Genomic DNA, 144,179 nt, shown 5'->3' with positions numbered 1-144,179 from the left:
CTCTTTCTTAACAACATACTATAAATGTTCCTTTTTGATCAATTAAAGTACAAGTAAAAAGTGTTGCTTTTGTAAATTAAACAAGCAACATTTGTGATATTTATATATTACACTTTATAAGTATTGTTCTTACAATTTTTAATAAGCTTCTCATTATAAATGTTGCCAAAACTCAACTAAAATTTTTTCTCTAAAATTTTGACATTCTCTCCAATATTTTAACAAAAATATATTTTTTCCTTCTTTTAACTTAGCACAAAATACATATTTATAATTTATATATTATTTACTGATTTTTTTTTTGGCCAAGGACCTGGACCAATAAGAGCCCAAGTCCAAATCAGAACCCGAAACCCACCCACGTCTCTTCTCATTGTGCGAGAGGTGCTGCACTTGTTAGCCATAGCAGCAGCTACAATTCCTCAGCGTGGTGGCGCAGCCATGACGACATCAATAAACCACCGACGACTATCCTCTGCACTGATTCAAATCCTACTGAGTTCAAAATAAAATTCCAAGCCTTATTTTCAATTAGAAACCCTAACCCCAACCATTTCAAACCCTTCTGCGCGATTTACCCTTGTTTGTTCGATTTCCTCTCTGCTCGCATCGCCGTCGTGCTTGTCGCTGCTCGCGCGCTGTCGTGCTCATCGCTGCTCGCATCGCCGTTGTGCTTGTCGCTGCTCGCATCACCGTTGTGCTTGACGCTGCTCGCATCGCCGTCGTGTTTGTCGCTGACTTGCATTTCCTCATCGTTACTTCTGAAGTTGTGTTCCTCTCTACTCGCGTCGCCATCGTTTAACCTTCGATTGTCTTCGCTAGCAGTTCGAGCTTCCATCATTTCTGCTCGCTTGTTCATCACCGGGTACCTATGATTCTGCCTATTCCTTTTTCTTTTTCATTTTGAATCCTAATTTTAATAACGTTGACGTTGTTATTATAGGGTTTTTGGTAATAATGTTGCTGTTTCGAGCTTGCCGTTCATATTTGTGTATATTTGTGTATTTTGTAACCAGATCTATAAAGTCTTTAGGTTTTGCTTGCCGTTCATCTATGATCTCTTCTAATTTGCCAGCATTCTTCTGCTAGGGTTCATCACCGCTGATCATTGTTCTGCAGGTACTCATGATTTTACCTCTGTTTTTATTTTTTATTTTTGTGTTTTGAATTCTAATTTTTGGTTATATGAAACTTGTTGCTGTGTGTATTAGTGTTGAGGTAACTCTACTGTCACTGTGTGGGTTTAATGGAACTGCATGTGTATTTTAAATCTTCTAATTAAACTTAAACTTATTTTTACATACATAGCTTTGTGCAGTACCATTCTATTTTGGTTCTTTTATTATGATTTTGAATTTTAGCTTATTTTCATTCTATGTACTCTGTAGAAATTGGGAAACAGGGTAAGTAGTGCTGATATTTTGAGATTAGCAATTGGGAAACAGGGAAAGTATTATATGCGAAACTAATTATTGTTTTTGGGTCAAGTGTGTGCATGTGGGTGTGGAGTTTGAGCATAGTTTTGTTTGAATATTTGGAGCTTCGAGTGAAGAGCAGAGAGCTACCAGCTTGCTTCTTCTCATACTGCTCCATAGATCAAATGGCCTCTTTTTATACAACGGAATGGAATCACTTCCATCTTTTATGTAACTTTTGTATCTGGCTTAAATTCATGCAACATTGCAACATGAACCTGATTTGCCATTTGCTTTTAGGATTCAACTTTTTTTTTCTTACCATGCCCTCTGTAATTTTAGATGCAGCTGTGCTTTACCCTGCTCTCTGGGAATAATTTGAATTTTTCTTTTGCATGTTGACTGTGCTTGCTACCAAGTTGTAATTTGATGCCATAAATATGGACAAATCATTATGCTTATGTCATATGCGGTGTCTTGTTATATTTTTTTTTATAGTGAAATTATCAAAGGATCCTAGAAACGACAGTCCTAGTTTTTATATATGTAATACAAGTTTCAAGCAAGATAGATACATTGAGACAGTATCTTTAAAGAAAGCAAGTTCTTTATTTGTTGTAACTCCTAACCCAAAGGACTTGGCATGATATTTAGAAATGAGATTTCTAGTAATATTAATTTACTGATATTTTATATAGGGTCTGGCAAAATAGATGTGTTGTTGTGCATCAGTTATTGAACTTTTTTAAATATTCTTGACTAAGCACTGTTGGGGTCATATTTGGTATAGCGTTATCACCACTGCTACTTTAATTTTTGGCATTTGTGTTTTAAGGTTGGTGATCCTGCACAGCTTCCAGCAGCTGTAATTTCAGATGTTGCTAAGAATCATGGGTAAACAATTCTTTTGATGATAAGCATATCTTCTAACTAAATAAAACTATTCTTCTGCTTAATACCCTACTTTTGTGCTATTTTCTGTTTCATTAAGATATGGCACAAGCTTATTTGAAAGATTGATGCAAGCTGGCTATCCAGTTAAAATGTTGAAGACCCAATACCGAATGCATCCTGAGGTTGGTTCATATTTTACTGGGAAAGTTAGTTTGTTATTTATTTTTGTTCATACTATGGTCATGCTTCAGATTTGGGATTCCTTTATTCCCTAGGCAGCCTCAGATTGAATTGCATAACACAACCAATAATAGTAACTTATCTTAATTAGTATCTTAATTATTCATTCTCTGGTTTTGTATCTTAATTCCTTTCCGGTGACCATGATTTTGTTGAGTCAAAATCAGGCCGGATGGTTAGTTGTATCCATTCTTGGAACTGCTAAGACCAATACTTGCATCATCACATGCTTTGTTTCCTTTTAATAGTAATTTAATTAGAAATTTAATTTATTACTTTCCTGGAAACTGCTAATCTGCCTCCTCATCATCACTTTCATCACCCATCACCATCATCATCGCATGAGACCCCCATCTAATTGAACTCCAACTCCATTCATATCATTTTTATATATTTCTAGAATACAATACCCCAACACTAGTGTGAATGCTATAAGCTCTTACTTTTCTTTTCTTTTCATTTTGACTAAATTAAACTAAATAGAAATCTCTAGTCTACTAATTTTGGTCCTTTAATTTACCATGAAATTTATTTGCTACTTTCTTTTTAAGTTCCTTGGACATATTCAACCCCCACTAGTATACGTATACCCCCTCTCTTTTAATTAGAAATTTAATTTATTACAAAATCTAAAACTACTACATAATATATTTACAAAATCTAAAAATAACCCCTGTTAAAAGCAAGAATGGAACTTAAATTTAGGATGTGTCTAAAGTATGAAAACTGATTGTTTAGATTGCTAAAATTTGGCATAATATATATATTAGCTGGAAATTAAAAGATGCATGGTTATGTCATATATAAACGCAGTATCCTGTTCTTTTTCTTTATGATTAACTGCTAATATTAATAGTGCTTTTGTTTATATAAAACCTGCACTCTCTTGTGTATATAAAAGATGCACTAAGTGCAGAATCAGATTGATTCTATGCAAGTCACAATTCATTTTTACTCATACTCTTTCTCATCTCCTCTGGTCTCTCTTTCTTAATCAGATTGATTCCTTCACTCATACTTGAGTATACGCAGCTGAACACTAAATGCAAATTATTGCGGCATGACCTCGTAAGTCTATCTTATACTTATTTGCTTTTATATGTTTATGTTATTCTTTTGCACTTTTTTATGTAATAAAATACTGATTGTTTAATTAAAAAATTAAAATATAAAAGCATTTTTATTTTAAAATATATCTTTTCAAAAGTAATTATTAATATTTCTTTTAGAATAATAAAAGAATTATGATTAGTTTGTATATGGTTAACTTTTTAGAATAATAAAAGAATTATTAATATTTCTTTTAAAATATAAAAGCATTTTTTTAATATTTCTTTTTATATATTTTATATTGAGCAACCGTGTATATATAGCAAGTTTCAGATTCCATTTTGATAAAATAAAATTGTTTTTAGCTGGTGTTTAAGACCATAATCATTTTTAGTTTAATAGTAATATCACTATGAACAATTAGGTTTTCCCAGGACTCATCCAAGAACTGGATGAGTTTACCAAGACATAGCCAAGAGTTTAGAGATGGCGTCAATAGATTCTTGGACTATGCTTACTCCGTTGGAAATCCTCAAGGAGAGGAAATTCTATGTCCTTGTGCAAAATATTGCAACTTCCTTTGGGGTCAAAGAGAGTCTATTTATAGCCATTTAATATGCTTTGGATTTGTCAAGGGCTATACACGATGGGTTAATCATGGGGAAAGTGTAATTGGTATGGATGTCCATAATTAAAATATACATGTGAATTTCTTGTAGCGTAATTGGTATGGATGTCCATTTATATAATTATTTTTTTGGGTATAGGCTCTATCTCGTTTAAATTCTGAAAATCGTAAAAAGCAACAACATCAACATCGAATGGGACCTATAAGTTTTGCAAGAGTGCGTAATGAAATGGTAATAATTTTGATTTTTTATAAGTTTTTTCTTGTTGTATAATGACCATCTTAAAACTAGATAAATATTATTTTTGGCCATTTTTAATACTCTTTTCCCTTACTTGTAGCGTGAAATGAATGAGAACAAAGAAGACCCATCACAGGTTGATGTGTTTGTTGCAACTCGAACTGGACGAAAAGAAAAAGAGCTTGATTCAGGAACACAAGCTGTTATTGTAAGTCATAATAAGTTGAAGTAGAACTGCCTTAATTTACAAATTGATCTAAAATAAAATTGCCTTAATTTACAGTATTATTTTAAGTCAGATTGTCCTGTATAAAACTTAAAAAGTATTGTTATAGTATGTAATATGTATATATCTTGATTTTAGAGCCTTCAAAGTCAATTTCCCCTGGAGGAGGATTCTTCTTGAAAGCTAATATAATTTATAAATAACTAATTAAGTAGATTTAAAACATACATGATCATGTTTTGTGGGGTCCATAATTAAAATATACATGTGAATTGCTTATGCTTTAATTTATTTAGATATAGCAGGCGAGAAGTCAAAGATACAAATGTTAAATGATATATTATCTCTTAATTCTAATTAAAATAACAGTGACTTGTCACAAACTCACAATAGTGTCCCGTGTCCTTTTAGAGTTTGGGATTTGGTAGGCATTAATTTAAGACAGCTTGCTTTTTTAGGTTTGAAATTAATCAAATCATCCTTTAATTTCTGTCATCTATTTATATTTAATGGGTAGCTGATATGGACATGACTGGTAAACAGAGCTCTCAGCCATCAACTTGAATAAAATGTGTGTTTCTAAAATACATATTATTAAGTGAATACAATTTTTGTGAAAAGGACATAAAATCTAAGTTTTAACTTTTAATATGTTCATTATATCATTATTAAAAGTATTAAAAGTTCTCCAATGAAGTTCTCATCTCAGAAACATTCTTGCTATGCTTCTTCTTGAACCGAGGAAATAGCCATGACATAACACCTTTACTTTTAGGCTGTTTTGGAAAGAAGCATGAGAATCAGTGAGTGGAACAAGCTAAAATTGTTATGTTTTTTTTTTAATAGGATAAACTTAAGAGCCACCAAGAAGCTGGAGACACTTCCGAGAAAGCATTTACTGCAGTATTTGGCAAAGAACAACCAGGAAGAGTTCGATGTTATGGGAGGACAATCACAAAAATATCTCTGCAGAAAGAACGGGAGATTGTTAAAATTAAGCAACAACATGCAGAGACTATAAGTTCAATGAAAACTGAACTTCATGAGACAAAAGATAGAGTCCAAAGTTTGGAGGATCTTGTGAAGCTTCTCTTGCAACAGAGTTCTCTTGGCACAAATATTGATGAAGCACTATCTTTATTACGAGCCAAGGAATCAACACATGATATAAATAGTAAGCAATGTTCGAATGGCAACGATCGTCCTTCCTCATCAACTCATGATCCAAAGTGATGACCAGGTATAACAAAAAAATTTGCAGTAATTTTTGTGATTTATCATTTATTGGGAATGGACTATCAACATTTTTGGCCTTTGCTTTCTCTGTCTTCTGCCATCTTACTTCATGGTGGCTTCTGCAATACACTCTTGCTATTTTTAATCAATCATCTTTTTTTCTTTTTCCTTTTTAATTACTTATTTTTGTAGCGTTGTGCTATTGTGAGGAAGAAAATTTTTTCCTCATTGCTGAAATAATGTGGCTATGTTGGAGAGTGATGCATGTTGTCACTGCAACAGACTCTAGTAACTGCTGTTTCATTCGCAGGAATGACAGAAATTGTCAAGGGAGTTGTTTCATTTCTTTATCTTTTCATTTTTTCCCCTTTAAATTTATGTTTCAGTCATTTTTATCTTTTCATTGCATTTCTCTTTCTCAGTTTACTCAGGTACTTCATCAAACACATACCATGCATCATTTTCCGTTATTGCACCTTTTATGTTTCAATTTTTTTTTAAATGCAACTTTAACTAAACCCCAATTCATTTAAATGCAGCAGTTATTGGACTCAGTGGAGGCAAGAGGATTTTGAGTTCATCATACCACACACTATCATATTGTTCCAACAAAGTCAAGCATAGATATAAAATATGCAAATAGATTGACATTATTTTGATAAATATTAATTACTATTTTGTTATGACAATTATTGTTAGATAAAAATTTTATTATTTTGTTGAGAATTATTGATGAACATGTATTAGAAATACTAATTGAACTTTTTAATATCTATTTTAATTAGAATTTTATTTTTAGTTATTTTGTCTCTTTTATAATTATTTTTTATTGTGTACAAATTTATTTATTAATTAAAATAATTACACATGTATGAACAAAAAATTTTATTGTAAATTTTATTTTTTATATTTTTATTACAAAAATAATTTTTATTTTTATCAAAAAGGCAACCCTTTTATTAGTTGCATATTTTGAATATTAGACAACACTTGTATAGGTTGCATATCCAAAAGAAAAGGCAATATTTTAAAGGGTTGCATATTCAAAACTAATAGGCAACACTTCAAAGGATTGCAAATTCTAACTTATAAGCAACACATAAAAGAGTTGCATTTTATTGCAAATAGACAACACTTCAAAGGATTGCAAATTCCAACTTATAAGCAACACATAAAAGAGTTGCATTTTATTGCAAATAGGCAACACTTTTTAGTAGTGACCAAAATATGAGAGAAGAGACAACACTGCAAAAGTGTTGTCTCAAACACACCTTTGAAGTGTTGTTGTTTTTCAACCAAAGGCAACACTTACCAAGTGTTGCTCTCAAAAGCGTTGCTTTTGAAACAAAAAAGTGTTGCCTTGATCTAAGGCAACGGCTGCATATGCAACGCCGACAAAAAACGTTGCCTTAGGTCCAAAAGTGTTGCCATTGATCAAAAGCAACTTTTTGTCAGCCTTTAGGCAACACTTTTTAAATGTTACCTCAATCTGAAAATGTTGTAGTGCCTTTTCTAATAACTTAAAAAAATGTAATCAATTTTTTTAATTAATTATTAATTATGATTTACTAACAATTTTTTAATATTTATTATCAATTTTTTAATATTTATTATATACTATCATTAATTCTAGTTCTATTATCAATTTTTTAATTAATTTCACTAATATTTTTGAGTTACAATAGACTATTTTTTAATATTTAATTTTTTCATGTTATTCATCTACGCCACCGTCCTCCTCGGCGCTAACGTGTCATCCCCAGCGCCGTTTTTCTGCAACGCCGTCGTCCGCCTCGCTCATCCTTGGCATCGCCTTCCTCCTCGCCACTCAGTTTGCAAACCTCGCTTCGTCCTACTCTTCGTCGTGTTAGTCCTCATCAGCATCGCTAATCCTTCTGCATCGGAAGTGGATCTCAGATATTGTAGATGTGTTTAAGAGAAAGCGATTCATAGTTGACCATATGTATCTGTTTAGTTATTCAATCATATTGATTGTGCATACCATGTAATAACATTCTAATTTGCATTGGAAAATGATTTAGATAGAAAAACAACTTAAAAATCACAATCTTTAAGTTGTCAATACTATTGTATATGCAATTATGACCACTGCAAATATTTAAATTTTTTGTTTATAATTTTAAATGTGTTTTAAAAATATTTTGTGTATTACTTCACAGAATTTAATTCAATTCTATATTATTAAAAGTTTTTAAACAGGTTAATAATATTTCAATAACTTTTTTTTCCTATGTTTCAATAACATATATATAGTAAACGCTAACATTATTTGGAAATTATTAATTAAAAGTATTTGGATAATATAAAGTCTTTTTAGTAAACTTAATCTTACACCTTACTAAGGTGGAACTGTGGAAGTAGGCTCGATTACTCGATAGAGCTTGTGGCTCAACTTGTTTTAGGATTAATTAGACTCAGCTAATTTTATTAAATAGATTAGATTTGGTTATTTTGTAAAGCTTATTAGTTAAAAGATTAGACCATAAACTTTAAAAAAAAACTATAAAATTCATTGGTTGGCTCGTCAAAATTATTTTTATAAAAATAAATTATTTTTAATTTAGATTTTTAACCATTCACTTATATTAAATAAAAAAAATCTAACCAACAGGCAAGATGGTTAAAATTATAGTTTTTTTAAAAAATTTTTTATAAATTCTAAATATAGTTATGAAATATGACTAAAAATTGATAGATAAATAAATTATTCTTTATAAATTATAAATTATAAAACTTAGAATAAATTTAATGTCATTTAAATTTTTTAAGTTTATTATTTTAGTTTTTAATTCACAAAATAAATTTTTTAAATAAGTTTGTGGATTTGTCACTGTCAGCTTTAAACAGAACAACTTCGAACTTAAAAAAAATTCTATAAGATATAATAGACGTAGGCATGGGCCATCTATTACAACATGAATCAGGTTTGTATTCTGCCTATTTCCACCTGCATGTGCATAGACCTTAAAAATTAAAATCAAACTTGCCAATTAATGCAATAATGTTCAGAGAAAATAAAAAGTCATATAAAATATTTGGAAAATAACTCTCAATATCAGAGTGGCGCAGCGGAAGCGTGGTGGGCCCATAACCCACAGGTCCCTGGATCGAAACCAGGCTCTGATAAACAAAGAACTTTCTTTTTTCCCATTGTTGGCAACTGGCAGCTATATCAACCATCTAATGGCTAGTCCTAGTAACAATGGACATTAAAAACATGGTTATATGTGCCAAACAAGACCACAAATCCGGCAAGCAACAATGGAAGTGTTATTTTCGGATTTGCACTAGACATTGATTTACTATTTAGCATGCCATTGATCATAACTTCTTCGGATTTGGTCGCAGTGCAGTTGCATTAACATCATCTGTGACGGAGAAAAGAAATGTTGAGTTGTTGACAATTATACAACCACTATTGAGAACAGAGACCAGCCAAAAACATAAAGCATACGAAATAACTAATCATGTGTGGTTAATACTTAATACAACATGCTCAGAGTTTGAAATTAAAGGACGTCCAAAAAAATAATAAAATGTAAAACGCTTAAACTCAATGCTTTGGATAAATTATTTTTAAATTTTATAGTCCCCAAATTTATATTTGTTATAAATTTATTGTTTTTTCACTTGATTTTACACGTTAAATAACAAAATTTCTATATATACACTAAAAATAAATCACCAAATTCATTTTAAATATATTTTATATTTTTATGATTAATTCAGTCATTGATTTTTTGTATGCACGTATTCTAGTCGATTAAATAATAGTGACATCTCATAATACGTTTGGGATAACGTTGACACAAACACACAACATCAATTAATAAAATGGAAAATTAAAAATAAATTATCCTGGAAACGGAAATTTTGGTTTAGATTGCTAACTGAATATATTGGCGTAAATGAATAGATTCTAATATGGTTATAGATTTGGATGGGGGCGGAGATTAAGAGAAGAGTGGGATAGCGGTAGTGACAATTGACATGCTGACTGTAAAGGAGGAGTTATATATATATATTACAGGTATATTAGTATTTCATAAACTAATATTTTGACTTCTAAGGAGGAGTTATATATATATTACAGGTAAATTAGTATTTCATAAACTAATATTTTGACTTCTCATAACTTTATTTTCACACTACATTTTATTGAAATTTCATTCATTACATAATTACAAATCCTATTTCATCCACAACAACTATCATAGTATCATGCCCACTCAAAGTTCATTTCTTTTGGAAGAACCAAAGCGATGAGGCAATCAGATGGATGTGGTGCAATAGAAAGCAAAGTGCATGTTTCAGGCGAGTATGGGAGTATGAAGAGCAGCCTTGCCCACATGGATTTTGCGGCTGGGATTTTAATGACTCCGGCACAATCCCTCTGCTTTAAGTATGTTATGAAATCCTGAAACTGGTGAACACATATAGGAGGATCAATGACATGAATGGGGCTCGGTTAACCACAAAATACATTTCCCAATTCACTGTTAAATGGTTAATAGCATATAGACTAAGATTTTTTTTTTTCTTTTTGGGTGCACATATTTAGAGTAAGATTTAAAAAACAACAGAGCACCGCAAAAGGGGATGGATCTCATGTTACAAATAAGTATATTAATTAATTTTTCTTTAAAGAAAGAAGTATATTTCATACATACCCGTTTGTGTTCACTTGGGGAAGATGGGATTAAACGGCACACTTCCCTCTGCATAGAAGCCAATGCCATGAAAGCATAGTTAGTTTCAAAAAATGGATGGCAAATGCAGACGCAACTCCTAACATTTCATGGCTGCCGAGAAGAAAAAGACTACCAAAGTAATTCTAGCAAATAAAACACAAACTTCACAAAGGATTTTTTGTTGTTGTTATTTCAGAAATTTTAGATATATTAGCTATTGAGGATTTTAATAAGTGAACGACTAATCTAACCAAAGAGATACAAAGAAACATTAAATGGAAGATCAAAAGTTCAAAACACGATGTTGAAATGCAAGGAGAGTAGGCTAAATGAATGCTGTTCATACTTAATTTTGGATATAATTCACATGCATACATTGGCTTAAGCACTCTCAAAGATAGATATTCAATTCCTAATGTTCGATAATCAAACAATAGCAAAAATCCTCAAATAATTCTACTACTAAGGCAAGCAAACCAGATCTAAGAATTAAAAATAAACTAGGATAGCTATTCCAAGTAGGGCTAGGTGTAGGAGTCTAAACAATTGAAATAGAAAATTTCAAAATACTGATAATAATAATAATAACTAGACTGATAATAATAGCTAGATCCTAACTCCCCATGAAACAGTGAGCATGAGATGGTTGGGAAGGGAAGATCAGCCAAGGGATATTTGAAAACTTACCCTGTTAGGTGGTGTAGCTGCAAATGTTGATTTCACATGTCGAATATCAGTGCGTTTAGTCATGTCTAGTTTTGTGGGCCACCTGCAACAGAGGAACATCTATTTAAACTGGCCTAAATTAAAGAAAACGAGATTTTGAACGTTGAGGAAACAAAGATGATTCATACTCAGAAGGTTCAGGTGTGGCATTTGTGTATTTGCAAAGATTTGAATCTGCTCGGCATGCATAAATTGTGCAGTAGTTAACCCCGCTTTTACAAAGAGCCCCCTGCCACTGATACTGCAGAGACTGCCCTGAACATTCCATACTAACTGCTTCCTGAGCAGGCAATGGTGGAGGAGGAGGTGGAGGAGGAGGTGGAGGAGAACCAGGTGGTGGAGGAACCATGGGTGGCTGAGTTTGGGGCAAGGGTGGTGGAGAAGGCAGACGTGCAGGTGGAGGTGGAGGTGGAGGTGGAGGTGGAGGTGGAATTTCAAGCTGAGGATGTGGTAAGGAAGCCAAAGGTGGTGCCATTACTGGTGGGGGCATCAGCTGGCCATAAGGATGCATTGGGGTTCCCTGGATGTGAGCAAGTGGAGTTACTGAAGCAGGTATAAATGGTAAATGATTATTAGGCATCACTCCAGGCGTGAAGTGATTGGCAGGTAAAGGATTATTTATTCCACGTGGATCCCACGGACCATTTGGAGGGGCATAAACAGGGCGAATGAAGGGAGCTGACTGAATTTGTTGTGGTGGCGGAATGGAAGGTCCTTGAGTTCCAGAGTACATATGTTGAATGTTAGCTGGTATAGAAATAACCCAATTTTAAAAAAATGAACACAATTCAGAATACAGTATTTGCACTTGTATGTGTAAAATATCTCCAGAAAAAGCAAAACCAGAACGATTTAGTCAGCATAAAAATATTACCTCCTTGATGAGTGTCTAGTGATACATTATCATAACCATCAGTTTTCCTTGCTCCAACTTCTGGCATGTTACTGGAACCAGGAAAATGCCAGTTCGACTGGGGTGGAGGTGCACGGTGTATTCCACTACTGTGATTCTGGGAATTTGTTCTGGGGGATACAAGTTCCATGGAGTTGCCCTCTGGTTTGGCTGAAGAAGGTCCAGCAGTCTGATTTCCAGATTTACTTCATAAAAACGAGAGAACAATAACCACATAAGTTAGTAAGTACATAACCATCCCGAGGGCTTATTTTAAACAAACCCTTGGTCACTAATGGAAACAGAGTTCATGATCAAGCAACTTCTGTAAAACAATTATTTCACATCACCGAATAACACTTTTTTGGGAATGCATATAATACAAGAATTAATGTTGGAATGTATATTCTATTTTATTTATATGTCAAGGTTCTTTGAAGAGCAAAAACTGTTATGCGAAGCCTCATTATGGGTTTCACCATCTCCTAACAGACCATCTAAGCATGAGTCATGGAGCCATACTCTGGTGAAATTCAATATTTAACTTAGATGTAGAAGAATCAAAGGTGGCATGGATTACACTCCTACATCCTATCTAACTAATGGTAATGAAGGTTTGAGCGTGGTTTTTATTATTGAATCAAACCTCCTGCAAACTTAAACCACATGAATGGTTTCATATCTTAAAACACCCTTCTCTGTACTTGTAGACTATTAACAAATCAACTTTCTCATTCACGAATTTGTTGTTTTGTGTTTGGAGGGAAAAGGAGGGGGGAGGGGAATGAAAAACATGAACTAACCACGTAAATCATTAAATATACTTGTGTTTGAGTGTGGACTAAAATTAAAGAAATCTTGTCTCACCTGAATTCTACTTGGAAGAACAACCCTGGACAACTACGAAGATTCTTTAGAACAGAAACTGCACCATCAGTATTACTGCATTCAACAAACCAACCACACGGCATCTGCATGTTTGCCTGTGTCAAGCGCAAAATGGAGCCAGAGCCTCCAATAGCAAGATTGCAGATAGTCATTAGTTCATCATCTGTGAGGAATTGAGAGCTACTCCATGGAATAGTTATCCACAAAGTACTCGATGGTGCTGTATCTTCATCACGCATCGAAGGAGCATAACTGTTACCAGTTCCAGTCATATAGTGATCATGGAGACCTATGTTTTGATTAATATTGTATTTTGTACACAATGAAGCTAGCAACGAAGACAAGTGAGACATCCTTGTGCGAGAACTGTCAGCAGGGCTCACGGGTAAGGTTCGAGCATGAGGTGATCCAGCTGATAACGTTCGAGCATGAGGTGATCCAGAAATACCATGTGACATGTTTGTTGGGATGCTAACTTTAAGGTCAGGATGGGAAGGGGCAGATGCAGACCTTGAACCGTCCATATACGGGTGCCCAATTCCAGCATTAACTGTTCCTGGGCCAAAATGTAAGTTATAGTTGCTTCTTTCTCTTCGAAACTGTCTCAGATGCAACATGACAGAGGTAGCTTCTTCAGGAGTTTCAAATTCCATAAGTAATGCACACTCACAGCTGAGATCAATAAGTGCAGGAGGACCTTTATGGATTACTTTTCTTGATTCATGTAGGATCTCATCCTTGGCCCATTGAGAAGAAATATTTCCAACATAGATATGAGAACTAGAGCCAATTGCAACACCATTCATTGCACCCCTAGTTCCAAATCCTGTATCGATGAATCTTACACGACACGGGAAGTTTCCCGGTAGATAGTGTCTAGCTTTGATTGCATCAATGATTCTTCTGTACTCAACAAAGGCAAAACCTTTCATGGGGAAGAAAACAAACCGTTCAATTTGACCATATCTTTCTGATTGAAACCTAATATGGCTTTCAGGCACGTCAGGTGGTATAAAACCAACCCAGAGCCTTGTTGAAGCAGAGACAATATCCATGGCAGCAGGATCCCCATCAAGGCACCAGACAGTTTGACTTTTTGTTGAAGCAGCTGATGACATAAAATGGTGATTAGGAGGTATCATAATGCTTCTAACACTCCACTAGAACATCTCAATGGAGGTGAATTGAACTAAAATTTAGAAACATGGTTTTTCTCAACATTTGGTAAATCATTTATACCTTCAAATGAATTACTCCTAGAGCCAAATGGTGTCTTCATTGAAGATGAGGTTATTTGATGGGTTGCTGAATCCCTAGGTGTGGAACATCTAGCATGGGACATACTCCCTCCCTCCCCCATCTCAATGCCCATGGGCCTTGAAGCTCCATTGTCGAAATGCGAACCTACTTTTGATACAGGGTTGGTGCCAAGAGAAACTGCAAAGCAATTAGCTATCAAATACTAACTCTGGTCTCAAATAAGTGTCCATTTTAATTACAAGCATGGATTACGGAAAAATTGAGAACTTGTTGATTTTAGATGATATTAAATTGATTGTACTAAACCACCCTTATAAACTACTCTTGTCTTATACTTACTATCTCTTCCCGCTTATTCTCTCTCCTTCATTTTAATAGGGTTATTACAGGAAAAATTAATTGATATTGTCTAACTTCTCTAATTGACACTTATTTGAGACCAAATAAAATTTTAATAATAAGCATTTAAGCATTTAGGTGGGAAAGATATAGTATTTAAAAACAATCATTAGAAGACCCAAACATTAACTCTTAATTTGCTACCTCTTCCAGATGTTTCACCAATACTGTCACGTTCCTCTGAAATCCTAGGTACCGCATAGTTCCTATTTGTGTAAATCGAAGAATCAGATCTATCTTCATCACTATCTGGTTGGTAGTCTTCCAAATCAGTTTGTGGAACAAACTTTCCAAGAATTCCTAGAAGTACTGCTGTAATTTCCATTGAAGCAGTAGTAGGCAAGTCCAATAACTTCTTAGATTTGCGTGACATCCATTTCTGTAGTGAGGGATCTTTGTCGAGGACCTGTATGGAGAAAGGCAATGAGAAGGCATCACAAGTAACAAGCAATCAGAACTAGAAACTTACAGTTAAATGGATTCAAGCAAAAGTTCTTAAACAGACATCCTTCAATATCACCAGCAATGACGATGCTAGTAAGTTCTAAAAAATAGAAAAAAACAGTGCAAGCAAAAAGATCAATAACAACTCATACAAAGTACAGATCAATTAATTGTTTTCCTTGAAGAAAACAAGGAACTAAGGAGAATCATTTTTTATGCTGCTTAAATATAATCACTTTAATCACATCTACAACAGAGGGGGAGAAATCATCACTCGCTAAATTATTATAACACGCATGACATATTAGGGGGCTTGCATTTTAATATGAAATATTACCAGTGTGAGCAAGCAACTCTTTGGAATAGACGAATCAACATCGGCAACTCGGATGACATCTGTCATTATTTCCTCATCAACCTCGTTTTCGCGGATAGCTGAATCTGTTGAACCTGTAACTGGCTTAGATCCGCCATTAACATTATCCTGAAGGCAAACTGCTTCATCAACCAAAACATTTCTAGTCACCAGGCTCAGAAAACATTGTCCTTGTTCAGAGGCACCCTCCTTTGTGGCAGAGCCTAAGAGCTCCAAACAAGCTGCAAGCATGTCTTTTGGGCAAGAGAAGAATATCCAAAATAAACATACTGCATGGAGTTTTGACAATTTAGTCAATGAGGACTCATCTTCATCTAAAACTTTTTGCTTCAACTTAGAAAATTCATCAGGGGAATCTTGCATTTTCAGGAAACTCTTATCAAACACCTGTAAGGCGTCCTTTCCCTCAAGTAAAGATATGAAAAAGGATAGCACATTCTGAAAAACTGCAGAGCAAATTCCTCTGATTACAGCAGATTTTGGTGCCACTGAAGAAGCAGCACAGCAAATATCAGCTAAGCCAAAAATACAAGCTCTAGCATTTTCAAATGCAACACCATCAGCATCTTCTCCTCTACTGATTAGTGTGGAACTCCAGTTATACATATTGATAACCACTTTAGCTGCAGCTTCTAAAGCTGTTGGACAGTGGAATGCATATCGAGGAATAACATCAGCCGCGATTCTTTGTGCACTCAAACAACCTGTCACAATGTAAAAGTTTCATTATTGGCTAGAGAATTTCAACCAGGAAAATTTCTATCCTTTACTCAATTGTTGGAAATAGAGCATTGATTACTTGCAGTTTACATACTCAATCAGGAGCAAATCAGAAAACAGCAAATAGTTGTTTTCTCTATTTCCAATGGGCCAAAGTAGAAAACACAACAGCAACTATGTAAATGTAATATTGTAATTATTGCAAAAACTGTATCAACCAAAATCATTGTCTAAGATTTGAAAAGACTTAATAATTTTCTATAAATGGAAATGGAAAAATAAAAATAGAGATATGTTTCCCAATGAATAGTACAAATAAATAGATCTCATGTGTGTGCCACATGTCCAATATCAGCACTTGCTTGTTTACACATGGGTATTTACCCAATACTTAATTTTAAAACCTTGCTATTCAATAACCCTGGTACATGTTAATCATTATAAAAAGCACATATTTACAGCTAAATCGATTTATAAAGGTGCATTCTTGAAAATATTGAAATAACAAATTAAGGAAATTCTATTTGTCTTATGATTAATATTGCTATACTCCTCCCCTACCCATACTCTAGTTTTTAGAAATTTTTCCAAATTATCCAATACCTATATCTGTGCCAGTATCAGCAGGAATACTAATACCTGTATACATACAACAATCCCAAACCAAAAGAATTGCAGCTCTCAAACAAGTATTAATACTTAAACTAATGTATGAGAAAACATTAACATGTGATTTATAGCACATAACTACATCTCAGTAAAGATGACATTTAAGCATTTCCATTCAACAAAACATTCATTTAAGCATTTAAGAATATCCTACAACTGTATATTTGACACTGTTCTTTGTAAAATACATCATAGAGACTTGGCAAAATTTAACATAATTGAAATAATTAAAACTTAACGGCTCAACAGAGCATCCGAAATGAAATGATCTACAAATCCCACCAAAAACAGCAAGGATAAGATTTCTTAATGCAAAATTCATTCTTAATAATATATCTTTCTAAACAAGAAAGAAAAGAACTTTTTTCAAATAAATATGTTAAACACGAAGTTAAATCTCGCACAGCAGAAGACAGTCACAAAATAACATTTTTTTTTTGGGCTAGACCAGTGAATTCAAGTCAAAATCTTCTCAAACAAAGGTTCCCTAATGAATTTGTGGCAACGTTCCCCTTCCCTAAAATTAATGACAATTCCATAATTTCATCACAATCAAATCCAACACAAGATCGAAATCAACATAGTAAATCAAATTCGACGAAAATCATTCATGTTGAACAAATTCATAAGCCATAACCGCAATAGTTACCTTTGGCAGCAGATATCAGAGCAAGATAGCTCTGTTCAAGGTCAGCCATGAATGAACCCTCTTTATTCAACAAGCATAATTTCATTTGCTTATAGCATTCAAACATGTCTCTAATCTCACCCTGGTTCCGGCACTTCGCAAGATTCTCCTCTGAAGGAAATAGTGGGATCACCGACGGAGGTAGGGTTAGTGAAGAGTGTTGTGATAGGGTTGCTTCAGGCGTTACTGACAAAGGCGGGGGCGATTCTAGATGAATCACATAGGGCCTTCGCTTCTTTGGAGGTTTTGGAATTGGATCCATGATTAGAACTAATTAGCAACTCAGACACAGTGAGTACTCGGTGTTTTTGTTTCATACTCTATTGAGTACAAGGAAGAGTGTATGGCGGTTACTAGCCTGCGAACCTGTTTGCTCTATTGAATACTTGGAAAGAGGTTTTTATACAGCAATGCAAAAACATTACTGTTGTAATTTTTACAAAACCAGATGAAACTTTAGGACAAAGAAACCAATAGTTTTATTCACCTTAATGCACATCGGCATTAAATATAAACACAAAGTTCGCTTGACCAGAGGAGCTCATTTCATTGGAAGTACCTTGAAATGAACTTTCACATTTGCAACAGGAATCAAACAAGCGTTTAGTATTGGTCAAAGATACCCTCTTCCCTTATCTCCGGAAAATCCTCAAGAAGCGATTTCTTTTTCTTTTTCCATTTCCGGTAGGAATTCAAATAGAGGTTTTGAAATTAAGTTTTATCAGCCAATTGGATCATTCCCCCAATTTTTTAATATAAAACGGATAAATCCTTTCAAGCTTCACTTGTATTATACAGGTCAAACGTTAAAAGGTAAGTCTAATAAATGATCTAGGAGGCACTGCCTACCCAGACATTTCTCCTTGTTTTATAAATTCCGAATATGAATATAGAATTCCAACTATTGGTATTAAAGCAAATATATCCTGATTGTGATTCTATAAAATTGGATATTGTTTGAGACTGAGTTTTCATTGTTGTGGTCTCATCATCTTACATCATCTGGAAGGGGAACAAAAGGATTTTCCAAGGATTCTAATCAAGAACAGATCCAATACTTTTTATCTCTAAAAAGAATAAACCCAACAGTATTGAACATTAACCAAAAACCATATACAGAGTCATAACACATATTGCCTAACAATTTTGAATTATTCATGTAATTTATCTATTGCTTTTCTAGAAATCATTCCTATGAATCTATAGACATGTGAATCCCACAAACCATTCTAAGTAGAAGGAGAAATTTCCGAAAGAATATCTCATAGATAACGTTAACAAAACGTCAACATTATGTCACCAATAGCACATATCTATCCTTATTTTCATTCATCAAAACGCCGTCAACGGGGAACATAAATGTTACCTCAAACAAACCAACAAAAAAAATTAAAAACAAAATGGCCTATAATTGCAAAGTCCTACTTGATACTTTTGTATGCCATATACATGAAAGGTTTGTCAAAACTGAACAGATCTTCGAAATACATATATCTCTACAATCCAAAAGAGCATTTGGAATGAAATGATTCACGAATCCCGCCAAAAGCAGCAACAACAAGATTTCTAAAACACAGGAGATATGACACAACAAAAATGGAATCGAACCGAATCCAATTCTTAATTAATTACCATTCCAAGCATGAAAAATAAACAAAATCACCACTCTTAAAACAACACTCTCTCCAAAGATAGAGTTTTAAGTTAGCACAATATAGGCAGTTACAGAGACTGAGACAACATCTTAGGGCAAATGCAAACAACAACAAAGCAGACAAATTCTATCCACAAGCCAGAATTGCGTCACAATCAATCACATTACAACATCGCATTCAACAAACTCAAATTCATTAACCTTGATTTCAAATTTATACACTCCAAAAAGATAGAGAATGAACTATGAAGTGTCGTTTAGTAGTGTTTACCTCTGGAAGCATTGATGAGAGCGAAGAAGCTCTGTTCAATGTCATGGATGAAAGCACTCTCCTTCTTTGACAAGAAGAGCTTGATGCGACGGTAGCACTCAAACACGGTTCGAACCTCATCTTTGTTCCTCCGCTTGGTGACGACCTCATCCTGTGACAGAGGCGGAGGAGGAGGAGTAGGCGGACGAGGTAGGGTTTGAGGAGATTGTGGCGGCGAAGGCGGTGGTGGAACTTCTTCGGATGGTGGTGGCGGCGGTGGGGATTCCGGGAGAGTATCGTAATGCTTTCGCTTCTTCAGTGGCTGCTCGGCGGACGCCATTGGTGAGTGGTTAGTGCCGCTGAATGAGCGATCGGTGCTGTCGTTTTATAAAATAGTAAATACACTCAACACTTGAGACTTGACATTTGAGAAATGAGACAAGGGTTACTCAGCACTTCCTCTTTCTTTCTCTCTCTTATTTCTTTTTTTTTTCTTTTTACAATAATTACTTTTTTTTTCATGTTTATTTTTGTAAAAAAAAAAAAACCTCCAAAATTTCGTTTTTTTTTTTAACACGAGATTAAAAGAAGGAAAAAAAATACCAGGAATTAAAAAAAATAACTTTCAAGAGCTAAAGATATAGTCCCATTGTAATTATAGGGGCAAACTTTTTCAAGATTTTTTTCACTCCAACTGATAAATATTATTAAATGGTACAAATTTTGTTAAAGTATAAGCAACATGATTGGCATTTCTTTGAATAAAATTGATTTTAACCTTCTAATTTCAACTAAAAATTTCAATGACTTTAGACACCAAATTATAATTGGGACTTTGAATTCGATTATTTTTTTTATTGATAAGAATAAAAGTTTTCAAACAATCTATCTTACAAATAACATCTCTAAAATTATTTTTTCACGTAAAAAGTAAATTTCTTCATATTACAAACAATTTGTTTCTAATAATAGATACAAGAGATAGAGAGCCAACACAATCATGCAGACAAGAGCTCATAAAATTACGTAAAACATACCCAAAATCAGTAGCTTCACCAAATACACTAGTATCACAATTCATTTTAATCGAAAAAAAAAAGGAGAAAATCAAGAAAGTAACATAAAAGAAGAAGTAAAAACATGTTACAAGAAAAAAATCTTGTAAAAATTAGATTGCGAAGCCTAAATAAAAATTATAACCTTCTCAATATTCCACAAGTCAATCGAGTTAAAAACATCATTATTACAATCTCTCCAAATCCATTAAATAGCGGCGAAAAAGAGAAAATTATTAGAATTTATACCCTTTCTAACCATGTCTCAAAATTCTGTCCATTTATCTCCAAATTCAGCTTTCGCCAGATAACATCTAGGACACTCATGCAGAGAATGAAAAACAAATTCATATTCAATGCGACATCAAGGACAGAAACCAGAATCTCTCATGCCTTTATGATAAAGAAATTAAATACAACAGTGGGGATAGCATCATGCATACATAGCCAAAAAAAAAAGTTCATTCTTTTCTGGGACTTGAGCTTTCCATAACCAAAGCCAACTACCATACTCCTCTCAACTAAATTTATGCTTATAGAATTATAAATAACCGTTTTTTAAGGAATAAATATTGGAAGAAGCTGACATTTACCTCCAACCAACCCACTTTCCTGCTTGAACATTGGGATTATAGGACATAATTTTTTGCTTAACCGAATTAGTTATGGGGTGCAACATCACTATAACCTCCACTGTCCATCTACCCATAAATAATCATTAATATTGATATCACAATCTTTGCTCGCGAGGCATTTCATAGGAGAATCTGGCCAGATCATTCCGATAGAACGATGAGTGACTTATTCTTCCTTCCTTATAGGCTTATGGAACTGATATATTATATGGAGATATATTCTTATTCTTATTATTTTTAGCTTATAATGAAGGCTCTACATTCAAGCTTAGTACTAAGTTGACTTTCATCTTTTCTAATAAAACATGGTTAGAGTAATAGAATTTCATAGAAATCATTAGAATAATATCGTTGGATTTTCGGGACCCCTTTTTATGTGAAAAAAAAAAGTTAAAGTTGGTATATATCTAAGTTTATGGTTTTTCTTTGCTGAGAGTGAAATGGTTAAAATAGGGTTAGGATTATAAAAGAGAGATCTTATTTGACACGAAACAGCAAATATGAACCAAAAAAGAAAGAAAAAATTATTTTTGCACGTAGTACACACAATAATTTCTGTAAATTAGTCGCTGCATATTCATTTAATCATTGGATTTAAGTTTATACACCTGTTTTCGTAAATTACACCTGGTTTTTTTTTAGTATAAGGCTGACAATGTTAGAGATTTGGTGTTTTTTTTTTTGTGTAGGAGAGAAAACTTCTCTTTTTTTAATTAAATAATATTTTTGGAAATAATAAAAAAAAATTAGAATAATGTTACAATAAACATTTGTTATGCATTTAAAGAAGAACATTATGCCAATTACCAATTTAACATCTTCTTGCACCTAATATTAAAGGGAATGGGTGATGAGGATGTAAGCATTAACAAGTTTTTGGATGAAACTATGTTATTATGAGGGTAAAAGACATAATTAAACTAAACCCAATTTAATATTACACAATTTATCCAAATAAAAAAACGTTATATAGATTTTTCTAATCACTTTTTTATGTAAATTGAATGAGTCAGACTAGTTCGTTCTCTATATAAATCTAATTCGCCTATTTCGATTTATACATGCATACATACTGTCATAATTTTGATTTATGCATGCATGCATTCAAGAATCATTTTAAAATTTTACTCTTTCAAAAGTTTATTAAATAGATTTTTCTTATAATCATAAAAAAATTAAAACTACTTTATAACAATAAAAGATGAATTTTGACCGACAAAAATATTTAAATTTTAATTTTCTTTTTTAATTTTCAAATTATTCCTCCTAATTCAACAAGCCCCAAATTCTAACCGTATTCCACCAAAAATAGAGTACCGTAATACACTTGATCTTCTAAAGGATGTGTAGAAAAACTTGAATAACTCCTATTTAATTAGTAAAAAAATTGGAAAAATAAATGGTGCACAGGATATTGCAGACTCCTTACAAATTTTTTGGATTAAAATTAATTATGATCGGTCTCTTTAGTTTTAGCCAAGGGTGATATGTTTGTGGTGTATTTTTCTGTAAAGAATAAGGTGTCTTTAATTTGCTTTTTGTTGTAAACTTTGTATCGACAATGACAGAGAGAGATATTTAAATTTGTTTTTAATATATGTATTAAATTTGAAAAATGAAAAAAAAAAGGAATTAAAAGTTTGTAGAGACCATGTATGTAAGTCAATCGCTATCTCCTATATGCGACCTTAATTACATACTTAACAAGTTATCATATATGAAGACTCTAACGTCATAGATAATTTTTCGAAGTAATCTAGAATTTGAGCTCATTACGGTGAAAATTCAGTTACAGTCGACTTCACGTGAAGTTGATAATTGAGAATCATTAAATAATTTGCCTGATTTAACTAAATTTTTATGTAACGGCTCTCAGTTATCAACTTCACGTGAAGTCGACTGCACCTCAGCACCTGAGTTTCCACCACCGCTCGTTAATTATGCTTTTTGCAACAACGTGATGGCACGTGATTAATGAAAATGCAATGACACTCTTGGAGCATCAAATTGCTATTTTATTCAAATTAAAGTAGTTAACAATAACAAATTTAATTTGTAACACATACATACATATATATTGCTCAATTTTTCTATATAGTTTTCTATGCAATTATTTTTTAATATCATGGTGATGATGAAAAATTCTTGAGGTTATTGAGTTTGAGTCCAATGTCAAGTCCATTATAAGCAAGAGGAGCATACATCCATAGATCATCAGAGCTTAAAAGCTGCAAAACAATCACGCAAGTTCTTTTTTCAGATATATATTGTGTTTGATTTTATTATGTAAACATAATTACTTGATCTATGTTTTACTATATATCTTTATTTAGTACCTTGATTTGGAGCTGCAAAAATTTCACGTAATTAACTGCCTCTTCAAGCATTGTACTTATATCAACCTGCGTAAACAAAAATTACCATAAAGTTATGTTAGTGAAATTATTATGATGTCAAAATATTATCATTAATCGTATTAATACTGTAAAGCGTTTTACATTGTCTTGTACTCATATTCATTTTTTTAGATGATTATTCATATAAAAAAATTATTATTTTTACTAATATAGCATTACGTAGTTAGACGCTATAAATTTATTTTACACGAAAAAAACATTAAAATTTAAATTCTATCTTATTATCTGATAAAAAGTTTTTTTTTTTTTCAAACAACAATTGTCCTTCACAAAATTTACCTTTGTTCCATTTGGAACAAGACCCTGCAAAATTCTTAACCGCGCATTTATCCTCTCTCTTCTTTTCTGCAATATTTCATCAAAAAGAGGGTTAACTACTGTATATAAATTATATTATATAGAATTGCAATAACTAAAATTGAATAAAAAATTAATAATAATAGCAAGTAACAAATAAAAGATATCAAAGAGAATAAATTGTTAATATAAAATTAATTAATGTGCATTTCAATTCAGAAATAATTATTTAAAGGTAAAAACTTAGGTAAAGTCGACTTCACATAAAATTGATATCTATGAGCCGTTGAATGAAAATTTAGTCAAATAAGTCAAATTATCTAACAACTCTCAAATATCAACTTCACATGAAGTCGACTTCACATGAGTTTCCACCTTGTTTAAATTACCCTTGCATAGAGACTCTGGGGATCTGCTGCTGTTCCTCTAATGGTTCTTGTTTTCCCATTTGAGTGAGATACCGAAGTTACCCCTCCATTGTTTTCTTCAGAAGCATTGTCATCCTCACATATGTTAATGTTACTACTTGAGCTCTGTCCATCTAACCCTACATTATTATTTCTCTCTTCTCCATCATTCCCATTTCTAACAACTTTTCTCTTCCTACACCTTTCATTTTTCATGCAATCTTGCTCCTGAATGTGAAATAAAATATTACAAACTTTTTTCAATTATCACGAATTTTTCTACCATCTACTGATAATTGTCAATTTGACTGAATAATAGTATAATACATATTCAGTCAAATCAATAGATACCAGTAGACGAAAATTATTTATTTGTACTTTTATAAGACGACAAAAAAATAAATAAATAAAACTTACATCTTTCGCGACGAAATGTTTTTTCTTTTGATTCTTAGATCCGTTACTTGTATTGTTTTCAGCAGACACATCAAATTCTGGTACTTCAACAATCTTCCTCTTGAGCTGCAACTGCTTATTGTTTGGAACAACATCAACATGTTCCATTTGATGACATTGATAATGATCATAATTCTCCAGTAATCTATGATCATCATCACTTCCCACATTATTCTCATTGAACTTGACATTGTCTTCCATTGAAACATCATTTGCTAGCACAAGATCATGGTAATTACTAGAATAGTAGTAGTTTGTTGTAAGATCCATGTTGGCATTGAAGAAAGTAGTGTCACCACCACTGAAACCGCCGCTATTGTAACTACTCTCTTCTTGTGACTTATAATGCAACATTTTTGTGTTGTGATTAGCATCTAAAGAATGAAACAAATAATGCTCATTTTCATCACTAATAAGATTGGAGGAAAGTGTGGATTGTACTAATCCAAAATTCAATTCATCATCTTCTCCTAAAAGTGATGAACTTTGATCTAGAAACAATTGTGAAGTAGTAGTAGTAGTGTAAGTGAAATCATGCTCTTTTTCAGTAGAAAACATTTTGAAGCAATCCAATTCTATATTATTAGGGAATGCTCCTAGAAATTCCATATTCTATTATTCTATATACTAAAAAAAAAAGATATAGGGATGCTTTTGTTTGGTCTAATGACACTGAAAATTGATGAGAAGCTATGAAGCATAAGCACATTTTATACCCAAATCTCAAGAAATTTGTTATTGCTAGCATTGACTTTATTTGGTTAAATAATACAAATATCTATTAATATTTAAATAGTAATTATTGTCCTTGATATATATATATAAGTCCGAGTTCTCTGTAACTGAACTCAGGGGAGTCTACTGTGGGGGCCAAGAAAAGGTAAACGTGACAACTAATATATGGGACCATATTTCATGGGCATGATAATTTAGAATAATACTACTAATATAAACCACATTAATGATCTTTTAGACCTGTATTAAACTTGTAACGAGAAAGGGTCTAAGTATAATCATTTGATTGGTACTAAGTGTGATTAATTTATTAGGGTCTATTAATTAATGGTGACAGTGATGTGTAGTTAGAAGTTGGAAAATATAAATCATTGAGAGGGGCTTAGGCATGCGCGTTTTTTCATAGTGAACAAAGAACGTGGGGTTCTCCAAGAACTTATAATAAAAAAAATTAAAAAAATAAAATAAAATTTGTACCTTTAATATATATTTTATATGAAGACCGATGTAGTAGTTAATTTTTGTTATATATATATCTCACATAGTTGTTGTTTAATTAATTTGTGTGTATCTCTTTAATTTTCTAAATAAACTTATTATGTATGTTAGTATTTTGGTACTTCTACTTAAAAACCCAAACGTGCTATTAAGAAAAGCTAGTTCATATATCACAAGAATGCTTACATGATTAAATGTGTAGTTGTATATTTTCAAAAGTACTAAAAGAATTAAGAAGTTATTTATTAAAGATATAATTATTAATATTATTTTTTTAATTTAAATTTTTAAAATGAATAATTTCATAATACTATTGATAAATAATATCTTATGGATGTTTTAGTAAAAAAAATAAAATTTATTTTTCATACAATAATATAAAGATTAAATCGAATTTTAATAACTCTTTTTGCCAAAAATATATATAAAATCTAACAATATATAATATAAATGTTATCTTTAAAAGATTCAAATATTGCCAAATAAAAAAATACATAAATGATTTTATATCAAATGAAATAATTAAAGAAAGGAGACTTGTGTAGGGGAATAAAAAATGACATTTATACTATTTTTATATACACTTCTTTGTGTATATTTTTATGATATAAAAAAATATTTGTGTTTATCTTTCCTTTTTTATTATCAAATTTTTTAATGTCAAAAATAAAAATAATTATAAATTGAGGGCGGCCACATCCATCGTGGGATGTGTGTGACATTCTTTAGAAATTAGAAGTACTTTGATGAATCGACATAGCAAGCGTGGAGGTTGGTCATTATCTCCTCTTTTGCTACAAACCACTTGCAACTACTTGCAACTATCTCTATGATTGGCTTCGTATTAAGATAAGAGAAGATATTAAAAATAAGATATAAAAATAAAAATATAAAATTTTATATTTTTATATTTTATTTAATAATAAATTAAAATAAATTATAAAAATTTAATTTTTTTAATTTAAAAAATTAGAGACGAAAAATATAATAATAAAAAATATAATTATAAAAAATTAATAAAAATAATAAAAGAAAAAATAAAAATAAGTTGTATCTTATATTAGTATTTTTGTATCTTTTTTATTAAGATGGATATAAAATATACTAATTCAGTGTTCTTAAATATATTGTTTCTATTCATATTTTTTCTGTCAAACACGATTTTATATTTTTGTATTCTTGTCTTAATGTTCTGTAAATAAATACAGTATATGTACAATAATATATTAAGCTAATGTTTGTCTTTTATATTAAATCTAAAATTAAGACACTGAGATTTAATATTGTGCTTAATAGTTAAAGAATAAAATTAAAAATTTTAATTTTAAAATACAAAATTATAATTTTTTTGGTTCTTCTAATAAAAAATAAAGACAAAAAAAATAAGATTCTTAGAACTTAAATCTAAAATTTTAATAATATTTTTTTAAAAAAATTATTTAATTTTTAAAATTTTATATTTATTTTTTATTTTTTATATTTATTTTAAATTAAATATAATACTTAAGTATAATTTAATTTAATATATTTTATATTAAATATAATATAAATATTTAATTTAATTTTAATTTCTTAATTTTTTTATCTTCTAATTTTTGTTTCTCAGTTTCAGTCTCTTTTTTAAAAATAGCATAAGAAAATAGTTTAAATTATACTAAACTAGAGTAATGGTATTTATTTGGTATAGGATCAATGTACAATGACACATACAATCCTTTCAAGTTTCAATAATGCGCTTCCAAATTAATGTTGCACGTGTTCACAACATTTTCTGTATTATATATGTTCCATGATGATGGCTGATTTTTCATTTATTTCTTTTATTTCAAGCTAAGTATGATATCAAAGTTCAATCTATAAATGATGATAACAAAATTCATGTGCAATTAATAAGCTATTGTCTGCTGACATGTTAATTGCCATGGAAAATCTGTCCCTTTGATCTCTCTTTATCTTAGGTCATTATTATATGTAGATTTATATAGCGCTCTTTTCTCTGCCATTTCTATGAGAATCATTTGGAACAGAAAACTAATTTTCTTCAAACGACATAAAAATTCTTATAAATCGGAATATTATATCCACTGTGTATGTGTATATTTTTATTCTTTTGGTTAGTAATAAGGACGGAGAGCAAATAAAAATTATTTTTATCTCATAAAAATATAATATTTGAAAGAGAAATAAAAATGAGTGTACACAAAAAATGGTACAAATATTATTTTTTCAATAATAATAATATCGTACTGCTTCTTAAATCATAATTATACATGTTTGGTGTTTTAAGATCAGATTTGATATGCATTTAAATATTATTATCATTTAAGTCCAATTAAGTAAATTTAACACTAATAAAAATTATTTTTATTGAAAAAAATGATTATTAGAAGTGCATCTTATTTACATCTAAAATGAACCGAAAATTAAATTCTAAATAAATCAAAATTGTTTAATAATGACGATATGTAAATAAATTCGTTTTAAAATAAGCACAAATCAAGTGCATTTTATTTAAATCCAGAATGAACTGAAATTACTTAATAATTCATGATTGTATTCAAAAATAAACACACAGACAAAATTAAATCATGAATAAAAATACATCCAAATTCATCAAATAATTTTGTAATATTATTAGTTTCTTTTTCTTTGTTTAATATTTTCATGTTTTTATTATTGTTAAGAGAGTAAAATAAAAAGAATTATAAGAAAGAAAAATAAGAAGGAGAAGATGAACAAGGCAATAAGAAGAAGAACATGATGAGGAGTTTTGAGGAGTTTTTTATTCTTGTTTTTTTCCTTCTATTTTTCTTGGTTTTATCCCTCTAAAAAAAGTGAAATAAGAAGAAGATGAAGAAGAAAAAATAAAGGAGAAAAAGAAGAAACAGTAGAAAGTGAGCAGGAAGAGTTTTGAATTGTGCAGAACAACGAGACCAAATGTACATTAATTCACTAAAAAATGAATCGAAATTATATAATGACTGTGAGACATATAAACTCAGTTCGAAAACATAATCATCAGAAGTGCACCTTATTTACATAAAAAATGAACCAAAAATTAAATTTTGAATGAATCAAAATTATTTAATGATAACGATATACAAACAAATTTGTTTAAAAATAAATACAGACTAAGTGCACTTTTAATGAATTGAAATTAGTTAATGATTGCATTAAAAAACAAGCACACAAACAAAATTGAATGTTCAGAAGTGCACCTTATTTACATCAGGAATGAACCGAAAATTAAATTTCAAATGAATCGAAATTACTTAATGATGACGATACACAAACAAATTCGTTTCAAAACAAGTACAAACCAAGTCAATTTTGAACAAGAACACTATCAAATCAATTTTAGATCAGACAATGTCATCAATATGGCAAAAATTCGATGAAAATGATAATAATAATGACGATAATGATAACGACAATACGTATTAGAAGAAGACGATAATAACGATAATGATGATGATCATGCATGATGATGATGATAATGGAGGAGAATGATGAAAAGGAATGAGGAGAATAAATTCTAATGAGAAAAGAAGAGAGAAGGAGAGAACAAATCAAGTCAATTTTAAACAAGAACACTATCAAATCAATTTTAGATCAGACAATGTCATCAATATGACAAAAATTCGATGATAACGATAATAATAATGACGATAATGATAACTACGATACATATTAAAAGAAGATGACAATGACGATAACGATGATAATCATGCATGATGATATGATAATGGAGGAAAATGATGAAAAGGAAGGAGGAGAATAAATTCTAATGAAAAAAGAAAGAAAAAGAGAAAGAGAAAAAGGTAGTGTTAATGATGATGGTAATAAAAAAGAAAAATAATAAAAAAGAAAAAAAAAGAAGAAGATGTAATATCAATGATAAAAAAAAAAGAAGTACGTGAATCTAAAAAATTTTATTGTATTTGACTGATTAAATCAATATAAAACTTTATTATTTTAAGATATCATTAGATTTGATATTGACCTTTAAAGAGATATTTATTCTCATATAGAGTAGTTGTTATTGTATTCAATTACTAACAATGATTGATATAACTTTCAAAGAATATAATGAAAATATATAAATTTATTATTTAACAATAATAAAAAATTTTGTATTTTTGAATGATAAAATTTTAAAATTATTGCATGAGACGATGCAAATCATAAAAATGGATTTTGTAATAATTTCATAAGAAAATTAATAATAATCATAATTTATTAAATTAGTAGATACACTCATCAACACAACAATGGATTAATATATATGAATGGTAATTTACATACAACTTTAGCCCACATTTGCAAAATTCATAATGTGCCACTAATGGAGATTCAGGTATTATTCCATGGTTTTATACAAATGTCAAAAAATGACTTTGTCATGTTTTATCTGCGCTAGCTTCTACTACACCAGAAGAAGATCCTTATCCTAATTTACTAATCAGAGTTTCTTGATATGCAAAGAGAACATTTGGTATCTACATATCCATAGATACTAGACTTGTAGACTTAATGGTGAACACGCCTCGCAAGTACAAGTAAAGTCCACCATGAACTTTATAAATATACATATTTATTTATTTATTTATTGGTTTTTCACGGTATTCCCCAACTCAATAGATTAAAGACTAAATCGTCGCGAATCTGAGCTTCATTTAATCTGCTGTTGGCCAATGGATTGCTGCATGCACAAGAAAGAATTCAAACCCCCGACACTTGCTTAAATGAACGAGTGAGCTGACCACTCAACCAACCCAAGTTAATTATATACATATATATTTATAATTATAAGTTAAAGCATGACAATGACCTTAATTAATAACTAGAAACGTAACGGGACTATAAATAACAACTTCTATGGGTTAGCTACATAAATTAAATAATGTGTCTTATTATATATATTTTTTTGTTTTTAATCGATCAATAATTAATTTATCGTAAATTTGAGCTATATTTAAGAGTTTGTCGTTGGTCAATGAATTATTGCATACACAAAGTAGAATTTAAACTCCCAAAAAGAATAAATTGACTACTCGATCAACTCAAAGTAACTGCCCATTATATATAGCATTGTACAATTAGAATACTAATTAATTATTAGTTAATTGGATCCCTTACACATCTAATCAAGATTTAGGTTTCTAAAAGTGTACATGATGGAGAAAGTTTTATATCTTTTATTTTAACTAATAGTATAAAAAAATTATCATTATTGATCATGAAGAATTTAAGTATTGAGCTTCAAACCATAAAAGTTATAAAATAACTTAATATAAATATAAAATATTAGGTTAATTTAGGGTTTATTTGTATATTGACGTGAAATAGTATTCCTCAAACTAGCTCATGCATGCTAGCTAGAACATTTTATATTTTGAAATTTTTTTTTTTTGGACATGTTGCGCTATTTTGTTTTTTGACTACTGAAAATGAATGTTCTAAAATATAATAATACTAGAATAATAGAATTGAATTTGTTTTTTTGGTACATATACGTCTAAAGTTTAGTTCCAAGTTCCAACCCAATGACAGCAACTAAGTACACTTCCATACGAAACGTTTTTCACGTTGCAACCCCAAAAAAGTCAAAGTTAATATTCATGTATAGGGAAAAAATAAAAAATAAAAAAACGATTTTTTTTTCTTCTCTTCCAGCTGGGAATAAAACATTTGAGATAAGATAATAACTAACAGAGCACAAAATATTCTTAAATCCAAAACATTATCTCTTTCAACCGATTTTGTATCAACGTGTACTATTCAAACTCCGGCAGTAAGATTTTTTTTATATATATAAAAAGTTTCCTTAGCCATATATCTTCAACTAATATTAATTATGTGAATTTCTTCAGGTCGAGAAGGGGGAATTTATCTCCATCCCATTGATAACCATTAAAAATTCATTCTATTATGTTATATTAATCCATTAATTCAATAGCTAAGTGATACATATATCATATGAATTACTTTTGGCAAAAATATAATGATTTTTTATGATAATTTAATATCTTGTATTAATGCAAATGTAATACAATTAACTAACTGTATGAAACTATATCTCTATATTCAAATAAAATTATAAATCATAAGTATCATTATAACAAAACATTTTTTGACGCTTATTTTTACAGCTTAATGGTTGGTTAAGCGGTGACTAAATTTTTTGCAACGGTTGTAAAACCGTCGTTAATTTGAGCGTCGTCAAATGATTTTAGTAAACCGTTGGTAAAATTATTGTTAATTTGTTGTAGATTTGTTAGGATCTTTTTGCTGCTATATTTAGCGAAGATTTAAATTTGTCACTGAATTATTAGTTTTTAATATAATATTTTACTATATTTAATAACATTTATAAACCGACGTTAAAAATATATTAATATATTTTGGATTAGATATATACTGTTGATTTGTGTTTGTGACATAATTTTAGGGTAAATTACACTCTAATCCCCCTTTTATGCGATAATATAAAGCTTCCTTTGTAAAGGTACACCTACGCTTTTAATTAACTTTAAAAACTGAATTACATTGTATTTATTTTATAAAAATATCATGCAAAAAATTATTAGAATAGTGACCGATTTAGCGATCAATTTTGGTGATCGCTAAAATCTTAGTCGCTAATTAAAAACCAGCGATCAACTTTGATCATTAACCGTTAGCGACCAATTTTTGAACTAGTAAACTATAAAAATAAAATTATGTGAATTTTAAATGTTCATTTTTTATTTTTTATAATATCCCTAACACAATTGTTTATGAAATTTGACATTAATGGCTTTTGCAAATATGAGATTTATACTGCGAATTTTAATAGGCTATACAAAAAATTTAAAAAAATACAGTACTTTCTGAAAATTAACATATTATTAAAAATAAAAAACTTAAAAATAAAATATTTTAAATTTTAAATTTTATATATTTTAAATTTTAAATTTAAATTATTAATATAAAATATAATAAAAAATTAAATTTTATTTAATTAAAAAATACAATATTTTTACTCAATAAAAAATATTTAAGGATGGGCCCATGCATGAAAGTCAACAAGATGTTAATATATACCAACCTAATAAATCAAGGAATTTTACGTAATAATGCTATATATTTAACTTCAATATACATTAAAGAGAATAATATACCTCAAATAACTTTTTCAAGTTCTTATAATAAAATTGTCAAATTCTATCCGATTTTTCTTAAAATAATATATATTTTATAATATGTCAATTTGTAATTAGATATTATTTTAATCTAATAATTAATTATATTTGTAACTTGAATTACTTTAATTTAATAAAAATTAATATTTTAATTATAATAAAATTATTTTATAATTAAATTATTATTTAAAATAGATGATTATATAATTTTTTAAAATATTAATAATTAAAATTTTTTCTCAAATTTATTTATTTTTTAAATAACACTTCTGAATTTCCGTCATTTGAAGCACTTATTTGTTGTCACTTAACAAAAAGATATATTAAACATATGCAATATTTCCTATCTATCTATAAAATGAGTATTTTGTGAAACTAAAATTATTTTTTTAATATATTTTACCAGATTATAAACCGTGTGAACTTTCAAATAAAATAAATTTAGTTATTAATTAATATTTTAAAAAAATATATAATTATTCATTTTAAATAATAATTTAAATTATAAAATAATTTTATTATAGTTAAGATATTAACTCTCATTAAATTTAAATAACTCAATTTACAAGTATAGTTAGTTATCATATTAAAATAACATTAAATTAAAAATTGACACATTATAAAAGGTATATATTATTTTAAAGAGAATTTGTTAAAATTTACCAATGAAATTGTTTATCTTAAAAAATTAAGTTGAATAATTTTTTTTTTCATAAAAAGATTTTGATATTATATCCTAGCATCAGTTATAAGTTATTCCAAAATTTATAAGCAAATAATTATATAGATTTAATTTGATATATTAATAATATAAAATATATTATTTATAATTATATTATTTTTTTAAATAACTATTTATATAATCAATATAAAATATTAAACGATATTTATTAATATGAAGTTATATAATTAAATATACGTTTAAAATTATTTTATATTAATAGTATATCAAAATTAAATATAATAATTTTAATAAATTAATGTTCTGATCCCATTGTCATGGAACTTATAATTGATAAGATAAATTAATTGAAATCCTCAAAGTTCTCACATTTAGAAGTTAGAACACAGTCCTTAGATTCCGCCGACTCTCTCGCTCATTCATCCACGCGTCAAGATTTGGCTGCCTTTTCCAATTTCATTTATTTAAATATAATATAATATAATATAATATAATTATATTTTTTCCTGGAGATAGGGTGTGTGGTCTTTGTTGTTTTTTGGAATTTGGATCACAACACCGCCCATTACACGACCTTTGGAGATCTTAAAAAGAAGTTCCCCAATTCGAACGTTTGATGAATTGAAAAGGCCAAGGAATAAAATCCACAAGTTTAATACGACAACAACATCATTCATATATAACTCTAAAAATCTGATTTTATTCCATTCCGAATTCCTTCTAGTGAAGATATATATTAATCAGAAATTATATACATATATTATTGTATCTATATAAAAATTTAATTTTCAAATATCATATTTCTGATTTGGATAAGATGGTTGTTATTAGAGTGATGAGAAAATTCTACAACAAGGGTTCTTTAAAATATTTACTCATTTTTTAAACTAAGTATTTAAAAATAAATATTTTTAAGTAAAGTAGCAATTAGATCTCTAAATATTTTAAATTTAACCTAATTAACTTTTAAAGAATACAAAAATATCAACTAGGCCTTCAAAAAACGTGAATAATATATATATGAACACATTATATACTAATAAATATATGCTTCCTTCATATTTTGAGTTTTCATATAACTCTCATGAACCTTTTTTATTTGAAATAAAAAATTTGCATGCTAATATAACGGAAATAAAATATATATTATTGTAGACAACTAGATATCTAGACAATTTTATTGTGTTTCGTACTCTCAATTGATGAAAAAACATAATTTGTACAATGTTTTCTATCATTGAAGATCTAATTAGTAATTTTGAATTGGGTAAAATATATTTTTTTTTCTAAAATTTGACAAAAGTTTTAAAAATACCCCTAAGTTTTATTTTTTTTTAATTTTATTCCAAAAATTTTTGATTTGCATCAAATATATCCCTGACGGCTAGGGGTGTTCAAATCCAAACCGATCCAAATTAAACCGCTTATCCAATCCAATCCAAACTAAAAACTGATTAAAATCGCACTACTTCGGATTTGATTGGATTTTATTTTTTGCAAACCGCTAGATCGGATCGGATTTCGGATCTAACTTTCATAACCGATCCAATCCAATCCAAATCGCACAATGTACTATAATATTATTATTTTATTATTATATTTACAATTATACTTATAACATGTTCAATCTTTTTATTTAAAAAACCGCAAATCCAAACCGATCCAAATCGCTTGTAATCGGATCGGATCGGATTTTTAAAAAAAGTTCATCCAATCCAAACCGCACTGCACATAAATTAAGCGTTCGGATCGGATGACTTTTTTCCTAAAAACCGAACCAAACCACACCGCGAACACCCCTATTGATGGCTAATTTTTCAAAAAAATTAAAACAAATTCAACAATAATTTTATAAGAATAACCCTCAACACAAGTAAATCAAGCATAATTTTTATGCATTATTGTTAGATTGGTCTTAATTTTTTTGAAAATTTAACAGTCGATAGTATATTTGATACAAATCGAAAACTTTTGGAACAAAATTGAAACAAAATAAAAATTAGGGGTATTTTAAAAACTTTTGCCAAATTTCAAAGACAAAAAGTATACTTTACTCTTTTGAATTTTTTTATTCCTTTAGATAGTGTTTGTTTTTCAAAGACTCAAATTAGAAGTCATTAACTAAGATTTAGTATTGTGTTTAGTAGCCAAAACTAAAATTTAGTCTTAAAATACAAAATTTCAGTTCTTTTAATATCTCTAAAAAGTAAAGATATATAAGATTAAAATTTTTAGAGACAAAAATTAAAACTTCAATAACACATACTTTAAGAATAAAAATCCAGAGCTCTATTTAAATTTAGTTATTAGTTCTATTGAATCTAAAATGTCCAAACAAAATAAAATAATTTAGTTTTATTCTCGTTAAAGTCTAACTTGGTAAAAAATTTGGACTTATTTTTTATTATTTAACAGAATAATGAAATCAGACTACCGTATATAAATCAAATATAAAATAGTTAATTTAATTATACTTATTTAAATATATGTTTAAAATCTACAAAGTAAAAAAATTCTAACAAATGAAATTCAAATTCGAATCCAAGAGAGGAGTGATTACATTATATATCAACCCCTTACATATGTTTGTTAAACAATTCATCAGTAGATGAAACAAATTAAAATATACTCAGGGAATATATGTTTTCTTTAATAAATTACAAAATGAATTATCTTAATAAAAAAAAATCAAAAAGTGAGGCGCACGTTTAACTAACTTTACATAGCACACCGAAAAAGCTATACAGATTACAGAAAGAGATAAGACGGGAATAATAATAATAATAATAATAATAATAATAATAAATAAATAAATAAATAAATAAATAAAGTAAAATTGAAACACAGAGGGAAAAAAATACGTATGGAGTAAATATTCCATTAGGATAATATTTTATTTCATTCTTTTTTTACAATTTCTTTTACTTAAATCAACATATTATATTTGCATCAAATAAAAGTTGTTTTTTGGACCTCCATATATCCCATTTGCATGAATACATTAATGACGTACAATAGATATGACATATTTATTATAATAAGAATTTTATACATCATGATATTAAGATGGTTAAATGTTTAAATGTATCATGAAATATTATTCTAAAAATTTAAAGTTATAGGCGAAAAATATGAATAATTAATATCTCTAATACTTTTTTATGCAATAATTGCTTTTTTTTATGTTTGAAGCATGATTTGTATATAAGCATTTTTTTATAATAACAAGAAGAATCAAAGTAGTTAAATTTTTTATTATAAATTATTTTATATTTATCTCAAAATTTTAAAAGAATATATATAATAATTAAAGAAGGCACATGAATATCTAACAAAGATTAGTAAAAGTATAAAATAATATAAACAATGTACATTATTATTTTTGCACTGAGAAAAACATATAATGCCTGCTAATAAATAATAATTCAAATAGTATAGTCTCTCTATACTCAATTAAAAGGTTGTGGATTCGAGTCTCTTATTTTTGGTAAAAAAAAAAAAAAACATGTAATGCCTGTTTAGTTTGTGAATAAAGTGATTTTCAATCGAAAGCTAGCTAGGCCTCGCATAAAATAAATAGAAAAAAAAAAGGCTAATATATACAGTATAGTCATATAATTAATGCGAGGATGTCTGAACGATATTGTAATATATTTCAAGCAATGCATTATATATAGAATTAATTATTAAATTTCATCAGTCGGATTAATATATATCTTAGAATATTTTAATTTTTATATACCTGGATGGTAAGAGGCTGATATTATTCTAGAAGTCCAAACACGTTTTCCTCGGTAACCAATGATAAACACTGAATAAGCATATATATAACAAAACCAATATGAATAATATAATGTGTGTAATTAACTATAATTTAATTTTAGCCATTTTATCTGCTGTATTTTAGAAAGGATCACTCAACTCAATTCACATGGTTGGTTTATATATGTTGGTGGCACAAAATTATTTACGTTCATTACTCCATTTATAACGTAAAATATATATGATATTTATTACGACCATGTACGTGTACATCAAAATCAATCATTAAAATTAATAAAATATATATTAAAATATAAATACATTAATAACTGATTTTAATAACTAATTTTAATGTGCAAATATCATTTTTATAGTTATTATCATATATTTATGTCTATTTCTTTTATATATTTGTAGTTTAAGATTGATAATGAGTAAGTTCGAATTTGAATTTTATCTTAATCCTATCCATGGATTAAATTTTTTTAAAAAATTTAATCATATTCGTACCATAAAATTCTCAACCCTATTTTATCTGATTCTATTCAAATCAAAATTTTTTAAGTAAATATAAAATTCAATCATTTTATATTTCATACATATTAATAAAATAAAAAATAAAAAATTTAATTTAAATTAAAATTAAAAATAATAAAATCTTAAAAAAATTAATATAAAATTATAAATAATATGATCATCAAATTTTTAATAAAATTAAAATAATACAAATAAAAATAAATATTTTGTCACTATAAATTTTTAAATATTAATTTTACATAAAGACTATTACATATTAATTTTTACCATAATTAAAGCATGAGATGATGATGAGTCCTCAAACCACTGTCACTTGGTCATGAAATTTAGACTCCAAATTCTTTTTGTAGTTTACTTACTTCTATTGATTCAACTATAAGTTCAAAAAAATAAAAAATAAAAATAGAAAATAGAATTTACTAATTTACAGTTGGGTGGGCCAGGAGATTATCGCCGTCAATAGTGAATGTTGTAATTAACTAGCACCCTATTTTAATTTTTTATAATACAAAATATATTTAGAAAAGCACATCAAAACAGGTCAAAAGAAATTAAAACATATTATGAAGAGATCCACAATTCAATGAGAGACCTAAAGTTAGGGGAAATTAGAGAAAATCCATATTATAGAAACTAAATATAATCATGCATGATTAACCCTTTTCAAAAATTCTATATATATAGTTCGTCCATTACGAACTAATTTAATTTCCATATCACAAAACATCATTTCCCTATTTTTTGAGTTTTTTTTTTTTTGGTTTACCCAGTCTTTTGTTTTTGTCTAATGAAAACCCAGCATTGGGGTTCACGTAGCCCATAGTAGTATTTGGGCTATTATGATGAAAGACTTAACATAATAGACGAGCTTCTTTGGACATTGGATCCATTATCCCATATTTTTGGTAAAAACGTGGCTTATGGCCCAGACCTAAAGAACAAAAATAACACGGGATATCTGACCAAAAAAAAATTGTAGCCACTTTTGGGCCTTGCTATTCAATTGTTCCAATTTTTTTTTTTTTTTTTTACAATATCTCAAATTTCATAAGTTAAGGGTAAATCTGTTACATATATAAGTTTCATTTGTAGTGAAGTTATGAGGTTAGTGGACAACCTATAAATTTAATAAATCACATATCCGTATTCAAATCTCAACAAAGACAATGAAAAAAAATTATTTAGTAGAATATATTAGGGTGTATGTGAGTTATATACTTATATGTCTAAAATAAAGAATTTTATTTAAAAATTTATTATTGATAAATAAATTATTATATATAAAACACAATATTTAAATTATCAACACTTAATTAAGTGAAGACTAATTAGGAAACCTGCTATTATTGTTGAGAATGCAACAATGGATCATGTTCACCGTCTTGCAATTTGCAATTTCTTTTTTTTTTATTCGTTAATAATATTCCATCGATTTCACTTTGATATTTCTCAACTCTTTTTGTCTTGTGCACTAATATTTATACATGCATTAAGGAAAATAGTCAAATGAATCATTGATAAATAATGAGAAGAATTACTATAACTTTAAGCAGTTTTGTTATCAATTGTTGCATCAAAATTAAGGCATAGCCCTAAAGTTTTTTTTTATGTGTTTTGTTATTCTTTGAATGTATTGAGTTATTTGAAATTCTATTTTTCGGTGAAAATTGAACTCTTATAAATTTATTTTATATTTTTATAAACCTTAACAAGTGTTTTAATACCAAAACATACTAAAAATAAACTCTTTTTTATGTTCATCCAAAAAAGGAAACTCTTTATTTCTATAGAATTTTATGATCAAAGAAAAACCTTATGAAGTTATGAGAGTGAAACGTAGTGTGTTATGCATTTAACATAATTGAAATGCTCAAAATCTTTAAAATGGTTGTTGATAACAAAATCTTTTTTATATTAAGAGCAAATTAAAATCATCATCAAACCTCATTGTCTGCTAGCTACACTATACTATTAGTCTATGACTAATAAATTACTCATGACATAAATGTGGCCGGTTGATGATGTCATGTCTTTTTTTTTTGTCAGAATAATATTTTTTATTTAAAAAAATGACAAATAAATTTTTTATTTCTTGGTATGCGAATATTTAAATTTTTTAAAATTTAAAAATATATTTAATTTTTTTACCTTTTTTTTTAATTTAGACACGTTAATTTTTTATGAGTTTAAAATAGAAATGCACAAATAAATGAGTTTTTAAAATAAGATAAATTAGATTTAATAATGTCTAAATTTTAAAGAGATAAAAAATTTAAAATATCTACGAATAAAAAAATCATGTATTAGTTTTTTTTTTTTCTTATCAAATAATCAAAATGGCAATTGGGAAATGAACCAATAGTTGTTATGGCCTTATGGGCACTTAGTGGTAGCTAGGCCTAGCTCTTCAAACCTCAAGTGGATAATATTCTGAAACGCACTAACACAGTAACACTTATTATTTTTTAATCCAGCGGCATTTAATACTAATATCGGTTGGATTATCTATCTAAATCAAATTATTAAGAAGATAAAAATTAGTTAATGTTTAATTTTTTATGGGTTTTTATTAGGGCTAGTAGTAAGTTTGAGTTAAACCGAGTGACAAAACAAGCTAAAAAAGTTGAGTTCGTTTCGTAGTTTAATTTATTTACAATTTAGTGTATTTGTAAAATTTAAATTTGACTTACAAAAAATTTACGAGTTGATTCGAATTTACAAAATTATTTAAATAATATAATATAATCTATAATTTTATACAAATATTCATATAATTTATATTTTCTATGAAAATTATATAAAAAAAATTATATGTAAATCAATCAGTTGATTTTATAAAATTAGTTAGTTATTTTAAACACATGTGGCTAAGTTAACTTAGTTCAAATTTAATATATTACTTTTGGTATGTTTTATTTTCCAACTTAATAGCGAAATGTATATATATAGGACTAATTAAAAGAAGTTGAAATCTAATAAACTAGGAGTATATATGTATTAGGCTAATTTTTTTAGAAATAGACCAACATAAAATATTATCTATTGTTGTGAGTAGGTTGAATATATAATTTTTTTAATATGAAGATGAGAAATTTAAAGGTCAGATTTTACTATAGAATTTTATGAATATATAAATTAGAAGGTCAAATTTATAATTTTAAAATAATAAAAAAATTAAACACAAATTTGATAATTAAATTTTTTATTTTAAAAAATAAAAAAAATCATAAACACAAATTTAACTTTTAAATTTTTCCATCCAAATTTGATTCTTAAATTTCTTCTAATTATCCTTCACAATTTTATAATTATATAAAGGTTGGAAATTAAAGCAAAGCAGAGGAGACAGCATATGCCACCTTTTTCAATTCCACTGATAAAACTTGCTTACCCTTCAACTTGCGTGTGAATTTTAATGCAACACAACATCACCGATCAAAAAACACTTTTTCTTCCTTCTAATTATTACTATATATAATAACATATAGTATCAGATACTCTCGAATTAAATGTCAATCATATATATCTGATTTTCCTACACCCTTCAATTTTCTTTTCAACTTTTTTCTCCCCTGTTAAAAATGACAAAGTGACTATTATTTTGAAATGGAGATAGTAATAAGTAATTATAGAACTAATTGATAGAAAATCTTATTAGTTTTAGCATTGTCTAAAATTAAAATGATGTAGGTTAGAGATATAATTATTAATATTATTTTTTTTATATTAGTTTAAGTATTTAAAAAAAATAATATCATGATTTGGTACCAGAATTTTATATCTAAAATATATAGATAGAGTTTGATATTGGGTAAATAGAAAAGAAAGCATAAAACAAATAAAAAAAATCTATATAAAAAAATTAAATAAATTTAAAAAAAATATTATTTAAAAAAATATTAAAAATATAATCATTTATGTTGTCTCGATTCTTCTCCTATCATGACAATTAGAAAAATCAAAAACTAAAATATCATGAATTTGATTTTATAGAATAAAAAAAACTACAATTTTAAACGTGTTTTAATTACCAAGTTTAAAACTCTGAACTGAAATCCACCTTCAATATGAAAGGCTACAAAAAAAAAAAAAAATTAAAGCGGACCACATGTTTTCATTTATTTTATAAGTTGACGTGAATGTGATTGTTTTAAATATTTTGGATTATTACAGTTAATATGTTATTATTTGTTTTTATTGGTGCGCGAAAACTGATGACAATAATGTGTGAGAATAATTAATAATTAATAAAAGCTAGTAGCTGAGATTTCGATAAAAGAATTGATAATAATTTTTTTAATGTCTTCATTCATATCTTGCTTAGGGGTTGGCTATGAGGCCTTAAACTAAACAACCAGCAACACGATATAGTTAAGCAATGACTTAATCCTTTTCCACTAAACCCTTTTTTTTCTGGATAGTTTCACTATATTGAATGGTATTATTTTATCCGTTATTTTAGTTATATACAAAAAATAAAAATGATACTTAACTATAAAATATAATTATCAAAATATATTTTATTAGTTCATCTATACTTTTGATTTAGACTTGTGTAAAAAGGTAAAAAGATAAAAAAATAATAATAATAACACCAACAATAAAAATTTACAGAATTATGAAAATGAATAACAAAATGAATTACACTTTTCTTGTGAAAATAAAATAAAATAAAGTTTAAAAAATAATTAGCTCAAATGAAAAAAAAAATTATTAAAAAAAATCAAAACTTCGAAAATTATATTTTAAGTTTTTTTCTTTTCTCTAAAAGCTTAATAAGCTAATAGGAGAAAATAATATTAATGGTTATATTTTTAATAATAAGAGCAACTTTTGAATTTAGTTGATTTTTGTATAAACCGTCTTTTTTTATTTATGGGTTAAGTACGATTTTGGTTCCTAACATAGAGGTCGAAAATTTTTTTTGTTCCCGCCCTTTTTTTCGCTACAAAATAGTCCTAAAGTTTTCAGTTTGTTTTAAAATCTTCCTTCAGACGAAAATATCCTTCCTCCTTCTTTCTCCAAAATCAACCAGAAAAGAGGCGCAGAAACACAAGCAAAAGCAGAAAAAGAAGCAGGCAGAAACATAAAGTAGAAGCAGAATCAACAACAATAAATCAACAACAACCAGAAGAACAACAACAATAACAATGGATAATGGAATTAGAGTAACAACAAAAGCAGAATCAGAAGCAGAAGCAGGCAAAAGCAAAAACATCAACAACGAAACAACCACTAACAGAAAATCAATATTCAGCTAAACTAATCCAGAATCAAACCAAAAACATAAATTGAAAGCAAAATGATAACTTGGATTATGAAAATAGAAAACAAGAAATATTCTTCTTCTTTAATGAAATCAGAAATAAAAACAGAAGAAATAGAAGTGAAACAACATCGTCTTCTTCTTCAATGGAATCAAAAGTGTAGAACAGGGAAGGAGAAAGGAGGGGAGAGGGTCGCCATCGTCTGCCTCTTCCTCCTCCCTTAGCTTGTCGCCAACGTCTTATTAGTCTCGGACCAGCTGCTTTCTTCAGATTTATCGTCACCAAAGGTTGTAGATGCCTCGCCGCTGGTGGACAACAGGAGTGTTGTGACAGCTCCTCACCGGTGGTGAGTTCTGGTTCGAGGAGGTCTGAGACAGGGAAGAAGAGAAGGAGGGGAGAGGGTCGCGGTAGCTCTGGGGTTAGCGCGAAGGGGAGAGGAGCAGCGGCGGTGGCCCTTCTCCTTCCCTTCCCTGAACCAGCTTGAATCCCTTCCCTCTTTCCTCCTTATTCAACGTTTTCATTTTTTAGTTAAGGGTATTTTTAGAATAAAAATTTAAAATTTGGTAAAAAGAATGATTTTAAAATAAATTGGAATTTTTGGGATTATTTTGTAGCGAAAAAAGGCCAGGAATAAAAAATTTTTTCGACCACTATGTTAGAGACCAAAATTATACTTAACCATTTATTTATCTTATGCTATTTTTTTCACTTTTAAAATTTATCAAAGATCGAACTCTTGACTTTTCGAACACAAAGTTTGATACTATATCATGAAACCACTCATCTCAAAAACTTAAGCCGATAAGAAAAGATAATATTAATGGCTATATTGCTAATAGAGATATTATAATACTAATTTCTCCTAAAAAAACTGATTTTAATCTTTTCAGTTATATAACTGATTTTAATCTTTAAGTTATATACTCATAATCATACTGCTTTTTCTAGTCACCCAAAAAGAAAAGAAATACTGCTTTTCCAAACACATAACAAACTTGGTTCCCATTATAGCTTTGGAAGTAATTAAGTGATGACAGTAATGAATGGTCTATTAGGGCAAAAATTGGCTATGATATGATGATCTTCAGTACAAAAAGGATGGAGAACTTTGATTTCAAAATAAAAACGTGTAAATTACCATTTATAGTTGCTCTCTGAAGCACTCCAAAATAATTAATAGTTTCTACTTTCCATCACGACCCGGGACCCAACCCTTTTTCACAATAATGGCCATGAGAAAGTTATAATCCAATTTTTAAAATAACTTAATTTGAAGTCAAAAAAGGAAATTTCACAAAATTCAATTAAAATTTCACTTTTACAAAGTATGAAATAAATTATTTGAAAAAATCATAAATAGGTGATAGTATTTTTTTCCCTTTAAAAATAAGTCTATTTCAATTAAAAATTTTGGCATTCTGTACTATATTATTATTAACATTTCATGAGATAATTAACTATATAATGTAAAAGACCTTTGCAATTCATCAAAGTTAAAGTAATGGATGAAGTAAACTCTAATAATGTTTGAGCTCAGTTTTAGTTTTAGTTGAAGTAATGGATGAAGTGAACTCTCATATTTTTGTCTTTTTTCATTCAAAGTAAAAAATTTTCTTTTAAAAATATTTTTTTTCTCTATTATTATCTTTTTCTTCTTTTTGTATCTTTTTGTCAATTTTATTCTGAAATTACTATAATTATTATTACGATAATTATTAAAGATATAATTATTTATGCAATTTTTTTATCACTTAATTAGTAACTTTAAAAGAAAAATTTTTAGTATGAGACAAATAAAAAGAAAAAAAAAAGTCTATATATAAAAATTCAAGTAAATTCTAAAAAGAGGTTTTTTCATAAAAAAATATATTAAAAATATAATCTTATATGTGTATTTTTTTTTGTTAGTTTAAATTTTTAAAAATAGTAATGGTTATCTAAAAAATGATAATAATATAATTAAGGAAAGGAATTAAAAAAAACAAAAAACAAAGTTAGACGAAAAGATGATAATGGAATGAGAAGGGTTTTTTTTACACATATACTAATAAAGATTAAATTTCTAATGAATTGGGTTAAAAAGCTCATCTATATTTTAGACTAGTGATTAAATAATACATTAAATTTTCAGAAAATGATTATTAGTTTCTGATCTTATATATTAATATTACTTAAAAAAATGTAATTAAAAATAGTGGTAATGTAGTAGCTAGCCTAGGCGCGGAGTTATATACATAGAAAGGGGGTAATGGTTCCCCTAATTTTAATTTTTTATATGTAAATTATATGTAAATTTTAGTTTAATTTTTTCTAAAATTTTATTTTAGTTTTATTTTATTGTTTAAATATTTTTAGTCTCCTCTAATATTTCATCTAGCTCCGCGCCTGAGCTAGCCCACTAGCAGTTCAGCAAGTTGCTGTCACTAGATACAGTAGATTCCAAATCCAACAAGTAGAAAACTATATGACATGTGATCTGGCTTCGATCTTGTTTTTGTTCCTTCTTTTCCACTAAAATCCTATATTATAATTATACCTACCATGTTAAATCCCAAACCATAGCCTCATGGTGCCTCTTTTATCATGTGTAATTCAATTTGTAGTAAGCATCTCGTGAATATAAGTTTGTATATATATATCATTAGTTTAAAAGCAATATTTTATAGTATTTTGACTTTTAGATATTAAAGTATATTTTTTAAACTAAAATAAAAAATTCCTTATTTTACTTAAATATTTTATGCATTAATATTTGAAACTCAATAGAAATGGAAAAATATATTATTATTCAAAAATATTTTTAGTATTGACTCTTGTATGAATGACTACATCATTTTATTTTATTCAAGTAACTTTCATTTTTCTAGGTTCAATACTTTTATACTAATTATGTGATTATTATTTACCATATACTTTAATTTTATGTCATGTGATTATTAATTATATTATATTTAATATTTCTATTCCTACCTTCTTATTTCAAATAAGTGTTTATTTTCTAAAACTTTATACTTCCACAAAATATGTGTCCGCCACTTAACAAATTAATACAAAACATAACCTTTAATTTTTTTTATCTAAAATACATAAATTAATAAAATAATTAAAGAAAATAACTATATTATTATAAAAATAAATTTTCAATTTGTTTTTTATGACTCTAGCTAGCCCTTTTAATTGAATAGATGAAGTATCTATTTTATAGTCTTAAATTATATGTTGACTTTTTTTGACACGTTAATTATATTGACTTGACTTCATCGTCAAAATTAAATATCATTATTGTTATTATAAATATTTCCATCACACCTAATTAATGTACCGGAAATAATTAAACCTCCCGGTCCATGCATGTACATTATTGAAATTAATAATAAATACAAATATGCATGTATTTGCTGACCATTCAATCTGTATGATAAATTAAACCTTGTTACTAATTACTCTAAATTGAAGTATTAAAATAATAATACACAAGCCTTAGAACTAGGAAGATTCATCAAACCTTGATGAATTTCCAAATTGCAGAAGAATACATGGATTGGTTTTTATAAGAGTCGGCGGTGGCCACTAATAAAAGATGTTGAAATTGAAAATTGAAAATTGAAAACTCAATTCATTCATAGTTGGTTTGCTTTGTTTGATTTATACCAAATTAAAGTGTGCCGGCTGCTATGTATACTGTTGACCATTCTCTAATAATAATTCTGGACCGTGTTAATTCACTTCTTCTCACTTATTAATAGAAATTCATAAATCAAAGAATTTGAGAATAAGAACCTTTCTTCTTTTGTACAGTACTATATAGTTTAGTGGATTTTGACTTTGAACTTGGACCTAGTCTTTCTTATACACTCCACGTCATCTTTCAATTCTATCTTCTCTCACTATCAAATATAGTTTTTATTTATTAATTGGCTAGTGGACTCTTTCTGTTAAGTAATTTATCAAATATTTTGAAAACAAACAGCATGCACTTAACAAATGAAGCTGATATAAGAAAAATAATGATATTTCTTGAAAAAAGAATTTTAACAGCAATCCCAATATAGATTAATGTAGCTGTATGAATAAATACAATGAAACCAAACTCAGAAATGACGTACCATTTGACCAAACTGAGTGTCATTCTTGGCTACCAAGAAACTCCCCTCATAACTAAGAAACGTGCTTCCACTTCACTCCACCTGTATCCTCACTGTTAATAATTTTCCTCCTCAATATAAATAAATATTTATTACTTCAAATAATAAAATATAATATTAAAAATGTTTAATATTATTAAGCTTTACTTTCTCACCACTTGTCAAGCAACTTCCAGTCCATTATGAAATGCTGGGCCTCCTTTATAAACCCCACTCCACACTCTCACTCCCTCCATTACTTCACAACTTGAACAATAATATTTCACCAAAACTACATACAACACATACAAACACTTTTTTTTTTTTACATATTTTTTTCTTTTAATTCGTATCGGAATCTTATTGTTATCAGATGGCTCTAGAAGCTCTGAATTCGCCTACGGCGAACTCTTTCGAAAACAGCCACAACCACGGCCACAGCCAGTTTGAATCTTGGACTAAAAGAAAGCGCTCAAGGCGAGGATCTTCTCAACCTCGCTTTGACCACCACAATCCGCCGTGCACGGAGGAAGAGTACCTCGCTCTATGCCTCATCATGCTTGCTCGCGGACACGCTGGACCTGGAACCGCCGCCGTTCTTCCTCCGCCGCAACTCACCGCCGGAGATTCTTCAACCGCGGCAAAACTCAGCTACAAATGCTCCGTCTGCAACAAGGCTTTTCCATCTTACCAAGCTCTCGGCGGACACAAGGCGAGTCACCGGAAAAACACTGCCGCCGCCGGCGGAGGAGATGATAACTCTACGTCTTCAGCAGCCACCACTAGCTCCGCCACAGCTGGCGCCGCCGTGTCCGGAGGCGGTTCAGGGAAGGCGCACGAGTGCTCAATTTGTCACAAGAGTTTTCCGACGGGACAGGCGTTAGGCGGACACAAGAGGTGCCACTACGACGGCGGCGCGGCGGGGAGTGCAGGCGGTGTTACGACGGAGGAAGGTGTGGGATCTACTCACACCGCCTTTAGCCACCGCGACTTCGACCTTAACGTTCCGGCGTACGGTGAATTCTCGAGGGATGAAGAAGTAGAGAGCCCTCACCCTGTGATGAAGAAGAGGCCACGTGTTTTCATGGTGCAGAAGATCGAAATCCCTCAAATCCGTTAGAAAATTTGGTGAATTAGGTTGCAAAACTTGTTTAATTTCAAGTTTAGATTTGATTTGATTTGGATTTTATTAGATTAGGGATGAAAAAAACACTGAGATAGATCCAGATTCATATATGAGTTATATTTTTTTTAAAAGATTTTTATTATTTGGAGAATTTTTAGATTGATTTGTTTCTGTAAATACTGTACTTTTTGGGTTCTCTTTTCAGAACCAACTCTTATGATTTGGAATTGTACTTTTTGACGGTGGCATGAAAAATTCAATTTATTTATTTATTTTCTTTGTGAAAATGAATTCAGTTTTGATTTTGACATATCCAATCCATGCATGGAATGATTGATCTGATCTATAGAGTGGGGTACTATGGTAAAAAGCTCCTTCAAATTTGTTAGCTTATTCTTCCTGTTAGATTCGATTTTGGAAATTTGTTTGTCATAATAAAATAAAGCTACCATAGTTTTATGGTCATGGTAAGAAAATCATCATACATTGAAACTCTTAAAACGTCTAGTTAGTTATAAGTTCCATTCTTATTGTAACTCTTAGAACGAAAATTTATTTTAATAGCCATTTAAGGGAGTATATGAGAAAAGATATTGGTAAAATGAAAAATAAAAAGTGAATTAATAATTGATGATATTTTATTGAGTGGAATGATGGTGATGATTGGGTAGCAGAGGGAATGGTGTGAGTTGAGTTAGAAACAAGTTGGCACGCATGTTTCAATGTTGGCGGTTTTTACTGTTTTCCCTTTCACGCATGTAACTAACCACATGTTAATGTTACCTCTTTTTCTCCCACTTTTTTCGGTCAATAAAGGAGTAAAGTTGTACACTTACCATATTTTATACTATTTTAACCAAGAGAAATGTTATTCTTTCTTTAAAATATTATTTTTTAAATTTAATTATTTAATTATAATAATTTTATACTATAGGCAACCATATTTTATATTATACCATATTAACTTATAAGCTTATACAACCGTACTAGGTAAAAATTTAGTTACTAAATTTTTATCTAACGACTTTTAACTATTAATTTTATATGAAGTTGACTGCACTTGAATTTTCACCCGTTAATAATAGTGCGAATTTGGAGTGGAAGCAGAAGAGCACAAGTGATGAGGCTGTTTCATGTGTGAGATTCTTATGTGTTTGGATTTTTTATAGCAAATAAATATTTTTGCTTTGTATTGTTTGTTTTTGTCAGCTTAATGTTAGTTTTTATTTTAGGATTAGCATTTAATATTTAAAATTTAGAATTTTTTTATTATTTTAAATTTTAAATTAAAAACAATAATAAATTTATAATACTGATATTAAGAATAATTAATTAATCAGAACAAAAATACTATCTTACTCTCAGAGCATATAAGAATTTCTCTGGTGGGGGAAATTAAAGAGCACATGCAATTTACTTAAGCTCATTTTTTTTAAGATGCTAGCAACTATTATATTGTGAAGAAGGTAACAATAAGTAGTTGAATACAAGACATTTTTGGGTTAAACATAACAAACAAAAGATAGTTAGTAGATTTTATGTGAAGTCAATTTTGACACAAATCTTCTTGCGTTAACTTAAAAAGTACCTTTGCATTATTTATTATTTCCTCCAAATTTTTATTTAGTAATTTTTTGTTAAATAATAAATTTTGCATAGAACAACACAAACAAACAGATCTTGTTTCTACTAAAAAAAAAAATTACTACTCACATAAAATTATCTTTATATAAAAATAAAAATAAAAAATTATTAAATAATTTAATATATTTAATTAAACTATCTAATACAACATATGATAATATCTTAAGTATCATATTTAGATAAAACTAGGTTTATGTAACTAAGTAGCTTATAATTTTCCTATATATATGGTAGATGTCAATATATAATATCAACGTTGACTCTGGTAAGTTTTACTTCGCATTTTCAATGTGTCGGAGTATTATTAATATTCTTGCACCGCGTTATTGAATAGTTGAATGCTAAGACGGTCCACCCTCTAATAAAACATTTACTAAACGCCAAAAATCACATAAAATTAAAAGGAAGGTTCAGTTAGACATAAGAACGGTACATCTTTACTTGCGTACGTATGTACTTACGTATATATGAGTTAATAAGAAGTAGAAATTTAAACCTCCTTTCAGATTAAAGTATAATGTACTTATGTACAGATTACTTATCATGGATTTCCTAAGCAATTTGCATTGAGTTATGTATACTTAGATATATACATTAAGTTTTTTTTTTTTTTTTCTTAAACATTACTTTAGTTTACTGTGACTATTATATAACAATATAATGCCAATTTAAGTATGTTGATCACAATGCAATAGAAATTATTTTTAATATAGAGATAAAGATAATAATTTGATTATATTGATATTTAAAATATATTATAGTATTGTAGATGTGCAGAAAATAATATTTAAAAAACATATTACTATAATTTGATACGTATCTAATACGTATTTTGCGTATTGGTCAGAATATTAACACGTGTATAATACGTATTTTGTGTGTTGTAAAAATATTAATAGTGCGTATTAACTCTCTATTTGTAAAATTTACTCATATTTAATTACACTACATAATTTTATTTTTAACAAAAATACGAATATTTTTTTATATATAAAAAAAATAAACCACAATGTAAGCGTATATTATATATTATTGTAACGGTGGAATGAACTCAAATGTAAATTATAAATAAAAAATAACATAAATATAATGGTTTTTATTGTATAGTTAAGCCACATGCTACATTTAACATCATCATAAGAAAGACAAAGAGGAACCGTCTGTTGTTGCTAAAGTAGGTGCCCAATTTTTAGGCCAAGTTTCCTTTGCGTGTTAAAGAGCAAAGTAGACCAAGATGCCAAATTGTGTTCATACTATAAATATAATAGTTTTTATTTGTTTATTTATTTACGATAATATTAAAAAGATAATATATAAAATTTATTTATATACCATAATATCTATAATTTTATGCATATAATATTTATAATAATTACATATTTATTATATCTAAAATTATATAATTATTTTAATAATAATTAATAAATATTAAATAAAATATTTTTAGATTATTTAAATTAATTTTTTATTGACTCTTAAATATTATTATTTATTTATTAAATTTATCTTTGGTAAATAACTGGTGAATTTGGTATCTAACCCCCCATTGCACAACGCGTGGACTTTTTTGTGCGTCTTGTTTGGGTGCACACGTTTTCCATTTCTAGTTTACACGGTGAAGGAGAATTTTTGAAATTCCAATTATCACTTCTACAGAAAAGACAATTAATAAATCACATGTGATCTATGATGTACGGACATAATACGATACAAAATACACAGATATACGAATTTTAAAATTTTATATGATATAAAAACATATATATATATATATATATATATATATATATAAAATATAAAGTATTTTTTAGATAAATTATAATAATATTTTGATATTTTATTAATATTAAAATATAAAAAAAAATTAATTATTTTTAATATTTTATTTTAATTATATTAAGTATTTAAAATATTTTTTATTTTAATAAATAATAATATATACTATATCTAAATTTATTTTAAGAATATATATTAAGAATAAGACTGAACACGCAGATACGTGATGGTATTTAGGTGTGTCCGAAGAAAAAATTTTATTTTTTATTAAGACATAGTTGGACACAGCAAACATGCATATCGAACAGTGTCGGTGAATATTATGTTCGAAATGTATCTAATACGCAGACATGACAACTCATCAAAGTGTCCGTGCTTCATAACATGCAATCATATCATTTTTATTCATTAACATTAACGCGTTAGTTTTTTATTCCATCATGAAATAATTTATGTAATTTAAATTTTTTTTCCGCACAGGTATTATTCCTAATTCTGAGCAAACTTAGCTCAAGAAGGTCTTTTATAAATATGAAAAAAAGGACATAATAATGCATGCACTTCCCATGAGTCCATTACTTTCTGCTTCCATTGAGTAATGTCCATGACAAGGGAGTGTTTTTCTTTAATTGTTGCTTTGATTTTAAGTTATTGCAAAATTTTAGAAAGACATATACCTTCATTTTTCACAATATATTATTGGTTTGCAGTTGCACTCACACTTTATAAAAGTTACATCCTGTATGTATATATTATTTTTTTTTAAGTTGATGAATACCCAAAAAAATTAGACTATTCTAAATTTTATAATAATATTTTAAGGATTTTAAATAGAAACATTTAATTATTTATTTATCAAATTACTAAAAATATTTAAGTTATTTATCTATAATTTTAAAAGTCTTAAATGATTGAATGGATGTCTATGTATGTGTAGTAATTGAACTCATATTTTATATGGATATATAGATCACGCAAAAAGGGATGAGTTATAATTTATTATTTTTTTTAACAATAGAAAAAAAGTATGCAACATAAGTAGCTGGATTCCTGGATCTATCTAATCCAATTGGGCACCTCTCCAAATCAATTGTTAATATATACTAGCTAGGTAATGCTAGACATGTGAAAATTGCATACCTTATATTATTTAATAAAAAACAAAAAGACAAAACCTTTCTCAACTGCTACTATTTTGAATGTATGTATATAGTCAGAACAATTAAATTAATATAAGAGTTAAGACATTATATTTTGCTCACTAATTTAATCTTAAATTTAAATAAATGAACATCAACGATGTACATATGCCACGCTACAAAGTAAAATAATCCATTGAAATCTTCATGAAACATTATTATTCGTAAGTAATATGAACTTAACTGTGACATATATAATTATAAGTCCAACTAATTGTATGAATTATTAAAAATAAGATTAGGAGATATCGTAAAAAATAAAAAAAATATTCTTAAAATATAAATAATTTGTTAATTATTTGTATTTGTCAATTAAAAAATTTGATAAAATTTTAAATTAAATTTAATTTTAATACACTGATAGTTTTACATTGATAATATATGAAAATTAAATTCTTCTAAATTTATATATCTAAATATAAAATGTACTGATATGAAATTGTATAACAATAAGTCTCTTAAAAATACTTATTAAAAGTATGGATGCATAAAATTGCTTAAGAAAACATAACCAATCATGCTATGCACATAAAAAATTTAATTATTAAATCATTTATTTATATATAATATATATTAAAATATAAAATATATATTAAAAATATATAAAATAATACTAAGAGTGTAGTAGAGTATTTAATTAATAAACCCATAATATTTTTAAGAAACATATATATAAAAAAAAAGAATATAACGCACCAAAATATTCAGATATCTTTAAGCATGAGAATGAATTATTTGGGCAAAAACATGAGTATTTAGTAATTAATAGTGAGCAAATTAAAAGCAGCAAGCTTAGAGAGTGGATCTATCTAGAAATGAGTGAATGGTCCTCAGTTATAACCATAACCAACCAAAGGAGGTTGCAATTCTCAACAACTTTTTCAACTGCCGCAAGTGTCTTTGTTTCTAGAATCTTGACGAAAGAGTCCAAGTTCTTGGAAGCATGTAATTTCTGATTTCTAAATTGGAATTGCTCAAGGCGGCGGCGTTCTCTTTTGGTTGACACTAAAAAATTGCAAAAAAAAAATAAAAAAATCACATCCCAATTACAGTGTTTAATCATTCCATTAGCAGTATGACTTTTATATAGATTTACATTATTATACTGTAAATTATTATCACCAAGATAAGCATCGAGTCATTAACATGATATTAATTGTAACACACATGTTTAATATATAACTAATCTAACACATGTTTAATATATAACTAATAGATGTAAACTTTTTTTTTTTTTAATATACAACCTCTACCAATTTAAATATCCATAAAAATAATTTTCCAATCAAAATACATATATTAAGTGCCAATCAAATTAGATTTTCCATACAATTTTCCTTTGCCATGCTTAGCAAAAAAAAAACAAAAAAAACCTAAATTAAGTCGTATTATAAAAAATTAGCACTTTTATTATTGTTAAATTTAAAAAACTTATATTTAATTTAATTGATGATCAAACATTATTAAAATATTAATTAAAAAATTATTAATTTATTATTTATTTCTAATTATTTGTATGATAAATCTGGTTGATGAGTGTGCATATTTTGGATTGGGGCAAAAAGTTAGAGCAGCCCACTTTGATTAATGAATTATTTTAATTTTGTGCAAAATTAATTTAAATATAAAGTGACTGAAATTGGAAATTGAGATAAGTCCAAATCACAAGTCTATTTTGATAAAACAAAAGAATGAAAAGGAAATGGCCCAAGAGTTTCTAGCATACTTCGGTCATTTTGGTAACTTGAAGTTGAAAATTCAAATGAGTTTAATCACATTAAAAGATCCATACGTGACTCTATACATTAGTTACTGGAACTCAAATTTCAATTTGGTTAAGGTAATCGAAACTCAAAATTAAATTGAATTTAATAGTACATTGAAAACTTTATTTCTTCTCTTTCTTCTTTCTCTTTGTTTTTCGGTCATATCATGTCAACCAGAGAAAAGAAGATAGAAGCTTGAAGAAGTTATTGGAAGAAAAAAAGTAAAGTAACAGAGAAGCCTATGGAAGAAAGGTTATAAGGAAGGAAGATATAAAATAAGGTATGACAAGATCTTTGCCATTGAAAGCAAGATTTTGAAAAAGAGCTTCAAAATCCTCCATACCAAGAAAAGAAATGATCCGCCTCTGTTAGAGAAGAAGATCTCTGTTGTAAAAGTTTATTTCTATTTTTGTTTATCAAAGAAAGAAAGTAGTCGCTGAGCTACACGTAGGAAAAAGCAAATATGGAAAGTAAGGAGCTATCCTGTGTCAGAAGATTATCAAGGGTCCGAATCCTTTCTTGGAGGCAAAGACAAGATCAAGGGTTCAGATTGAAGGAGTTTGATGAGAAGGGTTGAGAGAGATACTTATATGTTGGTTTTTGTTTTTTTCTCTCTCTTCTCTCTGTCTGAACCGCTGCTGTTTTTGGGTTGGAGAAGAAGTTGTTTGGTTGAACCGGTTTCAACCTTGGAAGCTTCCCTTTCTATATTAAGGGTGAACGGCCAAAGGTTGAGACAAAGGAGGGAAAGTGAAAAAGCACAGAATTCTCATAGCGACCCAAACTTCCTGAGTTCTTTTCCTTCAAAGATGTTCATTTTGTTTTTTTTTCTTGGTATTGTGTGTCTAAGTCTCATGGTGAAAAAGACAAATATGGTGAGGTTTGTAAGAAAAAGCAATGAGAGAAAAAAGGCAATGACCAATATTAGAGAAAAAGCCATAGATGTCTCAGTGTTATGTTTCATGATCTTGTGGGGATTCCCTTTTAAGTTGGGTTTAGCACTTTATGGTTAAAAGTTAGGTTTTGAGTCCTGGGTTTAGAATTTGGGTTTGTCCCTGATAGGATTAGGTAGATCCTAGAGAAAGAATTGTTGATTGTAATTTTGTAAAAGATAGTAAAATTCTATCATTGTTGTGATGGAGATTAGATGTAGGCCACATTGTACTTAGTGGCTGAACTAGAATATATATCTGGTATTAATTCTTCTTTCCTACTTTTTTATTTGTTTTTGGTTATTAAGAGACAAAAATAAAAATATCTCTTAATTTGGTACGAAACAAAAAAAATGTCTCTCAACTTAACATGAGACAACAAGTAAAAATATCTCTTAATATTTTTTAAAAATCAATAATTAATATTCAGCAAAGAGGGGTTAAGATTCAACCCCTTTTCTTTGGCACAAAAATAAACATGAATGCATATAACGAGAAAAACAAATTGAGACTACCATAGATTCTTTTAAAATGGATTTAAGAAATTATTGTGTAGTGTTGTGATATATGACCAAAAAAAAAAAAAAACGACTGCATGTTATTCGAATTTGGTATCTGGTAAAAGAGTTGTTTGGTTTCTACTTCAATAGAACATAGAATAAGTTGCAGTTAGATTTTAGATGGATTATATCTAATTTTCGCATTTTGTTTTTGTTTTTTATACGTTATTTTTAGCTTGTGATTTTTTTTTTGGAATCGATTAATAAATTAAATTAAGTGGCTTGGAAAAAAAATTCAGACTTTAAAAATTTCTTGTAATTTATAAAAATAGTTTTACTAGGATGGAATGATTTGATTTTTAAAATTCAAGTTATTAAATAGTTAGTGTTTATTATGATAACACAATTGAATTTTTCTAATATCCATTAAATAAATTTACCTTTTTATTTGTAAAAAGATTGATTAAAAATTTTATATACACAGAAAAAATTTAGATGCAGTCAATTTACGTAAAATTAAAATAAATTATAAATAATTTATATAATTATCGATTTTTTTTACGAATATGTATTGAATTGCCAATATTATGGTTTATATAAGTATTAAATTTTTTCTTTGACCAATTGGTCAGTGGTCAAGATCAAGAAAATAAGTTTCTTTATTTAACTTTATTATATTTTTGTGTTTCTTTTCATACTTTTAATGAATTGATGTGTGATCTAGTAGAATAACGAATGATTATTGTCACTCTTGTACATGTATTTTTCTATTGTATTTTTATATAAATATGTTTAATTAAAATGAAAATGATATGAGTACTCACTCCTAATAAAAAATGAATTCAAATAATATATTTAAGCTAAAAGGAGATATATTTTAACAATTAGATAATGGACCCAATACTTTAACAAAATTAAATCATAAAAATGATAGAATATGTCAAAAAGAAAAAAAAAAGCCACAACAAAAGAATATAGAATTAATAAATATTAATAAAGCAATGCCAAATAGTTAACATAAGTCAACTTTTTAAAAATTAATTAATTTATTTTAAATTTTAGACCTTAAATTATAAATTCTAAAACAAATTTGTTAATTTTGATTAATTAAAAATTAGTTATCTATATTTTTATATTAATAATATAAAAGTTTAAATTTTTATATAAAATTAATGTAAAAATTATTTAGATAAATATTTAATATCGAATCGCTTCCTCTAATTAGATGTTCACTGTGGAATAGGAAAATTAAATTCTAATGTATACAACTGTACAAATATCAATATCTTGTTGGAAAAAAGAATTCTTTTAATTATTTTGAAGATAAATGTTAATAGTAGTAGAGAGTAGGCAATATGGATTACACACCCTCCATAGATAGTAAGTTCTTTTTGTTTTCTTAATGTTATGTTGAGTCATATAGTGATAAAATGGATATCAATATAAAGAATAAAAATAATTTCCTTAATAATTAGGCAAAATGATTTGTGTTGATGTTAGCTAGTGGGTGTGATGTTGCTGTTGTCCACAGAGTGTTAGATGGCATCTTTTCTCAGTTGCATTACATGTGGCTTCTTCAGGAACCACTAAACTTGCATGAAAACTTGCAAACTGATGAACACACTTTAATTTCTTTCTTTTAATTTGTTTAGACCTCACACGTTCTATGTGTAAGCTTCTGTATCCAAATTTCGGTGCCATGCCATATATATTCTGCTACTATCTTTGTCTTCACACCACACGCACGTTTCTTAACCCAGCTAGCTGCCTACCTCATCATTTTGATTGGTTTTAGGTTAACAAAATCTAAAAGTGATCTACCTTTGTCTCCTATTAATCTACTCACTTAAATATTAACATGACAAATTAAATATTGTTGTAGCAAATTAAATCATGTCGTTTTTTTTTTCAAAAGAAAAACACGTGCTTTTTTATATGTAAAGAAAACAACTATAGTCGAATTTTACAATTGTTTATTTTAGTTATTTTATTCCCAAGAATTAAATTTTAAAATTTTTTCATTTTGTCCTCTATTTGAAATTCAGGTTATATTATTTATATTTTATCAACTGTAGAGAAAATTCACTTGAAATAAATATTATATTATATTATATTATATTGTATTATAGTGTGCACGTTTAAAGTGTTATAACATTAAAATATTTTTTTTTTTTTTTTTTTGGTCAAGTAACATTAAAATATTTTTAAATCGTGCGACAACATTTAACTTATTGATGACAGACACTATACTAAAGGCACTATACTAAAGGGGAAAGGAAAAAAAAAACTTAGTACAATCTGGACCCTCATAGGTGGACTTCGTTTTGGTTTTGGGACAGACATACATGGAATGATGGGCTCATCATGAAGAGCCCACCGGTTACACCACTTTATTTTTGGCGCAAATGATCACCACTAAGCATCTATATTGAAAGAAAACTTTTCTCTTTTTCGGACGTAGGAAGAAAAACACCAAAAATTTTAATAGATTAAAGAAATAGAAAAGTTGGCCTTCTTATGAAACAGGCAAACACACAGAGAAACTGATATAGATTTTGGATATGGACTTAGGAGAACAAACCTAGCCCATAAACTTCGGCCCAAAGCAGATAATTATATATTCTCAGGCCCTAAAATGGTCTAGATTGTTGCATCTACCAACAGGCGGAAAAATAAATTCTGCTGTTACTACTACTTCGTTGAGTGTGTTGTGTGGGTGTGTAATACATGAATAATGCCTATAATTAGGGGTGGTCTAATCCAAAGAAAAAAAAATAATTGTGGGGACCAATTTTTTCTTCATTTAATATAAAAGCTAGAATAATTCTAAATATTGTTTAATACAGAACCTTATTTAAGTTTTATACGTCTGATACAAATTTATCGAAAAACTTTACAAATCTAGCTTTTCTTGGTCCAACGACTTTTCTAAAGTAAAAATTCATCTTGTACTTTGTAGACACCAAGAGGTAATTATAAAACAGTAATATTATATAACCAAATTATTTTGATAATCAAGTTTAACTAGATTGATCCAATAATTTATTAGTACAATAAAAACAAATTGAAGAAGAAAGAAGAGACGCATAAGAATAAGAAAAAGAAAAAAATTAGTTAAACTTGTTATAAAAATAACCTATTCTTTCAGCATTTTTCATTATAAAAGGCAATTGACATAATGGTATAAAGGAGTACGTAATAGTAATACTATAAACACTAAATACATAATAATAACGGTAAAACAGAGGGGGAATTCTTCAAAACCTTCACCAGCTTTTAATAGGCTAACACATACCAAAAAGAAAACGGGAAAGGAAAAGAGAAAAACAAAAAGCTACACACTTTATATACATCCTTCGGCACTAATGATTAAAAAACTAAAACAAAATAAGGCCGTATACAAATTAGCTCGCATTTTAGACAACCTCCAATCCTCACTCTTTGCACAAGATTGATCAGGTATTTTTGAATATTGAATTCAAGGCCAAAATAACGCCTTATCTGTTATGATGTTAGCACTGAAATTTGGCAGGGTAAGAGATATGTTGTTATTTGCTTGTTAATTTTGTTGTTGGTCTCCAGGGTAAGCGTTTCAGTTGTGAAATGTGTGATCTCAGGCTACACTCTCTTACCTGTTCATAAAGAGGTATTTTTTTCATAGTGAGTTTCTAGTTAATACCCTCCCATTATGTTTGAACATATCAAACGAAGAATCAAGAGAACTTTAGGCCTCAAAGCCCCCTTTCTATTAGAGATGTGTAATTTATACTCATTTTTGTCTCGTACACTAAGCCAAAACACTATAATGGATTAATGGATGAAGTGTGAGATTCACGGGATATGTCTCACACCCAATCAAATAGTAAAATGGTGAGTAATGGCTCAATGTAAGAAACAAAATGAGTGCACATCTTTTCTGATATACAAAATTTACCTGCATGGTTGTTAACATTGACAAAAGGTCTTTGCACTCTTCAAGCAAAACCATCTCCTTTGCACTTAAGTTGGCAACTTCAACCACAAGTGAATTCACGTGCCCAACCTATCAAATTGCAAATGCTTTAAGGCCAAATTGACATGTCATGTCAAAGTTCAAAGGCTAAATTAAGTTTATAACTCAAGTATTTAACTATTGCTGGAAATTCGTACACGTGTAAATTTGTCAAGGCTCAAGGCCGCGGGAACAAATTAAAAAGAAAGAAATAAAGCAAACTGGGTGGGTCATGCCGTCTGCACTTCTATTTCACTGTTACCTCCATGCAAATCAACAGGAGGTTTAGAGAGGTGAGATCAACAAATATACACTAATCGTGCAAACATTGGTAGTGGAGAGAAATACATGTTAGCAGCACCGTATAACAAATTAGTGTTTCGATAAATACAACATATATCAGTCTTACATATTTTGCTAGCACAAAGCAGGCATAACCATAGGAAAACAATGGAAGAATACTTATTTAAAACATAATTAACGGTTGTGTAGGGAAGGCCAGTTGTCAACTTGCTGGACAAGAAATACAGGCCGACTTGTGAAATTGAGGAAAAATGGAGAGAAATGAGCAAGAACACTGTTTTTTTCTTATGGTTATGGTTACAAGGAATATGGGTTTTAATCTTCATTTGTCTCCCTAAAGCTAAAATACCAAGTCCAACTACAGATCAAAATGAAGGGAAAAAACACATGGTCATCAATAAAATATATTTGTTTTTAGAAATTAGAACTAAAATTCTCAGAGGGATTTGGAAAATACATATTGGATTTTCAAAAGAAATGTAGTAAATTAATTAATATGTTACATCCCCCACCCCTTCCCCTTTTTTTTCTTTTCCCCTCTCCCTCCTCTCTTTGTCCTTTCTCCTCTCACTCTTTCTCTTCCTTATTTTTCTAATTTTGTGTCCGAACAGGATTTCCTCTTTCACTATACATACATGTGCCATCCCTAAATGGAAAAAGTCACAACTCATAACAACGGACTCAATGCAAAAAGTGGTGGTTATACTGTAGGATTTACTTAAAAACAAAGGCAGAATTTACTACATCAAACTAAAACAAAACTCTTTACTGATGCTAATGTCTGTTGGAATACCACTAAAACGCAGTTGTGTTAAGTGTTAACAAAAAGGCATCCTGTATTCCTGCTTCTAATCAAATACCTCACTCGAAAGTAGACATGAGTTGGGCAATAAGAGCACAAAAATTAAGGAGTAGGCATATAACAGTCGACAAATATATATCTAACATGCATATAATTGTATAATTTTAAGCCTTCGAATGCAATAAAAAGTATGCCTTTTTACACTTAGGTTGAAGGGCCAACAGCCAAGGTGGTATAGTTGTAAAATGTTTGGAATTCATTCAAATCTCAAACTATAAATAAATATTACACCATGAAAAGGCATCGAGCAACAATATGGTTTCTAAATTATATGGTTCTAAAAGCGTAGAATTTAATCATTGTTAAATATGATCTATATAAAGAGATTAGATTATCATTGAACGGAAGATGATTAGATGAAATTCTGAGCATGATGCAAATTGGCAACTGTGCATTTGTCAATGATATGGGCCCCATCAGTAAATGTCCACCATAACACTGATGTACCAAAAACAACCATGCACGTAGCATACCAAGCGGAAATAGGAAGTTATATAAAATTATTGGGTTTAGCTACGAAGTACAAAGTGAAGTGTAGAACCATAAGTCGTTCAACACTATAGCTAGCTGGAAGTTCAAAAATCAAGTCCAACACAACTTTCTTGAAAATGCAAACTAAACCTTCTTGAGAGATTATTGCATGAGCATAAGACTATGATCTCACATTAAGGGCACACCCCAATGGAAGTGAGTTCTGCCAAATTTGGTTAAGATATGATCACTTGTTTAAGTTTTCGACCAACTTTATTACAAGTTTGCCAAAACATGTCTTACATTTGTGCTTATCTAAGAAATTTTCAACCTTATGTGCTTTTATCTCCTGATCACCTAGCAAGACCAGACTTATGGTGTATAACACCCTTTTTCCACCATAATCATAATCTACACCAGGATATACCAATGTCACTTAACAGTTATTAGAAAATCATTTGACATTTACATGGCTCAAACAATAAGTGAGACCAAGGTCACTTAACAGTTATTAGAAAATCATTTGACATTTACATGCTCAAACAATAAGTGAGACCAAGGTCAGTAGATGTGGCATATTGAAGAAACGCGTACCTTTGGTAACAGCAGGCATATTGACGATGCCATTGCCTGCATCACATCCATTGCTGAACAAATAGCGTCCTTCACGTTAAGCACATCTGCCTGAAGGTAAAATATAGAGGGCTCCACATTAATGTTAAATACGTAAATGAGTAATCACTTTTGAGAGGAAGAGAAAAATAAGCTTTGGGGGGAAAGTAAAATACCTTGGCGCCGCTAACAACAGGAAGACGGAGCGTGCTACCTTTTAATGCTTCAATAGCTCCTGAAAGGGAGCTAGAGTACATCCGATCCAAACTTGGCCAGTCTTCCAAATACATCATCTGCACAAGATGATTCCCATCAAGAATTTAACATCAAACTTTAATTTCTCTCTAGTATATTATGCATGCAGGAATCTCTGTGAATCAAAAATGGAAGAAGTTTTTAGTTTTTTTCTGCACACAATTTTGGTGTGATTTCGATTTTCCTGCAATTACTTTTCCTTTCGGAGTATCCTCTATGGTTCCACTGATAAAAACGAACACCCAAGAATGAACAGAATCCAGTTTATCCAGAAGGAATTGCATGAGGGATTTCCCATGAACAAATATAGAGGCTACTTTTGATAAGGATAATAAAAAAAAATGTATATTATAGTTGACAACCTAACTGGATGAAAGTTATGCTATGAAGGACTACGTGACTTGACGATCAAACTAATGGATGAAACTTTAAAGAAGGAAATGCAACTATAAACCAAATCAAGCTCAAAAGGCACAATCAAATTTCAGCAGAAAGGAAGCTGAATATCTTACTTGGCCCTTGAGGATGGACATAAGCTTCAATTGTTGCTTCAGCAATTGTAACTCTGTTCTTTTGGCTCTAACAGATTCTCGTAGTTTTGAGGTTGCTAACCATGCATCGTAGAGGCTTTTCTGAGACAATGAAGAATATTAGGGGGCAAAAGCAACAAAATAAACCAAACATGCAATGCAAAAGAAGTGCTGAAAGCAAAACAAATACCAGCAATTGTAGTATAACAGGCATAAAAAACCTATATCTACACCCGCTTTTCCTTACACAAGAGCACCCTAAAATTGCAAAAATGAGGCTGGTCTTCGTGATATGACGCTGATTAGGAAGAATAATTCACACAAAACACAGATTCAGAACATTTACTCTGCATAACATGAGATTACACTTCCAAGTTCCAAACAGTGTCTTTCTTCATTACATAAGTTTGGTGACGGTCATGGTTTTTATTGCCGACAGACAAGCATATTATGGCTAATTGCATCAAAATCACATTGCAGCAGAAACTGTAGTGTTTAGCTAAACTTTCCACAATCTAATGCAAACACCATAACTTCATTAGAAACATATATTCAAAATTTAAATATTTCAAAAACATACCTCTGCATTCAATGTCTGCGCAGAGAGGGAAGCATCTGCCCTGGCGTTAACAAAACGCCATTGCAGGTGCCTGTTATACACAAGCCTCAATAAATGCGCATCCACAATTCGATTTTCCCCAACCTTTCCTCTCGGAACATCAACAGCGAAGCTCAGAACAGAAGGCTCATTCCCGAAGAACCTGTTGTTCAAACTACCAGCAACTCCGTTTCTAACCTTTGCAGGACTCACCCCTCTTGATGACGGTGACCAGACCGCCGGAGACGGCGTAGCAGAGAGCCTCATTGGGGAAGCAGGTCGAACCGCAGAGCGAATTGGAGAAGAAGCTTGTCCCCTGCTGTTCGCCGCTCCTCGCGGGGACGGTCCAGGACAATCGAACGATGTTCTCTTTGGCGCCAGAAGTTTCTGTGGAACCGTCACTGCTCTATTTCCACCGTTTTTGTTGCTAGCTTCTTGCCAGAACCTCGCCGGAACAATGAGTGAACGCGAACCTCGCTGTGCTCCAGCGCCAGAAAATTCCTGTGCTCCGGAGGAACTACCGGAAGTCACGCTCTCACTATCGGAACTAACGAGCTCGTGCAGCGACTCAGATCCACCATAATCTCTATTTCTCTCCGATCTAGTTATGGCTCCGTCGTGTGAAGAAACCCGTGCGTCCATCGAATTCTGCAGCGACCGGACCACGCTCGCCGGCGCGCCGAGTTTCCTCGTCAAAGAATCGCCGCAATCCAAGCTCCTGTTCATGCAATTTGCCGCCGGAAGTAGTTTCCCCGGCCATCGGTGCTGATCCGAATTTCCGCTCCCCCTCGGCGTCGGCGTATGAGTCGCCTTCCTCCTCTCCGGCGTGCTCTTCCTTAAACTCGCCGGCGTCGGTGACGGCGCCGGCTTGCTGACCTGGATCGGGAACGACTCCCCCTGGAACGAAACAGACAAGCTCCTGGTCGCCGTGAAGAGCATCCTCTGCGCCGCAGGCGCCTCGGCTCCGCCTCCGTTCGCCGTACTCGGCCGAGGAGTCCCCTGCCTCCGCCGCTCCACAGACTGCGACCTCTTTGCAGCAGCAGAAGAATTCACCGTCCTGGTCACCATCGGAGAATTGCACCTTCTAGGAGTAGACGACACTGAAGATGACGAAAACGACGTCGTTGAGGACGAACATGACGAAGTAGAAGTAGGAGTGGACGAAGACAAGTAGCGGGAAGTGACTTCTCGAGCCTTGGGCCTTCGTGGTGGAGCGATCGCATTGTCCGATTCGGAAGGTAAGAGAGGTGGTCGTGCTGGCCTTGGGGTTGGGGTGCGTTTGGTGTTAACTGGAGCAGAAATTGCAGCTACCATTGCAAACTCTGAGATTCTTCGTTTTCATCAATAGTACATTCCAAAATCCAAACACGTCCTTGGGAAATAGAAAACACAAGGTAAGATGTGAGAACCCTAAATTAGAAAAGAAGAGCGCTGAACGGAGAGAGGGGGTTGAATTTGGAGAAAAGAGGCAAGTGAGAGTGTTATATAACGGTTTTGGCGGCGAAAATGTGAAGGTGAATGTGACCGTTACGCTTCGCCGGCGATGAAGTATGAAGGAGTGAGAGAGTGTAACTGTCACACGCTGCGCGATTGGTGTTGGATTTGGGAAAAATCAACGCCAGAAATGTGAGGGAGGGACGAAGGTAAGTAAATGACACTGTTACACACGTACGCGCCATGTGGAAGGGAATAAATGCACTCGCCAAGTTTAGAGGTGCAGTTCTGGAAGAGGATAATTTGGTAAAAGAGAATGTTTTATATACTATTTTGAATTATACACTTTATTTTTTTGGCTCACGTCTTTTACTGTATTTTAAAATCAGATTAAATGCGTGCAATGCAATATAATCGTAGAAATATTTTATAAGAAGGAAAAAAAAAAGAAAAATTTCATAGATTTGAATTTCTTATATGCAATTCACAATCTTATAATTTTTATGTGGTTTCCTTCCCTTCCCTCTTTATTTGTGGGCTTGTGGCTGTTGGATTTGTGCTCTGAAGGGCATTTTTGTAAATGGACACGAGAGTTCACGTCACTTTCCCTATGGTGACGGGCAATTCTTAATATTTCATGAAAAAATGGCAAACAGAAGAAAACGACGTAGAAAGAAGGGAGAACTATATATAAACGAGGAACTTGGAAGAGGGAATGAGTCTTGGGAGAGACGTTACGCAAACGACAACAATATTGCCACACTTTTACATGAAACGACAAATTCTTGGGGCATACTGGTTAATAGTAAACGGCGACAATATAAATATATACAACTATGTTATCTATACACTAAAATTAGGAAAATAGATATTCTCAATTTTTTTTAATAATTAAAAAAATAAAATACAATTTTTTATTATTAATTTTATAAATACGACTAAAAAATAATAATAAAAAATTAAAGATGATATTTTACCTTTTTAATTTTTTAATAATTAAAAAAAATCATTTCCTAAAATTAGACAATTATTAAAATATAAATATATATTAAAAATAAATTAAATTACAATTATATTTATATATAAATATATTAATAACTAATTTTAATAATTAATTTTAATGTACCAATAACATTTTTATATACATATATACTAAAAATTTGTTACTATAGAAAGTAAAAGTTTTGACTAAATTTACATGAAATATATATTACACATTATATTTTTCTTTATAAAAAGAATAATCTTCCGTTGCAAAGTATAATATTGGAGTTCATTCTTCTCTGCATAAAAAGTAACCATTTCGCTTTTTAGTGAATGGTTATGGACCAATAATGGTGCGGACAAGTTCAAATCAACTTCGATACCTCGTACATTAACTACATTATTATGAGAATGATGATAATTAATAGATATAATAATAAAAAATGGACTTGACCTATTTTATTGTAAACTTGAGGACTAGAGGTTGCTTTAACTTTTTTTTAATTTAACTTTTTTTACTTCGAATTAATACTTATTGCGATTCATTTTAAAGTTTTGATACTCCAACGCTCCATAAATTGATAATTTACTAGCTATGTTGTTCACACACACACATATAATATATTAAAAATATATAAATAATATATTAAATATATAAATATATAATGACTAATTTAATTATTGATTTTTTTATATAAATAACATTTTTTATATTCCAATTGAAATCCCATCAGGTGAGCTATGCTATCTTTGGCTGGTATGATCTAATTACAATTAACTATTATTAGTTGGCCAAGTTATTAGGGCTAAACAATTATATAATTATAAATACGACCTACTTGTTAAGAATGGTTCAACAGTTAAAATCTTAAGGAATAGGGCAAACGATTTTATAATAAGGAAAAAGGTTTAGTTATATCTGAGATTCTAGACGTACATATTAAAGTTACTAATTAAAAAAAGTTTTAAATAAATAATATTAAACTATATAAAGTACCCGTAAATCTTTTGTTATTATATTTTTTTTTTTATCCAATAACATTTATTAGATAAACAAAGTTTATAAAGACTAAAAGAATAAATATTTTATAAATAAAAATTAAAAATTATTTAAATCAAAAGTGTATACTATTTTATTATTAGATAAAATATAAAATTTAAGATAATTTACTTTAATAAAATATTTGGCCAATAAAATTATACAGATGTCTTAATTTTAGTTTAATTACACGTTTGTTCTATTTGAATTTGTGCAAATTAAATTGGTTAACTATAATTTGTCAATTTACACATAAATTGAATAAATGAAATTTAATTTGTGTTCAAAAGCTCAAGATGTGTAAATTAAATTCAGCAACTTCAATTTAGTAGTGAGAACTGAGAAATGACAGCATTTTATTTTGAGAATAATTTAGAATTTTGATAAGAGTAAATCGATAGGTAAATTCAATTTATATACACGAATGAGAGATAAATATAAATTAAGATCAATTCGATTTAATCTTGCAATTCCTAGTTAAGGTTCTACTTCTCTTCACAGAATTTGCTTTCGCTCCTCTATTGTTATATTCATGAGAGAGAATTCAAAGGCTAAAAAGTGAGAAATTTTAAAATTATTGTCACAGAGGACGATCCAAATTATCTTTATCAATTAGATGAAGTTATTTATGTTGCTTATAACATCAATGAAGAGGTGAGTACATCAAATTTCTCTTATTCATGTTAAATTTAAAATGTTAGTGATTGATAATAACTTAGAATTATTAAATAAAAAATATTTGTTAGAGTAGTGATTTGGAATTGTTGTTTAAATTAAAAATGCTAGTGACAGTAGTAATTTAGAATTATTAACTATAGTTAAATTTAAATGGATGATGATTATAGTTAAATTTAGTCAGATAGTAATAGTAGTAATGGTAGTTAAATTATAGTTGTTAAAATTTAATTTCTATGAATAAAATTAAAATAGTATAAACGGTGGAAATACCAAAATTGAATTTTGTATATCATAATATTATTAAATTTTAATTTTTTGGAATAAAATTGTCATCACTTTCGATAAAAAATAGTTATATAATTATATAAGCTAAGATATTATATAATTTTTTTCAATAAGTTACGAATAATATTAATTTTTTTTATTTGAGTTATTTATTGACCGTGTAAAGTTTATTATAAATTCTTAATATATTTTTTATTATCCTGTAGTATGATACTTTGAAGCTCAACAAAATTAGTTGATTGTAGAATAAAGGCATTCACTTTATAAGTAATATATAAGAACTAAAAAACTTTTATCATTAGCCATTATGAGTGTTATTTTAGATAATAACAAACATTCTATTAAAAATTACCTTATTTTATAATATGTTTGACGTAAATTAAATTAGTCTGATTCAATTTAATTATATCTCTTTTTAAATCGAATTTGGTTGTATTAATTTAATAGATTATCAAATTCTAAACTCTTACACTAATAAATTTAAGTGGTCGAAGTCAATTTATTTATTTTAAACTTTTGAATATAAAATTAAATTTGATTAATTTGATTTATGTATAAATATATAAATTAAATTTAGCTGATTCAATATATATATATAGGACAAGTATATAATAATTAAACTCTAATAAAAACATATGTATAATTTTGAATTTTAATCATTTTATTAAGTATTCCAAAATTTATATAAAAAAGTCTCATGTACATCCAATATGATCATAAAAATAAACATGTATTAATTATTTTATTATACAAGAGGGAACAAATGAAGAACAACAACAAATTTCTTACTAAAAACACTTGGTATATAATAAAGACATTTTGAATTAAAAATTAGTTGAATTCAAGTATATAAATCATACAAAAATTTATTGTCTAGAGATAAATCAATCACAACTTTAACTCAAAGTGATTGCAATTGTAATCGATTGAATAGCAACATAATAAATATAAGTTATAAACTTAATCAATTCTAAAACCAAATAGAAATTTAAATCTTAAATTTAAATAATATAAAACTTATATGTATATATATATATAATTGGTAAGTAGGGGAATGCTTGGAGCTACCAATGCAAGTACCAACCACAAAACAGAAACCGTTTGTGCTGGAATTTGTTTTGTACAGCAAAAGTGGTAACAAATTGAATGGTGTGGTGGTTGCAAAATAAAGCCAGTTATCAAATATACTCAATGCTACAAGTATATCTTGTCATAAAATTTTTGTCCTTTTTTTTAAAATAATATATGTTTTTTTATATAAACCTCAAAAAATCTAAATCCTCTAGAATTCGGAATGATAACTTTTAAAAAATAATAATGCAAAATTGTTCATATATATAAAAAATTAATTATAAAAATCAGTCATTTTATATTTATGTATATTTATATATATTGATTTACATAATTAAATAATTAATTACTCAAATAATTAGATTTATTATAGTAGAATAATAAAATGTGTAAAAAGTAAATAATTTGACTTATTTAAAATAGTTTAATAAAAAATGTATATATTGCAAAATATATACTTATATGCCGTAGTTAATTAATAACTAAAACTTATTTTATATATGTATTAGGATAATAATATGATGTATATTATTTCTAACTTGTAAATTAATGAAGGACGGACGTATGAATAGTATTCACAATTCACACATTTGACTTTTATAGCATGCATATCTAACTACTCTTCTTGAATTTGATGAGGTCATGTAACAATTGTGACAAATTATTGTCCTGGCTATAGTTATGTAACATTACTATTCTTTTTAACATTTATTAGCGGATACAAGGGCCAGTTGCTTCTGTCGCTGTAATGTCTTAACTAAAATTTCCTTCCAATTTAATGTGTCACAATTAATTATTATCTCTATTTATGTATAAATATTAGGATCGAAATTGAGTCAAGTCAACTCATAAGCCAGCTCGAGTTTGATACATTAATAATTTGATAAGCTGAATTTGTGAGCTGGTGAGCGCAGCTTGAGTTTGGATTTGAGCTCATAAATTAAATGAGTCGAGCTTGAACTTGGATTTGAACTCATTAACTAACTTGATTATATATATAATATTAAACGTATAGATTAAATGCATATAAAATATGCGTATTAATAATTTAATATATATATATATATATAATAGTAATATATAATTTTATATATATTAATATTTTAATTATTTAAAATTTTATAGTCATTTTTTATATATAATTTTAATGATGGATATAAATAAAAAATTTATAATTGATAGACAATATATTAAATTTACTTTTTTAATATTTTTAATATATATATATATATATATATATATATATATAAAAGTTGTAATTTATTAATATAGACTTATAGATTATGTTCTTATTATTTGAGTAAGCTCGTGAGTTTTCGTTGAGTCGAGTTTGAGCTTACGAAATAAGTTCGATTGTTAATGAGTCGAGCTTGAGTTTGGTCTAGCCCGGCTCACTTTCAGTCCTAATAAATATATGAATAATACTACACATATAAATTTTTTTACGAACTAGGTCCACTAATTTAAACAATAAAAATTTGAATAATATTAGTCATAATTAATTTTTGTTAGATTAGAACAATTTGATTAATTTGATTAACAAAAAGATTTAGATATGTGATATTATTTTAAATGTATATGTTAATTAATCTATTTTTAATATATATTTTATATTTTAATAAATTTTTTATATCGAGAACTAATTTAGTGAGCGATTTTTTTTATGTACAATAGTGTGTATATATATACACACACGAATAAATCTCTACATCCAAATAAAATACTTAACCAAGTTGTTATAATAATTTTTCAAATCACGCGTCTCCTTCTCCTTCTCTATTTCCTTCTCTTTCTCCTTCCCTGTTTCTTTCTCCTTCTCTTATTCCTCGTCCTTCTTCTTCTTCTTCTAAATTAGCCCTGGCTCCACCTCCTCTTCCCAAATTTACACAAGTAGGTTATTCTTCTTCCTTCATCCTCCTTTTTCTTCTTCTTCTTTTTTTCCCCTTTTTCGTTATCGTCATCACCAATAATACCAACATTTTGCTAATATTTTTATTAGTTTTGATTTTTTTCTGATGTCATCATTAAATAATTTTGGTTCTTTTGTGTGTTAATTGAAGTTCACTTGATGTTGTACTGATAAGTATTGACCAAATTTTTTATTCTTTAATTTTTTAACTGTTTGTTCAAATCTAAATCGAATTCAGTTCATTTGTGAATTGAGTTAGGTTTACTTGATACTACTTTTAAGTATTCACCAAATATGTTATTCCTTAATAAATTTGGTTCATCTCTGCATGCAGAAATGAATTGAAGATGTATTTTTCTTACTGATTGAATGCTTATCATTTTTTGTTCAAATTTGAACCGAATTTAGTTCATTTGTGAATTGAGTTAAGTTCACTTGATACTACTTTTAAGTATTCACTAAATATGTTATTCCTTAAGAAATTCGGTTCATCTCTTGGTTTAATTGAGTTCATTTGCATGCGGAAATGAATTGAAATGTGACTTTTTTGCTGATTGAATGTTTATCACGTTTTGTTCAAATTTGAACTAATTTCGGTTTATTTGTGAATTTAGTTAGATTCACTTGATACTACGTACTGTTAAGTATTCATCAAATTTGAACCAAATTCGGTTTATTTCTGGATCCAAATGAGCCTCAATTAAAATGAGGAAAAGAAAAAACGCAATAACAACGACAACAATAAAAGAATGATGATTGAGAGAAAACACGTGAAGAAGAAGAAGGAATGCGAAAAAGAAGAAGGGAAACGGCAAAAATGAAGAAGAAAGAATGTGAAAAAGAAAAAGAAGGAGGAATGCGAAGACAACAAAGGAGAAAAGCGAAGAAGAAGAAGGAAGAACGCAAAAACAAAAACAAAGACAAATAAATGTTATTAAAACACGCGGGTATAATAAAAGTAGTTTTTGTTAAATTTGGCTTGCTTGATTGAACTTTAATATAAAAATATTTGAATGTGTAGTTGGGCGATATATATATATATATATATATATAAAATTGATTAAATAAAAAACGATCAAATGAAGAAAAAAGATAATCCTACCTTGAGAGTAAATCACTTAATATTTTTACTATTCATAAAAAAATGTTATAAATATAATTATCTGCGTATCTTTTTTCGGTTAAAATTTTTAGAACAAATAGTTGTATAATACAGAATCAAAATTTTTATTAACCTGAAAATAAAGAATTTAGCATAAAATAAATAAAAAAATTACATTTATATATTTATTAACTTAAAGATTTTGAATAAGTAATTTCATAAAAAAAAAGGAATATCAATATATTTTTTCTATATTAATATCTCTATATTTTTCTCATCCAAACCTTACTAATAAATAGAGCGTATGTGTGGTTACCATCTTCTGAGTCATACGTAAATGGTTCACAAAAGGGTGAGATAGATTGAGGTCCCAATATATATGCATGCATTTGGAACTTCAAGAGTGGCAAGTATGGGAAGCACTTAATTCACCAACCAATATATAAATGAAAATAAGAATTAAGGAAAGTGAATTTAAATTAATGAATCAATTAATTTTAATAGAAAAAAACAGAGCATGGACAGCAACACATGCATGCCTAATACCTTTAACTTTTAACGCGTATGTAATTATAAGTGCACTCAGCCTTATATTATAGGACCACTTCCAAAAGTAACTACTTCCTTCTCCAGCACTCAATTTCATTATGGTTCCTTCCCTTTTCTTCTAACTTCTAACTCTCACCCATTTATATATAAGTTTTAACATCCATAGGTATATAAAGTTAAAACAAAAAATGGTCCAAGATCATAAAATTTATATTATACCTTTTCTAACATGTGTTTGCTAGAATATATATTAGAAAAATTTGTGGAAATTGTTAATTAAATAAAATGAAGTGATGATAAGGGTATAGATGGCCATTCTTTAAAAAGTCTATAGCTTGTGAATTAAAAAAAAATATGAAAATATTTAGTAATTAAAATAAATTAACCAACAAATTATGAATGAAAAGTTCAAAGAAATTTAATGCTGATTATTATCTCATTAAGTCATTAAGATTAATATGACACTTAACTAAATCCAAGCTAAAACTATCGATTTAAAAATAAAGAACTTTTTTTTTGGTTGTCTGCTGTATTTTTTAGTTTATTTGGTTAAAAATTAATTTATTACGAATTTAAATTTTATTTAAGAACTTACCATTAATCAATAAATTATTATATACACACAAAAAAATCAAATTCTAAACATTTATTTCAGCAAATGGACAAATGAACAAACAGCAATTAGACCAAAGTATATTTATAAGGCACATATAAAAAAGATGAGTATTAATGAAAGATATTTGATTATATCAACATTTTGAGGCAAACAATCATTTTGTCCTTAGAGAGGGTGTGTGCGTGTGTGTGTATAATATATATTCAAATGGATAAAAAAAATAATAGCGATTTTGGCCATCATGTGTGATGGGTATGCCAATTAATGATGATATATATTCATTATCACTGTTTCTTTGCAAATAGAAAAAGATGTGATCATTGTTCTTAATTAGAATGAAAGTGCAATTAGAGGAATGGATGAATAAGCACTTGTTAAATTATTTTGTTCTTATACTCGTTATATCATTAATGTGATCATCATAATTTTTTTAATTTATCATAAAATAAAATATAAAAAATACTAATTTTTATATCTTTGTCTTTTATATTTTATTATTAATATCTTATCTTATTCTATTCTCATAACTAAACACAGTCATATAAAACTAAGTCTCGTACTTTATAAATTAAAAAAAATTGAGTGCAAATAACATAAATCATAATAAGCACCTCATATGGATGTTTTCAATATAGATAGAAGGACATACATATACATATGACTTGTTTGATATGATTTTGCAAGCTAAGCAAAAGGCATCACATTTTTTCAGAATGCTTCAACCTGTTGTGTCTAATTTGTTCTTCATCTCTTCTTTATATCCCTTCTTATTTGCTTTAGTAGCCCTTCAACTATAAGGTGGGTCCTTGGAATTTCCTAAAGCATTGTACTGATTCACAAGTTCATTCATATACCCCTTAAAGTTGTAGGTTTAATTTTTTTTATTAATAATATAAAATAATTTATAGTGTTAATAAATAAAGAAAATTAAAGATAACCTATGAATGCTAAATAGTTAATTAATCACTATAATAATTATTCATATCTATTTATTTTATTTTTTTATTGAATTAAATTATAAATTAAAATTAGTTCACACTATTATGGTAAGTCTGTAAAATTACGTTTGAAGAGGAGAATAAAATTGATAAACTGAAACTGAGATACAAAGATTGATAGATAAAAATTAAATTAAATTTTTGTATTGTGTTTAATGTAAAATATATTAAATTGAGTTATGTCTCAATATTATGTTTAATTTAAGATAAATATAAAAATTAAAAAATAAATTAAAAAATAAAAAAATTAAATAAAGATATTTTTTAAAAAAATATTATTAAAATTTTAGTTTTGATCCCAAAAAATTTTAATTTCCTAAATCTTTATTTTCTAAAAAGATTAAAAAAACTGAAATTTTAATTTTAACTTTTCATTGTCAAATATAATACTAAATTTTAATTTTTTAATCTCACTTTTAGTCTTTTACAAACAAATGCTACCTAAGTACATATAAAAGTTATTCTCATGAGCCCTAACCCTAATAAAGTGGGTGCCTATAATATGTTACTATTTAATTTCGCTATTATATTAATGTATATAACCACTCTAGAAAAAGATTATCAACAAAAAAAAACCTTAGTCACTAAAGAATGTGGCACATGGATTGAGATCGATAAAAAAAGGAGGATAAAATTAAAGTTTTTAATAGCCAACTAATACAAACCATGATTTTCCAACTAACACACATCACGAGCGAACTCTTTCAGTAGTAAGTAAATAAAATATCAATATGTTCATAGAGTAGCTAGCTAGTGATGGATTAACAACCTTAAGTTGTTATCTGCGTTTATATATCTTATAATTAACTTTTATTGACTAGTTACGTATCCACTAATTGCTACACATAACAAAAACAATTATATGTTATTTAATTCTCATTAACTTCTAATTTAATTTTCCCCAACATTATTAACCGATTTAAGCATGTTAGTCAGGTAAAACTCAAGTACAGTCGACTTCACGTGAAATTGATAATTGAAAATTATTAGATGATTTGACTGTTTTGACTAAATTTTTATCTAACGACTTTCAGCTATCGACTTCACGTGAAATTGATAATTGAAAATTATTAGATGATTTGACTGTTTTGACTAAATTTTTATCTAACGACTTTCAGCTATCAACTTCACGTGAAGTCGACTGCACCTGTATGTTCACCGTGTTTAAAACATATATATCAAAATATGCTAGATTTACCAAAGACAACTCTTTCAATTCATTGTGTAAATTAAATAATTTAGCAAAGACAAAGTGTAATAATTCAATTCCTCAAACAAACTAACACAGTTTTTGCAAAATAATAATGGCCACACTTAAAATTCTTTTCCTATTATCTATACATACACTATTAGTCTTCGCTGGTATTTTATTTTAGATTTAATTTTGTTAATTTTTATAATTTTACCAAATTTATAATTAAATTTTTATATTATTTTTTAATTAGATTTTTACACTATTCTTAATTTTATAATTAGATCATTTTCATATAAAAAATATTAAAATTAACATAATATTTTTCCAAAAAATATGTGATCAAAGATTTAATTAGATTCTTAATTATAGATATTTTTAATTTACGAAAAAATATTCAATTCATTCTAATATTTTTATACTATAAAAAATCTAATTACAAAATTAAAAATAATGTATAAACTTAATAAAAAAATATAAAGATCTAATTAAAAATTTAATAAAATTATAAAAATTAACAAAGTAATTAAATCTTTATTTTATTAAAATATTAAATATTAATATGACATATTTTGTCTTATCAGTATTTCATTTTGTCATATTAATCTTTACAGAATACATTAATAATAGATACTAAAAAAATATATTTTTTAATTTTACTACATCAAAATAAAAGAGCTTCATTGAAAAACAAATATTTCATATGGACAAAAACTATTTAAGAAATTCATGTAAGTAATCAAATGATGACATCATTTATGTACTATTGATATCACAAAAAATTTAGAGACTAAATAAATATCATATTTTAGGGAACAAATAAATAGTATTTTTTTACTAAATACATTATTTACAGTGATAGACTAAACACCCCAAAAGCAATAATTATAGTAAAAGCAATTATATTCTTTCATCAACTTCTAATATAATTTTCCCCAAATTTTTAACCGAATTAAGCATAATATCTAGTTAAGCATCACTTCTTCACTTTTGAAAATTTCTCTATAACTTGGTCTGCTGAATAAGGGTGTCTGCAGATCGAATCAGAAATGATATCTGCGTTTTTTAGTGTTAGATCTGATCCGATTCGAACCGTAAATGTGCAGATCAGATCGGATCGGATATCGGATATATCCGCATAATTAAATTTTTTCTTTTTAATAATATTTTTACGTAAAAAAATTCAATAAAAATATTTCTTTCATACTTTTAAACTTATTTATTCCTAAAATATTTTTAATCAAACTCTTTCTAAATAACAAAAATAAAATAATTCAATATATGAATAATAATTACTAACTTAAAAGATACAAATAAGTAAATATAATACCAAACATATATATTTATTTATTTTTAATTATTATTATGCAGATCTGTAGATCCACAGACATAGAACAGATATCCGTGATCCGATCCGATCCGATCAATTTGCGGATCGGATTGTATCTGTAATTTTTAGATCGAATGCAGATATTTACCGTAAATTTGCGGATATGATCCGATCCATAAACACTTCTACTGGTAAAAGCATATCAACAAAGGAAGAAACTAATTAATAAAGAGAAAATAATTAGTAGTGACCTGATTGGACTAAGAGACTAAAGACTAAAGAGTACTAAAGAGGTTGAGAACATTGTAAGTAAAGGAAGGATATAAAATCATAAAGGAAAGAAGAAAAGTCATAACATATGCTAAATTGTTGGTTAAGATCAGATTAGAAGTCCACTGTATATGCATAATATATATATAATGTGTTACTAACTTTTTTGTGTGTGATTAGTTAGAAGTTAAAACCTAACTAACCCTTGAAACTATGTAAATTACACGCTTGTCATAAGGAGTTCCAATCCAAAAGTATAATCACTTAAGAAACACTTCAAGGAATAATTTTTGAGCTTTCAAAAGTAACTTTTCATTAACCTAATTAAATATAATTTGTTGTGAACTTAATTGAACATGGTACTTTGAAAAGGGTCATAAGGATGGGGCTTAGAGAAATTATGAAGGTCCCATTGATGATGAGATCGAAGGTACAAGTTGGGTCAGAAAGAGAAAAAGAACTAGTTCCCCACAGCTGTTATATATCTTTAGAAGATTAAAGTCACCAAGACTTGCAAGATATGTATTAATAATATTATTTATTTACAAAAATATTATTTGTACATTAAAATCAGTTATCAATGTATTTGTATATAAATATATGTGTGATTTATTTTATTTTTAGCGTGTATTTATATTTCGATATATATTTTATACTGATGATTAATTTTGGTGGCTGATTTTGGTGTACACATAGTATAATCTATTTATTTATTATTATTTAGAGAGTACAAAGAAAAGTAAATGAAGAAAAAAGGAATAGGACATACACTTGGTGAGATGTGGATTGATGGGCCTCTTTCCTTCCAATAGTGGCTATTATTCTGGTTGATTGAATTGTGGCTCATGACTTTTTTTTTGGTTTGGGGGGTGGGTTCATCAAACTATATGGAATGTCAATAATTTTGGCTTAAACAACAAGATAATATTACAAGAAACTATTAATGAGAAATGTTAGTTGTCCTTTAATTTTTAATTTTTAGTCAATTTTTTTAAAAATTTATTATTAGTTAATTAATTTAAATATCCACTTTAACGTATTAGTTGGTCAAAAAATTAAGAGAATTAATTATTTTTTATTTTTATTTTTTCTAAAAGTTAAATAAAAGATAATATTTAAAAGATATCTAGTTGTACAGTTATTTAATTAGCTCCTATTATTAGTTAGTCATATAGGTGAGATCTTTTAATTATAGATAGTTAGTTCTATAATAATATGAAAAAAAATTGAAGGATGAGTATAATTTAATCAATTTATTACTTTTGGTTAGTATTTTTAGTTATTAGTCAATTTTTTTTAGTTTAATAATTTAATAATATACTTTTAAATATTATTGAACAACTATTGACAAAAAATAATAAATTCTATTAGACCGTCTCTAGTATTTTTAAATAATATAAAATAATTAATCAACTTAAGTTAATCGAATAGACAACTTATTTGTGCGCTTAAATAAGTGTAGAGATTCAAATACCATGTAATGAGGCCGGATTTGATAATACCAGAACGTTTGGACCATTAAATAGTCTCATAACAAAATATATTTTTTAAGTTTTTCAATAACTGCTAAATAATCCATTTCTAATTTTAATTACAAATTAACCCCATATATTTTATTTAATCATAAATATTATTTTTTATTTTATAAATTATTATTTTATCATTTATTTATTATGTTTATTAATAATAAAAAATAAAAACAATAACGAATTAGATCATCCATTGATCGTAATAACTTTTTGGCAATTCCAATCGATTAAAAATTCATCTTTGATCCATTACATCCGTTGAAGATTTTGAAATCGTGTTTCTTAGAAAATTAATTGATTGGATTAACAAAGCAATCGATTAAATTTCAGGTGGTTCCGTGGGTTTTGTAGGAATTTGGATGATGATTAATAATATATATGTAGTTTGGAGTGGATGTTGGTGAGATTGGAGAAGAAGAGAGAAGTTTTTTGGATTTTGAGAGAGAAGAGAGGTTAGCAAAAATGGTGTTATGTTTAAAAAGGGGAGGGAGGTTGAATACGCATGGTTATCAGGATTAATATATATAGCGCGTTTTAAATTTTAATTGATTGGATTATCATACCAATCGATTGGCAGATAAAAACTTATTTACGTCACATTTCAATCGACTAAATTTTCATACCAATCGATTGAATTGGAATATGCCATTAGTCACGTACAAATTTCAAAACATAACCAATCAATTGAATTCTCATAACTAATCGATTGAATTAATTAAACTTAATTTGCTTTGATGAGTTCAATCGATTGGGTAATATGACCAATCGATTGATTTTTGGGCAAACCATAATGCCTTGCAACTTTTAATCCATTGTTTTGTGATGAAATTCAATCGATTAAGTTATGGAAAACGTGAAATTCAATCGATTGTTTTGTTAATCCATTTGATTGATTTTTTAAGAAACACGATTTCACAACTTTCGACCGATGTAATTGATCAAAGATAAACTTTTAATCCATTGGGATTGCCAAAAAGTTATTACGATTAATGGAAGATCTAATTCATTATTGTTTTTGTTTTTTATTGTTAATAAACATAATAGATGAATAATAAAATAATAATTTATAAAATAAAAAATAAATTTTATAATTAAATAAAATATATAGGGTTAATTTGTAATTAAAATTAGAGAATGACTATTTAACAATTATTAAAAAATTTAAAAAACATATTTTATTATGAGACCATTTAATGGTCCAAACATTTTGAGATCATCGAATCCGGTACCATATAATGATCCATTGGTTAATAATAAACTGTTAAATAGAATTTAAATTCGCAACGAATTTACGTAAATTTGAAAATATCATGTGAAAAAAAAAAAAGATTTTTAATTTGTCACCAAAATAATCTTAATTATTGGCTTGGCTGCTCCGGCAGGATTGCTTATAATAAAAGAGTATATATGATGTTTTAATCAAAATAAAACTTGTTCTAATTTATAGATTGCATTAAAAAAATAAATAAATAAAATGTAGCTTTTGGCAATGGAGAAAAAAGTGGAGTTTGAACTCGAATAATAACAATACTCAACAATGAAGTCAAGCACCAAGAAGATTGTATTGTTCCTAATCATTTTTTCAGATTTCCATGGACAACATGATTTCATTATTGCTGAATGCTGATGGTGGTTATCGTCTATAATAAATATTTTAATTGGAACCATGTTAAAATTATTAGGCAGTTATGACTTACATGTTAAATTATAAATAGTTGTTTGGGATTAGGACTAAGAATCAGTGAACCAACAAGACCTAAACTAAAACTAAAACTGTTATAACTAAATTCAAAAAACAATATTTTCACAACCACAAATAATGAAGAACCAAAGTAAGAGAGAACACCTGAAAATTTGGTGTTTAGTAGGTAGTTTTCTTTTCTTCAGCAAAAATAAGAAACAAAAATAATAATCAACCAATGCTAGCTAGTATCCTACTAGATTGTACTATGCTCTAATTTCCAGAGTTGTTAGAAACAAAAATAATCTACCTCAGTTTATTTGGATAAGATACATGCAAATTTTTTTAATAATGGAAAGTCTAGCCCATCATTCAGTGAGTATCGAACTGGGAGAGATGATTAAATGATACAAACCCTCATCCATCTATGCAAACTTGTGTTGATTATAAAGTTTCATTCTTGGCACTCATTTTTCTTCTCAAATATTGATTGTTTGTTGGCTCAAAATCTAAAAAATTGCCGACCCTTAATACCGTCATTTTAATAATTTATACAATAATAAATATCAATTATGACTAACAAATCTCATAGGAAACTCAAATAATATTTAATTTGAGATTTTCAAGCCAAATTAGTAATGACAAAAATTATTATCTAATTAAAAAAATAAATAAAAAATTAAGAATAATTATTGAAGAAATTGGATAAACACAAATCAAATTTAATAACAAGTAGAAACATATATTATAACTCAAGATAGATAGATTCAACTGGACACCTTATAGGATGCCAAAAGCTACAACAGCTTTTTCCCTTTTTCACAACACAATGCAAGCACATGAGACAACATGGATTAAAAGTAGGAAATTAAACTCTACTAAGATCACTCCAACATATAAATTACATAAATAGTGTCCAAATTCACCAAAATATACTTAGTCTATTATTTTCATAGAAAGATTTCTTAAACATAGTCATCATCATATTTCGAGCAGACAGACACATGATATGTCGGCATAGAATACGATATAATACTTGTTACTTAAAAACCTCCGGGGGTAGGAAGATCAGAATATACACCGGGGCTAGGAAGATCGGATAGATCGGAATATCCGTCGGGGCTAGGAAGATCGGGAGGTGGAGGTCTTGGGAGAAATGGCAAGTAAGGAGTTCCATGCTCAATAGGTTCAGTTCTTACAGCTTTATATGGACCATTTTTGCCGGCATAATCATCTAGATTAATGAGTCTATTATCAACTTTGTCCTTACTTGTTCTCTTGCTATCATTTTCCTGAAATACTCATCATACTTAGTGTGTGTTTGGATTACAGTTTGCAAACGAAAGTTTACATAAAATTGATTTTGTAAATTTCATTTTGACGTAGTTAGCTACCATAAATTCATGAATTATGATTTTTTTTTCTTTTTTTGTTCTTCTTTTTGTAGAGAATTTGAAAACCTTGTTTTGAACATTCAAATGGTTTTCCAAACATGTAAAAATAACAATACCTTCAGTTTCCTTCTTGTTACAATTTCCGATGTTCCATGTCCATAGTTGGTAACAGGCAAATCTGTGATGCCATTTAATAATGTAAAGGGAAATTATATAGGTCATTTAATAGGGAGTTAATAATAACAATCAATGCGTTATAGATCTTATCATAAAACAATAAAAAAAATCTAATACAATCTACTCAAATTAGTTCTAAATAATGTTTTAATGATTTATAGGAAGATGTTGTTTAATGCATGCATGCAATGTTTAGAAATGTACTAATTAAAGTAACTAAGATATTATAAAAATGCTAACAGTATCATTGTCATGGATGAGTTCAAAGGCTTATCAAAATGATACTAAAAAAATACGCATTTTACTCTTCTCATTCAATCATCATAATTGACTCAAATTCAGTACTAGTTGTGAGAATCACCATATACAATGCATGATAAGTGAATATACTTGAACAATGTCAAATAAAATAAACCATGGGAATATATAAATATTCTCATCTAAAATTTTCATATATGATCTTTTAATCAGTATGTGTAAACTTTTTATTAAGAATTGAAAAAAAAAAAGAGATTTAGACAGAAGCACATAAAAGGATTTTATGTGTGTTGAAAATTTACAATAATGGCATTGTAATATGAAATTTTGATACAAGAACATAGGATATTTTGAAAAAAAAAATCAAAATGTGCATGATTTATTTCACAAAAGGAACTTTTGAAACTGAAGCCATTTCTCTAATATTAGAGGGTTTATTAAGATTTGACACTTTATTTCTGGTTCATTATTTTTACCATTGCATGCATCCTATTTCTCCTCAAGTATATATATAGAGGGAAAAAAATTGATCAAAGAAGAAAAAACCAACAATCAAAAGACTGAAAAGAGCACAATATTATTATTATTATTATTATTCTTAAAAAAATGCAATAAAAAAAGTGATTATGGATAGAAGGTATACCGGAAAAGTTGGATCCACCATCGGAAGATAAGAAGTTAAGGAATGCTAAAGCTGCAGCCACAGCGAGCAAGAAGAACAATGGCCAAAACCCAGAAACCTTCATGATAGTCTTCAAATGATTATTACTATTACATGCAGAACTTGGTTTGCCTTTTCATGTAACTTATAGAGAGAAAGAAACAATAATAATTGTGGAATTAAATAAGTTAGTTGTGGTCATTTATTGAAGAAGAGGAGGGAGAATGCACCCTCTCTCTCATGTTTCTTATGAACATACATCATCATCATGTCATGCATGTGAAACAGAGGCATGTACATAGTTAAGAAGATAAGATCGGTGATGAATCTTCAATATAACCCATGCATGCATCCCATAACATTTTGATGATATGTGCGTTTGCTTGAAAAATGTTAGATGAATAATATATATAGGATTTGTACGTTCTAAATTTTGAATTTAATTTTAGAGAATAAAGTATGATTTATTATTATTTATTTTATAAGTAAGACTAAAAAATTATACAAGAGAAAAAATATTTACTAATAAAATTTTTTTATTTTATTTTTTAAAATAAAAATTTAAAATTTAAAAGATCTAAATTTATATATATATATATATATATATATATATATATATATATATATATTATATCTGACTTAACACTAACTAATTTTTTTATGTTTTACGCTAAATATATTGGATTCTCTGCATTATTTTTTTTTTCCTTTTAAGATTTTCAAATGAGCAATATTAAGGGTCAGTAATTTTAGTATTTTGTAACTATCAATTGACTATCAATAATATTTTTAATGGTGTGAGATTATATTCAATAATAAAAAATTACTCACTTTTTTTATGATTAAATACTGACTAAAAATACAAAAATTGTTGCTCCTAGACTTTTTCTTTTCAAATAGCCATTTTCTTTAACATGTTAATTATATCAGTACGTAAAATACTGATTTTTTTAGTTAAAAAACTTTAATTTCAAGATTTTGAGAAGTATTTTAGGAAAATTTGTAAATAGATTTTCTTTTCAATCCCAATTAGAAGTAACACTCGTGATCAAAATTTAGTTGTTAAATTTAAAAATATTTGAAACTAATTCATTCTATAATAATAATTAAAATAGTTAAAATTATTCATTTAATTCTTAAAATTTATAATATCATCATAATTAAGAATAGGCTAAATAATCTAATATGACTAATTATAAAAAAATTTTTGAATAATAAAAATTTATTAATTTTTTAAGTTCCTTTCAGCCTAACAATAAATAATAAATTTAAAATTAATTTTTTAAAAATAAATTATTACGTGTAACAGAATTTAAATTTTTCAATATTTAAATAAATAAATTAATTAATTATTAAACCCACTCAAATTGATTAAAATTTATTAGAAGTTAAAATGTTAAATTATTCAATTTAAAATTCTGTAAATAATTATTTAAATATTTACTATTTATCTAGTTAGTTAACCTGTAAAGGGAAATCAATAGTAGTGGCAGGGGCTCGCATTCCAGTGCTCCACTGTAATCTATCAACTGGTGCATTAAATTCTATTAACTCAAACATCAAATTATCATAAGAGCATTAATTCATTCTGTATTTTTCACATCCTTCTATGATTCTATTAATGGAACACAATAAAAACCTCCAAGCAGCCCTTTAATTAGTAATAGTATTTTACTATTTTCATTTGTAATAATATTATAAAAATATAAAATTTTTTAAATTTTGTCGATGCTAATATTATAGATTATAACAAAAAAAATTATAATATTAAATTATATTAAGAAACGTAAAAAGCCAAAGTTTCTATCAACTACTAAAAGGGAGTGGATCTTCTCCAGTGGAAAAAAAATTGGATGGTGTCCAGTGGAGGATCTCACCTTTCATTGTTCTCTCTCTCCTATTTAATTTTGGTCCCACTTATAGAATTAAAGGTGAGAAATCACACTTTATTCTCTCAAGTGTTAGAAAAATGGAGAGGATCCATTTCCCTACTAAAATTAGAATCTCTGTAGATTTTTACTTGTTCCCATTTCAAATTCTTGATCTTTGTTCCTACATTTAACTCTTTTGTCCAGAGAGCATATTCCAATTCATAGTGTGAAATTTTAACCATAACCATTTGCAAGTAATATGTTGTGTGTTTGGATTAGAGTTTGTAAATGAGAGTTTGTATAAAATTAATTTTACAAATTTAATTTTAATAAAAAGTAATTGGTATTAAGGTGATTTATATTTGATAATTTTGAATCAAAATGAATTATAGTATAAAATAAATATTGTTTGAATTATATCATTTAAAATTATATTTTGACAAAAATTATTAGAAAATATATAAATTTATATCATTTAAAATTATATTATTTTAACACTTTTTTACTATAATTTTTTTTAAAAAAATTTAAATTTATGTATTAAAATTTAGTATTCTTTTGGTTATAATTTATTAGTCTCTTATTTAGTACTCTTTTTGTATTTAATTATATATTTCTAATGAAATTTATATTATAAAAATTAACAATAATAAATAAAATATATACTAATTTAAGAACACATAGTAAAAAATATACAAAGTCAAATAAAAAAATAAAGTTCTATTAAAAAAATTACGTATTAATGAAAATGATTAAAAAAATTAATATCAATAATGAATAGTAAAAATTCAACTAAAAAAATATAATAATATACATAAGTGAACATAAAAAAACTCTAAACAAAAATATCCATACTATTAACAAGAAAAATAAATAAAAAATTAATAAAAATTAAAACTTAATAAAGAGTACTAATAATAATATTAAAAAAAATATTTATTTGTAAAGCATAGCCATGAAAAAAATATTTTTAAGACCACTGATGGTTGTTTTTAGTATCTCTTATTATAAATGAGATTGAAAGGTAAAATTAATAGAATGTCAATTAATTTTTTAATTTATGAAGTAAACGCAAAAAATAAAAGCAAAAGCTATAATTTGTTGCTTCTAGTGGACAGTAGTTCAAACTCAAAATCATGTTCGCATTTAAAAGAAAAAAGTTAGCCAAACAAAAATTATAATATTCAACAAAAATTAAACATACTTTTTATATTTCCAACGTATTTACTAAACACACCCATAATCATTATAAGAATAAAAACAAGTAATGCAGTTCTGTTCTAATTAAGATTTTTCTTGTATAAAATGGTTCTTTTCACACACACCTAACCAATCTTTTTAAGGGTTTGTTGTGTCTTTCTCCTTTGGTAAATAAAATTGCTTTTATCTCTTTACAGTATAAAATGGTTTTCATCTAAACTTAGGTTCGGATTAGTTTATGGAAGGTTAATATGCTACGGATACATTTTGAAATTTATGGCACAATGGAAAGTTGTTTTATACGCGCAATATTGATAATTAATTAGAACCATTTTAGAGGGATACAGATAGATAAAAAAAAGTTTAGTTAACTTGTTTGTTAAAGATACATATTAATATTTTTTATTAAAAATACAAAAATTTAAAATTTTAATTCATTTGTTTCGTATTTATTAAAAAAAAATTTAAATTATTTACTACTCTTATATTAGCTAAATCTTAAAAAATATAAAATAGTAAATATAATGGATTATAAAAGCTAGATATTATAAAAGAGTTTTGAACAAAACTATTTTTAAGGTGTTTAGTTTCATATGTGAGGTTTCTTTTTTAAGTATTAATCTCCTAAAACTCATAATATAGCTTTTTCATTAAAATTTGATATTTCGATAACATTTTGGTATAGTATTATATTGGATTATTGGCTCTACTATTGGGCTTTTGGAATGAGAAGCCCAAATAAGGCCCACAAAATGGGTCACCAAAAAAAGCCCCACAAAATGGTCTTATTGCTTTGGTGCTGATCGTTTTTGATTGCGCGCGCTAAACAACACAAATTCAAAGAAATGGCTCCAATTTACAGTTCTGTACGAAAAAAACTGAACTCATTTCGTTGTAAGATGAAACGAAATGAGGCTCCAATCCCAACAAGATTAAAGCTTCATCTGAGAGAAAGAGAGAGAGAGAGTGTGTGTCCTTCTTAGTTATGAAGTTAGGTCTGAAGCTTTGTGTAGCACTGTGGTTTCTTCCTTCTTTGTGGTTTCTGCGAATTTGAGCTCTTCGAAAGTTTCCATCGGCTCCTCGCATTATTACTCACACAGGTTAGTTGCGACTACTCACTCCATTCATGTTGCTATTGCCATTCCCCATTTTGATTTTCGCTCAACCTGGTTCGAGTTTTGCAACTGGGTATTATGCTCTCCAAGTGTTTGATGAATTTCCTCAGTGACAATTAGGCTCTTTTGCATATTAATCAAATATCTCTATATTAGACATGCTATTACTAGTATATCAATAGGTACGTTTTTGAAAAATAATAAATTTTGAAATTAGTTGAGATGAAATTTGTTTATAACTTAACTAAGGTGTCTTGGTTCATGTCTTGAAAATAGCCTAAAAAATATTTTTTTATGGATTATATATAATAAAAGGAATTTTAATAAAACAAATTGTGCACCAACTCAATAGATTATTATTTAGTGAATTTAAAAAATATTTACTTTTTTTGTGCAAAACTAGTAGAAATGATCGAATTGCATTCTTCTATTAGGGCAGTTTGATAAAAGTTCCATGGATTTATAGTTGGAATTTACTTCATCAAATTACTATAAAATCTGAAGCAGGCCTCATTCCCTCATTCAAGCCACACACAATCATCCAAAGTTGGAAAAGATCTCGAGCTACAGATGGCTTGCTCAGACATATTTGTGCTTGTTCATCCCAATGGATATATAAAAGACACTGTAGGTGGTGCAACCTTTGAAAGTTGGGATCCTTTTTTGATGAATGTTGATACTGATCATCAAGATTCTCTACTTGAGTTGAAGAATCTGATATTGGCGAACATGGGTGAACTTGGAAGAAAGAAGATATCTCATATGGCATATAAGTTGCATGGTATAATAGGTCCCCAATTATCTGACAGTCGGGTTATTTGGCTCACCTCTGACGAAGACATTCACTTGATGTTTGATTTCCATGTCTCAAATCGTGAGCTACGGTGCATAGAGTTGTACATTAAAGTTGAAGACGTGATTAGTTCAGCCAGTTTGAAAGCCAATCCGCAAGTTGTTCAATCGGACAAGATTGGTAGAGGACCAAAGAGAGTACAATCACCAGTGACATCCCCAAGTTTTGTGTTCCCCAATCGTGTTGAAAATGTGAAAGTTGATGGAAAAAGAACCAATGTTTGTGCAAGCCCAGGTGAGTTCTCTCTGTGATAAGCTGTTTATCAATCAATTCAGTTTTCAAGTGATTTGTCAATTTTGCATATATCAATTTACTAAACCACATCCATAATACCATATCTTAGTAAGAGAGGGGGAAAAGAAATCTAGGAAGAAAAACTCAAGAATGGAGTGAAATCCAGTTAAATAAAATATTGACAAATTTATGTTTCAATTTACCAATATTTACTTTTTTCTTTAGAAAAAAAATAAAATAAAATATATAATGTCCTACTTTACTCAGCCTCTTTGGTGCTGACTACTGAAGGGGAGTGTTATGCTCTTAAATCTTAATCATCTGCCAAGGCCACTATCCTGCTGTGTAAAATTTTGTTTACTATGCTACTATGCATAATGTAGCCAATAAAATATACTTTATTTTTCGACTTGAGTTTCTTTCTCCTATATTGCAGCTAACATGGCATCAAGAGGTGTTGCAGTGGACAAACTCTCCCTTCCACCCAAGACTGGGAATATTGGGGGTGCCTGCAGTGTCTTTCCACCTCCAACTTCAAAGAAGTCTGCATTTGTGGACATGGGTGCTGATCTAGGACTTGATCTAGGACTTTCACCTCCGCCAAAAATGCAAAAAATGGTGTATGGCAAAGGCAAGCCGGTTGAAAATGGTGTACTGATCCCCGACATTGAGGAGTCCAATGTGTACTCCAAATCTTTTCAAAACCAAAATATGTGCCGCAACTTGGAGCCACCTATCACCTCCAAATCTCAGATGGTGCTAGAAGGCCGAGTTAAGGAATTGGAGATCCGCCTTGAGTCAAAGGAAAATGAGAGAGCTGCCTTAGAGGAATTGAAGGTTACTTTAACCGCCAAGATTAGTAATCTGGAAAACAAGCTGAAGGAGGCTGATAAGGAGAAGAGGGCTCAGTTAAGGAAGGAGAAAACAGCATCAAAGGGGATAATTGAGCCGTTGGAGGCAGAGGTCAAACATCTAAGATGTTCCGTCCTTGAAGCAGAGGAGAGAGCACACAGAAACATCATGGAGCAAGTGTGTCTTCTGGCTCCGGGTATTGACTTTTCGCGTGTTCACCCTGATAATCGAGTTGTCAATGGAGAGATTGTAAATCCTAAGAAGGATAGTGCACCCCAAGTTACCTATGTTATGGAATTTGGATGCAAACGTCCAACACATCCAATGTTGCGTCCATGAAGCAAAGGAGAGATCACATGGTAACATCATGGAACAAGAATGGTAGTGAATCCCAAGTTCGTTTTGTTGGCAAGCACTCAGGTGCAACGCTAATTGCATAGGCAAACTGCAAACACTTCATGCTACAATAGGATAATTTCGTTGGTTATGTATTAACTTTATTTTTGAAATTTTAAATATGACGCTCACTGCAAGGTGTAAAATTAAAGTGAATATTACATATATTTTTTTGGTGCCCAACTCATGACATATATATTAGAATTAAATCAACTCTAATTTCATATATTGGTATGAATTTGTTATTCATATATGAATAATTTTGTTAGAAAAAGACGGTAAAAATGCGAATTGCTAAGGTAATGAGTTTGACTATTTTTTTAGTTGTTTATATTAAACCAACTAGTTGTCATCCTTTTGTTACGGTGGTGTGTTTGTGACTATTTAAAAAGAATAATATTACATTATCAGCAAATATTATTATTTTGTGTTAGTACTTAGATAACAATAAATTTTGCGTATATTTATTAAAATTTAAATATATAAATTAATAAGATTTATTTGTTGAATACTATTGAATTATATATGAGGTAAGATTTGAACAAAAAACTTTAGGGATGAAGAACAACTTAATTACCATTAGATCAAACTATTTCTTGTTGTATATTATGCTTTTCTTTTAAATATATTACATAACCATATATTATATTTCTTAATTAAAATATAATCTAAAATATTTAATTAACTATTATTTTCATAAAAGTATTTTATGATTAATAAAATATTTTTGTTTGTTTTTTATAGATGTTTAATAAAATTTATTATTTTTTAATAATTTTGTACATTAAAAAAATAATTTCAAAAAAATTAAATATAAAATAAAAAAATTAAATAAATATAAAATAATATTTAATTGAATGTTTTAGATTATATATATTAATTAAATATAATATATGATTATTAATATATTAAAAAATATATAACAAGAAACAAAATTATTTTCCATCACTCAAGTTTTTGGTTCGAATTCTACTTCATGTAAAATTTTTAAATAGATACAATACTAGATAAGTTATATGTATAATAATCAAGCAATTAATTCATAAATGAATTTGACAATGTTATATTTTACCAAACATTAAATGTAATATTACTTAAATTTCACAAAATCTCATAATAGGTAAGTGTAATTTTTTTCTTAAAAAATTACTGCTTCAAAAACAGAAGAAAAAAATTATATAAATTGGTGTAAAAAAAAAAAAGGCCTTACTAGCGTGTAGAAAGAAAAATCCTTCTACATGTATAGAAGACAGGTGTTGTCTTCACTACAATAATAATGCAGCAGCCACCTTTAATGTTCAATTTAGAGAATAATTTTTGCAGCAGTTCAGTTTGACATAAAATAATATTAAAGTAATAATTAATTAATCTCTTATTAGTCTTTAATATAAACAGGGCAAATTTAATATATATATATATATATATATATATATATATATAAGTCTGATTTAACACGAGTAGACAGATGTTGATTTTCGAGCAGTTGAGCCTAATATATATAGAAGTGTTGCTTGTTGTATTTTTTTGTTTATGTTGCAAGTTATGATATTTATATTAATATTGGCGTAATTTGTACCCAAAAAATAATATTGGCCTAATAAAAAAAATACTATGATGGCTTTAGGATATCAAGAAATTCTAAAAGGCATCGACATGAGTTTTGCAATATTTAATTTGCAATAAACTACAAGGTATCGAGTAAATGAATAATAGTATAAATAGTTACTTTTGACACCTAAATGTAATTATTAGTTAATACAGTTAATGCTAATTAAATACAATTTCTAAATAACTTACGAAAATAAATTTTACATTCACTTCTAAATTTTTTTATTAAATGAATTCTTATATAAAAGATTATAAATTTATTTTGGTGTTGCATAACACATGGAGCTAAATCTAGTATAGATAATTGTTTTGGATGGCTTACTAAACTTGGCTAAAAAACAAGCTTCAAGAGGTACTAGAAACATATGCAACATTTGATTTAAGAGATATTATGATATGGATTTGATTTTTTTTTTTAATTATTTAGTCACTTAAAAAAAAAAGAGTTAATTTATACTATTAATTATCTTTAGATTAAGATAGTGAAATTCACAAATATTAAATATTATAAATTTAAAAGTGATTAAAACATCACTTTACCATTTTACTAATATTATTATTTTATAATATTTTTTTTTATAAAAAAATCCTAATAAATCTTGCTATATATTCGTACATTAACAAAATTTATGTTTAAAAAGATAATCTAAGTTAATATTAATATATAAAAGCCACATATTTAAGAAGTGCTATAGAAAATAGAAAAATAAAAAATGATATAAATTAAAAAATAAATTAATTTACTTATTCTAAATTATAATATGAAAAGATTTTAAGACTATTATGGTGCTATTGGAGATCGATCACTATAAAAAACTTTTAATATAAAATTTTAATTTAAATGTTGAAAAAACAGTAAAAAAATTAATCTAACAAAAAGTTAAGTTAACAAATAAGATAAAAATAAAAAACAATAAATTTGAGAAAAAATTATAAGTAAAAAATTATATACTAAAAATTTAGTTAAGGCAATTGAATAATTATTAGTTAAGTATTTTTAGTTATTTAATAATATTTTTTATTCATGCAATTTTAAACGTTAATAGGATTAATTTTTATTTTAATATTTTATAGAAAAATCATTAAATTATATTATAGTTTTGTCTTAAAGTCATTAGAGTTTTTTTTTTAAGATAAACATTTATATTGGACTCAATGCATAAAAGACCAACACCCGTCTATTATATTAAGCCTGGCTCACATATGTATTATACAAAGAAGAGTACTAGTGGATCAACAAATTTTATGTTTTATAATTATTAATTGATTATTAAAAATATTTTTAATGGTATAAGATTATATTTAATAATAAAAAATTATTTACTTTTTTGTTGATAGCTAAATATTGATCAAATTGTTAAAAAAATTACTAATTTTCTAAATTTTTTTATAAAAATATAAAATTTATATTAATTATATTAAGAGACACTCTATTATATAGATTAAAATGATATAAAAAAAATAATTTTTTTATATTTATTTTTTATTATTTTATTATTATTTAAAATATAAATCCTATCTTTTTCAATCTTTCTTTCATTTCATAAAAAAAAAAATTTATAAACTTACATTTTTAACATATAATTCACCTTATATTAAACACTAAAACCAAACATTAATTAACCATGGCTATACTACTAATTCATACGGCTAACTTCTGCATCAACTGAAACACTGCAGCAAATGTCTCATTGTCTGCTTTAGAGTACTTATCTTTTGCAAAAACTTTAACTAAGGAAGTGACATCTGTCTTCTACATGTATCTTTTCTTTCTACACACTAGCAATGCCAAAAAAGGAAAAGAAAAAGGACAAAATGGTCAACCATTGCTTTGAAGCTGATCGTTTTGGTTAACACAAATTCAAAGAAATGACTCCATTCATATCTATGCCCGAAAGAAATTGAACAGATTTTCGCTGTTAGAGTAAACGAAATGGGATTCCAGTTCCAACAAAAAATAAAGCTTCATCCGGGAGAAAGAAAGAGTCCTTCTTAGTTATGAAGTTAGGTTTGAGGCTTCAGCTTCTTGCTTCTTTGTAGTTTCAGCAAAACTGAGCTCTTCGAAACTTTCCATCGATTCCTCATATCGTCATTCTCAAGATCAGTTACTGTTATTATTGTTATTATTTTTTCCCATGTCGATTTTTGTTCAGCCTGATTTCAGTTTTCTGCAACTGGGTATTATGCTCTCCATGTGTTCGATGAATTTCCTGAGTGACACTTAGGATGTTATGCATGTTACTGAAATCTCTCACCATTAGACAGGTTATTATTATTATTATTATTATTATTATTATTATTATTATTATTATTATTATTTAGTGAATAAAAAATTATTTACTTTATCAGGTCACTATATAATCTGAAGAAGAGCTCAGAGTGGCAAATGGATTTTTATTCGACCGTGTTCATACTTGTTCATCCCAATGGATATGTAGAAGACACTGTAGATGGACCCTTTCAAAGTTCGGAGCCTTTGTTGATGAGCATTCATCGTCAAAAGTCTCTGCTTGAGTTGAAGAATCTGATATTGAGGAATATGGGTGAACTTGAAAGGAAGCAGATATCTCGAATGGCGTATAGGTTGCATGTTAAAATTGGTCCGCAAGCATCCGACTGTCAGGTTTTTTGGCTTAAGTCTGATCAAGACATTCAGTTGATGTTTGGTTACCATGACTCAAATTCTGAGTTGCGGTGCATAGAGTTGTATGTTAAAGTTGAAGACACCATTAGTTCAGCCAGTTCAAAAGCCAATCCGCAAGTTGTTCAATCGGAGAATAATGTTGGTAGAGGAGCAAAGAGAGTACAATCACCAGTGACATCCCCAAGTTTTGCGTTCCCCATCCTTTTTGAAAATTCAGAAGCTGTTGATGGAAACAGAAGCAACATTTGTGCAAGCCCAGGTGAGTTCTCTCATTGTTGAATTGTTTATCAATCATTTCAGTTGCAAGTGTTTTGTGAATTTTGCATATAGCAATTTTCCAAACCACATCCATAATACCATATCTTAGTAAGAGAGGGAAAAAATCTAGGAAGAAAAACTCAAGAATGTAGTGAACTCCAGTTTAATTAGATTGTCTCACATAGAATGAAATAGCTAATATTTATGTTTCAATTTGTCGATATTTACTCTTTTTTTTATAAATAAAATATATAATGTCCTTTACTCAGCCTCTTTGGTGCTGACTGCTGAAGGGGAGTGTTAATTATGCTCTTAATAATCTGCCAGGGCCACTTTCCTATTGTTTAAAATTTTGATTACTGTGCTTACTATGGACAATGTAGCCAGTAAAATATAGTTTATTTTCTGACTTGAGTTTCTTTCTCCTATATTGCTTGCAGCTAACATGGCCTCAGGAGGTGTTGCAGTGGACAAAATCCTTCCACCTAAGACTGGGAATTTTAGGGGTGCCTGCAGTGCCTTTCCACCTCCAACTTCAAAGAAGCATTCATTTGTGGGCACAGGTGCTGATCTAGGGCATCCACCTCAGCCAAAAATGCAAAAAATGGTGGATGGCAAAGGGAAGCCGGTTGAAAATGGTGTGCTGCTCCCCGCCATCGAGGAGTCCGATGTGGAGTCCGATGTGTACTCCAAACACTTTCAAGCCCAAGGTGTGTGCCCCAACTTAGAGCCACCCATCACCTCCAACTCTCAGATGGTGCTAGAAGGCCGAGTTAAGGAATTGGAGATCCGCCTTGAGTCAAAAGAAAACGAGAGAGCTGCCTTGGAGGAATTGAAGGTTACTTTAACCGCCAAGATTAGTAATATGGAAAACAAGCTGAAGGAGGCTGATAAGGAGAAGTCACAGTTAAGGGAGAAGGAAACAGCATCAAGAAGGAGAATTGAGCAGTTGGAGGCAGAGGTCAAACATCTAGGATGTTGCGTCCCTGAAGCAAAGGAGAGAGCACACAGGAACATCATGGAGCAAGTGCATCATCTGGCTCCGGGTATCGACTTTTCGCGTGTTCACCCTGATTATCAAGTTGTCAATGGGGAGATTGTAAATCCTAACAAGGATAGTGTAAATAATCCTCCTTTATCACAGGATGTTGCTTCTCATAATGTAAATAACCCTCCTTTGCCACAGCATGTTGCTTCTCAAAATGTAAATAATCCTCCTCTATCACAAAAGCAGTCTCAAGATGAACGTCACCTACCATACCCTGTACAAGCTTCTCTTCAAAATTCTCAGACAGTTGGAATTCAAAATTTGGGAAAAGATCCTGTTCCTAATAATGAGGTAGCCAAAACACTTAATCCCAGCAGCGAATCTCAGCAGTATGCAAAGTTGCAGCAAATAAGAAATCAACAGGCTACAGTCAATGAGCAGCGAGGAGGCCAAATTAATCGTCAAAAACAGGTACCGTTTGGCATGTTTCTACCTATCTTGATACCTCAACTTCCCAAAGACCGAGCCATGCAACTTCAAACTCTATTTAGTAAATTGAAGGTGGGTTCCTCTAAATAATCTCACTACCTGGTCCTTTGGTAGTGGGAACGTTGTCTCTTTTCTTTGCTAAAGTCAGTTTTGTGTTGATCGGATATGATCAACTTAGGAACAGATATCCCATGCTACTCACTTTCTGTTTTGTGAATTTATTGTGTGTTATAGAAAGACGAAATAGCAAAAGACAGTTTTGTGCAGCTTATGAAAGGTATTGTAGGGGACCAGATGCTTAGATTAGCAATGGCAAAAATACAAGCACAGGTAGGTTGAGAACAAGTTTAATTCTTGTTATGGATGAGTTTTACAGGTCGAAATATATATGTTGATATCATGCTAAGATTCATTATTCTATTCAGCTGTTACAGATGAGGCCCAACCAAGGACCTGTGGAGCAGCAGCACCCTGTTCGGATGCCCACTGTTGGCTTAGGTGCAAGGCAATTAAATGATCCGCATGCTTTAGCTCCGCTTCATCAGTGAAGTATGAATGCTGCTGCAGACCAATCTCATATGACTTATTCAGCTGTCCAAACTATGGAGAACAATGCTAGAAAATATCAAGAATTGGATGTTAGAATGGAAACTCAGGGTTTGCAACCGAGCCAGTTGGCATATTCCAATTCCAACACTGTTAATCAGGAAGCAGAAAGATGATCTCTTCACATACAGGGGCAATAAGCAGCCACAGCAGCAGTATCTACATTTCCCATCAGCATATGGTAGTAGTGGTGGTAATTATAAGCCTTTTTTCAGGGCCAACTAGTAGTACTGCTTCATCTATCAGACCACCACCATATGAGTCACATATGTATCAATTTCCGCCTCAAAGCACTTATCCAAATCACTTAGGTGGGACAACACAAGGCTTCATTGGTATGCCAAAACTTGAATGGTAGAACACTTCCAATGATCCCAAGAGTCTGCCAGGTGAATCTGTTGCTCTGTTAAACAATCCATCATCCCAACAAACTCCAAATGCATGGCAACCACCATCAAACAAAGATCAAAATTCAGGGCTATTGTCATCTGGTTATGTAAAAAAGGAACTTAGTGAATTACCCACTGAGCAGCGACATAGGCAGAATATTTCTAAAATGCATGGATTGCGTTCTGGTAATTCTGCACAAATTGAACCAGGAGGTGCCAATCAAGGAACTATAAAGGACGAATTCTCAAGGGGCGTTCCAGCATCCAGAAGTATGGCACCTACAACATCTACTGGCCTTAACATCACTCATTTCTGCTTCCCCTTCTGGAATGGGTCAACTAGTTCCTACTGTCTCGTTTGAGAGTGATATACTTGATCTTGACTAATGCAGTGGCTTAACTTTTGTGGATTAAATACTGTCCAATTATGATTGTTAATATGCGGTATGCACCTGTAGTACCAACGCTATATTAAATGTATATGTACATAATATGTGTTCTCTTAGTGATGATATTCAGTAATTAAATTGTTTGATAGCTATGGTTTTTTTTGCTGTCCTTATTCATATTTCAATCTTCTTGTAAGTCAGTTCTAAGAGAACAGTCATTTCTGCTTCCTCTTTTATGTTATTTTATTTTTGGTTGTTTATTGAGTTCTTTTTTATATGAAATTAAGTATCCACGAGAAGATTAAAACAATTGTGATTTTTCTCCCTATGGGGAAGGTACGCTTAATACAACATTGAAGAACAGGATGTGTTAAAGGACAAGAAGTCTAGAATTAAAGATAACTTATTGTTTTCCCCACTAAAACCCTTTTGATCTTTGGTTGACCATGATATTTTAGTTGTTTGTTTGGTTTAGTGAGCTGTGACTTGGGAGAGACGACATTCTCTTGAAGTGGCAACTTATGGTGGAGCAAGCCAGGCAGAAACACGAAGGAGGGACAGACATGTCATCTGGTTTTCAACCAGCTAAAGATGTAAATCACAAATCTTGAGCATCTGGAAGAAGTTCAAAGGATAATCACAAAGGGGATATAAAAGGTTCTACTACTTCTGCAACTTCAGGTGAGTTTTCTTTTAAACTCTTTATGTGTCATTTCGGTTGTCAAATAATTTAACCACAAGATGCAAGTCAATGTCAGGTATAATATTCGCAAAACTGACATCCCTAAAACTGTTAAGTTGTAGATGAAAATGCGGCGGTGTCGTTGAATTATATTGTCTTGCATGGAGGGTGATAATTTAACCAGGTCATTGCTGTTTGATTGTTTGTCCAGATATATTAATTCCTACATTATTTTTTAAATACTTCTTGATGTGTACCACGCCATAATTGGCATTGGAGTTCAGTTACGGACTGACCTTAAAGGTCGGAAGCAAGTAAAACAGAACAAACAAACTCTAAAAGATATCCATAACGGCACTGGCCAGGAATATCGGAACTAACAAAAGCTCACTAACAAACCCAAAACGCCTGTAAATCTGACCCCTCTGATTCAGAAAGACTCAGGTTCCAAATTCACTTCTAGTTATTACTCTTTACTCACTAATTATTCACCCACTTACTTGAGCGTCGGAGTGCTTTGTGCAGGTACTCCCACCGCCGTGTTTCAGAGGACCGAGGCCAAACTCACACCCACACTTGGACGACGTATAGTTCAACCACATATCCAAGTGTTCGCCCAAGGATCGTTGATCTCGGTCACCACAGACGGAACATTTGGCGCCCACCGTGGGGCCACGAAAACTAACCCCACTCTATTACCACTTCCCCTTTTTTATTTTCTTCTTCTACGCAGGGTTCATCAAGCTCGTGACATGGCCGACAACGGAATTCAAGTACCCAGTTAGGCCGAACTTATGGCCCAGATGGCCGAACTGCAAGCGGAAGTCAAGAGACTAGCTGAGCTATCCACCCAGAGCAGCAAACAAGAGGAAGGCAACTCCAAAGGTTCCACCCAAGGCGGAGCCGAACTCATAGGTGTCAACCCCCCTAAGGAGAAGCTGACCTTGGACAACCCGTTTTCTGAGGAAATCACGAATTTCCAAATGCCAAAGCATTTCACACTCCCTTCCTCTCTTGAGCCGTATAAGGGGATTGGTGACCCCCGGGCTCACATTAAGAAATTTCAATCTATGATGTTTTTTAACGGACCTAATAACGATCCTGTGCTTTGCAGAGTTTTTTCTACTTATCTAGATGGGGCTGCCCTACTTTAGTTTTCAAAATTGTCTGCAGGATCAATCGCTTCCTTCGAAGATCTGGCTAGGTCTTTCATCGACTACTTTGCAGCAGCTCGGATCTATGTACATGGATCAGACTATCTAAGCACCATCCGCCAGGGCCCACAGGAAAGCTTAAAAGATTACATGACCAGGTTCACAGATGCCACCATGGAAATACCTGACTTAAACCCTGCCGTCCACCTACATGCCCTCAAAGCCGGACTCAGGCCCGGAAAATTCAGAGAAATAATCGCGGTTACAAAGCCAAAAACACTGGACGAATTCCGAGAAAGGGCAGCAGGACAAATGGAGATCGAAGAACTCCGAGAGGCCGACAAAACCGAAAGGAGACCAAGAAAAGAGGACGACAGGCCCCCCAGATCGGCGAACACTAGAGACCTCGGCAAACCATTCAAGCTCACCCCAAAATTCGATAACTACACCAGATTCAATACGAAGAGAGAGAAGATAATCAAAGAAATACTTAATGCCAAGATTATAAAGCCACCAACCAGAGCGGGAAGCTACCAAGATCAGCGATTTGTCGACAAAAGCAAGCACTGTGCCTTCCACCAGAAATATGGTCATACAACCGACGAATGCGTGATAGCCAAAGATCTCTTGGAAAGATTAGCACGACAGGGCCTCTTGGACAAGTACATCGAAGGGCGAAAACACAGGGAAAGCAACAGAGAAGAACATCATCAAACCTCGGCCAGCAAAGAAACCAACAAATGGCTGAACAACAACCCACCTAAGGGGGTTATAAACTGCATATCTGGAGGATTCGCAGGAGGCGGCGAAACAAATTCAGCACGGAAGCGGAGCTATCGTGCGATGTTAGCAATCGAAGGAACAACACCGCCAAACAACAAAGATATTCAGGACCTAGAAATCACTTTTAACCAAGCTGATATATGCTCGGCCGCCCCTCACACAGACGACCCAGTAGTAATTTCCATTCAAACAGGCGACCTTCTGGTAAGAAAAGTCCTTTTGGACCCAGGTAGTAGTGCAGATGTTCTTTTTCATTCTACTTTCTTAAAAATGAATCTATCTGAAAAACTAATACAACCCTCGTCCGGAGAATTAGTAGGATTCTCTGGCGAGAGAGTACCAATCAAAGGTTACATATGGCTAAGGACGACGATGGGAAACAACCCATTATCAAAAACCTTAGACATACAATACCTAATAGTTGATTGCCCCAGCCCCTACAATATTATCCTCAGACGACCTGCTCTGAATATGTTCAGGGCAGTCGTATCTACTTATCATCTGTGTGTTAAGTTTCAGGCGCAAGATAACAAGATAGCGACAATACATTCTGATCGACAACAAGCTCAGCAATGCTACAACGCTAGCTTAAAAAGATCGGACGTAAGCCACAAACAAAGGGAGGTCCATTCAATAAATGGCTCAGAAATCTTGTCCCTGGCCGAACTTGATCCTCGAGGGGATACCCAGGAAAGATCTCAACCAGCAGATGAGCTACACAAAATCCAGCTAACTCAAGTTCCGGGACAGGTAACTTACATCGGCCAAGCACTAAGAGGACAACAGAGATCGGAATTGATAAAGTTACTACAAGACTACGCTGACTTGTTCGCTTGGACCCCGGCAGATATGTCTGGCATTAGCCCAAATATCATCTGCCACAAGCTAGCCACGAACAAGACAAGCCGACCTATAGCCCAGAAGAAGCGAAACCTCGGCATCGAGAAATCAAAGGCGGCCTTAGAAGAAACAGAGAAACTCCTCAAAGCCAACTTCATCAAAGAAATCCGCTTCACCACATGGCTCTCAAACGTAGTAATGGTAAGGAAAAATTCAGGTAAGTGGCGCATGTGCGTCGACTTTTCAGATTTGAACAAAGCATGTCCTAAGGATGCTTACCCCCTGCCATGCATCGATAAACTTGTAGACAACGCCTCAGGTTTTAACAGCTTGAGCTTCATGGATGCATACTCTGGGTACAACCAGATTCTAATGCATCCAGATGACCAAAGCAAAACAGCATTTATAACTGAACATGGTAATTTCTGTTATAGAGTTATGCCATTTGGCCTAAAGAATGCAGGTGCAACCTACCAGCGTCTGATGGACAAAGTATTCCGACACCAAATAGGTCGGAACATCGAGATCTATGTGGACGATATGGTCGCCAAGTCCACTAAAGATCGGTCACACTGCGACGACCTCAAGGAAATATTTGAACAAATCCGAGCATACAATATGAGATTGAATCCAGAAAAATGCGCTTTTGGAGTCCAAGGAGGAAAATTCCTAGGATTTATGTTGACTTCCAGAGGAATCGAAGCAAACCCTGAGAAATGCAATGCTATACTCAACATGACAAGCCCCAAGACGATAAAGGAAGTACAGCAACTAGCAGGAAGGATAGCCGCTCTCTCCCGATTCTTACCCGCGGTATCAAGTCGGTCACATCTATTCTTCCAGACGATCTTAAAAAACAAACAGTTTCAATGGACACCAGAGTGCGAGACGGCGTTCGCCGAACTTAAGACCCTTCTATCATCACCTCCCGTATTACAAAGACCTGAGGTCGGCAAGCCTCTATATCTATACCTATTCGTTTCCAATCATTCCATAAGCTCGGCCCTCGTCATTGAGACAGGAAGGATTCAACAGCCAGTATACTTCGTCAGCAGAATAATGCAACCAACGGAACAAAGGTACCCGAAGATAGAGCAGCTCGCCCTGGCACTCGTGGTCACGGCAAGAAGACTAAGACACTATTTTCAAAGCCACACAATAGTAGTAAGAACAAATCACCCATTGAGGCAAATATTAACAAAACCAGAATTGGCAGGACGATTGACCAAATGGTCAATTGAACTCTCAGAGTTCGATATTCAGTTTCAGACTAGATCGGCCCTCAAGGCACAAGTTCTCGCCGACTTCATCACGGAAATGACCCCAGACGATCACATTGAAACATGGGAGTTACACGTGGATGGGGCGTCAAGCCGAGAAGGGAGCGGGGCTGGCATAATCTTAAAGGAGGGAAATAAGGTGGTAGCCGAGCAAGCCCTCCAGTTTCACTTCTCGGCAAGCAACAATCAGGCCGAGTATGAAGCCCTAATAGCGGGACTCAAGCTCGCCCTAAGCCACAAAGCGACGAACTTAACGGCACATTGCGATTCCCTCCTGGTGGTCCAACAAATCCGAGGAGAATTCCAGGTAAAAGATCCCTTGCTAGAACAATACTGGCTCATAGCAAATGATCTAATTTCAAATTTCAGTTCATTCACCATATTACATGTACATAGAGAACAAAATGTCAGGGTGGACATACTATCTAAACTCGTCGCCACCAGGGCGGACACACAAACATCAACATTATCACAACACACACTCACAAAACCGAGCATTGAACTATTATGTATCGAAAACATTAACCACCTCCATGATTGGAGGAAACCTTTCCTTGAATATATATGTACAGCTACCATACCCAGAGACGAGCTCCACCCTCAACAGTTCAAACGTAAGGCAAGCTTCTACACGAGAATATCAGGGGAGCTATACAGACGAGGTTTCTCACAACCATTACTAAGATGCCTAGACCAAGACCAGGCCAGAGAAGTAATGAACGAAGTCCATGAAGGAGTATGTGGAAACCACATAGGAGGACGAGCTCTCGCTGCAAAAATAATCCGAACAGGGTATTACTGGCCGACCATGAAGAGAGATTGCATAGCAAAGGTCAAAACATGCGACAAATGCCAGAAACATGAGGCGATCTCAACAAAGCCAGCCGAGGTACTACACAGCATGGAGGTAAGCTGGCCTTTCCACAGATGGGGAGTTGACATCCTCGGCCATTCCCAACAGCACCAGGACAAGTAAAATTCCTCTTGGTATCCATAGACTACTTCTCAAAATGGATAGAAGCACAACCCTTAGCAAAGATAACAGCTGAAAAGGTACGATCTTTTATTTGGAAAAATATAATATGCCGCTTTGGAATACCAGAAGAAATAATATCAGACAATGGTAGACAATTCACGGACAATAAGCTCGGTTCATTCCTAAAAAATTTTAATATTCAACATCGTTTTAGCTCGGTGGAACACCCACAAACTAATGGGCAAGCCGAAGCTGCTAACCGAGTTGTGTTGCAGGCAATAAAAAAGAAGCTCGATAACGCGAAGGGAGAATGGGCCGAGCTCATCCCCGAAGTGCTGTGGAGTTACAACACCACAATGCATAGCACTACAGGTGAAACACCCTTCAAGTTAGTCTATGGCTCAGAAGCACTGATCCCCATTGAGGTCGGATTACCGACGTTAAGAACCGAGCTGTACGACGAACAACAGAACCTAAGGGCCAGAAGTGCCGAGCTTGACCTAGCCAAAGAAGACAGAGAAATCGCCGCTATCAAACAAAGGGCCTAAAAAAGAATAATAGAAAGAAAACACAATAGGAAGGTGACTCCGAGGATATTCAAGGAAGGCGACCTCGTGCTCAGACGAGCAGAGGAGGCCAGGCGACCTCCAGCTCATGGCAAACTCGCCGCAAATTGGGAAGGCCCCTTCCGTGTAACCAAAGTGCTCGGCAAGGGGGCATATCAACTCCAAACATTACAAGGCAATGCCATTCCAGGAAACTGGAACGTCTCCTCACTCAAAATGTATATGTCATAGTTTGTACGAGATGCGAATGAAGGTACTCTTTTTCCCCCTTAGAGCTTTTTTCCCCAAAGAAAGGGTTTTGCCTAAGGAGGGTTTTAATGAGGCCGGACGCCCTTCGAATCCAAATAAAGGTGATAAATTCTTCTCAAATATAGCCTAACAATGACAAAATATGACAAGGCAGAAACACTTGCTGTAAATCACCAATATAATATTATCAAACTGGCCTAACATCGGCCAAATTCCACCACAATAGTCAAACCGACCTAACGTCGGCAAAATACCATACAAGATTCAAAAAAAAAAAAGAACAAGTCTAAAGCTTAGACAGTCAAAACAAAAAAAGTTATAAATACAAACAAACTAAGAAGGAGCATTCTCATCATGCTCCTCCACGGTACCATCCACAACTAACTTTCCACCTACAACTATTTTTGTAATATCAAGCTTATCACAATCAAAATCAGGAGCTAGCAGAGCAACCTGACTCACAGCACGATCAAAACCATAAGAAAACATCTCCATCCCAGCTTCCTCTAACTCATGCACGCGGGAAGTAAGCCGACCTTTGGCCACATCGTGCTCCTTAACTTCAGCTTGCAACAAACGGATTTGATCCCTCAAACAAACCACCTCATCCTCAGCTTCCTTCGCTTTAGCCACAGCACTGGTAGCGACATCATCTTTTTCCTTCACAGCCTTCTCCAAATCAGCAATCCGAGCTGCGTATGACTTCTCCAAAGTGGAAACTTTGTCCACAGCTTCTTGCTGCTCAGCCCTAACGCACTCAACAGTCCGACCAACACAGAGTAAGTGAGAAGCAACCACCTACCAAAGCATTCGTGACATAAGTACAATACAAAAGATCGAAAGAACAAGAAACAAAAATAAAACATACCTGAACGAATTTACCAAGCGCCTCCATACCAGCTTGGCGAGTCATAAGCATGTCCCCAGGATACTGCGAAGCCCTCTCAGAAAGCTCCGCAAAGTTAAACTGCTCGCTCCAAAGGGAATGCGAACTAGAGCCAGCAATGAAGCCATGAAGCTTCTTTTGCCGATCAAAGGCAAGTCCACTACCACCCACAACCTCATGATCACCTTCAGAAATAACCTCTAAAGAAGTATCATCCCTCTTCCTTTTAAACGAAGATGCAGGATGCGCAACGGACGACAAAGCCTGCTCACCCGCATCCTTCCGATCACCAGCGCTACCAACCCCTTTCTCCTTCTTCTTGTTCAAAAAAGACTGCAGCTTGTTCGGATCCAACAAAGGAACTCGGCCACCTGAAAGAAAACCACCAAACGTTAGATAAACTCGGCAAATACCCAACACTCAACAAAAAACATCAGACATATTACCTATATAAGCCCTTAAACCCTCATTATCACCCGAATCATATAAACGTAAAATATCAGGAATAGACAAGCATTCCCCAGCAGCAATACTCTCAACAAGAAAGCTCATCACAAACTCCTCTTCCTCACTCCTCTCAGAAGCTTCAAGAATTTGAGTCGGTTCAGAACACCAGTAGAGAGGAAATTTCTCGCTTAGCTCACCATCCAAATAAAAAGGATACTCAGATTCGGCAGAACGGACTTTGACAAAAAGGGATTTGAAGTTCTTGAAAGAGGACTTATAAAGAAGAAATACAGATCGACCCGGAAAACTACTGAAACAAACCCACAATCCCTTACGAACCCCCTTTGCCTGAAAAAGAGAGAAGAATAAAGACAGCGAACAAGGGAAGGAGAGGAATTCCATCAGACATTGAAATGCGCGAAGAAATGCCCAAGAATTTGGGTGCAACTGAGCCGGAGCACAGTTTAGCTGAGTGAGGACGTCACACTCAAAAGAAGAAAAGGGAAATTTCACCCCAAGTTCAACCATGCATGGAGTATACATATAAAAATACTCCCAATCACCCCTTCTCTCACAAACCCTATCACTACTGGAGCAGGGCTGAAACTCAACAACAACACCAGAACCTCCCCTCACGAAATCTACGCCCCTCAAATCAGAAAGGGATTCGACACTGATGAAAGAAGACGAACGAGTCTTCACATCATCCTGAACCCAGTGATATAGGTCATCTTCCCTAACCTCAATAGCCTTCAACTTTTCTTTTAATTTCTCTCCCGCAATGAAAGAGTATACAGAAACGAACAGTCAAAGAAGAGTCAAGAAACGCTTACCTTTCGAAGACATAGCGAGGATAAGAAGATTATGAGCAACACAGCGTAATTTCCAAAACAAAGAAAATAACTATTATTGCAAGCCCACTAACAAAGTGGGTAAATTAATTCATACCCACTAACAAACGTGGGAAACCAAAACGGCAATAATGAGCAATAAAGTTGACACGACTTGCGAAGAGACAAGTAAAACCCTTTTCAAATTTTTTCAAAACAAACTTAGCCACGTATGAAAGACAAAAAGCTCGCCTACCGACCTATACGGAACGCTAGCCGACCTGGGGGGCTATGATGTGTACCACGCCATAATCGGCATTGGAGTTCAGTTACGGACTGACCTTAAAGGTCGGAAGCAAGTAAAACAGAACAAACAAACTCTAAAAGCTATCTCCGAAACTGAATACACTACTCAATCACGTCTCCACACTTCCAAAAGATATCCATAACGGCACTGGCCAGGAATATCGGAACTAACAAAAGCTCACTAACAAACCCAAGACGCCTATAAATCTGACCCCTCTGATTCAGAAAGACTCAGGTTCCAAATTCACTTCTAGTTATTACTCTTTACTCACTAATTATTCACCCACTTACTTAAGCGTCGGAGTGCTTTGTGCAGGTACTCCCACCGCCGTGTTTCAGAGGACCGAGGCCAAACTTACACCCACACTTGGACGACGTATAGTTCAACCACATATCCAAGTGTTCGCCCAAGGATCGTTGATCTCGGTCACCACAGACGGAACACTTCTGTTTTTGAGCTTTTGACTCTTCCAGACAGGAGCTGCCAGAAAACATGGGAGAAACAATTCCCTTCTGACTCAAACTAAGATGTCCGGAAGCATCTCTGTCAAGGATGTAATTGCTGTGCTCGAAAGAGAACCACGGATGTGGAAATTGTACGCGAAAATTCATTCCGATGCTCAACCTGAGTAAAATAGAATTGGAGAGGGAGGTGATCTTGGATTTTCACCACTGATTTTAGGAGGATGCTACCATAAAGACGCGTAAAACGTCTTTTTCTTTTTGTAAAGACAATTATGTGTCGCATTATTATTGGACGTATTAATGAACCGGTTATTTTTGAATTTCTTAAGAAACTAGAATAAAATCGATTTTTTTAATAACAATAACAATAAATCCAATTGTATCAGATCCGGTCAAACCGATCAATTTACATAACTCACTGGATTATGGATCTTTTTTTGTTTTTTTTTTTTTAAAAAATCAGGGATATATTGGTCTTTTTATCAAAAAATTTAAACATAATTTATTTAGATTGTGTAAATCGGTCGGATCAAATCAAGTCTAATAGTTATAGTGTGGACAATTGAATTTATTATTGTTGTTATGATAAACCGATTTTGTTCTGATTTATTAAAAAATAAATTATTAACCGGTTTAATAAAGATGTCCAATAATATTATGACACATGTAAATGTATCTAAAAAAAAGACATTTTTAGTGTCTTTATCAAAGTGGTCTTTCTGATTTTATTATCATCTTATGCTTACTAGCAGAAATCAAAAGGTTTCCTGAATCCTGTGTATTGTTCAAGGTTTTGAAAACCGGTTTAAATCGGTCGGTTGAACCGTAAATCGATGATAAAAGCGGTTCGGACAGATGCCAAAACCGGGGATTTAAAAATTTGCTATTGGACCGTCGAACCGACCGGTCGAACCGAACTGTGACCCGGCCGATTTTCTAAATTTATCCAAAACGCTACCGTTTGGATTGAGGAACTCCTTAACTATTACCCAACGTCCCACTCCCAACCCTAGTCTCTCCAAAATAGCCAACTTTTCAACCCTGACTCTCCAAAACGGCAAACACGCGCAGTACTGCCATCAGGTCATCACCCTTCCTCTCATCGTCATTGAGCTCCTCCTTCACTTCCGTCCCGCCACCGGCAAGCAACCTCCGCCGTCGCAACTTGGAGCTTTGAAGCCACTGGTGCAACGTCGTTCTCCTCCATCGTGCAGCCACGCTTGAGCTTCGAAACCACCATCGCCGGCATCGCCTCCTGCCTCCGTCGCACAGCCACTGTCTTGCCGGCGCCAGTTCTGTTCCATCGCGTCAGCCCTTCGGTCGTGTCCTGTTCCTTTCTTGCTGCTGATCTGCTCTGCTCTGTTCTAGCATTTAGTTCTAGGTATTAATTTTTTTTAAACTATAATTGTTGAATAATTGATGTTACTTGTTAGTTAGTCCGTGAACCTTGCTGTTGTTACTGGGTTGAATGATTGCTGAATAATCATTGTTAGTTAATCTGTGGACTTGTTACTGAATTGAATAATTGTTGAATAATTTTGACTGTTGAGACTTGAGATTCCTGGGTTGGATTGAGTTGCTATGGGGTACCGTGATATTGTAATTGGATTGTATTGTTATTGGATTGCTGGTGATTTTTACTTTTTAGGTATGGATGAGAGTCTCAACTAAGAAACACCTAAGGCTATTGGATTGTTGTGATTTTGTATTGTTATTGTATTTTTTTTTTCTTTTTGGTTGATTTTTGAAAAAAGATGTTTAAATTTTGCTAAAATTGTGCTGAAATTTTGCTAAAATTGTGATTAGCTGAAAATCTTATTAATCTATTTTGAAATTATGCTGAAAATTTTGTTAGAAGTTTGTTAGAATTTCTATTTGTTCATTATGAGTAGAAAGAGGGGTTTAGAATAGTTCTTCTGCAAGGAGAAAGGGATCATTATCTTTTTCTATTGATAACTTCAAATACACGTTCAAGTAGTTGACTTATTGGGAGAGAAGAGAGCCATGAGAATGGATCTTACACAACAAGGATTAAAGGTAGAGAATGCAACGGTTGGGCCTTTAGGGTCTGCACTTTTTGACTCTCTTGTTTTCATTTCTTTTGTCTCACAATAAGTATGTTTTGTTCCATGGAGTAGCGGATGCTACATTTTAAATTTTTAATATCACTGTCTAATAATAATTGATACTTTTACTTTATATCATACTTAGGTCAAATAGTTGGATACTGAAATTCATTGATTTGGGAGGTGAAATGAGGAGAGATGTTTGGCATGCTTTGATAAGTTAAATTATAGCTTTACACAAGTTCACAAATGAATATGGACCTTGATTATGACCAATCTTTTGTTATAGAAAAAAAAATTTTCATCTTTGTTTTTAACGAAAAAATAGATGAATTAAATTAACTACATAAGTAGATGATTGAATATTTATTATTTGGTTGGTTAATTCAATTTTTTTTATTTTTTGTGATTATCTTAAATTTCATATAATATTATAAATTATAAATTTTATATTTATATAAATTTTGACCTTTGATATGTTTTTTTTATATTTGACTCCTGTATTGTATTTAAATGTGATTATGAGATTTTAATTGGAATTATATTTTTAATTTGTATATATTTAAGATTTATATCAAAATATATTTATATTTTTGTATATTTATTTAAAATTTGATATGTTATTTTATTATAATTTGATTATTTTAGTTGAATTACGATTGAACTGGTTAAATCTTTAAATTGATAAACCAATAACTCAAGTGGTTTGATAATCGGTTCGATTTTCAGAATTTTGATATTGTTGACTGACTTTCAATCCATATAGCCATGATAGTTTACCAATTAGTTTTGATTTTTTTTCTCTTTTATTTTGCATATTTAGCATCACTTTTTTGTTTCAGAACTAAAACAGCCTAATAAACAAATATTAAACTAACAAAAAAGGGAAAAAGCCGCTATTAATAAACCCTAGGGTAATATTTATTTTACTCTTTGAAACTTAAAAGAGTTTATTTGAATTTTGATTTATTTTTAAAAAAATTATCCACTAAATCTTATAATAATGTCACTCTTTTTGTTTTTTGGCAGGGCTTTTGTTTCATATTTGTGTAATATTGATATAGATAATTAAATATTGAAAATTGGTTCGAATCGGTCGAATTGCGAACCAAAGGAAATAACGGTTCGGACAGACATTGAAATCGGAGATTTGAAAAACTGACATTAGACCATCGAATCGGCTTTAAAACCGGCCGGTTAAACCGAATCGGAGTTCGGCCGCTTTTTTAGTTTTACAAAAAACGCCATTGTTTTGGATGCTGGGATGCCCTAGCCAATTACCCAACCAAGATACCCTAGCTCCGCACAACGGTTAAACGCAAACCCATCCCTCCCATTCCCATCATCCTCCAACTCCTCCTTCCTCTCACTGTCATTGATCTCACTCCCTCACCTCCGTCCAGCTCCCGCCGCCGTCGCAGAAACGAGCTTCGAAGCCACCGTCGTTATCGTGCAGCTCTGTTCGACCATCGTGCAGCTACTGTTTCAGCTTTGAAAGCATTGTCGCACAGCTCTGTTCCATCGTCGCCGGCGCTATCTTTGTTCCACCTGTAATCCCTTTGGTCGTGCCCTTGTCCCCCTCTTGCTTAGGATATGCTCTGCTCCGTTCTAGGGCTTCTAGCTTCTAGGTATTCTTTTTTAATAATAATTGTGGAATAATTATTGTTAGTTAATCTATGAATTTGTTATGGGTTGAATAATTGTTGAATAAGTGTTAATTAATCTGTGAATCTTGCTGTTTTTACTGTGAATTACTCCATTGTTAATGATTCTGATAATTCATTCGCAGAAGGTGATGGGGTCTTCAGGCTTGAATCCTTTGAAACTAAGTGTTGCATGTGGGGTATGCCTGTTTTTGTGTCTTCTTTGCTGCTGTGCTCTGTTGACCGTTGTGCTGTGTTTTTGTGTTCAATTAAAATTTTTCTTTGAGAATTTAGCTTTGTCATGCTTTGATAAATTGTGCCAATTATGCATTTCTTGAAATTGGTATGCCTCTGTAGATTCTAAATAGTGTGTTTCATGTTTCTGATTTTGATAATTTGAGTAATTTATGAAGCATAGTTCACTGTTATTGCAAATGATTTGAGACTGCTTTTGAGGAGTGTATGAAGCAGATTACTTGCTGTGTTTGGAGTTGTGTATTAATTAAATTGGTTAATTTGTTATTTGAGCCATGTTACAGCTTGTTATTAAATAAGTTTAAAGCTTCAATATCCATTTATTAGTTGGCAATGTTAATATTATTAATAATATTAATAATAATACTAATCACAAAGTGAAGAGGGATTGTAGAATTTATCACATAGGTTTGGAGAGTGATAGTTCTGAGTCTGGTGTTCCAATCTGAGTCTACTTGTGAAGATTATTTTGTTGCTGCTCACAAAGGCACAAAGTATGTGCCGATACATGGTTTAAGATTAAGGGGAATTTGAGCATAAATCCCATCTTTACTTTATTCTGTTTAACTGCAAAATTTGATTTTTGATATTTTTTAATGCTGAATTTGATTTATTCTGTGGATATTTAGACACTTTTTTGTTTATAATTCATGAAATTGAGAATTGAATTTATGTATATGTGTGATGAGTTTGACAAATATTCTCAATTACTTACGATTATGATTTCTTCTTGAATGGGATTTTATTTTTACAAAAGAAATCATAGAGAATTAGGGTCGTGAATTGTTTAACTGAGTGATGAGTGTAAAGCTGAAGATGATGATGACAAAAGTGTTTGGAAACATTAAACATATATTTGAAGAGTGTTTCCAAAAAAAAAAAACTTGAGTTTGTATTTTGATAAAATTGAATGGTTTTGATTGATGACATTTCATGTAGTGTTTTAAATTTGAAAGATATTTTAAGATTTATATTAGACTATAATTATATTTTAGTAATTTATTTATTATTTTATTTTAAAATAGTTTTTTCAGTTGAATTACGGTTGGACTGATTGAACTAATAAATCAATAAATCAGTGACTAGAGCGTTTTAATGACCGATTCTATTTTTAGAACGAGCTACATCTTTTAATTTGTGATTAATATGATGTCTGAAATTAGATCATAAATTAAAGTTAAATTAAATTAATAAACATCAATTAATTCATATAAATTAACTTTTACAATCTATGTATAAAAAATTAGTCATTAAATTAATTATTTATTTAATATAAATTAAAATATAAAATATATATTATTAAAATTAAAAGAATAAATTAAGATTTTTAACCATTATTTAGTTGATATTTTTTAAAAATTAAGAATTATATGGATTTGTGAACACAATTTTAGAGACTAAAACAGAAAATAAATTTTTTTTTTCCTCAAATTGTTAGTTATTTTTTATTATACATTTCTTTTAATACGAAAAAAAGAACATATAAAAAAGATGACGTAAGTTAAAAAATTGTAATCGTTAACGCAAGAACGAACCGAGAGAATCCGTTAAACTCGAAAAATATTATAAACCGATTAAACTCAACAAAAGGTCAGCCATGCTTTTGCATCTTCTCTGTGTGAGCGTTCTCTCATTTTTTTTTTTGGTGACTGAGCGTTCTCTCATTTGATCCTTTTTCCCTTTTTTCTGTTCTATTTTCCCCTTTCTTTTTCTTTTCCCTATTTTGGTCGGTTGTTATCTTACTCGCTATTAATACCCTATTATTAATTATTAATTATCCCCGTTTTGGTTGTTCTATTTTTCTTTTTCTATTCGGTAGCTAATACCCTATTTTACCATTAATTATCCCCATTCATTTTCCCCTTTGTTGCGTTTTTCAACTGGGTACCTGCCCTACAGGTGTTTGATGAATTTACCCAGTGAAACATAAATAGAGATAGATTATACTGTATGTTCGAATAACTCTTAAACTTCTGTTGGGTAATCAGAGTTGGGATTGGAATTGCCATTGCCATGGATCCTTCTATTATGAAGCTCCTCGAAGATGACGAGGTTTTTCCCCCCTTTTTACCTATGGTTTTCTTTTGTTATTTATTTGTTTGGGGTGTTGCTGAACCACTATGTCTGAATGTGTACTTCACAGGATGAAACAATGCATTCAGGGGTGGATGTTGAAGCCTTCCAAGCTGCACTAAACAGAGACATAGGAGGATCTGCTTCCACTTCTGGTTCAGACCCAGGTACCCCAACTATGCTTTTTAATGTGTAATGTTTTTCTGAGTTGAAATAGTTAAATTCTCTCTGGTTTGTTTGTTTTTGGTTGCTTGTTATGCCATTTGAATACTCGGCTGCATAAACAGTGTTTAGACTTCAGACTATTGTTTATGAGCTTGTTTGGTCGAGATTTTGGTCAGGTTGCAATCAAAATAATTGATTTTGAAAGAGTTGTTTTATGGTTGGGGATGGTGTTAGAAAAGTGAGTTTGGATTAATTATTCTGAGCGATAAAAGGAAAAATCTATTATAAGGATATAAATGTTTGACTATACTCTAGTGTTCATAAATGGGAAGGAACTACACAAATCCTTTAAAATCTGGCTGTAATGTAAGTGCTGTAATTTATCTAAGGGACAATGTACCCCCTAGCCAAAATGATGATGATTATTATTATTATTATTATTATTATTATTATTATTATTATTATTATTTTATCACGTACTTTTCCCCAAGGTGTTATTTCTGATTTTTGGTATCTAGAAACAATAGTAGAGGTACCACATTTACAAGATCTCTTGAAGCGGAGATCAAGGAATGTAGTTGAACAAACTAAAAAGTTTCATCAACACAGTGGTAGTGGACAACATCTTTGAGAACTTAGATGATCTTAATTATTTAGCAGAATACAATCAAATAAATGTTGCACAATGACCTCTAACTCTTAAGTATCAAATTTGACCAGTAGAGGTTGCAAAGCTTTGGTTGATATTTTCGCAAATGAAATATATTTTTATAAATGAATTTCTGTACTAATATCAAATTATCCTGATGTATTTTCTACAGCATAATATCTGTGTTTTCAGATGTTAGTTTTCTTGTTTGTTTTTATTTTTCTTTTAATTGATTGTTGAGTCGTGTGATTTTTTATATTTGCTTGGTAATTTATGAATTGCACATGCTTTGTGCTTCTATACTCTGCAGTTTTGTCTCAAGGAAGCAACAATACATTCACTCAGTCAATGCCACAGTGGCCAACTCCTAGCCATGAAAACCAAACCCAAGTTCAAAATCAAGAGCCTGAAACTGCACAGCAGCGAGAGCAACCTTCATCTGAGGTGGAGCAAAAGCAACATGGATCTCTTGCTGAACAAGTACAGCATGTTGCTTCCCAGGACGTAAATAATCCTCCTTTACCACAGCATGTTGCTTCCTCGGACGTAAATAATCCTCCTCTACCACAGCCACAGCATGTTGGTTCTCAGAGTGTAAATAATCCTCCTTTGCCACAGCATGTTGGTTCCCAGAATGTAAATAATCCTCCTTTGCCGCAGCATGTTGCTTCTCAGACTGTAAGTAATCCTGCTTTATCACAAAAGCAGACTCAAGATGAAGGTCACCAACCACAGCCTGTACAAGCTTCTCTTCAAAATTCTCAGACAGTTGGAATTCAAAACTTGGGAAAAGATCCTGTTCCTAATAATGAGGTAGCCAAAACACTTAATCCCAGCAGCGAATCTCAGCAGTATGCGAAGTTGCAGCAAATGAGTAATCAACAGGCTACAGTCAATGAACAGCCAGGAGGCCAAATTAATCGTCAAAAACAGGTACCATTTGGCATGTTGCTACCTATCTTGATACCTCAACTTCCCAAAGACCGAGCCATGCAACTTCAAACTCTATTTAGTAAATTGAAGGTGGGTTTCTCAAAATAATCTCACTATCTGGTCCTTTGGTAGTGGGAACCTTGTCTCTTTTCTTTGCTATAGTCAATTTTGTGTTGATAGGATATGATCAACTTAGGAACAGATATCCCATGCTACTCACTTTCTGTTTTGTGAATTTATTGTTTGTGTTATAGAAAGACGAAATAGCAAAAGACAGTTTTGTGCGGCTTATGAAAGGTATTGTAGGGGACCAGATGCTTAGATTAGCATTGAACAAAGTACAAGCTCAGCTACAAGCACAGGTAGGTTGAGAACAAGTTTAATATATATATATATATATATATATATATATATATATATATATATATATATCATGCCAAGATTCATTGTTCTTTTCTAATGTTATAGACGAGACCCAACCAAGGACCTGTGGGGCAGCAGCAACCTGTTCGGATGCCCACTGTTGGCTTAGGTGCAAGACAATTAAATGATCCCCATGCTTTAGCTCAGCTTCATCAGAGAAGTATGAATGCAGCTGCAGACCAATCTCGTATGACTTCTTCAGCTGTCCAAACTATGGAGAACAATGCTAGAAAATCTCAGGAATTGGATGCTAGAATGGAAACTCAGGGTTTGCAACCGAGCCAGTTGTCATCTTCCAATTCCATCAGTGTTAGTCAGGAAGCAGAAAGATCATCTGTTCATGTACACGGGCTTAATAAGCAGCCGCAGCCGCAGCCTCAGCAGCTACATTTCCCATCAGCATATGGCAGTAGTGGTGGTAATTATAGGCCTTTTTCAGGGCCAGCTAGTAGTTCTGCTTCATCTATCAGACCACCACCACATGAGTCACATATGAGTCAAATTCCACATCAAAGCACTGGTCCCAATCACTTAGGTGGGGCAACACAAGGCTTCATTGGTATGCCAAAACTTGAACAGCAGAACTCTTTGAATGATCCCAAGAGGCTGCCGGGTGGCTCTGTTGCTCTATTAAACAATCCGGCATCCCAGCAAACTCCAAATGCATGGCAACCACCATCAAACAAAGATCAAAGTTCAGGCTTCTTGTCATCTGGTTCTTATGTCAAAAAGGAACCTAGCGACATGCCCACTGAGCAGCAACATAGGCAGAATATTTCTAAAATCCATGGACTGCCTTCAGCTAATTCTGCACAAATCGAACAGGCAAGTGCCAATCAAGGAACTGTAAAGGATGAGTTCTCAAGGGGCCTTCCAGTATCCACAAGTATGGCACCTACAACATCTACTGGCTTGACATCACTCAATTCTGCTTCCCCTTCTGGAATGGCCCAACTAGATCCTAGTGTCTCAGTAAGTTTCCAAGTGATATACTTGATCTTGTCTAATATAGTGGCTAAAGTATTGTGGATCAAATATTGTCCAAATGTGATTGTTTTGATACATGGTATGCACCTGTCGTACAGTACCGATGTTTATATTAGATGTATATATACAAAATATTTGTTCTTTTATAGATGCATATTCAAGAGTTAAATTGTCTATAGCTTATGATTTATTTTCTGTCCTTATAACTTTATGAATCTTGTTGTAATTCAGTTTTAAGAAACAAGCATTTTTTTTTGTTTCTCCTTCCTCTTTTATTTTTTTTAATTCTTGGTAGTTTATTGAGGGTCTTTGTTTTTTGTTTTTGGTGGCATAGACCACAATGCTTTTAGTTTGGATTAGTATGCTGCAAACTTGGTTATTTTCATTAGTTCCATGCTAGGAGTAGTGCTTTGAAACATTTTGATTATTTTACCCTATGCATTTATTGAGATGCCTCTGATGCTATTTATGTATTTAAGTTGCAGTGAAGAATAACAAGCATATAATGAAAAGCATGCTTATTTTACCTTTCATGTCCTGCACTTTTTACCTTTAATTTTTTGAAACAATCTGCTATTGGGGCATAATATGAACTTCAAATTTGCTTTTCCAATTTCACTTTTTTGGGTAAATGCAAATTATCATTTTGTACGCACCCACTATTTAATAATATATTCAAACTTCATGCATAACTCTGACTCTTTGCCCCACTCTATTTTGTGTTTGATCAGTTAAGCACCCAGGTGCCATCAAACACTTCTGGAATTACTGTGAGGGCACCTGTGAAAAAGCCTTCTGTTGGCCAGAAGAAACCACTTGAAGCACTTGGTTCCTCACCTCCTCCTCCTCCAAGGTGATCTGTCTTATATGCCTGCAACATGCTTCACTCTTGGAATTGTTCTTTCTTTTCTAAGTTCTAACTCATTTTGATGCATGCATCTTGTGCTCATATCCTCCAGTAAGAAGCAAAAGGGATCTGGGGGGGGATCCGTTGAACAAAGCATTGACCAGCTTAATGATGTCACTGCTGTTAGTGGAGTCGATTTGAGGGTACAATTCTGTGTTATGTTGAACTAAGCTTGATAGCTCAATGATAAGGGATGTCTACTCTCATTTCAAAATCTAAGGCCATTTTTTGCATCTTTTACAGGAAGAGGAAGAGCAGTTATTTTCAGGCCCCAAGGAGGACAGTCGGGTTTCAGAAGCAACTCGAAGAGCTGTGCAAGAAGAAGAGGAAAGGCTGATTTTGCAGAAAATTCCACTCCAGAAAAAATTGTTTGAGATTAGTAAGTGTCCTTTTCATATGTTATCTCCATATATTTTAATTTTTCCTTTTGAGCTTATCTGGATACAAACTAGCCACACCAGGCCTTACAGACAGTTGTTTTGTGTTATTACTGTCAGTGTTTAAGTATGGCTTGAAGGGTGTGAGCAATGATGTGGAGAGATGCTTGTCACTGGTGAGATTCAACCAAGATTTCAATTTTCATAACAGTAGGTTTGCATGTAATCTTACTTATTCAAACTGAGTTTTCAGTGTGTGGAGGAAAGAATGCGTGGACTGATAAGTAACCTGATTAGAATGTCAAAACAGGTTAGTTGTTCTCTACCTGCTTGCAGGAATATTCTCTCATAATTCAATAAAATTTCTTACTTTCAAGAATTTTCCTACCAGCGGGTTGATTTTGAGAAGACAAGACATCGGACTGTTGTCACCTCAGATGTTCAGCAGCAAATCATGACAATAAATAGGAAAGTAAGAGAGGAGTGGGAGAAAAGACAGGCAGAAGCAGAGAAGCTTCGGAAACAAAATGACGTGAGTATTTTGCACTTATCAGCATTTGAAACCTGTGCCTGTTTCTTAATTTCAGTCCATTTTAAAATATAGGTTGATGGTAATGCTGGAGCTGATGGTGACAAGGACAAGGACGAGGGTCGTAATAAATCATCAAAGGTTTTTTTTATCCGATTCTTATATTTCTCCATTATCTACATGGAAACTCTTTTCATTAATATTTAGTAAGCTGCAGGTGAACAAGGAAGAGGATGACAAGATGAGGACAAATGCAGCAAATGTTGCTGCCCGTGCTGCTGTTGGGGGAGACGACATGCTCTCAAAGTGGCAACTTATGGCCGAGCAAGCCAGGCAGAAACGTGAAGGCGTGACGGACCCGTCATCTGGTTCTCAACCAGCTAAAGATGTAAGTCGCAAATCTTCAGCATCTGGAAAAAGTACTAAGGATAATCACGAAGGGGATAAAAAAGGTTCTACTAATTTTGCAACTTCAGGTGAGTTTTCTTTTAAGCTGTTTTTTTTCTGTCATTTCAGTTGTCAAATAATTCAACCGCAAGATGGATGTAAACTTTAGATATAGTATTCAGTATTCACCAAACTGACATCCATAAAACTATATCTTAAGTTGTGGATGAAAATGCGGCTTTGTTGTTGGATTGAACTCAAACAGAATTATATTATCTTGCATGGAATGTGATAACTAATCTTGTTTGATAGTCCATTAATTTTGTGGTTGAAATTGTTGTAGCAAACATTATTGCTGTTTGATTGTTTGTCCTATATTATTTTTAAATAATTCTGTTTGCTCTATTGACTCTTCCAAACAGGGGCTATCAGAAAACATGGGAGAAATAATTCCCTTGTGACTCAAACTAAGATTGCCCGAAGCATCTCTGTCAAGGATGTAATTGCTGTGCTCGAAAGAGAGCCACAGATGTCGAAATCGTCGCTCATTCATCGCTTGTACGAGAAGATTCATTCTGATGCTCAACCTGAGTGAAGTAGAATTACAGAGGGAGGTGATCTTGAATTTTTACCACTGATTTTCTTATCATATGCTTACCAGCAGAAATCAAAAGGTCTCCTCAAACGTGTGTGTCATTGACTGAGTTCAATCCATATAGCCAGGGTAGTTTATCAGTTAATTTTGATTTTCTCTTATTTAATTTTGCTTATTTATCAGTACTAATTTGGATTTTAGAGCAGTTAAACATAAGTTTGGCATCCATCCTCTTGGCTTGGTCTCTGGGAAAAGAATGTTAAAAGAAAAATATATTTTGGTTAGGAGTTATAGTATTTTGATATATGAAGTAATTTATGTGTGTTTATTTTAAAAATGAGTTTGTCAATATTAAACAAGTAATCTGAATTTCAGGTTTCAACACAATTAAACACGCAATGTAACTTGTTTTCTTCAGCATATTCAACTTGTTCTTTTCTTCACGGGAGCTCCTACGCATTACGTATTTGTTTCACCCTTTATGTAACGGCTGCTATGGATGACCTTTTTGGGGCATTTTATATGAACTCCATACTCCTTTTAAGATTGAGAAAAGAAAAGTATCTGTTTAGAATTTTAGATAATATTAATCTTTGACTATCAGTTTTTTTTTTCCTTTTTCTAAAAGTAAAGCAAAATCAAAGTGAAACGAATATTATGCTTAACACAATTCAATTTTTCGTTATTAATGCATATATAATCATCAACAATATAGAATAATTCATGAAGGCAGCAAACCTACCAAACCAGGATGTTTATTTTGCTTAATATAAATGTTGGACCACAACCTAAAAACATATATAAAACATGGAATAAAATAAAATTCATACATGAGCTAGTATGCAACATTGGTCAGATAAGGATGATGAGTGTGTCAACCTGGTCCTTCACCCATTTTTCCGCCACAATGGGACCACGTTCATAACACAGCACACCTTTTCCAAACTCAAAAAAGTTACAAAATACAAAATTATAATAACTTTTATCTATAAAAAAACTCCAAACTTATTTCTTATGATAATGATATAGACATCAAGACACGTTCATTAATTTCAAAATTTTATAATACCATAAATAAAATCCTTTTTAAAAGGATTTATTGCCAAAAGTAAAGTTTCAACAATCGTATGATTAATCAAATAACAAATAGTGATGACTAAAATCAATGATAATAATTTCCTTCACTGTCATAATGATATAATAAATCTCTTTTATAGTGTCAACTTATTTTAATTTAATTGTTTTTAAATTGCTGAGTATTTAAAAAGTTCACTTATTCTATACATGCGAAAATACTACATTTTTTGTAATTCATAAAAATTATATTTCACTATTTTATAATATTTGAAATTTAACCCTTTTTTATTATATAAAATATTTATTTAAATAATGTTACACATCTAAATTTTTTTATTAACCAAGTCCAACCAATTGGTTTAACATAACAAAAATCAGGTATAGCTAACATTATTTTAAGTCTTATTGTTTAACTTAGTTAAGCTTAATTTATAAAAAGACTTAGATGCTTAAGATTATCTTATGGTAAAAACTTAGGACTTCACGTGAAGTTGATATCTAAAGCTCGTTAAATGAAATCGCTACACATTGTACTAGAATATATTAATGGAAAGTTATCAGGTGTACCGAGGAACACCGGTGTTCCAGTTGTTTTAACCGTTAATTTTAATTAATATATATTATATATATTTTTTATAATTCAGATCAACGGTTAAAACAACTAGAACACCGGTGTTTCCGGTACACCTGATAACCTTCCTATATTAATACACTAGTTATAGTAAAAACAATATCATTAATGAAAACACCATCAAAATGAAAATAAATAAATAAATAAAAATGTATCCCATTATTAGAAGGGGGAAGACAGGCAAAGCATAAAGTTGAAAAAAACCGCAGAATATGCTTTTCTCTGCTCATCAAATTATCCTTTTCCTCTCTTCCTTCACCGCTTTTCTTCCTTTCTTCTTCTTCTTCCAAACATTCTCTCTCTAAATTCTAATCACACTTTCTTATTCTAATCCCTATTCTTAACCTCTTACTTCTCCATTATCATCGATCAAAATTCAGCGTAAACTTGTTCGTTCGTTTGTTAGTTAGTTAGTTATGGAGCTTGTAACTGCAAGCGATCTTTTTGTAACCGCTTCCTTAGCGCTGCTTCTCTCTCTTCTTGTTGCCAAGCTTGTTTCCATGGCCATGGCTTCTGATCCTAACCCTCACAATTCACATCATCAACAACAACAACAAACCCTTGTGACTCTGCAGCAGGAACGGTTAACGGTTCAGAAGCCTCATAGTGAGAGAAAGGTGGAGTTTCTGAGTCCAATTCAGATTTCGACGAATGTCGAAACAGCTCGGAACAGGGAAGAAGAGTCTAAGGTTGAAATTGAGTCCAGAGTTGTTGATTTTGAAGTTGAAGCCTTATCAACCATTGCTGAGTTGAGCGAGGAACACGTGGCGGCGGAGGCGGCAGAAGAGGAAGAAGGAGAGGTCATTGAGACCAATGGCGACAGTGAAGAATTTGATCCTCGTGAAGCAGTTGAGGATTCTATGGAACAGAGGAAAACAGAACCAGTGGAGGATTTTGGAGAACGGAAAGAAACAGAACCTGTGAAAGATTCTGAAGAGCAAAGAGAAACAGAGGATTGTGAGGAGCAGAGAGAAGAAGAATGCTTGCAAGTTTGTGAAGAACAGAGAGAAACAGGGTGTTGTGAAGAACAGAAAGATTGTTCCGAAGATTGTGAAGAACAGAGGAAAACAGAGGGAATCACGGTCGAACCGTTCGATGATGATGGTTGGGAAGGGATTGAAAGGAGTGAATTGGAGAAGGAGTTCATATCGGCTTCCGAATTCGTGGTTGGTGGAGGTGGTAATGGTTTAGGAAGTGATGTGCTAATGGAGTTGTATGGTCTTCACAAAGTTGCAACAGAGGGTCCTTGTCATGAACCTCAACCAATGCCTCTCAAGCTCAATGCACGTGCAAAGTGGTATCAATTTTAATTTAATAAAAAACTTTCTTCCTAACTATTGCACTTGTTTGGAATGTATGAGTGTTTGGTTGGTTTGTTAGTTTGATTTGCCTAACTTGCATTGCCTTGCTTTGTTTTGTTTGGTTACTCCATGTGGTGTGATTTTGTTATGCTTTTAATTAGATTTGCATTTGCAAAGTGTATACTGTCCTTCTCTAAAATGGATCATTGCCAAACGTTTCATAAATGTGTTGGTTTTATTTAGATGGAGATCTAAGCAATTTTTAGAAGTTTACATGATACCTTCATCCACTATTATTTTTGAATATGCGCATTAGCACTTGATTCAAGAAGTGACATAATAAGGTTATAGGTTGGAATCTGTGGGTGAGGTTAGAAAATGTTATTGGCTTAATCATAGCTGCTTAACTTAGTAGAATGTCCCCTTAACATTTCTTTAGGTACAATCTCCTTTAGCCTTTTAAGTGTTAAGTAGTGCTGTTGTAAGAAAGTAATCAACTGGGAGGTGAACCAAAAATTGGGCAAATTATAAGGGAATATCTAAAAGTGACTCCTAGATTATACAAGAGGAAATAAAGTTGTTTCACAGGATTTGGCTCCTTAGAGAATAAAGTGCAGTTCCTGAACCATTGATAAGAAAATCAACAGTTTTAGATTATATGAGTAGTTATGAATGTAGTTTATTTTTTATCTTATTAAATCAGAAAACTCTTGATTTTCTCATCCATGATTCAAATAGTATAATTTATCTCTAGAGCACACCATGAATTTAGCAGAGCCAAATCCATGTTTAGAACACTCAAGCCAGGCGAATGAACATAAACTGAACATGTAAAAGGCCGTGCTGTACAAGTTTCACGGCGTAGCTTGATTGCTAGTTATAATAACAGGGTTGAGAGCTGCTTTGTATGAGTAATCGAAAGTAGTGATTACATTGTGCAAGGAATGCTTGGCAAAAGCTGGGAAACATGACTCCGGATGCTGCAATGGAGAAGTATATCAGCGTTCTTTCGGATAAAGCTCTCGGGTGGATCAAAGATACTTCGGATGTGAGTTTGTGCTGTTAAGGCAAATTTTTCTTAAGAGTTATCTTTAGTGAAGTGACATCATGAACAATAGAGAACTTGATGTTAACTATTTATAACAGGGAAAGATTGAACTTGAACCAAAAGGGTCAGAGGTTTCCGAGTTTGATGTTCCTGAATCGAGCACATCTTTGTCTGATCCACAAATGACCATAAATGAAAGGTACTCAATAGTATACAGTCCATTTAGACAGTGTCGACAAAAGATGCTTAATTTCTAAATACTTTGGGTATCACACTAACATCCAATCAAGTGGTGCCACCTAAACAAAAATGGTTTCTTTTGAGGTAGCAGAAGTCAGCTGTTTTTTGTCTACATGGTTGCATCCGATTGGATATCATACCAATGTAGAAGAGTTTTTTAAAGAAGTCTTGAAATGAAAAAAGAAAATGAAAGCTCAAATTGATCCTCGAAAGATATGAAATGTCAAATTAGTTCTCCACTTTCGGATTGAGTTAATCCTTCTTTGATAAAATAACCATCAATTTACGATCAAAATCATGTTTGGTTATAAGTTGGAGAAAGAGAACTAGATGTTTATTGTAAACATTGATGAACTAAATTGATGGCCAAATCTTAGGAGGACTATATTACTATTGTCTATACCTCTAATTAGAGTATGTGTTATTACAGGGAACTTGAACACGAATCTGGTGCCCAAGATCATAGCACACCTGCAGAGACAGAGAAGAACAATGTAAGTTTTTAAAAATCATTAGATATTAACTTATTTCGAAAGATATTATTTAATGATTGAATCCTAATTAAGATCTCTGGTGTTGTTGTTCAGTCTTAATAAGTAGCTAAGCTAAGAGATTGCACTATAGAAAAGCATGCTGTGAAATTGTTATAGAAACATATCATTAATCTTGTAAATTTGGGATTGTTCTCTAGAGCAATCATTCTACCTTTGTTTGATTTAATTATATCAGTTTCCAACTCTTCTAACATTCCTTGATATGAAATTATGTGACACTCCGTTTCTTTGTAATTTATAAAATGTATTTTATAAACATAACCTTAGGAAAAATCAAAGTTACCCAATGAAAATTTATATCTATTGGACTACTTAACGCTCTCAATCTTCATAACTAAATTAAAAACATCAACATAAGACAAAGCAGTTATGTCTGCATTTGAAAATAAATTTGATGTTCCTGTTTAAGAATTTTCCATTCTATATTAATCATCTTTTACCTGATTTCATGCATAGATTTATTTCAGCAACTAGAATTCTCAAGTATATATGCAAGCTAGCTTAGCATGGAAATTTTCAGGTTAAGAAATGATGGAACCTTTCTGCTCAAATCTCATGCCATATGGCATTTTCCAACATTTATCTCTGCAAAACGAAGACTGATTCCAAGATTGGAAGTTTGTTTTGAAGTGATGCAAGATTCTTGGGGTGTTTGCTTTCTCATTTGTTCCTTAAGGCGTGTGCTGAAAATGAAGTATTGTTATATTGGAAGTGTTAACACACATTGTAAATAAATAAATGCATGTATATATGAATTAGTAGTATATCATCTCAGTCCTATGGCAATTACACGTAAATAGTATGCTCCTTATTGCAATAACTAAGGTTGACCAATTCAGTTTAATTTAATTAAGGTGCCTATTCCTATTCTACCTTTGTTTAAATTTTTCATTAATTAATGTGAAATATCCAGCTTCAAAACAAGTGTTACATTTACTTTTATGATCTTCAATTTTTATGTGAAATGAAAATTACCAAAACAAGGTGAAATTAATCCTACCAAATACTGTTGTAATATTACTAGCGATCTGGTACAAAATGTGCTAAATTCTTATGTATGTTTTTTATCTTCTTGCAATATGTAATGTGATGATTTTTTCGACATGTTTAAATTTCAAGGTATTTATACTAAAGTGATTAACTGCCATCTCAATGAAATTTTTTTAACAATTAAGATAACTTTTTTATTAAAACTGTTTATTGAAGGTCATTCTTTTTTTAGGATTGCATTTGTATATATAAGGTTATTCCATTTTTCTTTTTAATTAATGATCTAAATTATCAGTATCTACATTTTTAATATTCTCATGATATGGAATAATTTTTTTATAATAAGATAATTTTTATAGATTTATCTTGTTTGTTTGTAGCTAATATAAATACTGATATAAATCAACTGCTCTTGCTGCCAACAACAAGAAGGTTTATTAATTAAGGAGGATTTTCAATCTATAAAAGTATCTTAATGGTTTTTTTTTTTAAATTAGCCTGATTACTTTTGTATATATATTAATTAACAACAAAAAAATATTTTCTTGAAAGAATGAAAATAGAAATGAAGTTGCTTTTTTTTTCACATAATATAGATCACGTACAACTGAATTTATTGGCAATTACAGAAATTTATAGAATCAATCTTACTGGATTTCAATATGTTATCAATCAACATTAACACATCTTTCGGGTCAAGTGGTAATAAGCCTATTTACTCTAACTCACAGCAATAGGTTTATTTTTAGAATAATGATACACATTCAAGTCTTTTTATTAACCAAGTCTAACTAAATTGGTCTAATATAACAAAAATCAGTTATGACTTATATTATTTCAAGTCTTATTGTTTAACTTAGTTGAACTTAGTTCATAAATATTTTTATTTTCTTGTAAAGAATGGGTGTTTTCACATTAATAATAAATTTATTTTTTTTCTAATTGTTTTAATTAATAGAATTTCTTCCAAATCAAATAATAAGCTGAGCAGAAAGATGATCACTATGCATTCAAATAATAGTCTTCACTGTGCATGAGTGCTCTGTATCTACTTTAATAATAGATAATAGATGTTCCATATGTTTATTTTCTATCTCATTAATTACTTAAGCAACATCGTTGTTAACCTAATTGAAATCTCATGGATCAAATATCAATTGAAGATGTCAATAAAAACTAAAGAGGATTAGCAATGAGGAAGTGAACATTGCGTTACCAATTGTTGGCTGATTTTTTAATTAATTGATTGAATTAATATTAGCTCCCCATATTTTTATATATATGTAATGTTAGAGAGATAATATCTAAAATTATCTTGTATTATATAATATCCATAATTTATATAAAATTATACAATTATTTTAATATGTTAAATAAGATAATTTTAGACTGTTTGAGTTGATTTTTTTTATTGTTTTTCACACGTTATTGCTTTTATATAAACATATATCATAATAATGAAATAAACTACTGAAAAAAAAAAAACTGAAATTTTAATGGGATAATATGCTTATGCATCTATTTTATGTCCTCTAATTCTTTCATGTTTTTTGGGTTGTCAAAAAGTTGACAATAACGTTTTATTTATTTATTTAGTGTTTGGATGCTGAAAACAACCAATTCTATGTAACAATATATAAAAGGTGCATAAAAATGTCTTTGTTCTTCCTTTTGTAACGTTGTCCTTGTCTCAAAACCCTTATTTCATGAATTATTGGTTCTCAACTTTGTTGGAGTAACCTTTTATTTATTACGTGGTTGCTATAAACGGTAGCTTCAATATATTCATAAGGAAATGATATGAATAATTAATTGAGTATAGTTGTTGATATATTATAATCTATACAGTTAGCTTTGTAGGTTATTATAGGTTGTCAATTTTATTAAGGAGGTCCATGAACATGAGGAAAAGTCATTATTATTCAACATGAATCGACTTTTATTGACAAAATATTTTTGTCCATATTTCTGGTCTCTCATCTGTGAATGTGACTTATCAGCTACCCTATATAATTTGAGTTTATTTATGTATACACTGTGAATTATATGGATGATCAAATGAATGAATATCCATTTTGCGATTCTAATAATAATCACTAAGACCTAGGGGTATTTATGACTCTGTCCAAAATTTATTTTGTATGAGAATCAGAAAAGTTTAATTTTAATAGGTTAATAGTATAAAGAGTGTATTTGATGATTGAATCAAATTTATGTTTTTAATATTTTTAAGAAATTAATTAAAAAAATAATTATTTTTATCGATTTTTTTTGTTGTTTATGGAATTCTCCATTTCAACCGGACATATTCGTTGTAAATCTAGCTAACTCCATTTAAGAAAGATAAAACGGGATTTAAATCCTGATACTTATTTAAGTGGAATAAATTGATTATTTAACTAATCTAAGTTGATTTTATTTTTACTGATATGTTAATACACGATTGGATATCTGACTTGTAAAAATTAAATTTTAATTATTTTTTTATTTTTATAATCTCTAACTTAGAATGTAATTCCTAAATTAGTGGCTTGCGTAGAGATTCCATATTGGCTAGGAGATTTTAGTCATTTTCTTGAGGGTTCCATATATAGCTTAGAAGTTAGAAACCACAAAGCAAAGATCAGATTCCATAATAATTAAGTAGGAATAATCATACGTAATTCTTACATCAATTATATTGGCTATAATCATTTTCCCTTCTTATTGAATATTGATTGATGATTCTTTCATTTTCTCATGCAATCTGCACGGTCACAATAATCAAGGAAATTAAACTCAAATTCTTTTGTTTAAATTTATGGACTCCATGATCACATGCGTCATACTTCATTAACCCTTTTCATAACATAATGATGATTAAGGCCCCGAAAACTGCGATTTGTATAATAATTGTGGCTATATATATGAATATTCATAATGATATGATATATATATCACTTTATTAATTAGGTTCTCACTGGGACCAATGTATCTTCCATAAGATTAAATGTTCAACCAATTAAATTAATGGCTAGAAAAAAAGCGCTTTAAAAATCGAATTAAACTGTCCAATTACATTGAATATACTGCAAAATAAAAAGCTTTTAGTTTAAATATTCTTTTTTTTTTTTCAATTAGAGAGAACAATGAATTCGGTCTCTAACCATTACTTCAAAAGATGCTGTTTTTTAATCCAAAAAAAAAAACTCAATTCAATTCTTGTCTCTTTAAAATAATGTGATCCTTCTATTATTTTTATCGTTAATTTCTAACAAAAATTACTTAATTGATATATTTAAATGATGAGTTGGCACATTAAGAATCATGTTGTCACGATTAAATTGATTAAGGATCTATTTATTCCTAAGTTTAAATTATTCATAAACTTATTTATCTTTATTCATTTAGACAAAATAATGTTATTTTAATGTTAAATAGGTCATGAATTTATTTATCTTAAAAAAATAATGTAATAATTTTTTAAAGTTAACTTTTTGTTACTATAATATTCATTATATTAATGTTCTTTGATCTTTTTGATAACTTATTGAATGTACAGTATAATAAGTATATATAGATTAATTAATAAATTATTTAAATTTAAAAATATTATTTATTATAAAACAAACTAATTTCCAATGTATTTTTAAATATATATAAATAAAAAATTATGCAAGTAAAAACAACTAATAAAAATTGAAAGATAATTTATAAATTAGTGAACACATTAATATATTTTTTGATATACGTGGCATATATATAATAATAATAATAATAATAATAATAATAATTACAATATTTATATTAGTCTTTGATTGACAAATTTTTTTGAGTATATATATATATATATATATATATATATATATATATATATTATAAAAGTCATCATTGATGAAGTCGAACATTAATAATATATGATTAATCAATTAATATTATATATTATTATAAGATCGGAGATAGATTGGAAGATTTAACATTATAAGGAATAATATAGATTAATTAAATTTGTTGTACATTGAAATTCAATTATCTGTATAGTAATAACTAATAAATAAGGAGTTATAACTTATAGTGAAAACTTTAAGAATGGTTTGTATATATAGCAATATATAATAATTTAGATTGAAATATTTGTAAATTTATATATGTAAAATAATAGTATTGTTAAAAATTAACTAACCTTTATAAAACATGTGCTACTCATCGTTGTTGACTTGATGTCATTCTTCATGGTTCTTTATGGTGTAATTTTAGCAAATTTTTTAGTATATTTAAATGATATTTTTATAAAAAAATAAAAAATTACTTTTTTTAACATTAAAATGTTACTTATTTACGGTCCAATAATCCATTCATGTATTAAGTAGTAATATATGTATTTTAATTTTCACTAATATTTTTTGTTCTTAATTACATAATTTTTTATTTATAAATTTAAAAATTATACCGAGAATTATTTACTTAGTTTTATAATGAATGATACTTTTAAATTTAAATAATTTATTGATTAGTTTATACTTATTATACCATACATTCAATAATTTATTTAAAAAAACATTAATATATAATAAATATCATAGCAATAAAAAATTAATTTTAAAAAAATTGTATCAATTTTTTTTAAACAAATATATTCTTAACAAACAGGTCCTTGACCAATTTAACGTCAATACGACATCGTTTTATCCGAATGAATAAAAATAAATAAATTTTTGACTAATTTAAAGTTAAGAACAAATAAATCTCTAGCTAATTTGACAATAATAATATAACACTTAACATGCTAAGTCATCACACAAATGTATCACCTACACAATTTTTGTTATAAATTAACTTGTAGAAATAACAAAGAATCACATGATCCTAAAATGTTAAAACTTAAAAGACAAAGATCAAATTAAACATTTTTTTATTGAAAGGATATATATATTTTGTCCTTCGAAATAATGGTAAAGAATGGGATTGAATGTTTGCTCTTTCAATCACACTTTATTTACATTATGGTTCAAGCTAAGTACACATCTAGTTCAACGAATTAAGTAATTAATTAACTGTGAATCGTTACAACATCAAAACACACTCTCTAATCGTAGTTCTTTATAAATTTTATTAAGGTGGAAACTCAAGTGCAGTCGACTTCATGTAAAATTGATAGTTGAGAGCCTTTAAATAATTTAATTTATTTGACTAAATTTTCGTGTAACAGTTCTCAACTATCAATTTTATCTAAAGTCGACTGCACTTGAGATTTTATCTTCTATTAATAAATATTGATGAAATACATTAACCGCAAGTTAATCAACCATAATAACATTGACCAAGTTAACCGCAAGCAATACATTAACTAGAGAAGGAAGCTAAGGTTATTAGTAATTAACACAAAAAATTAATAAAAATGTAGTTAGCATTAATGTGTGGTAGGTCCAAAATCCAGCTATTTGCCAGAATAAAGGAAAACAGAACAAACAAGTTTACAAGTTGGAGATAGAAGCTGTCACTCAAACATCTTCCACACACTCCATGATTAAATGATTTTCTCGCTTTGTCTATTCAGCAAACCACCTTTTTTCTTATCTACAACCTCACCTTTAATTTTATATATATACACCAGAACCATAACTATCATCATCAACGACAATCTGTTTATTAACTTAATTAATTATATTCCTCCCTTCATTGTTAAGGAAAATTTTTCTTTATAGTTACTTTCCTGAAAATTTCTATTTATGGACCCTTATTTTTCAATATATACACGTATTATTTTATCTGATCATGCAACGTGTACACCAAAAGCAGCTAGCAGTATAAAATACATATTGAAATATAAATAATACACATTGAAAATAAATTAAACCACATACACATATATTTATACATAAATACATTGGTGGCTGATTTTAATGTACGAATAATATTTTTGTATTTTATCTGTAAAGTAAGCTAATTTCGATTAAATTAAATAGTGATTTGTTATATGTTATTCATAAAAAAATGAAAACACATAAAAAAGCCTTGAGTTTGAGGTTTTTTTATGAAATAAAAGACTAATTAATAAGAGTATATGTTCATCATAATAAATAAACATGGTAGTAGATTTAGGGTTTAAATTTGATGGACACACATATGTATGTAGTATGAGATCATAATAAGACACTTTATGTCATTTTCTCCACTTATATTGACATATGTATTAGTTCTAGGTAACTTTTTTTTTGTATAAATTAGATATAAATTTTGATTAGCACCTTATATTGAAGCACGTCCATAATAAAAATTTTCATAATTGTGTTCAACGTCTAGGAAGAAGATCGACAGCAAAACATTTAATTAGGGAAGTGGATTAGATAGAAAATAAATAAATGGTAAAAGGTAGATGAAGACTTAATTATAAAAAGAATATACACAAGATAGTTAAATACTTAACTGAGATCAATGTATAAATAATTTTACTGTAAATCATATATACTATAATGCAATAATAATATCTTTTAATATAGAATAAATATCTAAATTAATTATTAAAGAATTTTAGATTCGATATTTTTGTTTTTAATATTTTTTTTAAATGATTTTTGTCTGACAAATTGGTCTTTGTATTATTTTAAAGAGGAATTAATTTATTTTAGAGTATATTTTTTGAGAACTTAACTAATAAAAATAGTATTTTAGAATTTTAAAAAACAAAAATGTATTAGAAACTAAAATATTTGATTTAAATTTTTTTAAAGAATCAAATTAAATTCTTACTCTTAATATATATAGTTGATTATTCTATGTGATGACTAACGAGATAAGACTTTATTGTTTGTTAAAATGTAGCATCTACATTTAAGGTGCAGATTTTCATCATGTACGGAAACTTATTATTCTTTGTTACTTTCTCTCTTATGCAAATTTCATACTCCACTAAAAAGTAAATAACACATTTTAACAAAATTAAAGCAACAAAAAGACAAAAGAAGTAGCCCCCCAAATTTCTAGTTATCAAAAGCAAAAGAATCCGTGTGTTTAGATTTCTCTTCATTGGACCCTACCACTTTATTAATTTCTTTTGTCCAATATTATAAAAATGATATTCGTTATTTGTATTTATTATATTTGTATCAATTTGTGCATATTAAATTAATTTATATATTTAATTAATTTAAATTTATTGAATAGTTAGCTTATTTATCTGTTTAATTAAATAAGTGTTGAGTTTTTTTTTTAATTTCGTCTTATACATGCAATAACTTGTGACATATTTTTAAATAAAATTTAAATTTACGATAATTTAATCATTAATCTATCGAATTAAAAAATATAATCATTTATATATTTTCATTATAACACATAATATATATATATTCACACTACTTGCATACGATAATAAATGAGCATGTGTTAGTAGTGTACATGACAAAAATAAATACACATTTTTTTTAGAGAATAATAAATGAATAATGATGAGTTCGATTGTTTGTTCGTCTGTTTTTTTTTTATTATTATTATCGTTCATAACTAATTTAATTATATATATATAGAACATGAGACGATGATGGCAATGCAATAGAAGAAAACAAAGTGTCAATTATTGTGAGAGAGATAGATATGGATGAATTATTGCAATATACTCTTGTCATGCATAGCCCTTACTTTTATGTGGCCAAATCAAACTCACTTAAAATGGTATTCTCTCTCTTAAGCTTTGTTTAGTTAACTTGTGAAATTATTAGGAATTCAAATTTTTTATCATGAGGTTGTCTAAGAAGAAGGAGATATTATAACATGTGGAGTAGTTTTCTTCAATCTGCATATTCATGTCTTCTAAGATTTGATTTCCAACATCCAATCCAATTTCTCCAACACATAGACTAAATATATAATGTATGCTCAAATTTTTTAATGTGAAACAAGAAAGAAGTTTCTGAAATTTGTAATAAAGTAGCTTTTTAAAACAAGATAGGTTGGGTAGATTCATGTTTTATACAAAATTAGATGGAATAATATTGGTAAATTCCAAATTCCATTAATAATAGGTAAGGTTTGTTTTAACAATATATTGCAGAAAAAAATGAACAGATATATTAATAGTCTATTTAAATTTTTTTAATAATATTGAATTGAATTTTAGCGTTTAGAATAAATTAGTAGTAAAATTATAGAATTAAATTGAATTTCAGTATTTAAAATGTTTATCAAATAAATTAAAAAGCTAATTATTAATTGTAAAATGATAAATTATAGCAACTAATTCATGTTATTAAATAGAATAAAATTATACACATTTTTTGTTGGTGACACGATTGACATAACTTCACTTAAAATGTTCAGACATTAACGAACGCTTGATGTCATTAATCTAAGTTAAATATATAAAATCTATATGTGTGAATATTTTTTTAGATATATATAGTAGGTCTTTCAAAAAAAAAGTATGTATTATATTGAGTTGAAGAAAAAAAAAAGAGAGAAAAATGAAGGTGATCAGAGAAGAGAGAGTATGTGTTGAAATGTAAGAGACATCGAGAGAAAAATGAGTGAAAAATGTTAAGAAGAAGTAATTAGATTATATAAAGACATTTTAGAGATTTTAAATTTTAAGTGAAATTCAATGAAATGAAATTTCAATAGGTTTATTTGGATTAGAATTGATTTTGAGAAAAAATAATAAAATTTAATTAACTTCTCTTTAAATTAATTTAAATATTTTTGTTTCAAATACAGTAACGAATGAGATTTTTTTTTGTTATTATTTGAAAAAAAATGATATATATATATATATATATAATATAATATAATATAATATAATATAATATAATAATGCACTTGATGAATGGAAAAATCGTCATCACTACTTCACTATCTTTTGAAAATGACAAATATGAATGATTAAACACACTAGTTAAAATGTCAAATAGATAGCAAAATGAATAGAATTTGACAAGGAAAAGAAATATCAATGGTCGAAATATGTATGGATTATGTGATGAGCTTATGAATGAAACATTTTTATACGTAGATCTAAGTTTGGTGCACCGATAATAAATGTCTACCATTTATTTGTTTTAAAGAATTTATAATTGTTAATTGAAAATATTTTTATAATTTTATTAAATGAATTTAATATTAAACTTAAATTTAAATAATAAGAAAATTAAAATATAATTTAAAAAGGAAAATCATTGAGTTGGTGTGCTTACCTAACTACTCACATTAATACAGAATGAATGAAACTGATTTAGTAGATTTTGTAGCATATTTAATAACGAGACTGTCTCCATTTTTTTTATTTTTTTTTTTACGGGTATTAGTCTCCATTTGATGTAAAAGTTCAAGTTGTAACTGTAACAATTTAATTATTAGTTATTTAGTTACATGGAAAATCTTCAATGTAATGTTGCATATATACTTATTAACAACTGGATTAGGAAATGATTTGTTAATTGTGCAAAGAAAACTTAATAAGAAAAACTTGTGACTCATACCATAAGAAAATATCATAAAATAATGGAAGTTTCTTTATATATAGTTGGAGAAATGAAGAGTAACGCAGAAAAGTTAAAATATTTTAAAAAAAATATTTGATAATAAAAAAAATTAGCCAAAAACTACTCAAACTTTTTGATTTTTGGCTTTATTAGTTTTTATTGAGTCTTTTATTTTGCTTCTCTCATGCGCATGGTTATATTTGATTTTCATAATTATATTTAATGTGGGAAATGTTCATAAACTTTTAATGTGGTGATTTATTTATAGAATATATTATAATTATAATAAAAACATATCCCATGATTCTTACAATTTAACTTATAATAATAGAATATAACATAATTATAATGACGTCCTGCAAATATAAGTTCTAGCAACCAAGAAGAAAAAAACATACCCCGTTAAATTGAAAGAAAAAATTATCATCTATCTCAATTTTTGTAGTGTTTAATTTTTATCCATGATATAATAATTTTTTTTATAAGCATTGCTTTTATTTTTTTATTTATTGGTTGTTTTTTTAATCTTTGTCCTTTTATTTTTTATTTACGGTTCCTTTCAAATATCAGTTATTATATTATTTTCTTTACATTTTATTTTCTATTTTTTATTGTATAACGATCGATAAGTAAAAATATGAGTTGCATAGTAAAATTTATGAAAATATCTTTCATTTAATATCTATAATTTCATATGTATAACATCCACAATTTCATACTTATAACATCTATAATTTTATATTTATAAAAAATTATATTTATTGATTTTAATTTGATCAGTTAATAATTACATTAATTATTTCATAATTTTCTTATTCATTTCTATTTTTTATTTTATAATATATAATCTGTATGTAAAAATATGAGTTATATAATAGAAGTTGCTAAAATATGTTTAATTTAATATCTATAATTTTATATGTATAATATCTATAATTTTAAACATATAACATTCATAATGAATGAATTGAAATTAGTTTGTTATTATTTAATATTTATTTTTTTATTTTGTAGGTCATAAACCAATAGTTTTTTTTTATGTATCTAATTTTCATAAATTGAGACTAATCGAATTTGAGATTTTAGATTTTTTTTATAAAATATACTCTGGTGATTTAAAAATATTTTTTAGAATTAATGATATAAGAATTTAAAACTTTCATTTAGAATAAAGATTGTATAATTATGTATGTAATAAACTAATAATAAAAAAAATTTTGGAATTTGATTCACATAAAACTTGAATTGATGTTTGCTATAAATAAATAAAAATAAATTAATTATGTCATTTAATTAAGGAGAATCATTTATACTCTCTTATAAATGAAAATATTATTAAATATATATTTTTATTTATTTTTTCTCATTTTTTTGGTTAATATTCATTTTTAAAAGTGGATTGTATGTGAGAAGTTTAATTATAAAGTAGATTATCGTGTGCATGATTGATTGTTTAATGAGTAAAAAGTTGTAAAGTGGAGTATCTTGTGATGAAACAGCTAAATTAAATCTAATTCCTATAAATATCTTATATGAAAGAATTGTAGATAGCCAAAACCCATAATGAATCTTGTATTTGATTGGTCAGAAATATTTCTTTAATTAGGCAACAATTTTGGAGAAACCATTTTCCTCCGCAATATGACACCTGTCATATGTTTTTAATATTTTTATTTTTTCATAAGGGGTTCTTCTTTTGGTGCATTTGACAGATTGATTCTTTTATTTTTAGTTAAAAATTCTAAAACTTATTCAAGTTGGGTTAATCTAGTTGTTAGTTTACTAGTCTGTTTAAATAAATGTTAAAAATTTAAATTTTGTCTTATGCATGCAGCAACCCATTAGTTAATAACAAACTCTTTAATAAAACTCTGATCTTTGACGAATTTGTCTTTAGTATATCGAGTTAAGAGATACATGAAAAATGCTAAAACTTTGTATAGCGGCAAACTATTGTGTTAAGTTTTTTTTGGTGACTAAACTATTGTGTTAAGTGAATATCTACAAAATACAAAGCGTGATGTTTGCTAATTTTTAATTTACTATTGAATATAACGTGATTAATTTATGTACCATTAATAATACATGGGTGTAAATTAGAATTAGTTAGTTGTTGTTCATTCAAAAAGGAGGTCCAAAATTTCCTGAATGCCTTGAAACACTGGGTCACTCACGATGCATTATTGATTCAACTTAACAAACTTTTTCTTAATATTATTTTTCTATAACTTGGGTCCACATTCATTTGTTGTTTTAAGGGCAACCCTCTTTGTGTGACCCTCCAATTACAATCATCTTAGCCGTAAAAAGAATCTTTGCATCAAGGTTCAATAGTTCCAAATCAACACCAATAAATACCTTACATACCTCTGCACAAAAGAAGCCAAGATTCATTTGACAAATAAAAAAATCAGTGTGACAAAGATGAAGATACTGATATTGAAGTTTCTTCAGATTGTTTTGCTGCTGATTTTCTATGGCAGACACACCATAGCTGAAAAGAAAACACAAGATGCCAAAAAAACATACATAGTTCACATGGACAAGTTCAACATGCCAGAAAGTTTCAGTGATCACCTCAGTTGGTATGATTCATCACTGAAATCAGTGTCAGATTCAGCAGAGATGCTATACACATACAATCATGTAGTTCATGGATTCTCCACAAGGCTAACCAACCAAGAAGCTGAAACACTCTCCAAACAACCGGGGATTCTTTATGTCATGCCTGAAGTTAGATATGAGCTTCACACAACAAGAACACCACAGTTTCTTGGATTGGACAAGGCCACAACACTTTTACCTGCTTCTAAGCAGCAGAGTCAGGTGGTTATTGGAGTAATAGACACTGGTGTTTGGCCGGAGCTGCAGAGCTTGGATGACACGGGACTCGGACCAGTGCCGAGAGGCTGGAAAGGTGAGTGTGAAATTGGAACCAACTTCAATTCATCAAGCTGTAACAGGAAACTTGTTGGTGCAAGGTTTTTGGTCAAAGGGTATGAAGCTATGATGCCTTTCTCATATATGCATAATGTATGTTACTTTATTTGTATATGCATTAAATACTGCTGTCTTATGTCTTTCTCTATTTTTTTATGAACTAAAAAAAATAAAATTCTTTATTTAATCTACTATCTGATCATTTTGTGGGGAAAATTATCAAGTTCATGATAAGTTTTGTAATTCAATCTAATATCTTATCATTATACTTCCACCATCTATATAACTATCTTCTTAACAAAAATATTTTAACTGAAATTTGTCATGTGTGAATATCTATGTAGCATTAATTAATCTTTTCCAACTTTACCCTTATGTTCATTACCTCAATTAAATAACGTAATAATAATATCATATTTGTATAGGTATGAAGCAGCTCTAGGACCTATTGATGAGAAGACAGAATCAAGGTCACCAAGGGATGATGATGGTCATGGAACTCATACCTTAACTACAGCAGGAGGATCAGCAGTCCAAGGAGCAAGCCTCTTCGGCTTGGCTTCAGGGACAGCAAGAGGGATGGCTCCACAAGCCCGTGTGGCGGCTTATAAGGTGTGTTGGCTTGGTGGATGCTTTGCTTCTGACATAACCGCCGGAATCGACAAGGCCATAGACGATGGTGTGAATGTCCTGTCCATGTCTATTGGGGGAACTTCAACGGACTACTATAGAGATATCATTGCTATTGGTGCTTTCACAGCCACGTCCCATGGAATTTTTGTTTCCACTTCAGCAGGAAATGGAGGGCCTAGTCCTGGAACCTTGTCCAATGTAGCACCATGGATAACCACCGTGGGAGCTGGTACCATAGACCGCGATTTCCCAGCCTATATCAAGCTTGGAAATGGGATGACACATACTGGAGCATCACTTTATACAGGCAAACCTTTATCTGCTTCTCCAGTACCACTTGTTTATGCTGGTAATGTAACCAATTCAACGGTGGGATACCTTTGCATCCCAGATAGCTTGATTCCCTCACTAGTTGCTGGCAAAATCGTGATATGTGATAGAGGAGGATCTCCGAGGGTGGAAAAGGGTCTAGTTGTAATGAGAGCTGGAGGCGTTGGTATGATATTGACAAACAACGAAGAATATGGGGAAGAGCTTGTTGCTGACCCCCATCTCCTCCCTGCAGCAGCAGTAGGCCAAAAATCCAGCGAGGCTGTAAAGAACTATACTTTCTCCTCTCCAAATCCCACAGCTACAATTTCTTTTGTAGGCACTCACTTGCAAGTTCAACCGTCTCCGGTGGTGGCAGCGTTCAGCTCTAGAGGGCCAAATTTTCTCACACCACAGATACTCAAACCAGACCTTATAGCTCCTGGAGTAAACATCATTGCTGGGTGGACTGGAAAAGTAGGACCAACCGGTTTGACGGTTGATACTAGGCATGTGAACTTTAACATAATTTCAGGTACATCCATGTCATGCCCTCATGTAAGTGGTTTAGCTGCTATCGTCAAGGGAGCGCACCCGAAATGGAGCCCGGCCGCAATAAGGTCTGCACTCATGACCACAGCCTATAGAACATACAAAACTGGGCAAACAATTGAAGATATTGCCATTGGACAACCAGCAACCCCCTTTGATTTTGGTGCTGGACATGTGGATCCAGTGGCAGCTCTTGATCCTGGTCTTGTCTATGATGCAAAAGTAGATGACTACCTTAACTTCTTCTGTGCCTTGAATTACACTCAATTCCAAATTAGGCTCGCGGCGAGAAGAGACTTTACTTGTGATTCAAGGAAGCACTATAGGGTGGAAGACTTCAACTATCCTTCTTTTGCTGTTCCCTTGGAAACAGCTTCAGGAATAGGAGGTGGTTCCAATAAGGCCACCTCTGTCCGATATAGAAGAATTCTTACTAATGTAGGCAGTGGAGGAACATATAAAGCTTCAGTGTCATCCCTTCCTCCCTCAGTGAAAATTATGATTGAACCACAGACACTTAGCTTCACTCAACTGTATGAGAAGAAGAGTTACACTGTGACATTTACAACTACTTCGATGCCTTCCGGCACAAATAGCTTTGCTTATCTGGAATGGTCAGATGGAAACCATAAGGTTGCTAGTCCAATAGCATTCAGCTGGACATGACTATGATTTTTCAAGGATCCTAACTCATAGATTCTGAAATATCAGCAAAACCTAGTTGAATAGGTTCTGCATAAACTAAGGATCACTCTAGTATTTTAATGCTTGGTTGTTGGTTCAGCAAGGAGGCCTAACTGGGTGCATGTTATCATTATGTTCTGTTTCCATTCTATTGGATTGAGTTTCAGGGGGGAGACTTAGTAAGGAATAATTGTAAATAGCGGGAAAAAAAAGGATAATGGCATATTCTGTATAATATGATCTAAATTGTTTATTATATATTCCCAGCTTTGCATAGACTTTCAAGAAATTCTCAAATTTATTGATCGATCACCTGCATCCATCTCAATCCATATTCACCAGCAATAGTACAAGTCGTTTAAGTTATATACATAATCACTTCAACTCTAAGAAATCCAAACACGAGTTAGCAAAAATGTTGGTTTTCATATTTCATATACATAGAAAAAATAAATGAAATTTATCAGCAACAAACTCTTAGACTTACATACAGAAGCAGAAGAAAATGCAGCACTAATCGTGGAAGATCTGAAGGCACATGGTTTATCGTGGTAATTAAATTTATAATGGTAATTGCATGGACCAATCCATTCTACAGTAAGCACCTGAGCCAAATGCTAATCTTAAAAGCTTACTTCTTTGTTACAACAACTTCGAATCTTTGAATTGATCATCAAATCTTCTCAAATTATTGGTTGACCACATAAATCTCAATCTATATATATTACCATAATGCTACACATTCAATAATTTAACCCTGTTAATTTCTCTGTGTAACACTCAGTAATCTATCAATTAACTTATGCATCTTCAATAATAATAATAATAATAATAATAAATTGTAGCAATAAGTATGAGTATATTCCAGTAGGGTTAAATAACACTAAGAACTCTGAAACAATTTCTATTAGTTTTACCACTAAAACGTCGTCGTTTAGCTCGGAATGTGATTCATGCTGATGACTTGATCGAGAGGTTGGTGGTTTTAACTTTTGTCAGTGGCGAAACGTCACCGTTGCGGCAGCAGTAGAGCTACATGAAGAGGATGATGACAACTTAATCGTTCGTATGTGACAGGTGGCACCGACTTCTGGCGCTCTGCGAGAAGTCCCTGCTGCGCCACGTGTTCTGCATGCTTTCCCGTGTTTGACCAGTTCCTCCTTAAAATGCAGCATAGTGAGTGAGAGTTGCATAAGAGAGTTGATACACAGTGCGAGTTTCAGAGAGTTTTGAGTATTCTGAGAAGTGAAAGGAAGGGAAGCGCAGCGTTGAAGAGATAGAAATTAGCAGAGGAGGAGGATTAACTATTTTCTTTCTGGATATTACAATATTTTACTTATAATAATAAAGATATTTAGATTTACTTACAGTACTGAAAAATATGTTCTTCAAATTATAATTCGAGTAGTTTAGAAAAATATGTTTGTGCATTATTTTTATAGAAATCTGTTTGTACAATATTTTTATTAATTAAATTAATACTATACTATATGTTATAAATCCTTATTTTATATTATTTCTAACAAATTTATGACAAAATAACCTCTTTTTGTGATTGGTTAATAGTAATTTTTCACTCTTCCAGAGAAGGAAAAAGAAAAATTAGTTTTCCAAAAAAAAAAAATTCCAAAGACAACTTAATTCTTAATTTCTGATAGTAAAAATAATCGAGCAAAAAAAAAAAAAAAATACAGGTTCCTGTAGGCAGTAGCCATAAGTGAAGGTAAGGTTCCTACGATTTAGATACAGTGTGGTTCTTCTTTCTTCTTCTTTTTTCGCTGCTAGCTAAGCTTCCTTCTTCTTCTTCATTGGACCATCCATCAACGACTTGTATCTTAATTATAACCTGTCAGATTTGTCCCACCACCGCCACAATCTTCCATCTTAACTACCGTTCACGATCCCGATCCCGATCTCATTCCATCGGATCGGGTTGCTTGCTCCACCGGCGTTGGTCACCGTTCACGGTTGCCGCATGTTCCTTCTTCATCTCTTTCTCCGTCTGGTGAGCTCTCCTTCTCCATCTCAAGCTTGTTAACTTTTTTTCATCAATTCATTTTCCTCAAATGTCAGTCTAGGTCTGAATCCGTGGGAATGTGCATTGTGGTTAGAGGTGATGCTTAATTGAAGTTGCTCTTATTTTCGGTGATGTTTAATCAAAGTTAATTTAGCTGTAGATGTAATGGGCTTTGAATTGAATTCGAATCCAAGGGAGAATTAGCGTTGTTGTTAGGGAATACTGACAATGGGTTCTTGTATTGCTGCAAATTCATGGTTATGCTTGACTGTGTTGAACTTCGTCAAACTGAGTTGTCGGCTACACGAAATTGGGGATCCATTGATGCTTGTATTTGTATTTGCAAATTTGGATTGTGGTGTGTTATTGATCATTAGTGATTCACCTGGATAATTTGCAAATTTGTATTTTCATATTTTTTGTTTTTCGAAGACCTCGTCTATTCTATCATTTATCTTTTTGCTTTTACTAACAATAATCTTTGTTGGTTTCCTTTTTACTTCTTCTCTCAAAAAGTAATACTGAAAACCCAAAGCAAGCCTTGAAGAATTATTCGTTGCACAAACGAATATGGCTGATGTAACTCCAAGCTCAGTGGTGGTATGCATTCCTTTTCGTTTCCTCTTGGCATCTGCAACCAGATGGTGTGAACTTTTTATTTTTGCAATCAATTTTTGATGTGTTGTGTAGAGCCCTGGTAGCACATTCGATTTGGGAGCGTTTGTTGGAGACTTAAATGTTGAAGACGATTTAGGAAGGTTAGATTATATTTCTTGTTACTACTATCGGTTTTTATCATTTCATTTTTAACCTTAAAGTATTGAAAATTTGTGGATTCTGTTTTTTGGGTTCTTGTTGCAGTGATGATGTGTCACTGGAAGGGCTTCAACAGGAGCTTGAAGAATGTAAGAATGATGAAGTGAGTTAACCATATTTGTTTTGTTCTTCAATGGAAACTCTATTAATTTAAAATTACATGGTGTTCGAATAGCCTAATTTTTTCTCCTTCTTTTTAATTTAAGCTTTTGTAACCATGATGGTTTTTTTATTTGAATATGCTATGTCCTTTTTTGCATGCACCTTTGTGATATTCCAATCCTTGTTCCTAGTCACTATACAACTATGACAGCAAAAACATTTTCTCTCTTAATGGGTTGGTTACAAGGATGAAAAGAAATAAAAGGAGAAGAAGGGGGGGGGGGGGGTATAGGATAATGATCTCTTCCTTTAAAAAAGGGGAAAAAATTAAACAAATGTGTGAATACTTCAATGGGTGGCTAAAATTTACAGCTCTTTTACTGAATGAGGATTACAATTATGCTATGGTTTTATCGCGCCTGTTCTTTGTCACTAATCACATAAGTTCTTCATATTTCCGGTTTTCTTTGCCTTTGAAATATTCTCCCAGTTAGACATGCATATGAAGTTATTAACTTGTTTTCATTGATGTAGGTTGTTGCAAACATACTATCCAAAGGCACAAAACTTAGGGATTATACAAAGGGAGTTGAAAATGATTTGCGCAAAGTCGAATTGGATTCAATTCAGGTTTGTCTTTAAGTGTTTTAATGCTTTATAATAGCCACTCCATTTTTATTTGGTTTTCTGGACTTGACAATTAGTGTGCCTGTACGATTGCTTTCTAGTTAGAGAACTAACGTTACATGTAGGCTTGGCATTATGGAGATCATATCTCTGTAGGATTTTATCTGGTTCTAGGTTCCGTGGTTGCTGAAATTTACTAATCAATTAGTATTCCAACTGATTTGTTTGTTGCAGGATTATATTAAAGAAAGTGATAATTTAGTCTCTCTTCATGATCAAATTCGTGATTGCGATAGTATTTTGTCACATATGGAAACTCTTCTAAGTGGATTTCAGGTGTGTTGCTCGACCCTTTGAGCACTTTAGAAACTTACTGTATTTATTTTGGATACATGTGACAGAATCTATTTTTGAGTACATGCAGTTGGTAAACAGTTTATTTCACCCATAAGGCAGTTGCATTAATTTGGAGGGGTCATCTCTGTTATCTTGCTTATCTTAATTTTTGTTACATTAATTGACTGCTCTATATAATTGAGATGATTATCTACAAAAGTCTTTAAGCATATAATGGCAAAGAAATAATTGAAATCTGAGGTGGAACCATAGTTCAACAAATCGGCTAAGTGCCTGCAATAATATGGAGAACTTATTCAACTGTTTGAAGTACATGCTCTGTGGATATTGAATATTAAATACTGAAATACTTTGTGCTTTTTAATCAGGCTGAGATTGGTTCCATTAGTTCAGACATTAAGATTCTACAGGAGAAGTCTATGGATATGGGTTTGCGCTTGAAGAATCGCAAGGTATGGCTGTTTTATTTAAAATAATCCCTCTGTTTTACAGTTCACTTTTATAATTTATATTTTTTCACAAATAATTGGTACTAAGGATAATTTTGTAAAATGCATTTTACTATTTATAACTCTAATACATTTCTGTCATTTCCTTAATCCAATTGAACATTTAAAAAGGGGCTGCTAATTAAAAACAGAGGGGAGTAAAGAAAATTTAAAAGGTGTTTCTTGTTTGTAACATCATTTGGCCTTTGCTTAAATACAATGGGAAATATGGACAAGCATTATGCACCTAATTTTCATGTTGATATGGGAAGAAAACTGCATAAAAAGGCTATTTACATTAACATTTTGACAAGTTTTGTATGTAGTAAAAGAGTTTTTCTTCTCTCTTTTTTCCCCCAAAAAGGTGGCTGAATCCAAATTGGCTAAGTTCGTCGAGGACATTATTGTCCCTCCAAGGATGGTGGACATTCTTGTTGATGGAGAGGTATTTATGCTTTTTCATACTCTTCTCTCCAGTAATATTGTCTTAATTGTTTTTGATGGTATACTGTATACATTTTAATCTTTTCTAGTAGTATTGTTTCCATCTATCTTCTACATCAATGAATGCTATCAGTTTTTTAGGCTTTGAAACAAGGGTTTTATTGAGTATTTCCCATATACTTTGATCGT

The 144,179-nt window shown here is 30.3% G+C and overlaps 11 protein-coding genes across 17 annotated transcripts in view; 8 read left to right on the top strand and 3 right to left on the bottom strand.

The window, feature by feature from the left end:
• Positions 1-9,945: 9,945 nt before the first annotated feature.
• Positions 9,946-20,038, bottom strand: LOC130935544 (uncharacterized). 3 transcript variants are annotated; one of them, XM_057865333.1, is made up of 10 exons: positions 19,630-20,038; positions 15,589-16,331; positions 14,952-15,213; positions 14,388-14,585; positions 13,128-14,256; positions 12,243-12,466; positions 11,497-12,115; positions 11,330-11,411; positions 10,622-10,669; positions 9,946-10,374 (listed from the first exon to the last, which is right to left on the bottom strand). In XM_057865333.1, exons 1-10 carry the CDS (start codon positions 19,946-19,948, stop codon positions 10,171-10,173), a joined length of 3,828 nt encoding a protein of 1,275 aa, XP_057721316.1. In that variant the 5' UTR covers positions 19,949-20,038; the 3' UTR covers positions 9,946-10,170. The 3 variants fall into 3 exon arrangements, with proteins under 3 accessions (XP_057721316.1, XP_057721317.1, XP_057721319.1); XM_057865334.1 differs by having other exon boundaries at positions 14,388-14,555; XM_057865336.1 differs by having other exon boundaries at positions 14,388-14,552.
• Positions 20,039-23,391: 3,353 nt separating this feature from the next.
• Positions 23,392-25,484, bottom strand: LOC130934907 (transcription factor RSL2-like). Its single transcript, XM_057864429.1, has 5 exons — positions 24,837-25,484; positions 24,402-24,647; positions 23,995-24,060; positions 23,635-23,700; positions 23,392-23,526 (listed from the first exon to the last, which is right to left on the bottom strand). Exons 1-5 carry the CDS (start codon positions 25,482-25,484, stop codon positions 23,422-23,424), a joined length of 1,131 nt encoding a protein of 376 aa, XP_057720412.1. The 3' UTR covers positions 23,392-23,421.
• A 22,423-nt stretch (positions 25,485-47,907) lies between these two features.
• LOC130935311 (zinc finger protein ZAT10-like) lies at positions 47,908-49,077 on the top strand. The gene has a single exon (XM_057865006.1). The coding sequence runs from the start codon at positions 48,038-48,040 to the stop codon at positions 48,782-48,784; it is 747 nt and encodes a 248-aa protein (XP_057720989.1). The 5' UTR covers positions 47,908-48,037; the 3' UTR covers positions 48,785-49,077.
• Positions 49,078-59,746: 10,669 nt separating this feature from the next.
• LOC130936120 (protein SNOWY COTYLEDON 3-like) lies at positions 59,747-65,873 on the bottom strand. Of its 2 annotated transcripts, none has more exons than XR_009068064.1 (6): positions 64,209-65,873; positions 63,611-63,730; positions 63,020-63,136; positions 62,826-62,911; positions 60,539-60,646; positions 59,747-60,236 (listed from the first exon to the last, which is right to left on the bottom strand). XR_009068064.1 is itself a non-coding variant. In XM_057866119.1 (6 exons), the coding sequence occupies exons 1-6, from the start codon at positions 65,538-65,540 to the stop codon at positions 60,153-60,155; spliced, it is 1,851 nt and encodes a 616-aa protein (XP_057722102.1). In that variant the 5' UTR covers positions 65,541-65,873; the 3' UTR covers positions 59,747-60,152. The 2 variants fall into 2 exon arrangements, 1 of the variants encoding a protein (XP_057722102.1); XM_057866119.1 differs by having other exon boundaries at positions 62,826-62,915.
• Positions 65,874-87,290: 21,417 nt separating this feature from the next.
• On the top strand, positions 87,291-90,089 carry LOC130936233 (uncharacterized). 3 transcript variants are annotated; one of them, XM_057866270.1, is made up of 3 exons: positions 87,291-87,554; positions 88,077-88,656; positions 89,093-90,089. In XM_057866270.1, the coding sequence occupies exons 2-3, from the start codon at positions 88,140-88,142 to the stop codon at positions 89,845-89,847; spliced, it is 1,272 nt and encodes a 423-aa protein (XP_057722253.1). In that variant the 5' UTR covers positions 87,291-87,554; positions 88,077-88,139; the 3' UTR covers positions 89,848-90,089. The 3 variants fall into 3 exon arrangements, with proteins under 3 accessions (XP_057722253.1, XP_057722255.1, XP_057722254.1); XM_057866272.1 differs by having other exon boundaries at positions 88,074-88,656; XM_057866271.1 differs by having other exon boundaries at positions 88,009-88,656.
• A 3,174-nt stretch (positions 90,090-93,263) lies between these two features.
• LOC130935329 (uncharacterized) lies at positions 93,264-97,489 on the top strand. The gene is made up of 5 exons (XM_057865028.1): positions 93,264-93,777; positions 93,862-94,415; positions 94,855-95,963; positions 96,126-96,221; positions 96,317-97,489. The coding sequence occupies exons 2-5, from the start codon at positions 93,899-93,901 to the stop codon at positions 96,437-96,439; spliced, it is 1,845 nt and encodes a 614-aa protein (XP_057721011.1). The 5' UTR covers positions 93,264-93,777; positions 93,862-93,898; the 3' UTR covers positions 96,440-97,489.
• LOC130934906 (uncharacterized) lies at positions 97,246-103,538 on the top strand. Its single transcript, XM_057864428.1, has 4 exons — positions 97,246-97,330; positions 97,751-100,098; positions 100,408-102,986; positions 103,205-103,538. Exons 2-4 carry the CDS (start codon positions 99,262-99,264, stop codon positions 103,536-103,538), a joined length of 3,750 nt encoding a protein of 1,249 aa, XP_057720411.1. The 5' UTR covers positions 97,246-97,330; positions 97,751-99,261.
• Positions 103,539-112,302: 8,764 nt separating this feature from the next.
• Positions 112,303-119,148, top strand: LOC130935222 (transcription initiation factor TFIID subunit 4b). The gene is made up of 15 exons (XM_057864845.1): positions 112,303-112,321; positions 112,692-112,755; positions 112,847-112,943; positions 113,901-114,613; positions 114,778-114,885; positions 114,992-115,918; positions 116,665-116,786; positions 116,893-116,983; positions 117,084-117,219; positions 117,338-117,393; positions 117,471-117,527; positions 117,609-117,749; positions 117,822-117,887; positions 117,964-118,222; positions 118,556-119,148. Exons 2-15 carry the CDS (start codon positions 112,717-112,719, stop codon positions 118,726-118,728), a joined length of 2,985 nt encoding a protein of 994 aa, XP_057720828.1. The 5' UTR covers positions 112,303-112,321; positions 112,692-112,716; the 3' UTR covers positions 118,729-119,148.
• Positions 119,149-120,622: 1,474 nt separating this feature from the next.
• LOC130935939 (acyl-CoA-binding domain-containing protein 3-like) lies at positions 120,623-124,449 on the top strand. Of its 2 annotated transcripts, XM_057865872.1 has the most exons (5): positions 120,630-121,733; positions 122,680-122,785; positions 122,884-122,984; positions 123,456-123,519; positions 124,100-124,449. In XM_057865872.1, the coding sequence occupies exons 1-5, from the start codon at positions 120,853-120,855 to the stop codon at positions 124,109-124,111; spliced, it is 1,164 nt and encodes a 387-aa protein (XP_057721855.1). In that variant the 5' UTR covers positions 120,630-120,852; the 3' UTR covers positions 124,112-124,449. The 2 variants fall into 2 exon arrangements, with proteins under 2 accessions (XP_057721856.1, XP_057721855.1); XM_057865873.1 differs by lacking the exons at positions 122,680-122,785; positions 122,884-122,984 and having other exon boundaries at positions 120,623-121,733.
• Positions 124,450-136,322: 11,873 nt separating this feature from the next.
• Positions 136,323-139,434, top strand: LOC130935377 (subtilisin-like protease SBT1.7). The gene is made up of 2 exons (XM_057865090.1): positions 136,323-137,017; positions 137,387-139,434. Exons 1-2 carry the CDS (start codon positions 136,446-136,448, stop codon positions 139,119-139,121), a joined length of 2,307 nt encoding a protein of 768 aa, XP_057721073.1. The 5' UTR covers positions 136,323-136,445; the 3' UTR covers positions 139,122-139,434.
• Positions 139,435-140,876: 1,442 nt separating this feature from the next.
• The window catches only part of LOC130935529 (vacuolar protein sorting-associated protein 52 A), a 9,408-nt gene continuing 6,105 nt past the window's right edge, over positions 140,877-144,179 (top strand). The window contains exons 1-8 of the mRNA XM_057865315.1: positions 140,877-141,144; positions 141,673-141,756; positions 141,847-141,914; positions 142,018-142,075; positions 142,609-142,704; positions 142,936-143,037; positions 143,427-143,510; positions 143,911-143,991. Of these exons, the coding sequence (XP_057721298.1) occupies positions 141,727-141,756; positions 141,847-141,914; positions 142,018-142,075; positions 142,609-142,704; positions 142,936-143,037; positions 143,427-143,510; positions 143,911-143,991 (519 nt within the window). The 5' untranslated portion in view covers positions 140,877-141,144; positions 141,673-141,726. The remainder of the gene's footprint in view (positions 141,145-141,672; positions 141,757-141,846; positions 141,915-142,017; positions 142,076-142,608; positions 142,705-142,935; positions 143,038-143,426; positions 143,511-143,910; positions 143,992-144,179) is intronic.

Source organism: Arachis stenosperma, chromosome 6 (genome assembly GCF_014773155.1).
Source record: "Arachis stenosperma cultivar V10309 chromosome 6, arast.V10309.gnm1.PFL2, whole genome shotgun sequence".
Classification (NCBI taxonomy): Eukaryota; Viridiplantae; Streptophyta; class Magnoliopsida; order Fabales; family Fabaceae; genus Arachis; species Arachis stenosperma.
Note: the sequence above shows the minus strand (reverse complement) of the source record. Positions and strands in the feature narration are given on the sequence as shown.

Coding starts and splice junctions, on each gene's coding strand:
- LOC130936120 (XM_057866119.1), bottom strand. CDS start 65,540: ATGGTAGCTGCAATTTCTGCTCCAGTTAACACCAAACGCACCCCAACC. Junction 63,731..64,208: donor CGCAGACATTGAATGCAGAG/GTATGTTTTTGA, acceptor TCATTGTCTCAG/AAAAGCCTCTACGATGCATG. Junction 60,647..62,825: donor TATGCCTGCTGTTACCAAAG/GTACGCGTTTCT, acceptor GCAATTTGATAG/GTTGGGCACGTGAATTCACT.
- LOC130936233 (XM_057866270.1), top strand. CDS start 88,140: ATGGCTTGCTCAGACATATTTGTGCTTGTTCATCCCAATGGATATATA. Junction 88,657..89,092: donor CAATGTTTGTGCAAGCCCAG/GTGAGTTCTCTC, acceptor CCTATATTGCAG/CTAACATGGCATCAAGAGGT.
- LOC130935222 (XM_057864845.1), top strand. CDS start 112,717: ATGGATCCTTCTATTATGAAGCTCCTCGAAGATGACGAG. Junction 112,944..113,900: donor CACTTCTGGTTCAGACCCAG/GTACCCCAACTA, acceptor TATACTCTGCAG/TTTTGTCTCAAGGAAGCAAC. Junction 117,220..117,337: donor GAAAAAATTGTTTGAGATTA/GTAAGTGTCCTT, acceptor TATTACTGTCAG/TGTTTAAGTATGGCTTGAAG.
- LOC130935377 (XM_057865090.1), top strand. CDS start 136,446: ATGAAGATACTGATATTGAAGTTTCTTCAGATTGTTTTGCTGCTGATT. Junction 137,018..137,386: donor GCAAGGTTTTTGGTCAAAGG/GTATGAAGCTAT, acceptor ATATTTGTATAG/GTATGAAGCAGCTCTAGGAC.
- LOC130935544 (XM_057865333.1), bottom strand. CDS start 19,948: ATGGCGTCCGCCGAGCAGCCACTGAAGAAGCGAAAGCATTACGATACT. Junction 15,214..15,588: donor AGAGTTGCTTGCTCACACTG/GTAATATTTCAT, acceptor TTCTCCATACAG/GTCCTCGACAAAGATCCCTC. Junction 10,670..11,329: donor CAGCTACACCACCTAACAGG/GTAAGTTTTCAA, acceptor GCTTCTATGCAG/AGGGAAGTGTGCCGTTTAAT.
- LOC130935329 (XM_057865028.1), top strand. CDS start 93,899: ATGGATTTTTATTCGACCGTGTTCATACTTGTTCATCCCAATGGATAT. Junction 95,964..96,125: donor CTCTATTTAGTAAATTGAAG/GTGGGTTCCTCT, acceptor TGTGTGTTATAG/AAAGACGAAATAGCAAAAGA. Junction 96,222..96,316: donor TGGCAAAAATACAAGCACAG/GTAGGTTGAGAA, acceptor TATTCTATTCAG/CTGTTACAGATGAGGCCCAA.
- LOC130935311 (XM_057865006.1), top strand. CDS start 48,038: ATGGCTCTAGAAGCTCTGAATTCGCCTACGGCGAACTCTTTCGAAAAC.
- LOC130934907 (XM_057864429.1), bottom strand. CDS start 25,484: ATGGAATTTCTAGGAGCATTCCCTAATAATATAGAATTGGATTGCTTC. Junction 24,061..24,401: donor CCCAGAGTCTCTATGCAAGG/GTAATTTAAACA, acceptor GAAATATTGCAG/AAAAGAAGAGAGAGGATAAA. Junction 23,701..23,994: donor TTGTTCCAAATGGAACAAAG/GTAAATTTTGTG, acceptor TTGTTTACGCAG/GTTGATATAAGTACAATGCT.
- LOC130935939 (XM_057865872.1), top strand. CDS start 120,853: ATGGAGCTTGTAACTGCAAGCGATCTTTTTGTAACCGCTTCCTTAGCG. Junction 122,786..122,883: donor GGATCAAAGATACTTCGGAT/GTGAGTTTGTGC, acceptor TATTTATAACAG/GGAAAGATTGAACTTGAACC. Junction 122,985..123,455: donor CAAATGACCATAAATGAAAG/GTACTCAATAGT, acceptor GTGTTATTACAG/GGAACTTGAACACGAATCTG.
- LOC130934906 (XM_057864428.1), top strand. CDS start 99,262: ATGACCAGGTTCACAGATGCCACCATGGAAATACCTGACTTAAACCCT. Junction 100,099..100,407: donor TTCAAACAGGCGACCTTCTG/GTAAGAAAAGTC, acceptor CTGTGTGTTAAG/TTTCAGGCGCAAGATAACAA. Junction 102,987..103,204: donor TCCCAACAGCACCAGGACAA/GTAAAATTCCTC, acceptor ACATCGTTTTAG/CTCGGTGGAACACCCACAAA.